The sequence below is a fragment of the Sceloporus occidentalis genome, unplaced genomic scaffold (genome assembly GCF_023333645.1).
Source record: "Sceloporus occidentalis isolate IW3139 unplaced genomic scaffold, rSceOcc1.0.p SCAF_5, whole genome shotgun sequence".
Classification (NCBI taxonomy): Eukaryota; Metazoa; Chordata; class Lepidosauria; order Squamata; family Phrynosomatidae; genus Sceloporus; species Sceloporus occidentalis.
This window is the reverse complement of record NW_028316985.1, coordinates 9,050,811-9,194,989: the sequence shown is the minus strand read 5'-3', so window position 1 is coordinate 9,194,989 and position 144,179 is coordinate 9,050,811. Positions and strand designations below refer to the sequence as shown.

Below are 144,179 nucleotides of genomic sequence, written 5' to 3'. Positions count from 1 at the left end.
GGCACAAATTCTCCAGCTTTTTTCCTGCACAGAAAATACTTTTTTCAAAGACTTTCTTGGGTGTAAAATATGTGGTCGATCCAATTTACCGAGACTGGCCACATTGCGAGCCATGTCCGGCGAGCTCCTGGCGCTCACCCAAGCTCCCAGCATACCTTGCTGGGGCTGGACGGGCGTGCCGCTGGCTCCCTGGGCTGATGGAGCAGGCCTTCCGTTCTCCGGCTCTGGGAGACTTCATCTCCCAGCATGCCTGGGGGAGCTGAAGTCCTTGCTGATTGGCTTGCCCAGGTTTCTGGGCTCAGCTATTGGTGTGGGGGCTGGGGAGGCATTGCCTCCTCTCTCTCCCAGTATCCCTTTAGGCTGTGGCCTATTTAAAGCCACATGACGTCCTGCCTGGGCACCGTTCCAGCTTGGCTCTCCCACCCTCCCTCCCTAGGTTAGGGTGTTCTTTTGTCACAACTTTTTGGGGGCTGTAGCATAGGTCTTGGATCTGGTGGATGTGGTTTCCAGGGCTGCGTAGCACTGAATTGGGAGTACTTTGGGAGCCAGGAACACTGAGGGCATGCAGTGTGGCCTTTGCGGGAGCCACATCAATTCACCATCTTCCAGTGACTAGGGGTTTAACAGGAACATGCGATCAGCTCGTTGCATGTCCTCAATAGGGCCTTTTCCATTCCCCCTATGTAATCCCAAAGCTTGGCCGTGACCAAGCATAGCGGTTCATTGATCAATCAGGGGTTGATGGATGTTCCAGATCCAGACCTCATGCTTTGGGCCAACCCTATCTCTGTTTTGCTTGGTTTAATAAATTTGTGGTCTTTCTTCCAACCTGGTGTCATGGTCTTTTTGGCAACTTTCCTCTGCAACAATATGCATATCTTCCTCTGAGAACAAAATTAACAAAGAATTGCATCCCTTTCATGCACATCATAGAATCAATAGAATATACACTGGTTGTCCATTGTATGAAAAGGATTTAACATTTAGGCCTTGAAAGTTTAGACTTCCCATCTTTCTTCTCCTCCTTCTCAAGGTGTAAATTACTGTGCTGGGCAAGTGAGAACAGAAATTGGCTCATTTTGCCTTCTCTGGATAAATCTACACTGTAGAAATAATGCAATTTGACACCACTTTAAGTGTTGTAGCTCCATCCTATGGAAACTTGGGAATTGTAATTTTACAAGGTCTTTAGCATTCTCTGTCAAAGAGCACTGGTGCATAAAACAAAATGAAACAAAACAACCTACAAATCTCAGAATTCTGTAGGATATAGCCATGACAATTAAAGTGGTGTCAAACTGCATTATTTCTACAGTGTAAATTAGTAATTCCCAAATGCTGGCCTTCCAGATGTTTTAGAATTTGGTGCCCAGAATTCCAAACCATTGGCCAAGATGGTTGAGGCTTCTGGGAGCTGAAGTCCAAAACACCTGGAGGACCAAAGTTTAGCAATCACTGGGTAGATGCACCCACTCTTCTTTGGGCATTTAAGTTATTCTATCCAGTTGCTTTAATTTTATACTTGGATTATTGTATCTTTTTCTCCTTTCTTCTTCCTTCCCCTGTTGTTTCTCCTCCTCTTTTTCTTCCACCTCCTCCTTCTTGTTTATCTGGCATTGACTGAATTAAGGATATTTTGTTGTTCAAGAATGGTGATTTTGGAGATATTTTGGTTAGTAACCTTACACCTTAATATAGTAGATGACACAGATTTTTACTTTTTACTTTGAGTTAAGAATAACAATCCACATGCAAAGTCTTCTGAGATGTTCTCCAAACACGAGGGCAGAAGAAATGGAGTTATAAACTAAATGTAGGTTTTATAAACCAAAGACAATCTGTGCAGATTTCTTTCTTTTCATTTTTTTAAAGAGCTTGTGCTGGAACATTTGAACTCTTAACAGCTTCGATGGCAACTTGACAGAGGAAAACATGCTAGGAATTCCTGCCAACTGTGGATCCAGCAAGGCTCTGTTGCAAACTTCTCGCTTCTGGAGGCCAGCATCTGTGGCTTCGGCTTGCCAAGGCGATCCTCTGAATGATGACCGGGCTATTGGCTCCAATGAGAAAACATATTGAGAGGGAGTGCAGAAGCTAAACTGAGTTCCAGCAAAGAGAGAAGGCACAGCCAAGAAAGCGTCACACTGATATATAGGAGCCAATTACCTTTGTAATTGCATTTTGCTGATAAAAGACAACATTGTGTCCAGAACCTTGTAAGCGGTGCTTGTTTCTGTGGCAAGTTACGGGGGCATTTAATGTAAAGAGACACATAGAAATCTCTTATTGCAAGAGGAAATGGCTATATTAAAACAAAACGGATTGGAGAGATTGTAGCGAATGGTAAATCTGAAAATTTTTGCACGGGCCACAAGCTGTCCAAATTCACAGCAAAGGTGTTGGGAAGCAGTATTTATCCCTGGCATCCAAGGCAGAAGCTTTGATGGGTCTCTGTCAGAGGAAGAGGAAAAAATAAGAGATGAACGTAGCTGATCGCAGAAGGGGCATTACATTTCAAACTGCTTTTGCTAATGACATGTTCCATACACCCAGATGGCTGAGTCCTTCTTCATGAATGTCAAGCAGTGACAATGTAACATTTTGAAATATCTTGGAAGATACAGACAGTCTTATCAGCTGTGGTGTCTGAGAGGCTCCGTGAAAGATAGGACTCCTCGGGATTAATTTGCTGTTTGTGTGTCACAGCCATAAAGTGGCTTATAATTTTGTATGGCCATAGAGGAGGAGGACTTTAAGGATGATAGCCAGAAGCTCTTTTGTTTGTCCCAGTTAGAGTAGACCTAGTGAATCAATTACTGGATTAGGCAGCTATCATATGTAATATGTAGGTAAATCCTATTGATTCAATGGGGGAAGATTATGTATTATGTTCCTAGTCTTTCTGAGGCAATTTAAACCATTCACACTAGCATTCACTGGAGAGGAAATGGTGCCATTGAATCGTTTTGATAGCATACTCACATTACCGAAGATCTGGATCGCTCTGGCATACAAAAAGTATCCGGTGTAAAATGCACCTGGTGAGTTGGGATTTTTTGTGCTCCCCCCCCCCCCCCACAGCATCAGGTGCATTTGGAGCTAGTGTGAATATTGTGGAAATAACCCAATTTCACACTGGGTTATTTCTGTAGTGTGAACAGGACCATTGATTACAATAACCTAACTTTTAGGAAAAAAATAAACCAGATTTGTTAAATTCCCACCCCATTAATGGAGCACACCCCACAGTTATCATGTCATTAGCAGTGAGTGGTGTATCCAACATCAGTGGGGTGGTGGATCCATTCTAAGTTTTAGTCCAAACTTTAAAACCTTTCCAACTATGGGTACATCTACACCATAGAAGTAATGCAGTTGGACACCACTTTAAGTGCTGTAGCTCTATCTTATGGAATCCTGGGATTTGTAGTTTTACAAGGTTTTAGCCTTCTCTACCAAAGAGTGCTCATGCCTCACAAAGCTACAAATTGTAGAATTCTGCAGGATGGAGCCATGGCAATTCAAGTGTTATCAACCTGCATTATTTTTTACAGTAGATGCACCCTATGATTCTGATATTCTATTTGGAGAGGTAACGGATGTAACCTGTTGCATTGATTATAGAAACGTATATATTAGGGGAAATACATATATGGGAGAAATGTTTGTGGAAAGGTGTACTTTTTTAAAAGGGCAAACAACTGAGGCAATGGGAAAAATCAAAGGCATGGTTGGGAAAATGTGAAATGGACTGAAATTGACAGTGACAGATTTTTCTGTTCTAGTCAATTACAACTACCAGAGAAGTGAAAACACATCTTAGTGGGACTATGTGCAGTTTTGCTGACCTCTACTGTTGGCTTTCTGTCTTTGCTAAACCTTTACTTAAAATCTCAACTGTAGGATACTGAATTTACCATCCAAGTGGTCTGATCCTATGCTGGTTTACTTAAAATCAGGTATCACTATATTCATTGCAAAGGCATATTTTCTTGTAGCTCAAATTACCTGAAGTTATACACAATTCCTAAGATTAGTAGAACTGTATGTGCAGTTTGAAAATACTCCAGTATTCAGACTTATGCAAAAAAAATTGGGGGGGGGTATGGGGGGGGGAGTCAGGCTTCAGGCAGAGCAAGTTTACTTGAGCTACAGTTTTTAGATGTAAAGGATTTACCTAAGCTATTCTACTATCATGCCAAATGAGTAATACAGTGGTACCCCGGGATACGAATGCGCCGCCTTACGAAATTTCCGGGTTACGAAAAAAATCCTTTTAAAAACATTTTTCCGGGTTACGAAGGTTATTTCGGGTTACGAAGAAAAATTTGGTGCTTTTCGGCGCGATTTCACACGGAATCGCGGCTTTCGCTATTAGCGCCTATGGGCATTTCAGCTAGCGAAAGTTTCCGGGTTACGAAAGCGGCGGCGGAACGAATTAATTTCGTAACCCGGGGTACCACTGTATACTTAAAAACACCTCAGTTCCAATACCATAGGATAACTTACGATCCCGATTAAAAAGATAACAAAGAAACCCCGAAGGGAGCATCATTAAAATAATTGGAACCCTCAGAAGGCTTTAATTCCTCCATCTTTTTAAAAATGGCTTCACTTAAAAACAGACTGGTTCAAAATTGTTCCTCATTCTCCTTAGTGTTCATCAAGGATAATGATAAAAGTGAAATAACAAAAAGGCTTTCAGACCTGGTTTTCATCCTGCAAAGACATCTAAATGATTTTATGGAGATTCATGCATCATATTAGTAGAAGGCCACATTTCAAACGTTTTGAAAGTCTTAATAAGACATCCTGCACGTTCACCCCTTATTAGTCTCATTACTTGCTTCTCCTCCTTTTCATTTCCTTGCGCCCAGGGTGCAATCCAAGAGCTATGTTCTTGGATCACCTTCAAGTCCACAGAGAAAACTTAATAACATTCTCTTGATTAAGGCTGCACCAGATTATTCCCTCTATTTCTGGTAGTCAAGCTGTGAGCAAGCTTAGGGAAATCAAAGTTTTGCAGAAGCAGAAAATGATAATCTGGGCCACCATTATAGGAATGTCTCTTCCCCGAAACAGCTCATTGAGGACTGAGCATGTGTAATGGTCACAGAAATGCAGGGGATCTGCTGCAAGGAGGTGGAGAAAAAGGTAAATGGAAAATAATAGAATGGCTGGAATCCTGAACCACAGTGGATGATTTTGTTGTATGTGCTGATTGTATTCCCTAAATTTGGACTTTGTTTTGTTGGGAAATATAAGAGAACACAGCTTGATTACTCAAGAAGAGTAATCAAATTGACAAGGTAGAAGCTGAACAACCTTTCCTCTCTCCCAACAGAAGTTATAGGAGAGAAATAAATAAGATCAATTTTCTTTTGAACATGTAAAAAGTAGGTTTACTTTCTCTTTAAATCTCTTGAAGTCCTTTTCTGCTCTCCAGCTTAATATTCTTGGCTGTTCGTGATCTCACATCTCACCTCTAATGAAACTGTCAGTGTCTGGGGAGGACCTCATTTCCAGATACTGCCATTCTTACGACCTGAGGCCAGAATAATTGATGGACAGGAGCTGAGTTTCATGCTACTGCAACTACTATCATTTGGCCTCAGTGCCTAATGTTGCATTCCCTTTTGGCTGAGCTCCAAGGACTGTTTCAATTCAGAGGTGGCAAACACACCCCGCGACCCTATGGGGGAGAAATCAAGGAACACACCTTTTTATGCCCATTTGATGTTTCTCTCTGTAGATGCTATATTGCCATATCTCTTTTGGTGAGAATAATGAGCTTAACCAGCCAAATACCATGTAGCCATTCAGAAGTTATCAAGGGGGAAGTAATATTCAGGAGTAGCCATGTTGGCTATGCAACAAGATATAAGAAAATCCAAAATCCAGAAACTAAGCAGTGATACCTTTGTAAGACCAGCTCCAAAGCATGAAATGCATTATGTACATTATTGAAGCTTCACTGGCTTCTTCATCAGGCAAAGATGTTAAAACTCATACAGAACAAAAATGGTGATGATGTTAGAATCTCAGGCCTACATTCTGTCTGAGACATCATTAGCTGCAATAGTATCGAGAGATTTCAATCCAAGCAGAGGCCACTCCTCTTATTGGTCATGTGAGAAATAGAGAGAAAGAGCAAATCAAGAAAATAAAATCAAGAGGGTTGATCCAGTTGCTCCAATGAACTGCTTTAAAAAGAAGAAGAAGAAGAAAAGAAAGATCAATACCCATTTATCTCAGATGAGACCCTCTCATTCCATATTGCACCACAGCAATTGATTTCATTGATGAAAAATAGATTATGTTTTTAAATTGAAGAAGGGCCCATTAAAGGCTGAGAACCAGTGATGATAGTTCATTTAATGAATATCAGCCTAGAAGCCATACATTAGTGTCCAAGTTACCACTGGGAATTGTTGCTATCTGTTGCTTGCAGATAGGATTCTTGGGAAAATATACTCTACCCATTGCACAAATATAAACACATGAATTCTGCTCTGAAGATATATGCCAAGTAGTCCCAATCTGTATGTGTGTGGTTGGGTCAACGTGGGCTTGCATACCACCTCCAACACAATGGCTAACAGTGTAAATATTTTCTCCATGTGGCCGGGACCCCGCTAGGAGACAAAATGATAATCAGATGAAAAGGATCCCCATAAAATTAATTATTCTAGCAAATATACACAAACACATCCTTGTTATGTGGCATGTTCTTCTGGGAAAATGCCTCCAATGTGGATTGGAATGGGGTTGTTCTCTCCTCCTTCTCCTCTACAGTACTAATACTAATAACAGTAGTAATAGTGACAACAGTAGTACCACTTTTAGTGCTAGTATTAGTATCTTTGGAAGCCAGCATATTGTAGTGGTTTGAGCATTGGACTGCGACTCTGGAGATCAGGGTTCAAATCCAAACTCAGTCATGCAAATCCACTGGGTAACCTTGGATAAGTCACACTCTCTCTGCCTCAGAGGGAGGCAATGGCAAACTTCCTTTGAAGAAACTTGTCAAGAATACATTATGATGAGATGGCAAATGGGTTTGCCTTAGGGTCGCCATAAGTTGGAAATAAATTGAAGGCATACCACAACAACATTAGTATCTGTGTTATACTCTCCCTTTCCCTCAAAATTAGGACTCATTGAGCCTTGTAAATTAAAACAAGTCCAATGTAGTAAAAATATACTAAAGATGAACAATAAAATGGAATTTAATGACCAACCACATTAAAATAATTTAAAAGATGCAATCAAAATAATCAAAAGCCATTTAAAACAGTACATAGAAGGTTTTGTTAAACCTTTTTCTTTTAAACATCCAGTTTTAAAGATGCCAATGGAAGGGCAGCAAGGAGGAGGCCATCATAACCTCACTGTGAGTTCTAGAGACTGGAGCAGCCACTGAGAAGGCCATATCTTGAGTCTTTATGAACTGTAACTGTGAAAGTAGTGGGACTGACAGAAGGGGCGGGGAATCATCTGTTTCTGTATTTTATACAAAATAATATAATTTGCAAATGTATACACCTTTGGGATGGAAGGATGGCTAACCATTCCTCTCTAAGGTAAGTCCATTCCATTCCACAGATTTCCGATTCCCTCCCTACTTCCAACTACTAGCAGTCTGTGGCCACTGAACATGTCAACTAGATTAATTTTTAGGTTCGCACTTCCCTTTGGTTCTGGGATTCTTGATATTTCTGCATAATCTCAGGTTTTACCCAGAGTGCCCTTGTTTATGGGTAAGGACCTTTAAGATCTACACTAAAAGAATGAATTTTCTATTGGTTTATAGCAAGGATAGGAAGCATGCTGGCCTCTAGATGCTTTTGGACTGCAACTCCTGGGAATTCTCATTGATGGCTATGCTGTCCCGGGCTTCAGGGAATCACAGTCCAGTAACATGTTGAAAGTCAAGACTTCCCCCTCTTGGATTATTGGATGCTAGCAACAATCCCTGACGTCCCTTTGATAGGTGAAGCTGGCTTCCCTAGATCACAGTTATTATTCTGAAGTGGACAGGGACCTAAATACAATTGCTGGTACCAAATAGAGTAAACCCATTGGATCAATTGCTGCATGACAAGTCAACATTTAAACAAATTTTATTGACTCAGTGGGTCTATTTTAGTTAAGAGTAGCAACTGGATTGAAGGGCTTTGGGGCTCTCCAGCTCACCAACAGACATATTCTCAAATCACTATTAGATAGAAACAAAATGATGGAAGAGGTGAGTATGTTCCAGTAAGGCACTGCCTTGTATCCTATTGGTTGTCCCAGACAGAGGAGGCCCATTGCCTCAAGGGCAATGGATGGATCTGGACTAGTTAAAACTATTCACTCAGGCTACTGACTTACATCACTACCAATAAAATGGTTCCAAGTGAGAAACTGCTGGGCAGCTTTACAGAATCCCTTTGTATTCTCATCACATTACTTTTTCTCTTTGTTTGTTTCTTTCCTCTCATGTAAAGCCAGAGCTTGTTTCCCAGCAGGTGGCAACTGTGGTGTCAGTGCAGCTGTGCCTTGTAAGGCTCATAGAAGAAATAGATTTGATAGGAGACCTGGCAATGGAGCCAACAGAACAGAGAAGAATCAGAGTCAGCCAAAGGTCACTCCAACCAATCCAAATACAATACCAGGATCTTATTGTTGCTGTTTTAAACAAGAACAATACCACAAGAAAATGAGGGGGCTTCCTTCTCAACATCTCCTGTCTTCAAATCTCTCTTCTAATCTCTCACTTTCCCCCTTCCTTTCCCAGAGCCTTTTTGCTGAATTTCTGAGGACAAAACTGGTCCACAAGAGATGTAAGGTATGAGTCAATAGTCACTCAGCAGGGGAAGGAAATACTATCATTAAAAAGGCCAGCAAGCACACCAGGGTGAAGGGAGGGGTGGCTGTCACAACAAAACTGTTTAAATCCATTTTTGAATCCATTTTTGTTCCTAAAAAACCTAATTTTCTTTTGGATTTTTGCAGGCCAGCCCATAGATCTAAAGAATTTACAGTGCCTGCAATCTCCAGAAGAAAGGATTTCATCCTCTCATATTTCCAAGCCACAATGTCCATTTTTTATGCCTACAGCATATAACCAGGGGTCTGTCTTCCTCTATTAATGCCAAGTTACATTTTGCACTGTAGTAGGGATCTATTTCAGGCCGGGAACAGGCCAACCTTGAACAGGCTGACTCTGGTGTTACCGCACAGGGAAAAGCTGCTGCTGATGATGGGCGATCACCGCACGTTTCCCAGCTGCACTTAGCCAGCCAATTTTCAAGGATGGAAAGCCTCTGTCCTTCAAAATCGGCCTGCTAAGCATGGCTGGGAGATGGGTGGTGGTTGTCTGACAGCATCAACAGCATTTGCCTGTGCGATAACACTTGTTCCATCCCATTCCAGCCTGTTTCTGGCCTGTGCCCAGATCAGGTGAAAAATGCCATGCAATAATCTCCTTAGAGCCAGTGTTACAGTAGCAGACTAGCAGTGGGTTCAGTCCACATATAACCAGCAAGATCACTGTGTGACTAAGGGCTTGTCTATACTTGGGGAAAATGCCAAAGTCAACATGAAACCAGTGCTGGCAGTAGTCATGATGCATGGCTACCATGGATTTAAGAAAACTTTGCTCAGAATAAGCTAAGTCCGGGGAAACCATAGGTTTCCCAAAACTCTGGAGTGACCTCAGATTTTTTCAGCATGTTGACAGCTAGTTTGGGTCTATTTTGGCCTGACCCATTGTCCACAGGACAAGAGACATGCCATCTCCCTTCTGAGCAATGCAAGGAAAGGGATGACATGTTTTTGGAGCCATCACTGCCATTTCCAGTTATTGAGATCCCATTTTTATTGGACCTTGAGGTTCTGTTTTCTAGAGCAGCTTGATTTGCTCCTGGTTAAGGATAAGATATTCTTTCAAATAAATAAATATTGATAATAACAAAAGCTTCACACCAACACCCACAATGTTCAGATACTCTCTTTATCATACGTTCCCCTTTTACAGCAAAAAGAAAAGGAAATAAAGGGTCTAAAATATAAGGATAATACAGGCCCTTTTGTGGGCAGAAAGAAGTAATATCAGTTCTGTAAATAAAGTTTCCTTGGCCACTGTCACACTGAGGAAATAAAGCAGTTTGACTCAACTCTTACAGCCATGATGCAATGCTATGCAATTCCGGGATGTGTTGCTTTGTGAAATATTTAGCCTTTCCTGTTAGAGAGCACTGTTGCCCAAAAAAGTCCAAATCCCAGAATTCCATAGCATTGAGCCATGGAAATAAAGCAATTTCAAACTGCTTTGTGGCAACAGCCATGGTGTAGTAGTTCGGGCACTGTGCCATTTAAAGAACTGATATTCCTCCTTTCTGCTCATAAAAGGCAGCTAAAAGATTAGTAGAAGGGAAGCTTGACCAAGGATGGATGACTGTTTCAGCTTCACTATCTGAAACATTGACATTTTCAAGCACAAAACTGCAAATAATTAATTTTAAACTTTTCTGCTTCAGTTTGGAAATGCTGTTTTCTTCCCTCCAAATCCACAGGCATTTTGTAAATACACCCATTTCTTGCAAGTATAGTAGATGCCTTTTTGTATGCTATTCCCTGCAACATGCAGACTATTGGAAGCAATTTTTCATAACGGTCACATATTTTCATTGGGGATTCTTTTGCAACAGGTGGAGAAGTATGAAAATAATTGCAGTCTAGAGTCAGGCATTCTTTGTCATCCAGTTTATGAAATGAAGATTCAGGAAAGGCAAAAATATTAAAATGCAAACAAAAAAAAGTCACTCCTAGTCATGTGCATGAGCATCCACATTTTCAAAAAATGGAAACAGGCAGACACCAGCCAGATACATGCAATAACTTCCTCTTTTACAGCTACAGCTAACACAGAATAGTCTAAATGGAAGAAGCCTTACTTAAATTATTCAGGTAGACAAGATAAAGGTCACTGCAAGACACAGACTTTGGAGTTGCCTGGAGTTGGTGACATCATGTTCTGGCTAATAGTGGGTGGCATGATTCCACACATTCAGTATATGAAAGCAAGGATGGCTACATCTACAACTTGGCAATGCTATTCTCATACATACCCTTGCATAAAGCTCCAGTTAAATCTCAGAAACATTCAATGAATAGCACCCAAAATGGGAATATTTAGTTAGTCATCATTTCATTTATAAAATGGCAAAGAATTAAATTAGCAAAAATTCAGATGGCACTGAGATTGCTTAGATGGAAATAAACAACAGAGATGAGACTTAAAAACAAAGATTTGGTACAGTGAGGGTTTTAAAATCTATTCTTAAAATGAAAAGCAAACAAAAAGAAGGGAGATAGACAGACCTAAATTGGTTCCTCTGTTGTTGTTCGTGTTGTTTCCCATGGCCCAGGGCTAGAAAGGGGCATCGTTCCAGAACTGCAAATTTTAGACAGTTGAGACTCATAAAGGATGAGGAAAAAACCCATATTTTGGAAAATATTCCCAAATTCCCACAAAGTGATTCACAAGGAGGTATGATGACAGCCAGTGTGGTGCAGTGCAGCAGTTGCTGAAGGTCTGGAGCTCACTTCTGTGCTCCCGCAGATCTTGATATAAATCCTGACTTCATCTGCCTTCTTTGGCATTTGGGAAAGTTTCAAAAATGTTCTCTTTGGTAAGAGACAGTAAGCTTTTTATTTTTATTTTTATTTTTTGGTTTGTGTGGTCTTCTCCAAGAATATATGGACCTTTCTTCAAATGCCCCCCCCCCAAAAAAAAAAAGCAATGCAGAGTATTGGAAGATTTAATGATGGTCATCTTGTTATCTGAACTAATAAAACTAGGAGCACTGAATATATTACCATGTCTTTGCAATTAATCACCCTGTTTTGTTTGTCTCATATGTGGTCAGATTTATAAAAGGGAAAGACACTGTGAAGAGTCAGAAGTGCAGAAAGCCATGCATAAGTTTAAAAACTAGCACAACTACAAATCCACAAATATGAGACATGTGTACATGTAGGACTGACTGTGGAAAATGTGTATATCAGAGAAATGTGCAAAAAAGGGTACATTTTGAAAGAAAGGCACATAACAATATGTATGATTTCCATACAGGGAGGAAAGTTCTCACAACCTGATATAGAAGTAGAACAATACAAAAATGTCACTGGATGGCCCTTGTGGTCTCTTACAACTCTATGATTCTGTGACTAGAATTCTGAGGAACACAACAAAAAGAAGATAGAGAAACTTTCACATCCCTAATCTCTGTTATTTGCCATCTCAATTAGATTTCTGGATTGTTGCTTTTAATGACATATTTGAAGATGGAGGAGAAAATTCTTGAATTAATATTCACCATTAGCTAAACCCTTTGGATTTCCTGACACAATTTGCATTTATTCACAGCAGCCAAGGCCCCAAGAGAGCCAGCACCAAAGATATCAACAGAAAAACAAACACTTTGATATGTTAAAAAGGGGGAGGAAGAGGAAGTTTCCTTTCACCTTGCTGTAAGAAAATGAGATCCATTCCCCCATTGCCTTCCTAAAGTAGCTGCAGCTACTGCTGTTAAATGAGCATTTAAATGGAAGTGCAAAGCAAAAACTGGTTTTCAACAACAAAATAATGAGGCGCAACATAATAGCTCTTCTTCTTTTGCTGTTATTTGTGATTTTGTTCTCATAGGCCATCAAGAGAAAAGAAATGCTCGGATCCATATTTTTATAATTTGTAGAAAATAATGATCTGCAAGACTGTATGTATCCATGTCTATCTGTCCATATACAGCATCTCACTAACAGGCATGAGCGTACATGAAAGCATTTTAAGGCAATTAGCACAAAAAGTCTTATGTATAAATACAGAGTGGCCTATTTGTCTCTTGGTCACAGTAAATTTCCAGGCAGGCAGGAGAAAAGGGTGGCACAATGCCTCATTTAAATGTGAAGATAATGACTCCTTAACTTGGTCTGGTAAAGAGGACCAATAGAAGAGAGAAGGTTCCTGGCCCAACTTGTATAAGATATGGATGAGACACAGGAAGAAGAAAGAAGGAAGGACAGGTAGATAGATGTAGGAACATTTGACCTAGAGTCAAAGAATCGTAGAGTTGGCCTTTGGCTACATCATCCTCTGTAGGTAGCTGTTTAGCCGCTTTTTGAAGGCATCTAGAGTAGGAGACCCCACCACCTCTCTAGGCGATTGTTTCCATTGTCCAATAGCTCTTATTGTCAAAATTTCATCTAATGTTCAATCAAAATCTACCTTCCTGAAACTTCAAACCATTAGACCTGGTTGTTGGAAGACTTCTGCATTCTCTTCCCCCCTCCTTGCATAGATAGGGATTTCCTGCATACAGACTCTCCTTTCTCTTTCTCTCTCATTCAAGCTAACCATGTGATTTAGGTCACTCCCCCCCCTTGGGACTAACAGACACACTCTGTCAAAGATTTTCAACTGAACTCCATGTTTTCAATCTTCCTCCTCTCTCAAAGATGGTGAGATAAAGATTTCCTTTTACCTGAACTACTCGCTAGCTAGATTAGGATATAGCGGGATCACGCTTCCTGTGAAGGACTCCGTGCGCAGTCTGGGGGTGCTCCTTGATTCGTCGCTTCACCTTACATCTCAGGTGGACACGACGGTCAGGAGCACCTGTTATCAGCTTCGGCTTATTCGCCAGCTGCGCCCATACCTGGGCCAGAGGGACCTTGAAACGGTAGTACATGCTCTGGTAACCTCTCGACTGGATTTCTGCAATGCGCTCTACATGGGGCAACCCTTGTACCATACCCGGAAGCTACAGATGGTACAGAATATGGCAGCCAGACTGGTCACTGGTACATCCAGGGCCAGTCATATCACACCTGTACTTAAAGATCTGCACTGGCTGCCCATTCCCTTCCGGGCGCAGTACAAGGTGTTGGTTATAACCTATAAAGCCCTACATGGCTTGGGCCCAGGATACCTAGAGGACCGCCTCTCCCCATACATTCCGCCCCGCACCCTCAGAACATCTGGGCAGCAACTACTGAGGGTCCCAGGGGCTAGACTAGCCTCCACATCAAGGAGGTCATACACCATCATTGCCCCAACCCTCTGGAATACGCTGCCCATAGAGCTCCGCTCGGCCACCTCCCTGGCCCAGTTCAGGAAGGAATTAAAAACCTTCCTGTTCCAACTAGCATTCCCAGATACAAGTTCCAGTTAGTCTTCCCCCCTCTGACAGCAATGGTAGCTGGCTAGAATAGGTTTTAATACGGGTTTTAATTGTCTTGTATTTGTAATTTGTATCTGTATTTTGATTTGTTGTGCACCGCCCTGATTGTAAGAAGGGCGGTATATAAATAAAACTTTTATTATTATATTTATTATTTATGTATATATAGATCAAAGCCATTAGTAAACTTTTGTTTTAATCTACAAGCAACATGTGTGTTGTTTTTGGAGTCAGTCTCAGTTCTCAGGGAAGCATAGTTAGACAAAGGCACATTTCTGCTACTCTGCTGATTTAAAGCTAGAACCTAACAAGCTTGGCTTTAATATTTTTGATATTTAAATATTTTTGTTTCCTATACAAAGGCTGAAGCCTTGGGAAATTTTGGAGGATGTGATACTCATACCGCGCAACTCATTGTGTACCTGCCATTGTCCCAATATACAATGGAGAAAACACTCAGGCTGTTTCTGTAATCCCAATCAATCAAGCGATACATTGAAAGCAGTGACAAATAGTTACATGCCATCTAAGAATATGTACGGTAACTGCATGCTTAGAATTTTGTTGGTTAGTCCTGACTAGAATAAATCCACAATTCAGTTATTGAGAAGTAAGGCCTCTCCCACACTGTACAATTAATGCAGTATGGAATCATGGAATCTGTGGTGTTGTAGCACTACTGCTCTCTGACAGAGAAAGCTAAATATCTCACAAAACTACAAATTCCAGTATTCAGTTGCACTGAGCCATGGCAGTTAAACCAGTGTCAAACTGTATTAATTCTACAGTGGAACTCATTTTATGATCTAGGAAGTGAAGGCATCCATTTCATAGTGGCCCCCAAAAGTACAAACTGCATATGTAAAGAAACCTACACAAGTGTTGCCATTAAGAGTTTTTCCTGTTTTAATTTGCAAATTATTTGTCAATCTATGCATAAGGAGGATTTCAACCTCCTTGTGAATATGGTCCACATCCTGACATAAACTCCACATAAAGCTAATTTGGATTGGAATTTGAAGCCAGCTTTGATGGAGGGTATACAAAATTATTGTCAAAATGTTGTTCTGTAACCAGGGCATCAGTTGCAAAACCTTACAATATCCTTTCAAGTAAGGTTTTTAGAGACTCCCTTCCATGTTGTCATGAAAACAACTGGGAAATATCAATTGATTGCATCAAGCAGGTAAAATAAGACTGGACTCTCATCAGCATCCGTTTCAGATTCTCTTGTGGTATGCCCCCCGTTTCCAGTGCAGTGTGACAGGCATGATCAAACAGTCTGAAATGGAGGGAAACAATCCTCAGAAAAACCCATGCTCCACAGCATAAGCGCGAGAGCTTGTAGGAAAGCAACGGGAAGCCATCCTATGTAGTCTGATGCTCTTGAACACGACAGATTGATTTCTGATCTGGGCTGTTGAGTTGGGAATTGTATCTGTGATAATAATGGGATCAGTCAGAGGGAAGCTATTTTTAAAAGACTTGCCTGCAGGCCAGAGGGTAAGTCCCAAGGGGAAAAATAAGCCATCCTGACTTTTGACACCAGCTTGGCTGACAATGATTGGCATTGTGGTGGATACAGGAATTGGCTGGTGAAGCAAACATAGGGAGGGCAAGAGAAAGTAATGATGTCAGTCTTTGTAAATTTGGTTCTCACAGGCAGGAACAAATTATTTCACCTCCCTCCCCCCTTCCTGCAAGAAAATCACTGAAATCTATGTGGTTTTGGAGACAGTTTTGAATTTATTTTGTAAGAAAAGAAACAATGCATTTTCTTTTGGGCAGAAAACAAGCATCTTGCTCAGAAAAAGGCATTTTTTATGGAAGTGGTGGGACATGCAGTAGGGCTTCCATGGAGTACCTCATATAAACTCATATGTGGGGAGGCCGTTTTTCACATCCCAGGAGATTAGCAATAGCATTTAGCGTTTATTTTTCTATACTGCTTCATAGTGAACTAAGCCAACTGTCCCCAACAAGTTGGCTATTTATTTTACTGACCTGTGAAAGGATGGAAGCTGAGTCAACCTGGAGCCCTCTGGGATCAAACTCACAATGTTGTGGCTGCAGTACTGGCATATAACCACTTCACCATCAAGGCTCCCTAATAGATTACTATTACTACATACACTTTTAAACCACAATTATTGTTGGAAAAAAACACCTTTGGCATTATATATCACACACCACCTATTCTTACTCGTACATGATGTATTCCCGAAGCTTGGTTAGGGCATCCCTTTTCATTGACAGGGGAAACTCACCAATAAGCTCATGCTGATGATGACCTTTAAAGTCCTATACAGCTAAGGTCCAAACTATTTGAGATACCTTATCTTCCCATACAAACCAGCCAGAGCCCTAAGATCTTCGCGAGAAGGCTTTCTTGCAGTCCTGCCAAGATCACAGGTAAGCTTGGTGGGGACACAAGAGACAGCCTTCTCGGTGCCTGCTCCCACCCTCTGTAATGTCCTTCCATGGGATATTAGGTTGGCCCCCTCCCTGCTTGCTTTCCGTCAGCAAGCCAAGACATTTTTATTTAAGCAAGCATTTGATATATAATTCATATCAGGGTGGTTTTTATGGAGCAGATAGTTTTTAGTTATGCTTTTAACTTTTGTACACTTTTATGTAATTGTATATTGTATGTAGATAATGTTAATTGTTTTGAATTTTACTGAGATTTTATATATTTTTATCTGTGATCCACCTTGGATCCCTAATGGGAGAAAGACGGCATACAAATGAAATAAATGAAATAAAATAAAATAAAAATTACACTGGTCTCCAGGTGATAAAATCACTGCTGGGGAAGTTGCAATGTTGGCACACATGTGGTGTCAGTGTCCCTCTCTCTCCTCCTCCCTCGCTATTCCCATGTAGGCTGAGTTATTTTTTCTATTTATTTTTTCTCTTAAAAAAACTTAAATCACATTAGCAAAACTCCAGAATTTCATTAAAAATTAAAAATTAAAATTAAACTAAAAAACTGAAAGCCATGCTGGGTAGGGCAGGGAGGTGGGGTTAAGGGGTGTCCAGAAGAGAGTGCAATGGCAGCAGCAGCCCCAGTTGTGTGACTGAGAGGATGTGTGAAATTGGGAGTCAGTGCAGTTGTTACATGACCCATGAAATGGACAGACTGTGAGCTTTTTTAACAAAACAAAACAATAACAAATTACAATAACATGAAGGGAACTGATGGATTCTATCTATCCAGGTTGAGAGTTAAGTCTTGCCTATCTGAAAGACCATGCAAACTCCTCATGCAAACTTGCCAGAGTGTTAAGATTCCTCAAGGGAGGGTTTTCTTTTTGTTCCTGTCACCATCTCAGGCCCATTTTATGTGGCCATGGGAGAGAGCTTTCTTGGTGGCTGTTCTCACCCTGTTGGATTTTCATCCATAGGAAGCTGGGCTGGCCTCCCTTTTTGCTCTTCTATTGCTGACAGATACATCTTTTTGGCTTGAAAAGATTTTTAATGAGTAACTGCATGAGGGAGCCCACTTTGTGAGGAATAAAAGTTGAGACTCTTATCTGAAATGCTTGGGACCAGAGCTGGATTTCATTTCATTTATTTTTATTTTATTTTGAAATAGCTGTACTTGCATTTACATACATAATGAGATACCTTGGAGATGGGACCCAAGTCTAAACACAAAAGAGTGGCATAGTAGTTTGAGTGTTTGACTAGGACTCTAGAGACAAGGGTTTGACTCGCTGCTTGCCCATGGAAAAACCCAATGGGTGGCCTTGGGCAAGTCACATGCTCTCAGCCTCAGGAGAGGGCAATGGCTAACCTCCTTTGAACAAATCTTGCCAAGAAAACCCCATGAGAATTTCACTTTAGGGCCTCCATAAGCTGGAAATGATTTGACACACAAGACACACACTGACATGCACACATAGCCTGAAGGTAATTTTATACAATTCTTTTTAATCATTTTGTATGTGAAATAATGTTTGTGTACACTGAAAGATCACTATCTCAGTCACTCAGGGGAAAAAATTGGGCGGGGGGATTGGAATATTTTGTACTTCAGAAGTCTGGATGAGCAAGATTCAGCCTGTATCTGCTCTATTTTTTCAATTTTGTAAGCCTTTGAATGATTGTGTGCTTTTTAAAGGTTTATTGGTTTTAATGTGATGATTTTTTAAAAATGTGTTAATGTTTATTTTCATAGGCTTTTAGTTTATCCACCCCACCCCACCCGTCAACTTTGCAAGAGTCCTTATTTCCAAGACAAGGCAAAAGGTGGTGTATAAATGGAATAGATGAAAAAATAAATAAAATTGTGAGTGCTCTGCTCCTAAATGTCTCGGAGTCCTTTCATACAATTATAATCCTATGATTCTGATTTAACTGCCAAGGCTGCATCCTATGTAATCCTGCAGGCTTTTGTTGGTAACAATTCTCTGGCTGAGAATTCTAAATACTCCTTTCTAAATTTCAGATTCCAAGATTCCATATGAAAATTAAATAGTATTTTGAAAAGGTTTTTCGGTTGCAAACCCTTTGTTTTCATCAGTACAAGCTGAGTCTCCCTTATCCAGAATTCTGAAATCTGGAATACTCCAAAATCCAAAACTGTCCAAGTGGGTAGCTGAAATAGTGACGCCTTTGCTTTCTTACGGTTCAATGTACACAAACTTTTTTTCATTCACAAAATAATTTTTAAAATATTGTATACAATTACTTTCAGGATACATATATAATGTATAAATGAAACAGAAATAAATTTCATATTTAGACTAGAGTTCCATCTACAAGATATTGTGTACGTATATCTCACAATGTATGTGTACAGGTATTCGGAAAGCGAACCCTCCAGCCCTGCAATAATCTGAGATACAAAACACTTCTGGTTCCAAGCCATTGTGGATAAGTGATACTCATCCTCTCCATTTTTTTTCCTGACCGGTTCTTTGTCTTTAATACCTATATGGCATCCAGACAACATATGATTGTTTCTGTGCTGAAGGACAACCATACTTACTCATCTTAAGTGATGTAAATGAAGTGGAGCCCCAAAAGAGTAACTATTCCAAACTCTAACTCAGAAAGCATTGGAATCAACCCTCAGGAATGATATTTGTGCTTCTAGACCATGCTGATTTTTGTAGAGGTTACAGAAAATGGTTGTTGCGTGCCTTCAAGTCATTTCCAAATTATGGCAACCCTAAGGTGAACTTTTCACAGTTTTTGGGGGGCTCGTTTCTTCAGAGAGGGTTTGCCAATGCCTTCCCTTGAGGTTAAGTATGTGTGTGTGTGTGACTTGGCTAAGATCACCCAGTGGGTATCCATGGCCAAGCCAGGATTTGAACCCTGGTCTCCCATTCCAATGCTCAAAACACTACACCATGCTGGCTCACTCAGGACATTATCCACATTTTAAAAAAAAGAAGAGGTGGTGGTGGCTGAAGAGAAAACATTTATCTAAGCAACTGTTTCATGACAGAAGTTATCAGGTTGCTTTCTTTGTTTTTATTTAAAACTATGTAGACTTGCTCAAAAGAGCTTACTTACCCACACTCGGTACATCTTACAGTTCCCTCAAGACTTGACAATGTCAGTGGCATCACACTATTCATGAAAAAGACAAAAGAAAACAATGGAACAGAAAAAAAACAACCAACAAAAGGTCAACCTCTGATTCCTCTACACAGCTCATTAGAGACAGGAGAGCATTTCTTAACCATTTTACAGTGGAGAACAAATAGCTCATTAACCTCAAACCGAGCCATCTATGTGCTGTGTGCTAGTGCATTCCAAAGTCATAATGAATGACATGATAATCAGGTTTCTCTGGATGGACTGGCATCACACTTTGCCTACCCTCTTGTCAACAGGCACATTGCTCTGCAACAGAAGGACTGATCAGAAGTGGCACCAGAACAAAATGTCTGCATTGATATGCACAGGCTGTCACAGAAGCATGCAATTTTAAAGCTGGAAAAAAATTCAGAGGTCATCTAGTCCAACTCTTGGTCAGCACAGGAATGTTATTGCCAAAGGCCGACTATTCTCTTTTGACATTCCTCCGGCCTAGATGAGCCTCCTTTTCAAACCAAAATTATATATTGTCACTAATTTCTTTCTTATTGCAAATCACACCCTATAGTATGCACTGCAGTTGTGCGTTGTTGTTGTGCATTACCCAATAACATCTAGCCATTGACATGTGTTGTGAAGTGTGATCAGTTGCCCAATATCACAACAGAAGGCCCCAGGTAATGGTGGGATGGTGAAGCAGTTCTGGAGCCAGAATAATCCAGGAGCACCTGGAGTATTCTGGCCTGTGTAGACCCAGCCTCATTAGGGAGAATAGTACAGTGGACCCTTGTTATATGCTGGGGTTTGGTTCCAAGATCCCCCGTGTATAATAAAATCCATGTATGCTCAAGTCCTATTAAATGTAATGGCAGAGCAAAATGGTGTCCCTTATAAAAATGGAAAATCAAGGTTTGATATTTGAAATTTACATATATTTTTAACATTTTCAAACTGTGTATGCTTGTATAAAAAAATCTGTGTATAAGAAGGGCCAACTGTACAGTACTAGAGTAGCATACATCCACAATCAGATATTTTTGTTACATGGAGGGAATGCAGGATTGCAGCCTTTGTGTCCAAAGTATAATGTCCACATGTGAGGTTGAAGGCTTTCATGGTCAGCATCCAAGGTTTTTTATGGGTTTTTCAGGCTATATGGCTATGTTCTGGATGAGTTTATTCCTGATGTTTTGCCTGCATCTATGGCTGGCATCTTCAGAGAATTTTGAAATCTGAAGATGCCAACCACAGATGCTAGCAAAATGTCAGGATAAATGCTTCCAGAACATGGCCACATACCCCCCCCCCCAAAAAAAAGAAAACCCACAAAAAACTACAATACCCTCAGTTTAGTCATTTTAGTTTCTAGAACTGAGGGTTGATTTCCTCTTAAACATATTTATCTGCTAACCATGGTATCTGCAGAACTTTCTTCTTTTACCATATTTTAAATTAGTTAATTTGTTTTTCCCTGTCAGCTTTTTTCAGTATCCAGCTGTCACAACCACATATAGAAATCAGGAATGCTATAACATGGGTGCTTTTGACTTTGGTATTTAGTGATACCTCTTTATACTTGAGGATCTTGTCTAATTCCTTCATAGAATACATTAAGAAGAACTTCCTGACAGTAAGAGCTTTTTGACAGTAGAATACACTGCCTTGGAGTGTGGAGGAGGCTGGATGGCCCTCTGTCAGGCATGCTTTCATTGTGTCTTCCTGCATGGTAGGTGGATGGATTGAATGACCTTTCTGGTCTCTTTCAACTCTGGGATTCTATGATTCCATGACTGAATCATAGAATATGAATAGAATATTCTATGACTGGCATATTGGTAGCCAGTCAATGACCAACTGAATTTAGTTCCATGTTACAAGCCTACTTCACATAGCCTGTTGATGTTGTTGCTATTGTATGCCCTCGAGTCACTTTTGACTTGTGGTGACCCTAAGAAAAGCATATCATGGTGTCCTCCTGGTACAATTTGTTCATAGGGGGTTAGTCATTGCCTTCTTCTCAGGCTGAGAGAGTATGACTTGCTAAAAACCACCCATTGGGTTTCCACAACTGAATAGGGATTCAAACCATGTTCATCCAGAATTCTAGTTGAACACTCAAATCACTATTACATACTGGTTGTCATCAAATTATTGTTAGGATTCTAGTTTCTATGTTTTTTTTTTATTACACAGATTTGTTTTTCTATCCACCAGTATTATATTGCATCAGTAATTTCTACCCTTCTATTTTGTACTGCTGTTAGCGATGTAATTTTAAAGGATTTTTTCCCTTTTGTATTTTTATTTTATTTATTTTTTCACCCAATGAATGTCCATTAAGGGCCTTGCCTTTTTCCATATCATTTTCTGCCATTTGCTGGATTCACTAAACAGTATATATTCATTGGAGTTAATAAATCACCATTCATTTACAACTGTTATTTTCCAGAACAGAGTTATTACTCAATCTATCTCTCCCGACAGCTGTTCCAGACTTACCATGAGATTTCTGTCTATTCATAATGTTATTTATCACCATACCTGTCTTAAATATTAGTGCAGTACCACAAGCTTTCACTAAAAGCTTAACATTTAATCTGTCTGGGAAGTATGTAGATTCGTATTTCTCTCATACAGTGGTATTACAGGAGTTTTGCTGCTTAATGTGTGTATGACATTCTCTCTCTGGCAGTTTCAAGGTGGTTAACATGCTGAACAGGAGGAGGGGAAACGAGGAAGCATTCTGCAGTGAGTATTCAACATTATTGTTATAAACACTGGAAGTCTTCCAATTTTGTGGTGTGCATGTTCCTTCTAGGGTCCTGAATGTACTCTGACCCATGAGCAACCATGATCCTAGGAGTGGTAGATCACATACCCAGAGTGCTCTAACACACATATTAAACAGAAAGTTTGGAAGCAGGCAGGAAAAATTAACACTTCCAAGACAGGAAGGCTAAGTGATTTACGGCAGGATCTTTTGCACCCAAGCTGGAGAGAGACCATTTGCAATCCCATTCCCACCTTTGATACCCCAATCTCGAGTGATCCTTTCACATACAGATTTGGTCCTTTGATGTACAGTGCATCCGTATTATACATGGGCATGCTATATGTGGCTTTGGACATATGCTCAAAGTCACGCACGGCACAAAGGGCTGCGCATCCCATTTGCATGAATGGGGTGCGCTCCCGTGGCATGCGCCCTGCACACCACTGCCACACCTCTGCGGGCACGAGGCCCATTTGTTTGAATGGGGCTTGAGCATCCACATTTTTTCTCTTACACGGGGGGGGGGGGGGGGCAGAACGGATCCCCCATGTAAGAGAAAGGCAGACAGTATCTTTGCCTGAGGCTATTTGTGGCCTATATAAGAACCTAAATTTTGTTTCCTCAGGCTGGCTAGAATTCATGGTGATTCCACACCACTTTGAATTCTAACAAGTTCTGGCTCTTTGCCATTCCCCAAGCAGCTGAGTCCAATGCCATACCATCCAATTTGTACCCCTTGGAGTCACCATGCTTTACTAAGTATCACCATTAATGAAGCTTCTTGTCTATTCCAACACTAACTCCTGTATTCCATTGTTCTTGCAAGTGTGCGATTGTGTGTGCTTTCAGTGTGTATGTGTTCACCAATAACAGTACATTCATTGAGAGAATTTGCCTCTGTCCATTCACTGTTCCTGCTCCCTCTGTAAAAGTTGGGAAGTATCCCTGGTTGTTGTAACCCAGCCAAATTAATTGAGCTAATTAAATTTCCCTAGTCATTGGTTAGGTAGTATTATCTGTTAAATAGGTGTATGAATGTATATTAACCCCAAGACACTTCATTATTATTATTATTATTATTATTATTATTATTATTATTTCTATCCTCCCGCCTCTCCCAATGGATCAAAGCGGGATCACAGCAAGGTTAAAATTACAATTACAATATTGCAGCATTAGTTACTGCACCATTAAAACCACAGTAAAAAATAAAAACATAAAAACATAAGAATCTAAAAACAGTAACATCAAACAATTATGGGGTCAGCTGGTCTCATTCCATCCTAGTGATCTTCATAGGAGGTCAGGAGGGTAAGCATGGCGGAAGAGCTCTGTCTTTACCACCTTCTTAAAGACTTTTAAGGATGTAACAAGGCAGGTCTCCTCTGGGAGTCCATTCCAAAGTCTAGGGGCAGCTATGCTGAATGCCTTTAGGGAAGTAGAAACATGTTTGGATGATGGTATCTCCAAAAAATTCTTCCTACTTGTTCTAAGAGCGCGGGGTGGATTGTATAGGGAGATGCATTTCTGTAAGTAACCTGGACCCAAGCCATGTAGGGCTTTAAAGGTAATGACCAACACCTTGTATTGTGCCCTTACAGTTGCTAGCAACTTTGGATTGTGCAGGTATACACACACATTTCTGCTTTCTGATCTCTTACATTACTCAGAATTCAGATCTGATGTAGAAATAGGTGACAGGACAAATGTGCAAATCAGGAATGTAGTTAAACCATGAAATTCACCACCACAAGATACTGTGATGGCTACCAACTTGGTTGGTTTTAAAAGCGGGTGAGATCATAGAATCATAGAGTTGGAAGAGACCACAAGAACCATTCAGTCCAACTCCCTGCCATGCAGGAAAACACAATCAAAGCACTCCTGCCTCTGTTTCAAAACCTCCAAAGATGGAGATTCCACCTGTCTCTGAGACAGAACATTCCACTGTTCAGCACCTCTTGCTGTCCAGAAATTCTTCCTAATGTATTGATGGAATCACTTTTCCTGTAGTTTGAATCCACTGCACCATGTTGTAGTCTCCGAGCAAAAGAAAACAAGTGTTCTCCCTCTTCAATATGACACTCTTTCAAATATTTAAATTTGGCTATTGTGCTCGCCTCTTAACTGTCTTTTCTTCAAGCTAAACATACCCAGCTCCCTAAGTCGCTCCTTCTAGGCATGGTTTCCAGAACTTTCACCATGTTGGTCACCCTCCTCTGGATACACTTCAGCTTGACAATATCCCTCTTGAATTTTTGGGCCCAGAACTGAACACAGTATAGGTGAGGTCTGACCAAAGCAGAATAAAGTGGCACCATTACTTCTCTTGATCTAGTTAAATTCATGAAGACAGGGACATCAATGGCCATTTGTCAGCATGGCTATGATTAAGGTCATAGAATCATAGAATCATAGAGTTGGAAGAGACCACTAGGGCCATCCAGTCCAACCCCCTGCCATGCAGGAAATCCAAATCAAAGCATCCCTGACAGATGGCCATCCAGCCTCTGTTTAAAGACCTCCAAGGAAGGAGACTCTATCACCCTCCGAGGGAGTGCATTCCACTGTCGAACAGTCCTTACTGTCAGGAAGTTCCTCCTAATGTTCAGGTGGAATCTCTTTTCCTGTAGCTTGCATCCATTGTTCCGGGTCCTGTTCTCTGGAGCAGAAAAAAACAAGCTTGTTCCTTCCTCAATATGACATCCCTTCAAATATTTAAATAGCGCTATCATATCACCTCTTAACCTTCTTTTCTCCAGGCTAAACATCCCCAGCTCCCTAAGTTGTTCCTCATAGGACATGGTTTCCAGACCCGTCACCATTTTTGTCGCCCTCCTTTGGACACGCTCCAGTTTCTCAATGTCCTTTCTGAATTGTGGCACCCAGAACTGGACACAATATTCCAGGTGGGGCCTGACCAAAGCAGAATATAGTGGCACTATTACTTCTCTTGATCTAGACACTATACTTTTATTGATGCAGCCTAAAATAGCATTGGCCTTTTTAGCTGCCGCATCGCACTGTTGACTCATGTTCAACTTGTGGTCTACTTGGACCCCTAGATCCCTTTCACACGTAGTTTCATTCAGCCAGGTGTCACCCATCCTATACTTGTGCATTTTATTTTTCCGCCCTAAGTGCAATACCTTACATTTCTCCGTGTTGAATTTCATTTTGTTAGCTGTGGCCCAGCTTTCTAGTCTATTCAGGTCATTTTGAATCTTGATCCTGTCCTCTGGGGTATTAGCTATTCCCCCTAATTCGGTGTCATCTGCAAATTTGATAAGTATGCTCCCAATTCTGTCATCCAGGTCATTGATAAAGATGTTGAATAACACTGGGCCCAGGACAGAGCCCTGTGGGACCCCACTGGTCACTTCTCTCCAGGCTGAAAAAGAGCCATTGTTGAGCACCCTTTGGGTTCGACCGGTCAACCAGTTACAAATCCATGTAACAGTTACCTTGTCTAGCCCACATTTTACAAGCTTGTATGCAAGAATGTCATGGGAAACCTTGTCAAAGGCCTTACTGAAATCAAGATATATTATATCCACAGCATTCCCTTCATCTACCAAGCTGGTAATTTTATCAAAGAAAGAGATTAGATTTGTCTGGCATGACCTGTTTCTCTGAAACCCATGTTGATTTTTTGTGATTATGGAATTGCCCTCTAGATGTTCACAGACTCTTTGTTTAATTATCTGCTCTAGAATCTTTCCTGGGATTGATGTCAGACTAACTGGACGATAATTGTTCGGATCGTCTTTTTTCCCTTTTTGAAGATGGGGACAACGTTTGCCCTCCTCCAGTCTGCTGGGACTTCTCCTGTTTTCCAGGAGTTAGATAGGTCCTAGATAATACAAGAGAAATGTAAAGCTTTGCCAGACATAATTTCATGTCCTCCCTCCCTACTCTCTTTATTTATGTTTTTGGTGCTGGGTTACTCTCCCTATGGCTGTTTAGAAACCAGGGAATGACATGAGGCAACCAGGGTGTTTGACAGCAGCTTACTGCAGGTAGATAATGTCATTTTATTTCAGGATGATGTCTGTTTATTTCTCTGGGGCTTGTTGCTCCTCTCCAGTCAATAAATGGCCATGGAGGGGTACCCTGTCACCAGCTTAGTAAGCAAAGAGTGAAGAGGTAATTGCAGATGGAAGGGCTGGTTATCTCCATCTACCATGACTATTAAAACATTTATGCTGCATCTACAATGCAGAAATAATCCAGTTTAATACCACTTTAACTGCAATGGCTCAATGCTATGGAGTTCTGGGAATTGTACTTTTGTGACATATTTAGCTGTCTCTGTCAGAGAGTTCTGGTGCCACAATGAACTACAATTCCCAGAAGTCCATAGCATTGAGTCATGACAGTTAAAGTGGTGTCAAATTAGATTATTTCTACAGTGCAGATACAGTCTTAGATAGCTCCTTTTGACACCATCTGGCTGCTATCCTCCCCGCAAACATTGCTGGTTCTGGAAGATGAGAAGGAATGATTCAAACAATTGTGAGAAAACCAAATAATTCACTTTATTTAGACTTTTATACAGGAAAATCTTCCATGTCCCTTTTAAAATACTGTGTGTGTGTGGGGGGGGGGGGGGGAGATATTTTGATAGACAATTGCTCATTAAGATCTGACATTTCTTTGTGGTTAATTCCAATTAGTTGTCAATAAGAGAACTAAGCAAGCAATCTTGCCCTCTGAGTGTTCAGTTCTTCTAATGTATCTCATCTAAAAATTAGAATATGCAATATATATGAGGAAAAGGCTGTCACTTGTTAAATTTGAAAGCTGTCCATTAAAAGCAATTCTCCACCATCACATATAAGGAGATTTGCTTTGCCTTTGAAGTGTGATTGACCAGCATGTCTATATTCAACAGTGAGCCTTTCTAAAGCAGAGAGCCCAAACTTATCATCAGGTTAATGAACCACAACACTTGTCCAATCAAACCCATTTGTCAATGAATAAAACCACTCATCTGACTCCCATCCTAAACTGCAGGTATAAAACTGTCAAGACACAGAACTTATTTATCTTTCTCCAAGGCAGTAATTGCTTTTGAATATTTACAGGGACAGCCCTCCAAGACACCGCACCAGAGGAATGAAAACTTTTCATCTAGCCATTTGGGTGAATGGAGGCCTGGAGATCAATTTCCTGTCACATGGAATTTGGAAGAGGAAAGATAAAAGTGGCATGTGTAAGCACCCCAATATCACCACAAAGCATTTTTGGTACTTCTATGTCTATGTATATGTTGCAAATCTGAATGCCATCATGTGCTTAGAAGGTTATAATGACCTTTTAAACATCAGAAAGGTAGTATTTGGATGAGGCACATAGACCCCAGACATGTGGACTGCTTACATGCAAAGAGTAAAAGGGGGTTGCTAAAAGAGGCAATCTTCCACCACCACCACTTCCTCCCATGCTCTGCATTTTCTACTGAAAGAAAGTGAAGGATGGGTTCTCAACAAGAGATCAAACACAACTGCTCTTCCCTTTATTCCCTACTGTGTTCCCAAATACTCTTCCTGTCCACACATTTTGGGGTGCCTTAGATCTTGTCACTGCTTTGCAAAGTCAATGATGCTACTATCAATCAAATCAGTCCTTTGCATCTTTAGTCCTTCTGAAGGGCTCTTAAGTCTGTTTCTCATGAAAGCACCTCAGCCTGAGGCTAGTTTTAATGTATAAATATGATTAGGAAAACCTAGCCTTTTTGTGAAGTCGAAGCCACAGTTTTTTGTGGGGTTTTCAGGCTATGTGCCCATGTTCTGGAAGAGTTTGTTCCTCTTTTTGCCAATATCTGTGGCTGGCATCTCCAGAGAATTCTGGTGTGGGAGTGCCAGTATTCTCTGAAGATGCCAGCCACAGATGCTGGCAAAACATCAGGAATAAACTCTACCAGAACACGGCCACATAGCCTGCACATCCCACAAAAAACCCTAGCCTTTTTGCACACAACTGACCCCTTAGCTGTGCCTCTGTGACTGTTGCCCTCACACTCCTGTCTGAGCCACTCCCTTCTTGCTTGGCCACATTCGACCCCTCCAGATGTGCTCTGTGACTATTGCCCTCAGACATCTCAGTTTGACAGATGGGCTATCCTGGGGGGTGGGGATCTTGCTCCAAAACTAAGGCTGCCAGTCTGAATACAGGACAGGACTCTTGCACCTTTGATAATTAACAGGAGCAGAAAAATGTAATGTAAAGTTCTACCAGGTGGAAATATGCAACATCTCCTCCTTATCCTCTTTATCCATTTTTAGCTGTCATATCTCCTCCGCAACATGACCATTCAATGCCCTTTGGAGCGTTGAGAGGGTGTGGTAGAGAAGCATCCTATGTTCCTACAGAATGAAGGATGGAGGATGATATCAGTACTGTTTGTCTAGGAACATAACTGGATGCTTCCTTGACCTCCCCCATCCATCACAAAATGGTCATGTTGGAGAGTTGTGAGTAGCAAATAAAAGGTAGCTCCTAGTACAGTCAGCCCTTCTTATTCACAGATTTTTTATATATGGATTCAAGCATCCATGATTTGAAAATGTTCAAAAAAAGTATAAATTTCAAATATCAAACCTTGATTTTCCATTTTTTTATAAGGGACACCATTTTGCTATGTCATTATATTTAATGGGACTTGTTATCCATGAGGGATCCTGGAACCAAACCCCAGCATATAACAAGGGTCCACTGTACAAGAAAGAGATGTCACATATTTTGTTGTGGTGAAAATTTATATTGCATCTTCTTGTTCCAGGATGCAGATGCAGAAGTCCTGCCCTGTATTCAATCTGCAACCCTACCCCTAACACCTAGACAGAATTGCAAAATGTTAGAACTTGAACCACAGGAGAGGTCATCCATCACTATAATAATCTGCCCTTTACATAAAATGACACAATTTATTTTGATGGTGTGTTCTCCTATGTGAACTGGCAGCAAACAACCTCCATAAATCTAATTGGCTCAAAACATGAACTGCAAAATCAGGCTTGGGTATTTCTTCTGTATTCCAACATAGGTATCAGATCAAAGTGATTCTGTCCAAAATATGATATGAAGTTTGTTGCCATATAAGATGCATGCTAGATATATATCAATATGGTTTATGTCCAGGCTGTCTGAAGGACCATATCTTTTCATAAGATCCTTGCCAGGCTTTAAGATCTTCAGGGAAGGAACTTCTCTTGGTCCCATGACCTTCCCAGGCACTATGGTGAAGGAGGAATATCACATGGTATCAAGTGGTCCAAAGAGCAGCAGCCAGACTGTTACTGTAACTGGACAGTCTACAAGAAGCATACCACTCCTTTACTGGTAAAGCTCCACTGGGTGCCGGATCATTTCTGGGCACAATTCAAAGTGCTGGATTTGACCTATAAAATCCTATATGGCTCATTTTCAAAGCATTCTTACCCCAAAAAAACCTCAAAAACACTACAAGTGCAGCAGTTATGCTCCCCAGAACATCTTCACTGCATAACCCCCCCAAGGGGGAAAAAGTAGAAAATTAGCCAGAATTCAAACCAGAAGAACCATGTCAATGTATAGTTGCCTATGCAAGCATAATGTAGGATCTAACAAATGCTAAAACATTGTTAAAAACTTTCCCCAAGGTTTTGGTAAGGCACTGAGCTGCAGTCCAACAGAAGACAGTTTTCAAAACTCTTGTTTGAATGAGGGGGGGTGTCTCTCCAAGCCCTGTTGCGAAAGGGTTTCCAACGCCTAAATGTAAGGGATTGCTCTCCTCTTTACCAGCATGGCCCATTGGTTGCATTTTATTCCTTCATTTATTTTACATGAGAAAATAAAAGAAAGGAAAGATTTACATCCCTGTTCTACAGCTCATGTCTGACTAACAAATCATTTTTGATATTGCACCACATGAGTTAAAAAAATCATTTTTCAGAACAAGGCTACAATGTAATTATCATTTCCAAGGACCTGATTTATGTTGATCTTTTTCTCTTCTTTTGCCAAAAAAAGCAGGAAGCAGTTTACACCAATGTGGCTTGGAGATACATATCACTCCATTAACTTCATTGCAGTCAGTCAACACCTCATAGCCCATTTGGTTTACAATGGCCCACCCTTCTCCTTTCTCTGGTGCTATTTTTCAAGCAGGTAATGTACAAATGTGTTTTCCTTCCTGATTTGCTGTGACATTGATTTGTTATACAGATAATTGAGTATTATTTCCCAAACTGGCTTTAATTGTGGCCATTTAACATTGCCCATAGCATTTAAAACAGTCAAGTATGATGCATTTGTGTGCACTGCAAGTTATGTTTAAATGGAGAGATGGAGCCATTGGATAAATGCAGCTCAAGGGTTAGTTTTGTATTTTCTCCCATTAACATTTGTAGTGGTCATTTTTAAAAATAAATAAATAATAGGGTTGATATGCTAGATCAATGACTAAATTGCCTGGTAGGTATAATTAACAGAATGTGTTTGCTAGCCTGACCTTACTGGGAAGCAGCTACTGGGCTTTACTGGGGTCTGGTCTCATGTTGTTTGGGGTCCAGCAGACTAAGGTTTCCAACCATCTCTCATGAGCAATCTGGTGCAACAGTCAAATGCAAAATCCTTGTTGCACTGTGGACCCTTGTTATACACTGGGGTTTGATTCCAAGATTCCCCGTGGACAACAAAATCTGTGTATTCTCATGTCCCATTAAATATAATGACATAAGAAAATGGTATCCCTTATTAAAAATGGAAAATCAAGGTTTGATATTTGAAATTTATAATTTTTTGAACATTTTCAAACCATGGATGCTTGAATCTGTATATAAAAAAATCCATGTATAAGAAGTTCCGACTGTAATTCCTCCTCACACTGGAGATTACTTTGGGGAGGGAGATGGAAACATCTGCTGCACCTTGGTCAACAGAAGAACTTATCTCCTTCATTTGCAGTTATGGTTGCTTGATAGGCCAGGATTGGGGAGCTTTTTATGTATTCCCTACACTGTTGAATCTCTATGTATTCCCTGTACTCTTGAGTGATCATGTATACAAATCAGTTACAGATGTGTAACTCTAGTTTATCCTAGAGATTTTACTAAATATATGCATTCCATTGGTGTTTCTCAATATCCTTTGGGTTCAGAGAAGCTTCACCTTCTTTTTCTTAAGTCCCCATTTTGGGAGTAAGGTAGTATACAAGTTGAGTTTCCCTTATCCAAAATGCTTGGGACCAGAAGTATTTTGGATTCTGGAGTTTTTTAGATTTTGGAATATTTGGATATCCATAATGAGGTATTTTGGAGATGGGATCTGAGTGTAAACATGAAATTCAAATATGTTTCATATACACCTTTTACACAAACCCTGATAGTAACTTTGTTAATAATATTTTAAATAATTTTGAGCATGAAACAAAGTTTGTGTATGCTGAACCATCAGGAAGCAAAGGTGTCACTATCTCAGCCATCCAGGTGGACAAATTTGGATCTTGGAATATTTCAGATTTTAGAACTCTAGATAAGGGAGACTCAACCTGTAATGATAAGGATCACCATCATCTTCCTCATCATTGATTTGTATATTCTAAAGAATGTGCTTTTATTAGTATATTTGAATGGTTTTATTATAGTATTCTATTTTAACTCTTTTATGTGTTTTTAATTATGTTTTATATTTTAACATGCTGTACTCCACCTTGAGCAGAGGCAAAAAATAAAAATAAAATTTATCACCATCATTATCATCATCACCACCCCCATGTCTATGCCCTGAATCCCCTTTTTTCTCTTCTCTTTTTCTTCTTTTTTGCTTTGCCTTCACTACCCTTGGCTTCATTTGCCTGTATGACCCAGTCAATTATTTTAACTGTGGCAATCCATTGTTTCTGAGATTATGTAGAATAATCAGAGCTGAATTGATCTACTTCAGAAATAGGACCCATTAAGTTCAATGGGGCCTGTGCTAAGATAAGCATGCACATGTCTTTACTATGAGAATTGCAAACAGCTGGAATCTCATCACTAATATGAACTTAGTAGATGGCCTTGTTCAATTCATTTTCAGCTTCACCTCCCCATGAGCAATATCAAGGGAATAAAATTAGCAGATCATCCATGCCATAGCATTTCCAGTTTCTATGTATGGTTGTGAAAGCTGGAGAGCAAAGAAAGCTGATAGGAAGGAAGCCAACTCATTCAAAAAGTGGTGCTGGAAGAGAGTTCGGTTTATAACATGGACTGCCAAAAGGACAAAAACAAAAGGGGCCCTAGAGCAAATCATGCATTCCCTAGAAGTGAAGATGATTGAGGCTATCATACTTTAGATGTATCATGCCAAGATGTAACTCACTGGGGGAAAATAATGTTTGATAAAATAGGGAACCCTGGTGGTGCAGTGGTTAAATGCCTGTACCGCAGCCACTCACAAATCACAAGGTTGTGAGTTCAATACCAGTCAGGGGCTCCAGGCTGAATCAGCCTGGCATTCTTCTGAGATTGCTAAAATAAGTACCCAGATTGTTGGGGGCAATTAGCTTACACATTGTAAATTGCTTAGGGAGTGTTTAAGTGCACTGCTAAGCAGTATAGAAATGTACTTGCTATTGCTATTGCTAAAATGGAAGGCAGTAGAAAATGAGGGAGGCTGTATTACAGTTGTATAGACTCAATTAAGAAAGCCATACCCCTGATTTTGCAAGACCTGAGCATGGCAGTTGATGACTAGGGGTCTTGGAGGTCTTCTGTTCATAGGATCTCCACAAGTCAAAGTTGACTTGATGGCAAATAAAAACAACGTAATGTATTTCTCACATATTTAATTTCCCTCCTCCAAAGCTACCACAAAAATTGCTCCCCCCCTTTTCTGAGTATAAGTCTAAACTTCAAGGCAACTATTCTAGTGAAAAGGCCAAACCTATATTTGGGGACAGGACTTATGGCCTTGGATAGCACTTAAATTAACATCTTGTATGGATTTCCTGCCCCTGGATTTTGGAACCACCCATCATGCTCTTTAGAGTATAAGACAGAGGTGGTTATGTCTCTTTGGCTCAGACATGGGGGCAGCTGTCATGGTCTATGAACTTCCTTGATTGTTACTTACAAGGCTAATGGCAGAAAGGCAGTTGCTTAATGCCCAGGCACCTTAATAAAAGAGAGAGCTGTAGTTAAAAGCCTATTGTGAACAACTCTGCTTCCCATCACCCTGAATTCTTTATGGCCACTTTATTGCTCACCTGTGTCTATAGAGATGCATTTTATTCCCTGTCCCCATTCTTTTTTCTTTTAAAGAATTCAAAAAGTCTGCAGAGGGCCAGAGCTCACCTCCTCTCATGTTAATGGGCCTGCTTACTCATTCCCAGTCATAGAACAACAAAGCAAACTGTACATGTCCCCATTTATACTGCAAATGTCTTCTTTGAGTCTGAAAAGGATGACTCCTCACTCTTCCACTCTCCCCACCCCACTGGAAGAAAGCCCTTTGAAACCAATTAATAGTTGACCTACATAGTAATGTACTTATTTTCATGTCCCTCCTCTGCTTCGTACCATAGCAGGGATTTTGCGCTGTCAGAAAAAGGAATGAGTGTGATCATTGAAGCTTGAATTAAGAGTTTCAGGTTTAACATGCTCACTGTCTATTGTAACAGCTTTAAAGCAACCCCTCCTGGCAACGTTCTCAAGCATATAAACTCGCAGTACAAGACTTATAGAGATTAGGCTACAACCAAGCCCCATATGCTTCTCATTCTCCTAATTATTGTTGTGTGAACAATAAGACTCATCCTTTAGCTCTCCTATGTGTCCCACCATTTTCTTGTCATTGAGTATACAGACAAGAGCCAAGATCATACATCATACTTGCATAATGAAAATCATCAGGAGGTGCAACTGTGAGGGTTGTTGTTGCTGTTGTGTGCCTTCAGGTTATTTTTGACTTATGTCTTTGCCTTCTTCTAAGATGGAGGAAGACCGAGAGACTGTGAATTGCCAAAGGTCAACCAGTGGGTACCCAAGGCTATGCTGGGATTCAAACCCTAGTTTCCAAAGTCATAGTCCAACTCTCAAACTACTACACCAGGATGTTTGTCTGTAGGAGACTAGGGAACTAGTCATAAGCCCCCCAGGAGATTTTTCATGGCCATACCTTCCCCACCATAACCCTTCAGTAATCTCTATCTGTCTGTCTGTCTGTCTGTCTGTCTGTCTGTCTATCTATCTATCTATCTATCTATCTATCTATCTATCTATCTATCTATCTATCTATCTATGCCCCCAAGCACCCTGACAGTGTCAGCTCCAGTTTGGCCACTGAGTGGGCCAGGGAGGGTGTGGGAAGACAATGAATGTCCAGGTAGGATTTATGATAACCTGGGGAATTGATGTTGTCATTGTGCAACATTCAGGCTATAAGAATATAGCTGGACAGTTGCTGGGTGCCCTCCTTGAGCCACTAAATATCCACATCAGGGAGGAGGAAGGTGATTTCTCTATATGGCATTGTGACTGTGCAAAGGGGTGATGCCTTGCCTCTATCTAATTCAAAGAACAGATGCCATGGATTGTGTCTTGATCTCACACTACAACAGAATGAGTTGTGTCCCGCTCTCACGCTACAACAGTGTCAAAAGTGCAGTAGTGGCAGAAACAAGCAGTCAGGTAAGCAGAGCCTGCTTAGGAGTGGCAAGATATCTGAATCAAGAAACAGTCCAGGGTTCTAAATCATTGGGTCATATATCACTGTAAGTGCAGGCTGAGAAAGAAACCAAGTTTGCTTCCAGCAATCCAAAATGGTAAAAAGGGCACTCAGCTAACCAACACAGTCCATCTGACTTGCAGACCATTTTCCAAGAAGGCATTTTCCCACTGCATGTGCTCAGCCTCTTACTTCATCTTAGGGGAGGGTTTGTGCCAAATGCTGAAGCCTTCATCTTCCTATGGACTTGGAGCTTTCTCTCTCACCTCTTGCTCCCCTAGAGAACTCAGGTGGATGACAGATTGAGTTGGAAGAGGAGGATATAACTGTGGCAGGTTTGTTTCATCTTCTGAAGCCAAACTCCCAATAGGGAAGCATGACAGGTTGGTTCTGAAAGCATTTACTGAAAATTAGGATCAGCATAGTAGCAAGGTCATTGGCAGATCTGAGATTACAATGTAAGTTTAATTTTTAAAAAAACAACCTGCAAGCACTCCCCATCTCAATGGCCTGCCTGCATTCTTTCTCACGGAGTACCAGACATGTAAATGATCTTGAGTTCCACAAACATCTCGTGGCAACTCCTCCTCCTCCCAACACATCAAGGCTATTCTAACATGGCTTCAAAGCAGCTCCAAAACATGGCTGAGAGGCCTGTGTGGCCTCTCTAACAGAAAATAATGACCATCATCACCACAAAAGGACATAGAATGTATATGTAGACTTATGCTTACATAAGTTATCTACAGCATACCAACCTCTGTCCATATTATCTTAATTCTAGGTGTAATTAGCACATGAGTGGGAAGCAATACGACCCCATTCCTTAGTTTCATGAAGTTGTCAGATTTTCTGCATAGCACTTATATATTTACAAGAATACAGATGCATGATTATTACCTGTCTGCTCATTGTTTATTTCTAGAATAAATGACTGACTCCTTATTTAATTTTGATGGAAAGGAAAGTTTTGCCAGTATACTTACACGGAGGTCTAGGACGGTGACAGCTGCCAATCAACAGCATGGTGTAAGTTTTCTGGCACCTCCTCTGACAATTAGTGGCCATTTGGTCCAGTGGGCAGAGCTGTGACTGGCACCATCTGGCAGCCATTGCACAGGCTTGAGAAACCTGTTGTTCAAAAAGGTGCAATGTTGTAGAAACATACCTCCTTGTACAACATTGGGGGAGAACCCATTAATATTAGTGCAGGGGTAGAGAAAGTACTTCACTAATATGTCCCACATATCCCAATTTTATGATCTCTAATGTTCCTGCCACATACCAAGTAACCCCAAACTCCTATTTCTATTTATTTTTGTCACAATTTGCAGGAAATATTCATCTGCAAATTGTAGCAACACATCCCCCCACCCAACACATGAAAACACATCTAAATACATTGCCCAAAAATCTTCACTGCACCAATACATTTTTACTCATATCCTGGTTATCATGGCAACATGGCAAGTAAGTGGCAAGATCATGGAATCATAGAATCATAGACTTGGAAGAGACCTCGAAGGCCACCATGTTCAACACCCTGCCATGCATAATGCCACTTCCAGTCACCATTTGACTTGGGATATGGCAAAAAGAAAATGTCTTTGGTCGTGGTTGGGTGGGTAGATCCCACATGGAGTTGCGGGAGAGCTACCCCCAATCCCCATGCATTTATACATTCCTGTTATGCTATCATATGTCAACAAGAAGATTCCAGCCAGGGTTGTCAGCAGAGGAGTTTCGAAACTATACAAGACCTTTCCTTCTGCCTTGTGTGAAGCTCAGCTTTCATTTTCTTTTCCTGATCATATTTCATGCTGGTTGAGTGCAGCTATATTAACAATTAGAGAACATGTCTGCTCCCCATCCCCTCTCCAGTTCTTTCATGCAACCTTTGACAGGAATCCAGTTTTGCCTGTGATCTTATTTTCATTTCCCCCCTCTAACGTCAGTTGTAATTTTTGGATGAGTGCACCCTGATTTTATTTTCACACCGCACCACCCTGAAACACATTTACCCTTCCCAATATTCCTTGTGAATTATTCTTTTGACATTTGTGTGTTCAGAGAAATGAATAGTCATTGTCAACAAGTCTTCCTGACTCAACAGCAGCATGAGACTTAGCAATCCCAATTAACACCTTTCCCCGGGCCGGGCGGTTATTAATATTAAAAAGGAAAGAAAGGCAGCTCACCTTTTCATTAAAACTTTACTAAGCCATTCACACACAGAGATAGGTAGGGAGACATTTCAGATTTGATTAAAATTTACCATTTATTTCACAAATGGGCTTGCTCATGCTGCGTGATCTCTGTGTATCTCTCTCTCTCTCTCACACACACACACACACACACACAGAGAGAGAGAGAGAGAGAGAGAGAGAGAGAGACCATTTACATGGGTTCAAAAATGCTCAGAGAAAGTGTAGTGTGTTAGAGTTCATTTAGAGATCTGACAAAGATTATTTGGACTGCAACTCCTCCTCTTCCTCCTCCTCCTTTATTTATATTTCACCATTTCTCCAGCGCTGGAACTCAAGATGGCTTACAAAAATTAAAGCAGATAGAAAACAAAACAAAATAAAAAAATCCCATGACTTTGTCATTTTAGTGCTCAAGTCATTTCTGACTTACAAAGACCCTAAGGCAAACCTATAATGGAGTTTTTATTGGTGAGTGTTTGAGATTGCCTTCTTTTGAGGCTGGGAGAGTGTGATTTGTCCAAGGCCATGCAGTAGGTTTCTGTGGCGGAGCAGGGATTCAAACCCTGATCTTCTGGAGTCCTTGTCCAACAAGGAAACCACTACACCACACTGGCTCCACAACATCACTACAAACATGTCAGAATTAATGACGGGAATTCTGTTGGAATCATGCACATTTAATTTTCCTTAGCCATGCTCTTGCACTTATATTTGTGCCATTATGCCACATACATCTTTAGTTCATGGATATATAAGTGAGGTTTCACAAATGTAATAATTTTGCATGGGTCTAAAGTTTATTGTTAGCCTTGACTAGAGTAGATCCGTGGCATCAGTTGGATTTGTCTATGTGTTGACTCACCATTCAACAATTGATTGAGTAGGTGTCCTCTAGTTGGGACTAGCAAATAAGTTTCCAGCCATCTATTTGCATATTTTGGATGGTACAGTGGACCCTTGTTATACGCTGGGGTTTGGTTCCAAGATCCCTTGTGGATAACAAAATCCATGGATGCTCAAGTCCCATTAAATATAATGACATAGCAAAATGGTTTCTCTTATAAAAAAAATGGAAAATCAAAGTTTGATATTTGAAATTTATACTTTTTTAAAACATTTTCAAACTGTGTATGCTTGAATCCATATATAAAAAATCCATGTATAAAAAGGGCCGACTGTAGTTGTAAGTACAGTTGGTCCTTTTCCTCTGCAGGTTTGCCATACACAGATTGGAGTATCCGCAGATGGCCCTGCCCCATTCTCCTAATCACATATATTACAATCAGGGTCTCCACATACAGTCAAAAAGATCTTCTCCAAATTGGAAAGTATATCAGAGGGGATCAGTTGTCATCATTGCCACTGGCAATGTTTGTCTGAAATTATGTTTTATTTTATTAATGCTCAGTTTTTGCCTTTATTTCCTTCCTCTTATTTCCCTGTCACATACAAGTCAGCCTCCTACTTGCCTTTGATCTGTTTGAGCAAGTGCATTGTACTACTGCTGGGTTTTTCAGTCAACATACCACAGACAAATGTGCTGCTCTAGGAGAGGTCTATGCCAAAAAAGACAGGTGAATGGGTCCTAGTGCAAATAATATCAGAACTCTCCCTAAAGGCCAAGATGACTAAACTGAGGCTATCATACATTGGCCATATCATGAGACAGCATGACTCATTAGAAAAGACAATAACATCCAGCAAAGTGGAAGGCAGCCGGAAAGGAGGAATGGCATGATAGATAGAAAGATGCAATCCAGGAAACCACAGCCTTGAATTTGCAGGGCCTGAGCTGGCCTGTTACCCACCTTGATCCAATACAGGGAGAGGTGGGATACAAACTAATTAATTATTACAGAATATCTTGGAGGTGCTGCATTCATAGGGCTGATCCAAGTCAAAGATGACTTTATAGCAACTAACAACAACCACAGGCAAATAAAATATATCCTGATGATTTCAAATGTGGTCTTCCCCTTTTCCCACCATCTTCAATTTTACCAGGGATTTTCTGACCTACACTTAGGAGAAAAATGAAAAAGAGAACCCTGCTTTTCTACTAAATGTGAAAAGTAATGTAATATCATAAGATTGGTGGCACCAATCCAAAAAATAAAAATAAAATAAAAATGGAGGCATCTCATGGAAGCCTGGGATTTATAGTTTGTTTTGACACCAGAGTGCTGTGGCAGAGAGCTCACTAAACTTCAAATCCCAGAATTCAATAGCATCAAGCCATGGCAATTAAAGTGGTGTTAACCTGCATTATTTCTTCAGTGCAGATGCATCTTTTCCCTTCCCTTCCCTTTTCCTTCTGACTGCGATTCAATTGTTTGGACTGGATTAACAAATCACAGAGGGAAACAAGTTGAAAAGATTGGTATGTTGGGTGGACAATGATGCATCAGAATGAGGAGAGAGATCAATGATGCAACACAATCTAGTGATTCTTACCTCCCTGTCACAATTGCACATCCTGCACTCTAGAAAGAAATTGATAAAATTGCTCCGGTTTACCAACAATTTTTTTTCCTGGTTGCCTTCTTATTTCAAAAAGTGAGCTTTGCTAATATCTCAGCCAACAAATATCAGCGACCTGTGGTTGGGCTGTTGTCATAGTAACTTTCCTCCCGCTCTCCCACACTCCAACAATACAAGCACACACACTTTTAAAAACTTTTTATTTAATAACAGTGTGAACTAGCTCTTAGAGCTTTAAGGAAACATAACCTACTGGGGAGTAAATTACAGGGCGCTGCATTCTTATACACTTCCCGTGTTCTGTACCATTTAGCTCCTTTGCCAGAACATGTGCTTTAACCTAAAAGCAGCAATTTGGACTAGCTTTGCCCTTTTCTACCACCTGCTGCAATACACCCCTCTGTGTAATACAACAGGTATGTGGCAAGTAGTTAGGGGAAACTAAGGGGATGGGGATTAAGGGTTTTGGAACACCTCCTTTTTATGGATGGAACAGTGGGGGAACCCCACTCTCCCTCAGCATGGGAAATGCACTTGTATTAAATTACCCTATTTGTTTCTAACTTGCAAATAAATCTTGTTCATGTCCATTGCCTAATGCAGGATCAGTATTCGTAAAGTATGTAAGTAGAATGGAAAAATGTAGATTTCCCCCCCACCTCCTTACTTTTTGGCCCACAAAGGGCAAATCAAAGCTTCCCATGGAGACTGAATGTCCAAGGATTTTTATTTTAATCCCCTTCAAAATAATAATATATTCAGGGAGGTTGTGAAATTGTTTGTGGCAAAAAAAAAAAAAAAAAGACAGCAAGATTGAAGCAGCCTACAGTCACAATTTGTATGGATTGACTCTAGCTGTGGTACCCTAAAGATTTAAAGCCTGCGAGGAAAGTGAAAGAAGAGCTTCCACTGAATTCCATCAAGGTAAAATGTTACAAAAGGGTCAGGGGAGGCTGCATTTTATCACCTTGTTTACTCAACTTGTGTGCTGAAAATATCATTCAAAGAGCAGGTTTAGACTTAGCAGAAGGAGGAGTGAAAATAGGAGGAAGGAACATCAACAATCTAAGATACATGGATGACACCATACTACTAGCAGAAAACATCATAGACTTGACACAATTATTAAAATAGGTCAAAGAAGAAAGTGCAAAGTCAGGCTTACTGTTGAACATAAAGAAAACAAAAATAATGACCATGGAGGAACTACATAAATTCAACAATGAGGAAATCAAAATAATGAAAGCATTCCCGTACCTTAGTTTAAACACTCATCAGAATGGAGACTGCAGTCAAGAAATAAGAAGACAAGGAGTGGAAAGGGCAGCTAAGAAAGAATTAGACAAGATTCTAAAGTGTGAAGATATACAACTGAGCACTAAAGTTAGAATACTCTATTCCCCATCACCATGTACAGATGTGAGAGCTGGACAGTGAAGAAAACAGATAAAAAGAAAATCAACTCATCTGAGATGTGGTGCTGGACAAGAGTGCTAAGGATACCATGGATGGCCAAAAAGACAAAAAAAAATGTGTCCTTAAATAGATCAAGCTTGAACTCTTCCTAGAAACCAAGATGTTCATATTGAGGCTGTTTTACTTTGGCCACAGCATAAGAAGGGATAACTCATTAAAAAAGACTATAATGCTAGGAATCATAGAAAGTAGATGAAAGAGAAGAAGACCACATGCCAGATGGATAGGCTCAGTCAAGGAGATCATGGGCCTGAATTTGCAGGACCTAAGCAGATCAGTGAAGGACAGGGTTTTTTGGAAATGTTTCATCCACAGATTTGTCAAGACCTGGGGCCAAACTGAGGGCAGTTAACAACAACAAACACCAACACATTACAGATTTGTCTAGAGGTGAAGTCAAGTGTTACAATTGTTAGCCAAATTTTTCAGAACTGAGATTGTATGTGTGCTTTTGAGATGAGCTTTAAGAGGTCAAATGTCCAAATAGTTTTCAGATCCATAGCTTCCCTATGTCTCCTGCATTCTTAGTCACATTTGGTCATTGTCCTATGCCTACAGGCAGCAAGTGACCAAAAAGGAAGGTTATTGTAGGGGAGACAGCTACAGGTAACACAAGTTAGTCCAGGAAATGCATCAGGTAATTCAGGAAGTTCATGGGAGATGAAAGGATGCACAAGAGCAGGTGGGTCCCCAGTGGCTAAGTTACATGCTTTGATCAATACTGAGAAGTTTTGTAAATCATCTTCACATCTGTTTTGCAAACAACTGAGAAATATCCCCCCTGCCGGCTGATAGGAGAATAACCTACTCCTAGTGACTCACCTAAGGTCAGAACCATGAGAAGAACAGCCAAGGATAGTAAAGAAGGTCTTCTGATCATACACTCCTTTCTCTTTTCCATCTCCCCCCCCCCCCCCAAACACACACATATACCTGCCTGTTATCAACTTGGTTCTCCATGAACTTCAGCCTACAAGACCATATAGTTTGTATCTCCTCTGGAAGAGAACCATAATCCTGGATCTTTATTACATGAAGTCTCACCTGGAGTCCAAAAGCTGCTCCATACAGAGAGCATCACAATAGCTACTCCTAAATAATAGTAAAAATCATTTTTTAAAAAATCAAGGATTTTGAATGCCTGCATTCACATTCTTCCTCATTGTAATTCTTTTTTGTCACAGTGAAGCAGCTGAAACAAAATAATACAAGCATCCAACCCTGTTGGTCCCATTTCTCTGGTTACTTTTCAGGTCTTCCAGAAAACCATTAAACCAACATAAAGCACAAACAGAAGGAATCCTGTCTCAGGAGACAAGCAGGGGCCAGTCCCACAGCATGGAGTACATCAGCAGAGGTGCTGAAAGAATGAAGCCAGGAAATAATAAAATACATATACGCCACCATGAAGTGCTAGATGCCAGCATTTAACACCCTAGACTGCTTTACCTAGAATCCCATTATCAGTGCTAATAATGAGGATTGTCACATTTTTTGAAATCATAAAGCTCAGCCACGCATGCAAGCAGCAGGTTTAAGTTGGGCAACAATAGCTAAACAGGCACCGCAAATATGTTTATAATCTGGGAACATAGAGATGCACACACTGTCTGAAACCGCCAATATGATTTAGAGCTAAGAAGCACACAAAGGAGCCTCTATATTCATGCAAGCTGCTAGTGTACTGCTGTGCTGCTCAGGGCAGCATTGAGCAATGGTTGGAGCACAGGGAGAATTAATGCAACACCATTGGCCCTAGTGTAACAACATACAAGATAGGGATAAATTAGAATTTAATTCCAGTCCCTGTTTTTTGGGGGGGAAGAGTAGCGGGGAAGAGTTAAGCATTTATCAATAGTTGCACAGTTTGTTATGGAAACAACCTGAATTTTTCAAAAATGAAGGTAAAAAAAGTTACCTTTTGTATTACAAGAATTTATTTTTGGGAGAACAACACTTAGGCTACAAGGCTCAGATTTCCATAATCAGCATAGCAGCCATGCTGGCTAGGGAATTTCAGACATTGTAGTCCAAAGCTGCAATCTTATTGGCTGGCATAACTGTGGCCTGGGCATTGAAATGGCAAGAGGTGCAAAACAGTAACAGTAGTGGGGGAACATCAGAAGAAGTCATCACTGTCAAGAGAAAGATGCTCTGCCACCATTCACTCAAGGGTCTGCTTGTGTGAGCATTCGCTAGCAGCAGAGACTTCTCTCTTTTCTGTCTTTCTAACAGTGCTGGGCACTAGTCCAAAAAGTGCCTTGTACTGGTGTAATGAAGGCTGATATGCTACACATCAAGGCACAATAACAACTTTTTGCCATTAACCTACTTATGCATTAATGAACAGACTATATATCTTGCACCTGGGGTTGTAGTTATTGGGGGCAGGGATGAGAGCATTGCCCCTTCAAATAAGAATTCTGCTCAAATGACATTTTTCTTCAGGACCCCAAATATCTAGCAGTTCAGAGAGTGAGACATCAAAAACTGTTCACATCTAGATTTTTTTTTTATCTCACTGTGTTCACACTCCTTTGGTCAATTTTCCTGCCTCTTTTCTTTGTATTCCTAAATGGTATGTCTAAATGTTCAACTTTTAATTTTTTAAATTTAAATTTTATTTATTTACTGGAATGCTAGAAATTTGGACACTGAAGGAAACTTTCCGGGGAAGGGCCAGAATTCTTATTTGAGGGAGTAACACCCCCAGCCCCCCGTAAATACACAATTGGTTGCATTGGCACCATGGCCAAAAAAGTACAATCACATGTAGAAGTGAACTTTGTGTCTATGTCTATTGCTCCAATACTGATCACTAGTCCACAAGTCATGAATAGTATTCCAGACTTAAATGGTAAGATGTCCAAGCTCTGGGACAAATCATAACTGGAAGCTTCATCCATCCAGGCCCAGGAAACTATGGGTATATTCATCCAGGTTGCTGGTGAATTTGGGTTGTCATTTTCCAGAGAGGCCTCTGAGCTTCAAATACTTAACAGGCAGGTAGACCATGGTCCTTTCCATGCTGGAAATAGCTATACAAATGAGGAACAATGCCAGTTTATTTTTTAAAGAACTTCCCCCCAATTTTGAGATGGAAATGGAAAGAACTTGTTGTTGTTGTTGTTGTTGTTGTTGTTGTTGTTGTTGTTGTTGTCCTGGTTTAAAAAGACAGCAAAACTGACATATTTTCCTTCTTGAATGGCAAGATTCAAGCTGGGACAAGAGGGAAAGAAACAAAGCAATGAAGATTCAGTAAGTGTTTGCTGTTGTGATGTACAGCTGATCCCACAGGAATGTTGCCAAGTGATTTTCCACTGAAAGGGCTCTCTCTGGCGGTGAACATCTGCTCCTCCATTCAAAGCTTGAAGCTTTGTCATCGTAGTATGACAGAGCTTCAATACTCTCTCTGTGAATGCATAACTTGACAGAATATGCCAGAGTCCACCAGAATCCTCCTTCTGTCATTGTTCCATTATCTTAACTCAATCTTCATTTTTATAACCCCTTCACCAGATATTTAATTCTAACTCCCATTAGCCTTATGTTCAATGGTTAGGATTGCTGGGAGTTGCAAATCAACCATATCTGGAAATTCACATGTTGCCCATTCCTAGCCTAAAGCCAACATTAGTATGAACATTGAAATCGCTGGAACATCATTAACTTCTTTTTCATTGTTTCAACTGGTCTTCTCTTGGCTTTAGTCCTTTGACCAAATGTTCTCCTAATCTGACTCCTATAAAAAGGACTTTCAGTCTCATGTCATCACAAAGTTACCTCACCACTGGATACTCCATTCTATGGAGTGGCTGGAGAGTGGCTGGTAATGCATGTCGCAGCCATACTTCCCATCAGCTGTCCATTAGGGCAGCATATGAAGGAGTATAAATAAATTCATGCATAAATAAATAAATATCCCAGCAGACTGGAGGAGGGCAAACATTGCCCCATCTTCAAAAAGGGGGGAAAAGAGGATCCCAACAATTATCATCCAGTTAGTCTGACATCAGTACCAGGAAAGATTCTAGAGCAGATCATTAAAAAGAGAGTCTGTGATCATGTATTTATTTATTTATTTATTTATTTATTTATTTATATCCTGCTCTTTTCCCAGGACATCTAGAAAACAATGCCATAACCACAAAAAGTCAACATGGGTTTCAGAGAAAGAAGTCATGCCAGAAAAATCTAATTTCTTTTTTTTATATATAAAATTACCAGCTTGGTAGATGAAGGGAATGCTGTGGATATAGTATATCCTGATTTCAGTAAGGCCTTTGACAAAGTTCCCCATGACATTCTTGAAAACAAGATTGTAGAATGTGGGCTAGACAACATAACTGTTACATTATGTTGACTGGCCGAACTGTCCTGGGCCCAGTGCTATTCAACATCTTTATCAATGACTTGGATGACAGAATTGGGGGTATACTTATCAAATTTGCAGATGACACCAAATTAGGAGGAATAGCTAATACTCCAGAGGACAGGATAAACATTCAAAATGACCTGAATAGACTAGAAAGCTGGGCCAAAGCTAACAAAATGAAATTCAACACAGAGAAATGTAAGGTACTGCAATTAAGGTGGAAAAATGAAATGCACAGATATAGGATGGGGGACACCTGGCTGAATGAAACTACATGTGAAAGGGATCTAGGAGTCCAAGTAGACCACAAGTTGAACATGAGTGAACAGTGCGATGCAGCAGCTAAAAAGGCCAATGCAATTTTAGGCTGCATCAATAAAAGTATAGTGTCTAGATCAAGAGAAGTAATAGTGCCACAGTATTCTGCTCTGGTCAGGCCCCATCTAGAATATTGTGTCCAGTTCTGGGCACCACAATTCAGAAAGGACATTGAGAAACTGGAGCGTGTCCAAAGGAGGGCGACAAAAATGGTGAAGGGTCTGGAAACCATGCCCTATGAAGAACGACTCAGGGAGCTGGAGATGTTTAGCCTGGAGAAGAGAAAGTTAAGAGGTGATATGATAGCCCTGTTTAAATACTTGAAGGGATGTCATATTGAGGAGGGAGCTAACTTGGTTTCTGCTGCTCCATGGACTAGGACCCGGAGCAATGGATGCAAGCTACAGGAATAGAGATTCCATCTCAACATTAGGAGGAACTTCCTGACAGTAAGGGCTGTTCAACAGTGGAACACATTGCTCTCTCAGAGCCTGGTGGAGTCTAATTCCTTAGAGGTTTTTAAACAGAGGCTGGATGGTGAACTGTCGGGGATGCTTAGCTTTAGATTTCCTGCATGGCAGGGGGTTGGACTGAATGGCCCTCATGGTCTCTTCCACCTCTATGATTCTAAATATTTTATTTCTTACCATACCACTTCCCAATGCTAAAAGCATGGTACAACATATTAAAATACAATATTTAATTAACCATTAAACACATAAGCCAAACTCCATAAACATAGGATTAAAATAACCATTACCCATTAAAACCATCCAGATTGAAATATACCGATTTAAAATTCATAGTTTAATATTGACTGGGTAGGCCTGCCAGAAGAGATAGGTCTTTAATGCTGTTCTAAATTCAGACAGCATGTTTAGCTGCCAATCTCTTCTGACAGGTCATTCCACAGTCTAGTGGTGGCTGAAGAAAACGTTCCCTGGGTGACAGTTGCCAACCTAGTACTTGCTGACTGGAGTAAGCTCCACCAGAGGACCTGAGGATATAGGGGAGATTATATGGGAGGAGAAAATCCCATAGGTAACATGGAACCAAACCATGTAGGGCTTTGAAAGTAATAACAAACATTTTGCATGTTGTCTGGAAATCAACTGTTCAGAGATCCCCTTCACATGCAGAGGAAGCCTGGTCAACCAAGTTCCCCTTGCTCTTGAAATAATTATTTTGCATTTAGAGCCCTTCCCATACTTCCAGAATGCATAAAAAACAGGGGACAAGGAATGGCCACTATCAAGCCTAATGCATACAGACCCCTTGTGCATTTTTTTTTCAATATGTGTATTTCTCTGTGTGTGGTGGTTGTGGTCATGGCGGTGTTGGAAACACCACGCTTTAAGAGTTGATCTCTAATTGTTAATGGCAACACCTTGAAAACTGTTGTTAGCCTCAGCTGCAAGAGACCCACTGAATATCTGAGGTATACCCATATGAACACTTGCCAATCAACAACCAGTTCAATGGACATATTCTAGATGAGACTAATGAAGAGTATACTATTATCAAATATTAATGAATAGTATTTGCAGTCAATCCAAACTTAGCACACGACCCACTCGACATATTATGCAAGAGGAAAAAGTCAAATAATAGACCCGATCACTTTAAACCTCAAAAGTCTTTATAAAATACCACCCCTTTAATAAGCTCCATAGTTTTAGTTAAGCAGATGGAGCAGAAGACAACACTAGTGCAATCTCTGGGCTTACTTGGGCCCGATACACACGGGCAGAAAGCAGCGTACCACCGCCAATTCTAGAGTTCCAGACCACGCGACAACCATAGGGACTGCCATAATGACATGCACGATGCACAGCATCCACACATCTGTGACGCAAAGAGACGTCATAAGGGCTGTGATGCAGCCCTTATGACATCTCAGGAAGAAGCTGCTCTAGGCAGAAAACTGCAATAAAAAGAAAACAGAGATTTTGCCAAACTGCATGCAGTGCAGAATTCTTTGCACTCCGTCTTCTTGCTTTGCACTGCACAATGTTCAGACTGATTCCAATTCTGTTTGACTGAGGGGTTCGTTGTCATGAGCTGCCTGGTTTCAGTCTATTTCCTCTGGCTCTGGTATTTTAACTAAATTAAGGCTGAAGTGCATGTTTGCTTTGGAGATGAATAATTAGCTCTTTTCCCATTTATTAAGAGAGGATTATGACTCTTCAGCACCAATATGTAACCACTTTATACAGGTAATTGCTTAGCTCTTTGGGCAAGAAACTCATGCTTTATATTCATATCTTTTTTTTTTAAAAGGTATCCTACTATCCTGTCCAGCGTGTATAAAACATTGGATATTTCCCCCCATATTTTTGTAAAAGAACACATAATAGAGCTGAGATTGTAATTTGGGGCAAAAACATTAATTTGGGGATTAAGGGTACAATAGAATCATTGAATCATAGAGTTGGAAGAGACCACTAAAGGCCATCATGTCCACCCCCACCCCCCCTGCCATGCAGGAAGACATAAAGCACTTCTGACAGATGGCCATCCAGCCTCTGTTTAAAAACCTCCAAAGAAGAGACTCCACCACACTCCAAGGCAGCATGTTCCACTGTCGAACACTTCTTATTGTCAGGATGTTCTTCCTAATGTTGAGGTGGAATCTCTTTTCCTGTAGTTTGAATCCATTGCTCCATGTACTAGTCTCTGGAGCAGCAGAAAACAAGCTTGTTCCATCCTCAATTTGACATCCCTTCAAACATTTAAACATGGCTATCATGTCAGCCTTAACCTTCTCTTCCCCAGGCTAAGCATACCCGGCTCCAAAAGCCATTCCTCAGAGGACTTGGTGGTTTTCACTTTCACCTTTTTTGTCACCCTTCTCTGGACACGCCCCAGCTTGTCAAAATCCTTCTTGAACTGTGGTACCCAGAACTGGACATTATCATGACTGAACATTGCAGCTAAGGTCCTGGATCATAATTCTGCTTCTTGCCTTGGTCTTGTGCTCTCAACCCTGTCAATATACCTTTGGGGAACCTGTCGTGGCCATTTAATGGATGAGGGAATGCCATGCTCCCACCCATTTACAGAACTTCTGGAGAATCCATGAAGGATTCTTTTTTCTTCCTGTGGTGGGATGGAAAATATATTTCAAAATATTTTTTAAAAAATGGGTAAAATGTGTTTTGTGAGTGCTGAGAAACTCTGGTGTGAATAATAAGGCTCTGACTGAGCTCCCAGGCCTGGCTGTAATGAAAAGAAAAATACAAATATATTATTCTACCATTACAGATCCAACTAAGTAATCCTATTACAATTACTAAAAACAACTACTAAAGATTATTTTATCATTAAATTTCTTATTGCTCAAAAAATCCATACAGGGTTTCCAATCTTTCAAAAAGTTGACTTTTCCTTTAGAACCCACATTAATCTGGCCTTTGGAGCTAACTCAGTAACACTTGTCTGTTATTTCTCATCACTAACTGGACACCTTCACCGAATTTTGATGTTGCTTAGCCCACAAGTATCCAGGTTTTCATCTGTGAAATGTTGGAGTGTAAAACAGGAACATATGGGAGGGTATGGTGGGCAAATGTCTATGTTAGAACCCCAAAGACATTTTTAAGAGTTAATAAGTCATACCAGAGGCCTGGACTCTAAAGTGTGGGACCTATGACAGGATATGAGTGACTCTTTGTCTTTCCTCTGAAGCATTTATTTGAAGCTGAAAAGCAAAGTTCAGGGAATATAAAGAGAGGACCTCCTTCTGCAACTGTGAAGTTCGAGCCTGAGAAGCCAAGGTAGAGTAAAATGCTTTTCCTGAGCTCACCAGTAGGGTTTTTACCTGAGATAAGTCCCACTCCCCCCCCCCCCCATTCTTTGCAGATTTCATTTTAAAATAATAGTCTTTGCAACTCAACCCTCTTAGTTTTCTCACTGTTTTATTTATGCTTCTGATTGCAAAGTAATACATGTTTTTAAAGGGAAAATGCATAAGACTGAAAAAGAAATGCACAACATACTTCAGTCCACAGTGAAAAATTGTATGAAATAGATAGATCGGGGGGGGGGGGGGGAGTGCATGGGTGGGAGAAGATGTTTAAAACATGCACAGATTTCAATGAGGGAACAAAAACATCCTTAAAACCCCATATGAAAAAGGACAGGAAGAAAATATATGTGGGATTTAGGGAAACTTAACACCATTAGGACTGTAGATTTCACATCTCTGTTCAAATCTCACAATGCCATCTTGACAGATTGTGTTGAACTAGAATGGTAATGAATTACTTTTAAAAAGTAACTTTCAAAGCTCTGGGAATGATCAGAAAAAGAAGGCTGCCTTTTCAGATAGAAATTATTGTATCCTGTCAAGTTAGAACTGTGGCTGTCATTCCTTGGTAGAAAGGCAATCATTTTTAAAAGGTTCCTGGCAGCAAGTAGAATAATGCTGGGGTAGACTCCATCCGAACCCTGGGAATCTACTGGATGTTTTGTAGAGAATAGTGAACTAGATAGATCAGTGTTTCAACTTAGTCCTCAAAAGCTTCCCATGTTCCTTATGTCATGTTCTGGATTCATAAAATGGGGGGAAGAGAATCTTCAGATGAATGTGTATGCTAAAATAAAGGAGGGAAGAAGGAAAGGAAGAGAGAACGCATTCAACTGATGAGACAGTCTCATACTAAGACAGATCAGTCAGGTTATAATTAGCTCTAATTGGTATTCCCACAAGCTGTAATGCTCTTTATATTGCAGCCAAGTGACAATCAAATTAACAAAAAAAAAGTTGAAAGGGGGGGGGGGGGAGATGTGAAATCGCTTCCTATCTTGAAAAAGAGAGAAATCCACATAGGAATGACATCTAGTTATCTTTGTCTCAAGATGTGCCGGGGGGGGGGGGGGGGGGAGTGTAGACAGATGTCATGTTAGACTGCTGTTTGGTCAAAGTCTTAGATATTTCTGTAGATGTTTTGTTTAAATGTGCTTCATGCAGAAGAAGGCAGAGCCCATTTTTGCGCCAGCCTGGACACGTAGTAAAGTTACCCGGAGGCAGAGCAACTGCATGTCATGCAACCCTACTACATGGCATCAGCGTAACAATGGCGGCACCCCGTGTACATGGGCACTGCCATTGTGATGTAAGAGCCGTGCAGCATCCATACAGCACCGCGCGTCACTTACATCGCAAGTGTGCCAATGGCACACTTGCGACATCACAGCGGCATCACACAAAGAACCCGGAAATTCCAGGTTCTTTTTGCTCCGCAGTGGCAGTGCACCATTTGGGTCCTGCACTGTCCCTGAGGAGCAAAAACGGGCGCCAGGAATGGCTTTTGGAGCTGGGTATGCTTAGCCTGGGGAAGAGAGAAAGAAATGGAGGGAGAGAGAGAAACACAGACAGAGAGAAAAAGGGAGACACAGAGAAGAGAGGGAGAGAGAGAAAGGAAGGGAGGGATGTTAAGGAAAAAGCAACATGGGATATACAGTGAATGAAATAAAACTTGTATGTGAGAGTCAGGATGACTCAGCAGAAGCAATTAGAAGCCACACAGGTGTAAAAGATAATGAAATTAACAAGTCCTGAATGCCAAGGACAGAAATGCAAAGTGGATAATTGAACACACCTGAGAATTGTTAAGTGGTCAAGGCTGAGATGATGAAATCATTAATTCTGGGTAGAAACAAGAGAACCAATGAGAATGGATGTACACGCCCACTGGGTGGAAACTGACAAGAGTGGGTGGTATGATCCAAGGACTATAATAATGGCTATGAATCCCAATGTATTTTGTGGGTAGTAGCAGTGGATAGTAGTGAGGAGTATTGGAGTTGTGTTGGATAGTTTTGGAGCTGTATATAGTAGAATAAAGTAGATCTTTTATATAAGACTACTGAGTTGTCTGGTGTCTTGAGTGAAGATACAAGAGCCAGCTGGATCCTGAAGAAGTGGGAAGACTTCTGTGGAAGCAAGAGTGAGAAGGCTTGGAGAGTTTGTCAGGGTCTTCAGCCTATTCTCTGTAACTCTGCTGCTTTAGAGCAAAGCTTTAACCACTGGCCAAAACTGGTCAGCGCTGGTGCGTAACAAGGTGGTGAGTTCGAGCCAGAGGTGAAGAGCTACAACTCCCATCATCCCTGACAAGGGAGGGAGGAAGAGAGAGAAGAAAAAGATGAAAGAGAGAGAGAAAGAAGGGAGTGAGGGGGAAGGAAAAAGTGAGAGAAAGGAAGAAAGAGAGAGAGAGAAAGGGAGAAACAGTGTGAAAAAGAGTCAGAAAGAAAGGGAGACAGAAAGAGAGGCACGGAAGAAGAAAAGGAAAGACGGAGCAAGAGAGAAAGGAAGGGAGATGAACAGAGAGAGAGGGACAAAGCTCCCCTTTCCCTCAGTCCCTCTCAGTCCAAGATGCTGCTCGATTTGTTTTCCCCTCCTCCCTCCATCCTCCCCACCATCTTCTGGAAAGAAAGAAAGGAAAAGAGAGAGAGGGAAGATGATGATAGGTCTGGGGAAAGAGAGAGAAAGAGAGAGAGAGAGAGAGAGAATCGCAGGAACTGGGGGCTAATAACCCGGTTTGTTTCCACTTTTAATTGCCATGGCTCCCTGCTATGGAATTCTGGGCATCATCGTTACGATGATGCCCAGAATTCCATAGCATGGAGCCATGCAGAATTCCATAGCATGGAGCCATGGCAATTGAAAGTGGAATCAAACCAGGTTCTTCCCGCAATGAAGATGCAGCCAGACTCGTTGCTGATGCTCTTCTGAAGGCTGGCATCCCAAGCATGGCTCTGCAAGAGAGAGAAGATTTTTACTGCCAACAATGACCTTGGACGAGTCACATTCTCTCAGCCTCAGGGGAAGGCAATGGCAAAACTGAGCTGATCTTGCCAGGAAAGCCTCCCATGTCAGAGAACAACTTGAAGGCACCCAACAACAAAGCCGAGAGTTGGTTGCTGGACTTTGGGGTTGTGGGTTGTGCACCTTCCTTAAGTCGTTTACCGACTGATGGCAAAGCTCAAGCGAACTTGTGACTGGGTCTTCTTGGCCAGATTGGTACAGAAGGAGGTTGGCCATGACCATCCTTGGAGGCTGAGAGAGTGCAACTTGGCCAAGGTCACAGTGGCTTTCCATGGATGAGCAGGGATTCGAACCCTGTCTTTCTCCAAATCATGACCCCACACTGGAGACCAGGATCAAGTCTTCCCAAGTCTGGCTCCAGATCATCTTCGGCTGCATCTACACCGCAGAAATAATCCGGTTTGACACTGCTTGAATTGCCATGGCCCAGTGCTATGGAATTCTGGGAATGGTAGTTCCTTGTGGCACCAGGGATACCATTCCCAGAATTCCATAACATTGAGCCATGGCAGTTAAAGCGGTGTCAAACCGGATTCATTTTGCAGTGCGGATGCAGCCTTCCTCCAGGCTGGATGAGAAGACTTCCCATTGTGCAGACAAATTCATGCATTGCAAACTATGCATCGGAGGTTTATGTATCAGAATAGCTCAGAATACTCCGCTTTTAATATATTGTAAGTTTGTTTATTTAACTTTACTTGTTCTTGTTCTTCATTTTAAATATTGTATATGTTCCCATTTTGTTTTTTACTTCAAAATATGATGTGTGCAGTGTATGTAGGAATTATTTTTTATTTTTTATTTATTTTAATTTTTTAATTTTTAATTATTTATTTTTTGGCTTCGGCCCCCCAGTTGTCTGAGGGACAGCAACCCGGCCCCCGACTCAAAAAGGTTGCCTACCCCTGATTTAAATAATGTCAATTTCAACAATGAAGAAATTGCAATAGTTAAATATTTTCAATATCTTGGGTCAGTCATTAACCAGAACGGAACTTGCAGTCAAGAAGCCAAATGTAATCTCAAAGCAATCTTTGAGAACTCCTAAAGAATAGGAGAAGTCTCAGCAGACTGGAGAAGGGCAAACTTTGTCTCCATCTTCAAAAAGGGGGAAAAGAGGATCCTAACAATTATTATCTTTTTAGTCAGACATGAATACCAGGAAGGATTTTAGAGCAGATCATTAAAAAGAAAATCTATGAATATTTAGAAGGGAATGCCATAATCACGAAAAGTAAACATGGATTTCTAGAAAACAAGTCATTTCAGACTAATCTGATCTCTCTCTCTCTCTCTCTCTGTCTCTCTCTCTAAATTTAACACCTTGGTAGATGAAGGAAATGCTGTGGATATTGAATATCTTGATTTCAATAAGAATATCCCCCATGATATTCTTGCAAACAAGCTAGTAAAATGTAACTGTTAAATGGATTTGTAACTGGCTGACTAGCCAAACCCAAAGGGTGCTTAGCAATGGCTCCTTTTCATCCTGGAGAGAAGTGAACAGTGGTGTCCCACAGGGCTCTGTCCTGAGTCCAGTGCTATTCAATATCTTTATCAATGACTTAGATGAAAGAATAGAGGGCATGCTTAAATTTGCAGATGACACCAAATTAGGAGGAATGGCTAATACCCAGAGAACAGGATCAAAATTCAAAATGACCTTAATAGATTAGAAAGCTGGGCTAAAGCTAACAAAACAGAAAAAAAAAATTCAACATGGAGAAATGTAAGGTAGTGCACTCAAGGTGGAAGAATTAAATGCATAGATATAGGATGGTGAACACCCAGCTTAATGATACTATGTGTGAAAGGGATCTAGGAGTCCTAGTAGACCACAAGTTGAACATAGCAATAGCAAGTACATTTCTATAATATTTATCAATGCACTTAAGCACTCCCTAAACAGTTTACAAATTGTAAGCTAATTGCCCTCAACAATCTGGGTACTCATTTTAGCAATTTTGGAGGATGTAAGCTTGAGTCGAGCTTTAGCCCTTTTGCTGGTATTGAACTCACAACCTTATGTATTGTGAGTGTGTGGCTGCAGTACAGGCATTTAACCACTGTGCCACCACTCAACAGTGGTGCAGCAGTTTAAAAGGACAATGTGATTGTCCACTTCTATTCTGCTGAGGGGAAAGGGCACTTTCCCTTCATCCAGCTCACCATATTTGTAAGGTTCTTGCACTGAGAATCCTACCACTCAAAACAAATGCATTGAAAGGACACAGTGGAGACCTTTCACTGTCCTAGAATTCTGCCCCTGCCCCCCCTTCAAGGCCCAGCTGGCACCAATGTTGGTGTCTTTCCAGTGCCAAACAGTATTATTACTTCTTTTTTAGGCCGTTGGGATCTAATTTTTATCCAAATCTCCATATTTTGTGGTTTAAATGGATAAATCAGTGTTGAAGACACAGGACAGAACCTTCTCAGTCACTGCTTCGGAGCTGAGTTGAACTCCCTTCCTTGGGAGGCACAGTTGGCCCTCTCTCTACTCCTTTTCCATCAGTAGAAGAACACTTTTATGTTTATGCTGACCTTTGATTCTTAAATCGTTGGGCAGAAGGTTGATTTGAAAGTGGCATACTGTATTTTAAACTTTGATCTTTCATTGTGATTTAAATGTATTTTCTAAAGTGTTTTTAGCAATGTGGTTTTTAAAAAAGTGTTGGAATATGGACAAGATCTAGAACTTTGGTCATTATAGGGTTAATGGTGAGTTGCTGTGATGGAAATGGCCTTCAGTTGTATTTCTTAACTTATTCAGCTGCTGAGCTTTTATAAAGCTAGCTTTCTTTTGTGATTTCCCCTTTCTCTTAGGTTATTTTATTATTATTTTGCACTGTATTTTGTATTATCCTGCTTCAATGTAGTTTTTATTGTTTGGTATATTTCCTATTTTTCATTATTTTGCTTGCTATTGTTGCCCTTGTCCATTTTATAACTTTTGTCTGTATTTGTTATGAATACTTTGTTATACCCACTGTTTGTTACCTTTTAACAGAAATAGAGAAAGATTATATTACTTTTTGTTTTTTGTCTTTTCAATCTTAATGTTTCAACAAAATAATTGTTGGTTACATTTTTTTAAAAAAAAATTGAGTTTAAAATGGTTTTCATAGAATCATAGAATTGGAAGAGACCCCAAGGGCCATCCAGTCCAAACCTCTGCCATGCAGGAATTCACAATCAAAGCATCCCTGACAGATGGACATCTAGTCTCTGCTTAAAGACCTCCAAAGAAGGAGACACATCCACTCTCCAAGGGAGTGTGTAACACTTTTGAATAGTGCTTACTATCAGGAGGTTCCTCCTAATGTTGAGGTGGAATCTCTTTTCCTGTAGCTTGCATCCATTGTTCTGGGTCCTATTCTCTGGAGCAGTAGAAAACAAGCTTGCTCCATCCTCAATGTGACACCTCTTGAAATGCTTAAACAAGGCTATCCTATCACCCCTTAACCATCTCTTTTCCAGGTTAAACACACCCAGAACCCTAAGTCTTTCCTCATAACTCTTCTAGAACATGGCCACATATCCCCAAAACCCCATATTAACAACAACAACAACAACAACAACAATAATAATAAATGTGTAGTATTAAATAAATGAATGAATAGCCTGCCTATGTACTGAACCTACTGGATGATGGATGATTCAGATTCTTAAAATGTTCCTTTAAAGTTCACACTAAAACCCAGAACAGATTCATTGCCCCCCTCACATGGAAGCCATCAGCCACCAATGAGAAGAGCAATGTGTCCACATGCTCATACCCAGAATAATATCTAGAATTCTTTTTTGTGATTATCACATGACAAGATTATGGGAGGACCTATGGGTAATAGCTGCTAGGAAGGAAACACAGGATTTCCAGGTGTGCCTTATTATAAGGGATGTCCCCTATTTGAGAACCAGAAAATTTGTCCTTTTTTATAAAGAATTTCTCCTATTTGAATTGAAAGCTTTGCTTTTGTACAGGCTGAACAAGACACTAAGACCTCAGTCACAATCTTTTGGGGTTGTGGCACTCCATAAACACAAAAATGTATGCACCATATAATTAATGAACATGAACAATGTGCTCATTTTACAAAGAGGTACACAGGTAAGTGAACTGAAATCAATACTTTCATTTGGTATTTGGATAGAAATTAAACTTAATAGTGGCTTCTTGGCTGTCAGCCTTGCATATTTTGAACTTCAACTGTCTCTTATGGTTATTTTGAAGATCCGGCATGACAGCTGACAATGAATTTAATTGACTTTTATACCATTTCAAGTCCTCCTTTTCCCAAATAGGTAAAATGGCCCACTCAAATTCTTCAGAATTTGTGAGAATTCATGGTACTGGTAAAAGATTTTTATCTCTTGCATCCTATGAAATCCATGGCTGCTTCAGAGGCATCACAAATAGAGGGGCAGCTGTTTGGAGGTAACAATACACTTTAGCTCTTTATACCAGGTCCCATTTGCAACTTATTTTTCTGAATATCCCAGAATCAACATATTAGGATTCCTAGTGCAGAAAATATCTCTTCCCCTTTCCTCAAAGACAATACAGTATACTGAAGGTTGAATTGTCATTATTAGGACTAGAAAAAGCAATCCTTAATAACAGCATTATCTGCTGCCAGATCTTCAGAAGGAAAAAGAAAGAAAGAAAGATTCATTTGTTCAAAGGTGATGGAGGTCAGGGAGAGAGAAGCATGAGCGACAGAAAAACAGATTGATACCATGGATGGAGCAGCACAACTGAACTGCAAGATAGGGAATTTCTAATCTAAAGACCAAATGAGAGAGAATCTAGAGCAGAAAGATGGGGCACCTGTGAGGGGGAAAAAACAGAGAGGATATGACGAGTTTGCTGTGGTTGAAAAAAGAATATGGTGGTTGCCCTATACAACATTAGCTAGCAGCTCTCTGAGAGTTGAAGCATAAGTCCTTCTCTGATTATCTAGCATGAACCCAGCTAAAACACTTCAGCCTGAGTCCTATGTGTGTTCTTATGCAGTTGGCTGTACCAGACGTGTTTGGGATTTCAGGGTTTTTTGGGAATATTTGATTACATGTTGAGGAATCTTGGAAATGTTACTCAAGTCTAAACATGAAATTCATTTCTGTTTTGTATACCAGTGTGGGGACGTGGTTTGAATGTTGGACTAAGACTCTGGAGACCAGGGTTCAATTCCCTGCTTGACCATGAAACCCACAGGGGAAGGCAATGGCAAGCCTCCTCTGAACAATCTTACCAAGAAAGCCTCCTGATAGGTTTGCTTTAGGGTCACCATAAGTCAGAAACAACTTGAAGACACACAGCAACAACACACATTATAAACATTCCCCGGAAGTAATTTTATACACAATTATTTGAAAATAATTTTGTTCATGAAACAAAGTATGTGTACACTTAACCAACAGAAAGCAAAGATGTCATTGTATGATCCACCCATGTGGACAATTTTGGGTTTTGGAGCATTTTGGATTTTGGAATTCCAGATAGGGGAGACGTGATATGTATAGATCAGTACATGTAAATGTGTTCTCTATTTTCATCTCTTTTCTGACAAATACATTAATGGCTGGTCTATGGAAATAGGGAACCAAAAGATGACAAGGTTTTTCCTAATTCTATTCCGTTGCTATTCATCTTGGCAGCTCTGCCTTGTATTCTACTTCATTGAATTCTCGAGCAATTTCCAGATTAAATTCCAGAATTAGTAAATTTGCAGTTTGCTACAGTTTTCAGTTCTTTGAGTTCTTATTAAAGCATGGATGTGATAATGATGAAGTATTATCTCTCAAGAGGAGGGGGAAGAGCAAGAGCAAGAAAAAGAAGAAGAAGCTTGGGGAAGAAAACTGAGTGGTGATATGATAGCCATCTTTAAATATTTGAGAGGATTTTCTGTGGAACATGGAATGAATTTGGGGGCTCGACAGACAAGCAGGAAGGGGCGATGAGATGCCGCCCCTTTCTGCCTGGATCGTTACTGTGACAACTGCACACCGCAGCAATGATCCACTCCCTCTCAGGAGCAAAAAGAAGCTGCTGTAAGCAGCTTCCTGGAAGGGTCACCATTGTGGCGCTCATGCAACATGATGACACCCTTCTGGCCATTTGGGTGCTCTGATGCCCATGTGTCATCAAGGTGTGCTCCATATGGATGGGCATGCACCAAGATGGCGCATGGGTGGCAAAAGTAGGGCTGGGCGCGGGTAACCACTCAGCCCTATCTAGCCCTAATTTCCAGCCCAGGCCAGCACAAAGTGCCAGTCTGTTCAGGGCATAGGTTTCTGCTGCTCCAGAGCTGAGAACAGAATGGATTCAAATTACAACAAAAGAATTACCACCTAAACATTAGAAAGAACTGCTTAAATGTCAAAAATTGTTAAAGTTGGAACAGACTGCCTCAGAGGATAATGGGTACTCTTTCCTTGGATGAACATCTTTCAGGAGTTCTGTAATTGAGTCTTCATGCATGGCTAGGGATTGTACAAGATGTCCCTTGTGGCTCCTACAAGTTATGATTCAATGAAATCTTGAGGTATGTCTACATGGAGTCCCCATATTCAGAGGTGGTATTCTTTTGAATACTAAGGGGCTGTACAGACAGCCCTGAAGCTATTGCATATAGCTGGCCCTTTTACAGCCAGATCAGGGCCATGGCAACTATATGCCGCAACCCCGATCTGACCTTTCTAGGGCACAAAAAGGAACAGCAATAAGTGGCTACTTTTTGTGCCCTGGAAAGGGTGTGATAGCTGCAGCACCGTGGCTTTACGGCACTCCTTTGGAGCCAGGATGTGCGTCTTGTAGACTCTGTGCACCGATTCTGTCCCCAACCTGGCCCAAACTGCCAGTGTGCGCAGGCCTAAAGCACCCATACACACAGTGGGGCATTGTTCATATTCTCTTGCACTTGAGGAAATGGAGTAGTGGATTCAATGGATTTTGAGACTTAACCAACAGGAATCATCTTATTGTTATAAGTGGTAAAGTCCTAGCAGTAGTCCTTCTTAAGTCTTTGTCATGCTTGTAGTATTTTTGCTTCTCTGAAGAAGTTTTGTTGTATTGATGAGGCCTTCTGACCTATTAACCTCATTGTCCTGCTCCTAGGAAAGAAGGAAACAGAAAGAAAAGACGAAAGGAGAGATGGAAAAAAAGAGTGAAGAAAAGAAAAAGAAAACAATTTAACCAATAGGAGTATAAATAGGATCATTCTAAATAAGTGAATAAGTGTTAAGAAAGAAGATAGGAAGAAAATAAATTCATTTGAGATATGGTGCTGGAGAAGAGTGCTCAGGATTCTATAAGCCAAAAAAGACAAATGTTTCCTAGAGCAGATCAAGCCAGAAATCTCCACAGAAGCCGAGATGACAAAACTGAGGCTGTCATACTTCAGACACATCATGAGAAGACATGACTCACTGGAAGAAAACAATAACACTAGAAAAGGTAGAAAGAGAGGAAGGCCACATGCTAGATGGATGGACTCTATTAAGGAGGTCATGAGTTTGAGTTTACAGGAACTAAGCAGAGCAGTGGAGAACAGGGAGTCTCAGAGATTGAGATCGACTCAAAAGTGGTTAACAACAACAACAAGTGAATCAGCTCTAGAAAGCTTTAACAAATGTTATTGGCTTTTGACTTTGTCTTTTTCCATGGGGAATTTTCAGCTCTTAAATTTCTGAATACCAAATTTAAATGCCAAAACTCCAAGATTTTTAAAATGTCAAATATTTGCAAATATCTATGATTTGAGAGCACTTTAGTCTGTTACTATCAAGAACAAGGACAGAATGCATCCCATAGAAAGAGCAGAGGTCACACCTGCTTGCCCACCCCTATCAGTTCCAGAGTCGCATATGGTCATAACTTCTTATTCCTCAGGAATTCCACAACCAGCCTTTACAGATTTCAATTAAGAACCCTGGGTCCTAACTCATCTGGGAGCCACTTCCAACTCCTCTGAATCCTAGCTCCCATACTTTTGTATCACATGAGGGTCATGGACAAGCAATTGTCCCCTGTTCCACACTTAATACTCATTTCAAATCACAGATGACTCCCCTTTTTTTCTCAGTAGTGGTGGCTGATTGCTTGCACATCAAGGGAGCATCTTGGAATCATAGAATCATAGAAATCATAGGCCCCATTCCCACTGGTGGTTTTGCACCTGAAGGAACTGGGCAGATTCAGGGCGGGGGGCCCTCCCGAATCTCTCCATAAGTGAGTGCTCACTACAAAATGAGGGGCATTTTAACCTGAATGCCTTCTTCAGAAATCGGGTTTAACATGAAGGCGCCTGTTGTCAGTCAAGCGATCGTCATAGGCGACGTTTGCAGCACTCATTCGGGCATTGGAAGTGTGCTTCCCCCTCCTTTTTTAAAAAAGAACCAGGCACAAAATGCACCAAAATGCGCACATTCTGTCAAATTTAAAAACCTCTTTTGTGTGTATGTGTGTGTGTTGTGAGCATTTGGGTCAGTGCAAGTTATGATCTGCCCTTGGCCCCATTTTCAACCCCAAAATGCAAGCTAATGCATCCTGTATCCCCCACTCCTTGCCACCCCAGAATGCCTCTTACACATGTAATAATAATAATAATAATAATAATAATTTCCTCACCTCGGAAATGCCAGAAAAGGATGCGATTACCATGCATTCTTTTTGACTTTTAAAAGCAATTCAGGGCTACCCCTGAATTCCTTAGAGACAGTAGCAAAAGCATGTATCATTTTGCCAATTGGCCAAATTGACAAGAGCAATAAATGTAACATTCAAATTGTAGCATTCATTCGCAAGTCTTGCCCTTTGCAACATTTCCCCTTTGTTGGTAGCGAGCAAATAAAAGGGAAAGGGAACAAGCTGCTAGCCACATTCTATCCATCTATATATCTGCCTCAAGAAAAAAAAACATGTGCACATTTTGTCAAAAATAATTTTTAAAAATATAAAAAGGGGGTGCCTGATGGGAGCTCCATTCGTGCCCTGTCTGTGACCTGAACTGCACTGACCCCTTTCCTCCTGCTACATTCTCTTCAGAGGAGCTTTGCCATTGCCTTCCATTGAGGCTGAGAGAGAGTGACCTGTCAGTTCCAACTGACCCATGGAATCAATTGAGAATAAAAGGGAAATGAAGCACTGGCATTCTGACTGTAGCATCCTCATATAACAACAACAATAATAATAATCCAGGAGCAAGAGGAAATGAAAGTAGCACAAGCAAGCACACAGACATGTCACCCAAAAATCATGTGCATAAATTTTCAAAACTAAAAGATGTTCCTTCTACAGCCTGATTTCCCTACATCCCTCCTCTGGCTTGGCCCCACAGCCCAATTTCCCTTGGCAATCTTCCTCCTCCTCTTTCCTTCTGACCCTCCTCTCCCTCTGAGCTGCCCTGGCTCCTTCATCCTCCTCCTCCTGCTCCATTATAGAATGCCCTCCATAGCTCCCTTCTTCCCACGGCTCCCTCCTCCTCCTCCATCACTTTCTCCACTCCCCCCCATGCCCTCCCTCTGACAGCCCTTTGCAGCCCCTGTCATTCACCCTGATTTCCCCTTTTAGCCTCATGTCACCCTTTGCCTCCATATTCCCCTTTTTCCTTCGGCTCTTTCCTCCTCTTCCCCCTCCCCTCTGATGAAGGGAGGGAATTCTCTGACCTCTGCCCGCCCTCTGACCTTATTCCTCCCTGAATTTGCCCCAATCATGATTGGAGGCAAGTTCATATTTCGCAGAACCCGGGTCTTTTCAGAAAAGACAGATTTTAGCCCAAATCTCGATACTCTGCGCTAAGGGGCATTTCCTTGTGGAAGCCTCGACATGGATTGTGACGGAATCAGGCCCAATATGAACTTCAAGTGGAAGAATCGATTTCAAAACCGGGTTAAAAGGTAATGTGAATGGGCCCATAGAAACCTGCCAGGTAGGAATATACAACTAAAACTCTCCTTAAAGATGTGACTCCAATCTCTGCTTAAAGAGGCAGTTCATTCCACTCTTGAACACCTCTAACACCAAGAATTTCATCCTAATGTTTTAGGATAATTTCCTTTTTCTTGTAATTTGAAGCCATTGGTCCATGTCCTAGACTCTGGAGCAACAGAAAACAAGCTCACTCCATCTTCCGCATAATAGCTCCTTCAAATATTTAAAAGATAGCTGTTATGTCACCTCTTCTCACTTGTTTCCTCTTATGGATCCAGCTCCTTCAATTCCCCCAAAAGAATGAAGAGATAAAGAAATAAAATGTTAAAGTATAATATAATATAAAATTTAAAATGAATAAAGTTGGAAAGAAGACATATTATGTAACATTACATTGCCTGCCTTGCTCTAGTTTTGCAATTCTTTTAAGATAGGGAAGTGTTCTCTTCTTTAGGAGAATGTTTGACATGCAGCCACCATATGTTTCAGAGGCGCATACACACAAAAGCCAAAATGCTTTCTCTCGCACCGGAGGGATCCATTTTCTAGTTGGCATTGTCCCTGACGTGCCTCTCTCCTATGTTTTAGATAGCATCAGAACTGTTAAAAGAAAGCCCAAACCAACAACTATAAAATAAAAATGTTTTATTCACCAACAGGGAAAATTCCATCCCAGACCAAAAGACAACCAAGTGTTTTATTTGCTGTCAGTTATCAGGTCCCCAGGGCCAAGGGAATGTCAAACTAGCAGCATTATCCCATAAAACAACAAATAGAACCAGCATTCTCAAAACAGTATCAATGCCAACGAGATGCCAAGCCCCATTTTAAGTGCCATAAAATATTCTGATAGTAGATGGTTAGTTTACCACAGGGACAAGCCATATATGTGGAGCCAGCTAAAATCTAATATGATAGTTTTTCTAAACCAGAGATCTTTTTTTCCCTATAGGAAGAACTTTCACAAATGCAACCATCCTTACCTCTTCTGAAATTTATTTATTTGAAGGAATCATTCCAACAGCAGCAACAGCAGCAGCAGCAACAACAACAACAACAGTATGTTCCCAGAGCTACTTACAAAGAGCAATAATATCTCCACACGCTTATGATCTAAAAGTCAGGACATTAAAGGAAAACGGCTTGGGAGGAAAGAGGAAACAACAAACCCAGCAGTATTTCTAACAAGTAGTTGTATTGGGAAATGAGGAAAATTTCAGATTTTAGATTTGGTAATATTTCTCCAAATGTCACTTGTATTTTCCCACCTTTGTTTTGAATCAGGTTATGAGAGTTTGTGTTTTATTGACATATTGAAAACATGTGTGCATTTCAATGTTTCCCCCTCTAATTTGCACATTTATTTGCACAATTTTTACTTAATTTATACTACTTTTCCCCCCTTGCCTAAAGCATGTTTCCTCATTTTTTTAAAAAAAATGTGTACATTTTAAACATTCATATTTTTATGGCTGGAATCCTCCTGGTACATCCCAACTACAATAAACACATTCAGTCAACTGATGAATGGTAAGCCAACATATATGTAAATCCAGCTGAATCACATGGCTCTATTTTAGTTAGAATTAACAATAGGATTTAAACTCCCATGTGCATCGTTTTATGCCCATTTTATTTCTTGGAAACACCCTCTAAGCCCCACATGGAAGAGTGGTCAAGATGAGGGGCACAGTTTTGGACAATAAATCTCAGGAGGTAAAAAAAAATGTGCTAAATTCATTGAAATTGAACCCAAAGAAATGGCCCTCCATCTTCAAGGAGAGGAAGATCCCAACATTGCTTGAGCTTTCAGCTGGACAGATGGAGTAGCCCTTCTTCACCTCTTCTCTTTGCATGGAATGGCTGCTTTCAGATGGTAGGTGAGGGAGGAGGGAAACTGGTGGAGGTGGCTTTTCAGAAGACTGGATGGTGCCCCTTGGTTATTTATGGAATCTGATGCTACAAATTATGGTAGTGATCATAGGCTATGATCGCTTTAAATTATCAGCAGGTAGTAACCATAAAGGATATATAGAACCTCTAGAGTCTAAAACCAGAGAAATTCTGGAAGAATCAATATGAGACGTGGTTGAAGTTGCAGATAGTGAAAGCCTTTGCTTGCCAGCATGTTGTGTCCCTGACACCCTATCAAGAGAGATTTAAAAGGAGAGAGCAATAGTAAGTACATTTCTTACCTCTTACTGATGTACTAAGGGGTTTACAAAGTGTAAGCCAATTGTCTCCAACAAGCTGGGTACTCATTTTAGCAACCTACAGAAGGAGAGAGGAATAGCAATAGCAATAGCAGCAGCAGCAGCTTCATTTATATACCACTTCATACCACACTAAGCAGTCTCTAAGTGGTTTACAACTGTAAGCTAATTGCCCTCAACAAGCTGGGTACTCATTTGGGCGACCTTGGAAAGATACAAGGCTGAGTCAACCTTGAGTCCCTGGCTGAGACTGAACTCACAACCTTGTACAAACAAAAACCCATCACTCAGTGATACTTTTATTGGCCAACCAAAATGCACAATATACTTATTGCAAGCTTTCGAAGCTCCAAGAGCTTCTTCTTCATTCAAGATAGTACAAAGAAACCCATGGAGCTTTGAAAGCTTGCAACAAGTATATTGTGCATTTTGGTTGGCCAATAAAAATATCACTGATGGATTTTTGCTTGTATTTGTTAAATGGCCAACACAGCACTACCCCTGGATGTTCACAACCTCGTGCTTTGTGAGCAAGTGGCTGCAGTACTGGCATTTAACCTTTACACCACCAGGGAATAGATTCTTTTTTGCCAGCTCATATAAACTAACGGGGAGGGGAAGAGAATAAATTGGCTTGCGCGGGGGGGGGGGGGAGCAGAGGAATTGGGACAGAACTGGGAGAGCAGCATCCAGAATAAGCAAGAACATTTACTTGGTAAGGTCTCTGACTCTGAGGGTACACTTACACTGTAGAAAAAAATGTCGGTTGACACCACTTTAACTGCCATGGCTCCATCCTACAGAATCCTAGGTCTGATAGTTTGTTCGGTACCAGCACTCTTTGGCAGAGAATGCTAAAGACCTTGTACAACTACACAACTCAGGATTCCATAGGATGAAGCTACAGCACTTAAAGTGGTATCAAATGCATTATTTCTACATAGGTGTACCCTGAATGCTAAACATTTAGGTTCCATCTAAAAATTGTCTGACATTGTCCGCCCACACTCCAAATAATACATACAACAAACCATGAAGCTCCCTCTTTGTGCCTATTTTTATAGGTTCCTACACCAACCCAGATTCTTCTGCACCACTAGTTTTAAGATGCAGGGAGTTTTCAGACACTCAGATCTCTGGACAAATCTAAATGGACAAATCTTCAATTTCTCCCATATTTCTCCCATATTAATCTCTAGTTTCTTCTATCCCAAATTTAAAGAAACTTGGTAATTATGACAATTTCCAAATAAAATAAAATAGCAAGTGACATGAAAATGTTCACCCATTTCTGGTGACAGTTTCCTTAGCTTCCAGGAAAGGACAAAGCTAGACTACTATAGAAGATGGCAGATTCTCCTTCAATGAAAAGTTTTAAGCAAGATTTAGATGGCCACCTGCCAAGGATGACTTAGCTCTGGATTCCTGAATTTGGTCAAGGTGATTTTGAAAGTATTTTCCAATTCTATGATTCTGTTATCTGATAAAGGGCCATCTGGACCTGGTGAAAGGTTCTCGGAGTGATCACTGTCACCTAGACATCCAAGAAAATAACTTTTGGAGTACAACTTCCAGAATCCACCAGATATTAGGGCCAGGGGCCTTTTGGGTTATATGAGACAATTATTCAATAACATAGATCTAGATGAATTTCAAGAAACTCAAAGAAAGTCCAGCTAGCATGTACAATGGTCAGAGGTTCATAAGCTTGTAGGCCAGCCAAAGCTGCAGAACCAAGACTAGAAGTGCAAGTGAACCTGCTGCTCCTGAAGGTACAAGACTCTATCTGTGGCGCATTACAGACCGCCCCTTTGGGGTGGCCTGAAGGCACTCCTCTCCCCGCCAGATCAGGGCCTCAGCTGCCTGGAACGGCCTGCCTGGAAAGCGGCGGATCAGGGCCCCAGAGGCTGCCGTTCTGGCAGCTGAGGCCCCGATCCGGCGGGGAGAAGAGGGCCTACAGGCTGCCCCAAAGGGGCGGTCTGTAATGCGCCACAGATAGAGTCTTCCCCGCAGCCTGGAAAGGGGTGTCCTTGGGGCTTTATGCCCCAAGGACACCCGGTGGCAGCGGGGAGGAGGAGAAAGGGCCGCTTGGCCCCTTTCTCCCTTGCGTCGCTGGCGCAGCTGTCTAAAAGCTGCACCAGCGACGCAAATCGTGAAAGGAGCTTCGTTTCGGAGCTCCTTCGTGTGCTGCAAAGACGTCACGTCCACGCCACCCCGTTTGGAGGTGGAGCATTCGTGACGTCGTAATGGCGGCCCCCATGTGGAATGGGCGCCACCATTTTGGACGTGCTGGGCGCGTATTAGGGTTGGGGGCATCTGGAAAGGACGCCCCTTTCTAACCCTAGTACGCGTTCCTCGCGTACTAGGATGCCCGTCTGTAACGGGCCTGTGGGACAAAATAGATGAGGATGAGGGAGCGGCCCCTAGTTGGCATGGGACAGTAACCAGATGGCCTGTTCTGAAAGCAAGTTACCACTGAAGTCCCAAACAGGCCACCAGCAAGAGGCTGTTTTTCAGCACTCCTTTTCCTGGTGGCCTCAGATTGCATTAGGCAGCCTCAGAGTGTTGGCTGTGTTGGAGGCATGCATCATCTGCATGCACCACCTCAAAGCGAACAGAAGCCACACCTTTTGGCCTGTGTGTTTTGGACCTCTATCAGATAACAGACCATTTATTTAATTATTTAAAGTATACCCTGTTCTTCTGCCACAAAAGATCCAGAGCAGCTTACAAATTGTTAATTAGACACCTCCATGCCTTTGGTATGGCTGTCCTATTTCATTACTTCTACCACCATTTTATTCTTCTTGGTTACATTCATTTTATCCCACTCTTCATCCAAAGGACAGTGGGTTTGGTCTCTTTCCTTTTAGCCTCACAACAACCTTGCAAGATACATTACACTGGAAAAAAATAATTTCATAATTCAGTGATCCTCTTGACTAGATTGGGATTTGAGCCTAGCCTCTTGGTCTAGCTGTCTCTATGGCATGAGCTCATAACAGGAGCTGATCAGAGGGTCCTTATTAGGCCCAACTAGAATAGGACCATTAGGTCAATGCGATTTAGTTGAGCATTGACATGCCATTCAACAACTGATTCAACAGGGCTAGTCTAATTAGCAACTGGCCCATGTAACCTTAAAGCACCAGATCCCCTCTGATCTTGGAAGCTAAGCATGGTCAGTACAAGTTAGTACTTGGATGGGAGACCACCAATGAATACCAGGTGGTGCAAACTATATTTTGGAAGAAAGAATTGGCAAAACCACCTTTGAGTATTCCTTACCTAAGAAAATCCTAGAAAATTCATGAGGATACCATACATCAATAGATGACTTGAAGGCAGACACACAGAGAGACAGACACACACAGTCTAACTGGGGCTGACCAACAGGATGGCAAGAGATTGTGAATGTTGTGGTTTAACATACATGAAAGGCCAATGTTTTTCCATCCATCATCTGCAAGTTAATTATTCTATGGGACCCACTGAAATATGGGGATGAGACTCCTCCACCAGTCAGCCCTTCCCTCTATGTTACCCTGCCATCCAGAAGTTTACACAGTACAACTTAGACTTTAACAAGCAGGAGAAGCTGAGAGCAAATCCTTCATACTTAAACCAGACATTTAATACCATGGGGAGCTAGAGAAAAGTGCCTAAATTGCCCAGCTATGAAAGAAATTACCAAGCTGAGGATTTAGAGGAATGGTTTCTGAAATCTAATGATGAACATGGCATGGCAATTATGCCAGCCATCGTATTTCTTTCTGCAGTTGTGCTGCACGGTTAAATTAACTACATGAATTGAACACGAAAAGAGAGATGTATATTGTCTGAAGGCAGTTAAAGCACTCCAATTGCTAAAAAACATTAACTTAATTATCTACATATTATACTCGGAAGAAAATCATTAGCTTCCTGTTTACGGGAAGCATTGGAGACGAACCTACTTTGTTCGAGAAAACAGCACATAAAGAAAAATAAATGAAATGAACTTTCATTGAGGAGGGAAAAAATAATAATAATAATCCGAACTGAATACCAGTTTGGCTGGCTTTATAGGCCTTGAAAACTGAAGACATAAAAGTACACAAAAAAGAAAAACTGATTCTAGGGCTGTTGCCAACATTTTAAATGGTACAATATTCTAGTGGAATTGTTGGGTTGTTGTAAATATCAAGAGTACCTTGTCTTTCATAGACCCATTTTGTACACAAAATGTTCTAGATAAGATTTTTTTTCATGTTTCTGTATACATGATAAAAATGTAATTAGCAAATGAGACAAAGCTTGGAATTCATCCAACCGACATGTACTGTGGTAGCAATATAAATGGCAGAGAATAAAAATCATAAGCAGCTCAGTTTTAGAGAGGTGAGCATCATGAGATCTCAGCCTTTCTGATAATATTCTCAGTTCCCTCTTGCATCAAGGAATGGGGCTTGGAACTACTCCAGAAAGGAGGTCTAACTATAATGTCATGGACTTTTTGTAGAAAATATTATTTTAAGAATTGAAGTAAATTGCCTTATGATGTATTGAATGTACCTTATTTGAGGTACTCAGATAAGGAGCTGGTGGGGTGAGGGAGGGAAGGAATTGAATGTTGATAGTGAATATTGAATGTTTGAAATGGTGGGATGTTTGATAGGATTTGAATGGGGTTGGTGGATGATAGTTGGTCTAACAGTTGGAGTGGTGTAATGTGTGGGGTGAATGAATGTATAGTTGTGTATTCCTACATGGAAGGGGTTGGCCCTTGTGGTCCTGTACAACTTTAGAATTCTATGATTATATATCAGCAAAAACATGATTCTGGCCATACTTTCCAAGCCATGTTCCGATTGTAACATTATTAGAGCATCTTTGGCTGGAGACATAGGGCCCTAGAACAGCAGCCATGACTTCTATGAATCAAGAGGTACACTGAAAATTCTGGCAAATAGTTGCTGTCACCTAAGAATGAGCAATAACATGGCTGGTGATTCCTAAATAGAGTAGATCCATTGAAACAATTGTTGATCATACAGGGAAATCATAGAGTCCTTGAATCATAGAGCTGGTTCTATGGGCCACCAGATCCAACGCATTGCTCAGGATCTCCAGCTTGAGCATTCCTAGCAGGTAGCCATTCAACCTCTTTTTGAAGATGTCCCACAACCTCTCTAGGCAATTGGTTCCATTTCCAAACCACTTACTGAAGAGTGTCATCCCCAGGACAAGAACCCCATGGCATGCCATTTGAGACCTCCTTCCAATCTGAATCACAGCCACTGATGGCAACATTTTTAGTATTTTTTTCAACCAGTTATTCAATGGCTCTACTTTGTTTGGGACTAACAATAGGTTTTAGGCCCATGTGACTTGTAAATCTGGAATGCAAATTTAAAAACAATGAAATGAATAAATTTCTTCTGCAAGAGACAAAAGGTGTATCCACACTGCAGAAATAATGCAGTTTGACTCTGATTTAACTGCCATGGCTTCATCCCAAGGAATCCTGAAATTTGTAGTTTGTTGTGGCATCAGTGCTTTCTGACAGAGGAGGTTAAATGTCTCACAAAACTACAATTCCCAGAATTTCATAGCATTAAGCTATCACTGTTAAAGCCATGTCAAACTTTGGAAGAAAAGGCTATAAATAAACATTATTATTAAACTGTTAAAATGGATTATTTCTGCAGTGTGGATACAGCCCAAGGGTAGAACCTCATGTGTTCAATCATGAACTCATGTGATGTGTTGCGGAAGTTTTTCTCACTGAGGTGATATTGATTGAAACCATTCTGTAGTTTCTTACATACAGCCAAGAAGAATGTGCACTCTACACATCCTACCCACCCCTAGTTTGTTTGTGGGCACTTGGGGGATGCCATACTCAAAGGCCTTCAAAATCCAGGAGCCATCTCTGTACAGTTTGTTTCATTCTGTTTTGATATTTGCAGATCATCTTTCACAGATGAACTGTTCCCAGGTGACTTGCAACATATTAAAACATAAAATTCATTCATAGTGCAGCTCCAAACCATAAAATCATGTACTATAAAACAGAGAAACCTCTAAAAATGTTATAACCGAGGCAGTGTGAAATAACAATGTAAATATCAAAATGAGCTGCAATGCATAAAAAGTTTTAAAACTGAAGCAGTTAAAAAGAAAAAATAGCAAGTGGAAACACTTTGCACCAAGAAATCTTCAGGGTGTGTTTAAAACTCATCAACATACCAACCAGAAGTACATACATTTCTAGTGAAATATCTTTGTCTAAACAGCATACCAGACTAATTTCCAATGTCTTGAGTGTTTCCAGTTACCATTTAACAGTAAGTACAGAGTCCCTGCCTTTTGGTTTAACTGGTTTCTTCATCTTACAAGAAAAGACTTTGGCCTCATCTACACTGCAGAAATAAAGCAGTTTGACACCACTTTAACTATCATGGTTCAGTGCTATGGAATTCTGGGATTTGAATTCTCTGTCAGAGTGCTCCAGCGCCACAACAAACCACAAACCCCAGGATTCCATAGGATGGAGCCGTGACAGTTAAAGTGGGGTCAAAATCCATTCTTTCAGCAGTGCAGATGAGGCCTTCATCACTCACAATTTCATGTGGCTTCATCAGGAGGCAGTGATAGTTCCCATGCTCCAGGTTTTTGTGTGAATTTTAAAGGGCTGAATCTATTTTGGGAATAGGATGGTGTAGTACTAAGGCTCTGAAAGAGAAGGGTTCAAATCCCCGCTCAGCCATGGAAACTCACTGTGTGATTTTGGGCATGTCACACTCTTTCAGTCTCAGGGGAAGGCAAAGGCCCCATCTGAAGAAATCTCATCAAAAAACACCCTGTGATAGGTTTGTGTTGAGATTATCATACCTCTGAAACTACCTGGAGGCAAACAGCAAGAACAAGAACAACAAAATGTTCATTGTGGTGGATGGCTCCTTTAAAGTTCAATATAAAACCTGTAATGGATTTAGCACCACACTAGCTTGGGAGTCGCTATGACAGCTGGAAGCTGCCACTATGCTAGCTTGATTATGAGATCTTGAGACTCAGGCAAATGCATATGGAGGAAGTCATGTGCTATAATGCATATGAATAGAAATTACTTCCAGATTGCTTCATCCTTTTATTTGCATATGTAATACATTTGCATAACATCTTTGGCCTTTTTTGCCCAAGCACTTTCAACAATTATTATTTTTTTTTAAAAAAATAGTCAATAATAAATTGAGATTCTACACATGTGTATACATGTGTGTTAAAGATGGGAAAAATAATTGAAAATATTTTTTTTAAAATGGTAAAAAATATGTTTTTGAGTGTTCGGAAATCCTTAAGAGAAAAATCCTTGACTGATAAGAATCTGGAAAGTTCAGGACATATTCTGTCAAAATGTGCACATGTGCTTTGTGTGTGCATGTGTGGAGAAAGCAGCATTTTCTGTGCAAGAAATACTATTTCTGTAGATTGGGAATTAATCAGTACTAAAATCCCACTTTTTGTATAGCACTTTCTGTCACGAAACAGCATTTTCCCAAGCAAAACACATACACACACAATAATGGGGCACAGAATAAATTCCCCACAGATAACATTTTATTTGCAGAAAATAATGTTTGTTTGCAGAAATATTATTTTCTTTGCAGAAAAAGAACACATGAAAATTCAGGCAGATTAAGTGCCATGCTATGTTGTTTTTGAAGAGGTTTTTGCATCAGAAGAAATTTGCTACAATTACTTGTTGCTTCCTTTGAGAACTAGTTTATGGGTTTATTCATACTGTGAAAATAATCCAGGATGAATCCATATTAAATCTCAGTTGTTCACATGCATCCCAAATGCACCTGGTTAAAGATTATTTTTTGGAAGGGGGGCTGCCAAAAAAATCCACTTAATCCAGGATAATCAACTTGAGGGTTTCGCAGAGGTTTTTTAAAAAAAGATCCACATCAGTGGTCATGTGAATAACCGATGTGAACAGACCCAAGCATACCCAGGATAAAACGCTACATGCCTTGAATGTGTTCCAAATACATTTGCATCGCCGACTTCACCTTTATTCGAATGCTTGCATGTGAGAGCAACCAAACTTGCAGTGATTCACATCGATGCAGTTCCATAGTGTGAATAACAAACATGGAATGCATGAGTGAGATGACTCGCATCATCACACTGAAAAAAGAAAGATGTCTGAATGACACACACCCCTTTGGTGGTTCATACTCTGCTGTTGAGCTGAAAAGTTACCCAGAGTAATAGTAAGAAAGTAATAATGACAGTACCTCCCTCAGGCTTACTGTTAAAAAGACAAAGCACAAAAAGAAAAGGGAGAAAGGATGGAGGGGGAAAACACTCAGGTACTAGTTCCTGTTCCTTGTAATAGAAATGGGAAAAAGTTCAGGAAGAGGGAGTGAAAAAGAAATGGATTTTCAAGGAACTCAACAGAGGGCTTTTCTACACAGGCCAATTAAACCAGTTTCCCACCCACCCTCACAGTGACCTGTTCACACAATCAATCCCTGATTCATGTGTAGACTGTCTTCACAGCATATGGCCAGTTCTGCACTGAATCCATTTAATATCACCCTTAAATTGGTTTTCAAAAACTCGTCATTTCCTCTGGATTTTGCAGGAAAACCTGGAGCACTCTGCAGCAAGACCAAGAGGCTATCTACACACACATCCTCACTGTGTTGCCTGGTGCTACTGCCGCTGTCACAAGTCACTCCTTCCCTGGGCATCTCATTTCTGACCACAGAAGGAGTGACATGTTAGTGACAGTGCCACCAGGCAACACTATGGGGACAGATGTGTAGACACCCTCCAAATGTTGCTGCAGAATGCACAGGTAATAGGGGAGCTCCAGAGTCAGAATACTTTTGACTGCTCCTGGAGTATTGTGGCCAGTGTAAGCCCCAAAGTAACCCAAAAACCCAATTAGCACCTTGGATAGCTCCTTCCAAAAACATGGAACTGTTTCACCATATGGATATGGATGCCACAAACTACTTCTGAACTAGCAGAAATGACTCCGAAATAGTAAAAGCCGAAGTGAGAAGTTTCAATTTCTTGCCAGCATCAAAGGAAGACATTAGGACCTGCTGAGGAGAACCCTCCTCTGTCTACTGCATGGAGCCTTCTGGATTGTGTCTCCATCATTGTGGACTATCATCCCATTGCAGCCAGAATGAGGCAACAGATGAACTTATTTTGGTACTATAATTTATCTAACATTTTGGGGATGGATCTCTGGCTTTGTTTTTGTGTGTAAGGATGTGGGTTTTTTGTTTTGATTCTGCCAAATTGTTTTGAGCTATTTAAGTGGCTTCAAAACTGTTTTGAAGTTGTTTTTCTTCATTGCACACTGAGCTATTTGGCTATAAGGTGGGATAGAAATATTATAAACACCAGCAAAACTGACATCACTTCAAAGCACCTGTGAGAAGATGTTAATTAAATAGACAAGTAGAGAATCCCCTTGAATCAATTGTTGAATGGTCAACACATAAGTAAATCCAATTGATTGAAGGGGTCTCCTCTAATAGGGACTAACAGTAGCATTAGTGTTTTTCATCATGACTCCATTTATAAATCCAGTTCTTCAACAGAGATCTTTGGCTACAAATTCTGCTGCTGAAAGCATCAAACAAACAAGCACTGTCTTAGCATCCTTTTTCTTATCATATAACAGATAGAAGAAAGAATGGCTGCAAGGAATCTCCAGATGGAAAGGGATAACGTCATAAATCCTGCTCACAAAGATGGTACTGTCATGGTACTAAACACTGCAGGCTACACAGCAGAAGGTCAAAGACAGCCAAATGATGAAAAAAAGCACACTAACTCTTGAACAAACATTGCCACAGAGCTCAATGATCATGTCACTAAAGCCATAGAAAACCTCATAAACAGGAAAGTGAGGCAGCTGATCTCTTCATTAATCCACATCCTGCTTTTGGAAGGACTGGTAACTTTCCAAAGCCAAAACCAGAGGTTGCCCAGTTGGTTTAGGTACTAACACAAGAAGAGAAAGAATAGCTCTGAATTGTGAATTAAAGAGCCCAGAACAAAAAATGGACGATCATATGTCAAAGACCCCAATCATGTTTCTTCCCCCTCATCACTCAGAATCAGGCCTTGAAATAAACAGAACAGATCAGACAAAAAATATGGGCCAGAGAGGCAAAATGAGGGCACCAACCCACTCAAAATTCTGCCTACCATGACATTTCCCATTAATCTCCAAATTCCTAGCATTATAATATCTTAACATTTCAGATGAGCATTGAGAAATATAGTTTAGGCACTCCAAGAAAAGAAGCAGGCAAAGTGAACGAGCTGTGAACAGTTTTCAAGGTTTCACTCTTTGCAATGCTAGAAATTTTAGGCCTGAAGGAAAAATTCATGATGAGGGCATTTTTAGATATCCCAATTGTATTTCTAAATAAGGAACTGAACTGAAATTCCATGCAAGAAATTTGGAGGCTGAAGAAACACTTCATTGGAGAGTCAGAACTTGTATTTAAGGTGTTTGTGCACACCATGCCCCCATTCTCTCCCCTCCCCCAACTGACTACACTCCTGGTAGAGCCATTGAATCAGTTGGATTTATCAACAAATAGGGCACATCTACACTGTAAACATAATGCAGTTTGACTCCACTTTAAGTGCTGTAGCTCCATCCTATGGGATCCTGGAATTTGTAGTTTTGGAAGGTTTTTAACCTTTTGTGCCAAAGAGAGTTAGTGCCTCACAAATCTACAAATCCCAGGATTGTGTAGGATGGAGACATGTCATTTAAAGTGGTGTCAAATAGCATTATTTCTACAATGTAGATGAGCTCCTAGACACACCATTCAACAATTGGTTAAATAAGTCCACATTAGTTGGGCCTAGTCAAGAAGACTGAAGCCAAGTATATGAATACCACTATAACCAAAAGAAAGATAGAAATAAATGATATATTGGAGATGACAGGCAATCAGTTTTGGCTTCAGTTATGTGGAATATATAAGAGTCAACAGGAAATAATATCTATAACAGGTTGCCAAAATCCACTAGAAGAAATATTGATGATGAAACAAGAAGGAAGGAAAGGGTTAAGCGGATTTACAAGATTCTATTGGATAACAATACAGTTTCATAGAAGATCTATTGGGAGTGTGGGAAAAGGATGTTAAGATTAATAAGAAAGAAATCCAACAATGGATGCAAGAAACTAAAAATACTAAAATTAATAAGGTTAGAGAACAACAGATAAAAGTAATAGGTAGATGGTATAGAACACCACCACAGATATCATATATTAATAAAAATGTATCACCTCCTTGTTGGCATGGATGTGGAAGTAAAGGAACATATATCCATATGTGTTGGGAGTGCTGCAAAGTACAAAGATTTTGGAAGGAAATAGAACAAGAGATTCATAAAATAATAGGGAAAATTCAATTAAATAAATAAAGATGTATAACGTTAGGAACACAGAATTACAGAAGGAGGAGGAATATTTAATCAAATAGTTAATTATAGCAGCACATGAGTAATTGCATATAGCTGGAAGGATAAAGAAAAATGGAACGGTAATAGATGGCAGAAATATATATCAGAATATATGATGTTTGATTTTAAAATGGAAAAAAGGAAGGTTTATTTTGGTCAAATGAAAGAAGTAGTTTGGGTTAACCATTGGAAAACAATGACTGAGTTCATTGAGGAGGATGAAATTATTAAAGAAACAGTTAAAATGATTTTCCACATGAGAGGAAAAAGAAATTAAAAAAGAAAACACTGTTCCTGGGGTGGCGGGGGACAGGAGAGGTAAAAATAAATAAATAGTGTGTGTGTGTGTGTGTGTGTGTGTGTCTGTGTGGGATTAATTAATAGCTGAGAACACTTTTGAGATAGGATGTGATTAATCTGTTGGTTTGTAGGGTAAAATGGTTATATTAATGAACTCATATAATACATTTTCTAAAAAAGAATGCCATTATAACCTACCCCCATGACTCTTCACTTGTCAAATGTATTCTTTGCCATGCTCAAAGGGGTAACAGGAAGTAATGCAATGCCATTTCTGGCCACCATTTTGGAGGGAAAATAGAGTAAAAAGAATGGATTTTGGCACATCTGAAGTTGAAGGCTTTCATAGCCAGCATCCATAGTTTTTTGTGGGTCTTTTGGGCTATGTGGCCATGTTCTAGAAGAGTTTATTCCTGATGTTTTACCAGCATCTGTGGTTGGCATCTTCAGAGAATGTACACTCTGTGACTGTTGATTGTTTCTTGGCACCAGTGCAGTTGTCCATCCCTGTTCTAGACACATAAAGAGAAATCTCATCTGTCTGATTCTCAGAAACAAACACAGCGTAACATTAATAATGAAACAAAAAAAGAACCAATAAATTAAAACAAACACCCTGTCCATGTTTTTAAGAGAAAATCCTGCCTGCAAAAGTCAGAACTCAGTCAGTAAAGAATATCTCCCATCCATGGTTCATCCCCACTGAGCACCTCCTTACTACCAACCTGCAATCAGAGAAAGCTATCCTATTATTAGCCAACTTTCTATAGCAATCAGAGAGCTTCATATAGCAGCATTCTTCCAGCTTCCAAATCTGCACCGAAAACTGTACTGAAACACTTTGTGTAGCCTTGAGTTTATCTCAGGGAGGCAGTTATTTTCAATGGGACTGCAGATGCGGCAGCTAAAAAGGCCAATGTGATTTTAGGCTGCATCAACAAAAGTATAGTGTCTAGATCAATGGAAGTAGATCAGTGGTGACTAAAATGGTGAAAGGTCTGGAAGCCCTGTCCTATGAGGAATGACTCAGGGAGCTGGGGATGTTTAGCCTGGAGAAGAGAAGGTTAAGAGGTGATATGATAGCCCTGTTTAAATATTTGAAAGGATGTCATATTGAGGAGGGAGCAAGCTTGTTTTCTGCTGCTCCAGAGAACAGGACCCGGAACAATGGATGCAAGCTACAGGAAAAGAGATTCCACCTCAACATTAGGAGGAACTTCCTGACAGTAAGGGCTGTTCGACAGTGGAACAAACTCCCTCGGAGTGTAGTGGAGTCTCCTTCCTTGGAGGTCTTTAAACAGAGGCTGGATGGCCATCTGTCGGGGATGCTTTGATTTGGATTTCCTGCATGGCAGGGGGTTGGACTGGATGGCCCGTGCAGTCTCTTCCAACTATGATTCTATGATTCTATGATTCTAATAGTGAAACTCTATTCTGCTCTGCTCAGGTCCCACCTGGAATATTGTGTCTGAGCACCAAATTTAAAAAGGATGTTGAGAAACTGGAGCATGTCCAAAGGAGGGCAACTAAAATGATGAAGGGTCTGGAAACTATGTCCTATGATGAACGACCTAGGGAGTTGGGGATGTTTAGTCGGGAGAAGAGAAGGTTAAGAGGTGATATCATAGCCCTGTTTAAATATTTGAAGGGCTGCCATGCAGGAAATCACAATCAAAGCATCCCCGACAGATGGCCATCCAGCCTCTGTTTGAAGACCTCTAAGGAAGGAGACTCCACTACACTCTGAGGGAGTGTGTTCCACTGTCAAACAGCCCTTACTGTCAGGAAGTTCATCCTAATGTTGAGATGGAATCTCTTTTCCTGTAGTTTACATCCATTGTTCCGCGTTCTAGTCTCTGGAGCAGCAGAAAACAAGCTTGCTCCCTCCTCAACATGACATCCCTTCAAATATTTAAACAGGGCTATCATATCACCTCTTAACCTTCTCTTCTCCAGGCTAAACATCCCCAGCTCCTTAAGTAGTTCCTCATAGGGCGTGGTTTCCAGACCCTTCACCATTTTAATCGCCCTCCTTTGGACATGCTCCATGGATTGATTGATTCATTTGTTAAGTTAGTGTGTTCATTAGCACTGGAATAAATCCATGGTTTTATTGATTAATACTGCTTCTTCTGGAACCAAAAAGGAACTTTTGCTAAGCTTCTTGATGCTTTTAAAATTGTGTGCAAGTGTGCATGTGTGCTTATGTGCATGGATAGAACTTGATTTACTGCCTCAGACTCATTTGGCTTTTTTCATTGTTTTATGTCTCAGCTTTGTAAATCCTGCGCTATAAATGATTATCTGTCCTCCCTCCACAAAATGGTTCCTTCTATGCAGAGGAAGTTTAGGGAGCCATTACTGGCTATTAGGGGCCTTTGTGCTTATTTATATATGTGTTGTGCAACGCAGTTCTCAGAATGCCGGATGTTTATGATCTTGTAGAGTGTGTTGCCATGGCAAAGATTGTTTGACGAGAAGTAAATGTGCTGCAAGTGCATGTGTTTGGCGGCGTAAGTGTGGCAAAGAAAATCCAACAATAAGATTTTTGCAACTACTTAGAAACAATTTTACCCATATTTTTGACAATAGAAAACATTTTCCCCCTCAACATTACAATTACCCATCACTATTAGTGTCATGAACTGAGAAGCAAGTGTTTGGCTGAGATGAGATTTTAGTTTTCTCTCAAAACATAAAGCACTGGAATGTTTCCATTCAGTGGCACACAAAGCATACCTTTGATACTCAGGAATTGATTTTGGCTCTCCCTGTTTAAAATGTTCCAAGACTCAGAACTATTTTGCTGGATTGCACTAAAGGTTCTATCTAGGCCAACAACAGGGAGATGGATGTTTCCAGAACCTCAAAAACAAGACATGAAAACAAGAGCATTGTACCAGTTTAGACCTACTCAGTTGATTTGCCACTATGCATTTTAAATATATATATATATATATATATATATATATATATATATATATATTAAAAAATTGTCCTGAATGATTTAAAGTTGTCCTACATTTATGTGCTTTAGCTTAATGTGTTAAAATTGTTTTACATACTTAAATCTATGTTGTATCTGTCCTCAAGCCTTGGAGAGAAGTGAGTTAGAAATAAAAAAAATATTATTAGAAAAATCAGTATCATACTATCCTATCCAACTTACATAAAATAGGTGGATGCTTTTTCTTATTTATTTTTTAAAAACATGTGTGACCTGAAATTGGAATTTGGGGCAAAACCATTAATTCAATGAGTACAGTAGAATAATAGAATCATAGAATTATAGCGTTGGAAGAGAACACAAGAGCCATCCAGTCCAACCCCATGCCATGCAAGAAGACACAATCCAAGCATTCCTGACAGATGGCCAACCAGCTTCTGTTGAAAAACCTCCAAAGAAGGAGACTACACCACCTTCCATGGCAGTGTGCTCCACTGCTTAACAGCTCTTACTGTCAGGAAGTTCTTCCTAATGTTTAAGTGGAATCTCTTTTCCTGTCGTTTGAATCCATTGCTCCATGAATCCTAGTCTCCAGAACAGAAGAAAACAAGCTAGTTCCATCTTCAATATGACATCTCTTCAAATATTTAAACATAGCTATCACGTCACCACTTAGCCTTCTCTTCTCTAGACTAAAGATACTCAGCTCCCTAAGTCTCTCTTCACAGAGCATGGTTTCCAGGCCTTTTACCATTTTGTTTGCTCCCCCCCCCCCCCGGACATGCTTCATTGTTAACATTCTTCTTGAATTGTGGTGTCCAAAACTGGATACAATATTCCATGTGATCTTCTTCTTCTTCTTCTTCTTCTTCTTCTTCTTCTTCTTCTTCTTCTTCCTCCTTTATTCAGTTTACACAGTGACCAACTAGATGCCCAAGGAAAGTCCACCTGCAAGATGGTATGATGGCACTGCCTGTCTTCACCCGTTTGTCCCCCACATACCACCTCTGATATAGAATAAGATGGGCTGTTATTCTAAATTGTCCCCAGTCCCCATTAATTGATCAAATGCCCTTTTTACAGCCCTCTCAGCTGGCAACCATCACAATATTCTGTGGTAGTAAATTCCACACTGTTTTGTGTGAAAAAGTGCCTTCTTTCTTCTTTCCTGAATGTCCAAATGTTCAGCTTCAGTGAATGACAGTTATTTTTATCCACAGCAACAGATGAAGGGGTCTCCCCCAATTTCAACTACACTGCTATGCCCTCGCAAGAAGAGAAGAATAGGCAGCATTTGCCAGGTTTAGGGTGAGTCTACACTGGCCAGAATGCTCCAGGGGCAGCCCAGGGTATTCTGGCTCCGAATCTGCCCCAAATTGGCTTCATTACCTAAGCTTGCCAAAACACTACCAGGTGGTTGTTCATATGTGCTTCCCACTGTGCTACCTGGCACCTACTGATACTGGCATCAGTCACTCCCTCTGAGGCAGACAACAAGGAACCCAGCATAGATCACATGGTTGGGCAACTTTTTCTGACCTCAGAGGGAATGACTCATGCCAGTGGCGCTGGTGGTAGTTGACACAGTGGGATGCATTCTAAGTAGTCATCCAGCATCACTCTGTTGAGCTCCAGATTTTCTGGGAAGATCAGAAAATACATTTTTAAAACTGGATTAAGGGAGGGATGGCCCAGATTTGTTGTGCAAATGGCCTTCCCATGTGAAGATATCCATAGTCACTCAGGTCCCCTGGTGGACATTTATTCCAGTCAGCCAGGACTAGGTTGGCAACTGTCATCCAGAGGACTTTTTCTTCAGCTGCCCCTAGATTGTGGAATGACCTGCCAGAAGAGATTCAACAGCACCTAAATTTAAAAGAGCACTGAAGTCTAGTCTCTTCCGGCAGGCTTATCCTGGTGATTTTTAAATTTTGAATTTTAAATGACAAATTTTAGATGTGGGTTATTTTAATATATGCACAACCTAATTTTCCTTTCTTTGATCCATGGGGAGAGGCCCTGCATCATGTAAACAGGGAGATATAAGAGTAGAGGGAAAGTGGGTCATTTGGGTCATCAATATTGATATTTTCAAAGGAGAAATATGAAAATAAACTTGTTCACCTAAACAACCTTGGCACTCAGCAGCATGCAGCTGGCAGGATAGATCTTTCTACACTACTCGAAATGGTGCAGCGATTCCCAAACTCTGGCCTTTCAAGTGTTTTGGAGTCTGGCTCCCAGAATTCCCAGACCATTCGCCAAGATAGCTGAGGCTTCTGGGAGCTGAAGTCCAAAACATCTGGAGGAGCAAAGTTTGGGAATCAGTGGTCCAATGGATACCATGGGGTAGCAGTGGTGAAACACCCCTAACAGAGAGCTGTGGCTTCATAGAAACCAGTGCTGGGATAACTCCTATTTTATATTTTTTTAATATTTATTTGTCCAGGTGTTTGTTTTTTTAATGTGATATATTGATACTGCTGTCTTTATGGAGTAGGTATCCACAAGGGCTTGAGAGAGAGAGAATAGGCACTGAAAAGCCATTTTCTATGGGCATGAACATGTCTAATCACTTCAATATTAATCCTGATTGTGAGGATTAAACATGTATTCCAGAGGTCGCTGGTGGCTTTGGCATTCTTGGATGAGAAATCCATACTTAGTTTTAACAGCAGCTCTGCAATTCTAAGAGCAGGGCTGACACAGCTGCTCCAGGTTGTCTCAGTGCTGAGCCTATTCCCAGTATAGGTTCAGCACAAGGACAACTTCCAAAGAACATGTAGGAACTGTGATGACATTGAAACCAAGTGTACATGCATCTTTTATCCTGGAATTACTGAGCCACCAGTTGTCTTCAATTTGTTATGCATGTTGACTTGGAAGGGAGCCTATCAAGTTTCATAGGACTTAATCTCTACTGAATATGCATAGAATTACAACCACACCATCACAGGCCAGACAGACAGCTGCTTGAGTTTGTAATAGCCTAAATCCTATTTTTAGTTATAACTAGGGGGAACCATTCAATCAATTGGAGTTATCTATGTGTCAACTCACCATTCAACAACTGATTCAATGGGTCTGGTAACCAACAAGATTCTAGCAGAAGAAACCAATGGGGTGCTATTAAGGGCTTCTTATACTAATGAAAGGCTGTAGTATTTGGCCACAGAAAGACTTTATGATGCAAGCAGTCTAATTTCTATAGAATTACTGATTTCCATCTTGATCAAATGTTGATCAAACCCTGGTGATGCAGCCTGTACTGCAGCCACTCACTCATAGTTGCAAGGTTGTGAGTTTGATACCAGCCAGGGGCTCCAGGTTCGACTCAGCCTGGCAGACTTCCTAGGTTGTGAAAATAAGTACCCATTCACATTATTGGCGGCAATTAGCATACACATTGTAAACCTCAAAGGAAATGCTTAAATGCACTGATAAGCAGTATAGAAATTACTTGCTATTTCTATTTCTATTTCTATTGATCTGGGTCTGCCAGATGCATTCAAGCTGATATGATTTTTCTTTCTATTTAAAGTATTAACTCAATTTTATGTACTTTATGGTGTGCATGCACACACTCATGCATACACACATACATATACAGAGAAAGAGAAAGAGTGAGAAAGTTACTGTGCATGGCTTACTAAAACTATTACAATAGCTCCTTCTATGTACGATGAATCAGATTCTAGCTATTTATTCCTTAAATGTATACACCAAAGTGAGATATTTCTGTGGGGAATGCACAAAATAAGTACAGAAGAAAGCAATACAAAACAACACCAACAAATCAAAATTAGAATGTTATTCAAGGGTCCAAAGTAATCAGTTACATGGAACTGAAATTTCCCCACTGAAAACATTTAGACAATGTGAATATTTGTCCTTTTAAAAAACCTTAAGCTCCCCCATTTCTCATGGCTACCTGTGGCTTCTTCAGTGAGTCACATGCATGGTAATATGCAATAAAAGATTAACAAGGGACAGTGTTACAACGCACTATCTCACATGGATGTATTCAGATATATTCAGTAAACAAAATGGCAAGACTTGACAGAATCAAACCGTGATCTCACTGACAACAAATGAAGGCAGTAGACAATGAAAACAAGTGAGAGAAATTCAGAAAAAGAAGCAATTATTCTCACAAGAAGTACTCCCAAAAGGAGAGAAGATATTTTACTTAGTGGCTTTAGGAGTAAAACAATAGGAATTTTTATAACCCAGGAAAGCAAATGTTGGTTGTCATTGAAAACCAACCAACCCAAAGCCTCAGATCAAAGGTCTTCAAATCCCTAAGCCCATTTGAATGGCAAACAGTATCAGCGAAACTGGGCCTTCATGTGTCACTAATTCACATTATTTTATATTTTCAGCCACCTGAGGCCAAACCTAGATTTGTTATCCTCACATCCTAAATATTTAATACACACCACTTCCCAAATTCAGTTAACATTGATTTGGCCATATTTACAAATATGTTAAACTAATGCAGGTCTGTTCCTCTTATTAACCACTAAGCCAATCATAGTCCATCAGTTCTGCTCCAATAAAACCTCCTACTTAGAAAACCTAAGGCACATCACAAAAATAGGAGATTTATTGAGCTCTTGATGGACTGCCATGACTTCAGCTTGATGGTCAGGATTTAGGTGAGCCTGCAGGAATACAAATCAGGTATCAAACTATTATCCTGTTTTTGGCAGACATTATCATCTTTTCAGTACCAACCTAAGGCAGTTCTCTGTTCCCAGCATTTGATGGAATACAGTGAATTTCAAATATCAGACTTAGAACAACAAATTGTACCATAATTTGCTTTTTTAGAGGAAGTATTGTTTTTATTCTTTTAATCTTCTATATATTTTCATGGGGTCGCCATAAGTTGACACACACGCGCACACAGGCATTGCAAGACACAATAATGTTTTTTTTAAAAAACAAAAACAAAAAACAAAAAATCTACCAATGAAATCTTCACTTGATCTTAGCCAAAAGGCTGAGAAGCGATCTACCAATGAAATCTTAATAGTAACTTATTTTATAATGTGTGTGCCATTGGTGCCTTACCATTAAATAAATACTGAAGGCACAATTTCAAAAAGTTCCAATGAGAAGGAAAAATGGGAGGTGTCTCAAGAAACTAGGATGGATGACTAAAGAACTTTCAACTGAGCTAAGTTTTAAATGGAACATGTATAAGAAATGGAAAAAGGTGGAAATAACCAAAAAGGAATTCAAACCAATAGTGAGCATGTATAGGGGTAAAGTCAGATAAGCTAAAGCACAGAATGAGCTCTGGTTCACTAGAGAGATTAAGAACAATAGAAAGGGCTTTTGGGGATATGTCTGTAGCAAAAGGAAGAAGAGGGAAATGATAGGGTCACTGTGCAGAAAAAATGGAAAATGAAAACAGGGGACAGGGAAAAGGCAGAACTACTCAACATATTTGTTTTGCCTCAGTCTTCTCACAAAAGGCAAAGGATGCTCAATCTGAGGAAAATGGAGCAGAAGACACAATAGGGAAAATGCAGCACAGAATAAGTAAAGATATAATGCAGGAATACCTGGTTAATCTAAATGAATTTAAGAGGCTGTACAAACAGCCTGTTCAGGGGCAGCTGCAAAGAAACTCTACAGCTAGAATCTTTTAAAAGGCCTCTACGTACATCTCTCAGATTTCAGCTCTCCTCTTGGCTTCTGCTGTGGTTTGGTTCCAAAACCCTCCATGGATATCAAAAGCTATGAATGCTTGAGTCCCATAAAATACAGTTACAGTTATAGTGTTATCAAAGAGTTATAATGGTTTTAATGTGGGTCATTGTTCTTGTGACATGTCTTCAGATGGACTCCAACAAAGTATTCTTGGTAAGATTTATTCAAAAATGGTTTCCTATTACTTTCCTTTTAAGCTGAAAGAGTGTGACTTGTCCAGGTTCATCCTGTGGATTTGCACAGATGAGAGGAGATTCCAACCCTATTCTCCTGCATCCTAGACCAGTACTCAAATTACTACACTGCATTGCTCACTGTCATGTGGATGCAGTTCTGGTTTTCGTTAGTTTTTTCCCATCTGTTCCACATCTCTGAACATCCCTGATCTGGGAATCTATCAGGGAAAAGGCCTGGTTATTGCTTCAATGGTAGATGAGCCGGGAATACAGTGGGCCCTTGGTATCTGCTATGGTTTGGTGCCAAAATCCTCCATGGATATCAAAATCTATGGATGCTTGAGTCTCATAAAATACAGGTACAAGGTACGCCTTATATAAAATAGCAAAATCAAGGTTTGCTAATGTAGTGATGGGTGACTTCAACTATCCTGATATTTGCTGGAAGTCAAACTCAGCAAAATCCTCAAGGTCTAGCAAATTCCTCACTTGCCTGGAAGACAATTTCATTGTCCAAAAGGTGGAAGAGGCAACAAGGGGGTCAGCTATTTTAGATCTGATCCTAACCAACAAGGATGACTTGGTTAATGAGTTGCAAGTGGTGGGATCATTAGGTGGAAGTGACCATGTTCTCCTGGAGTTTGTTATACAGTGGAAAGGAGAAGCCAGGCATAGTCAAACACACATTCTAGATTTTAGGAGAGCGGATTTCAGTAAATTTAGAGAAGTATTGAGGGCAATTCCATGGTCAGAAATACTAAAAGATAAAGGAGTTCAGGACGGATGGGACTTTCTCAAAAGGGAGATACTGAAGGCACAATTTCAAACAGTTCCAGTGAAAAAGAAAAATGGGAGGTGTCTCAAGAAACCAGGATGGATGACTAAGGAACTTTCAACCGAGCTAAGTTTGAAACGGAACATGTATAAGAAATGGAAAAAGGGGGAAATCACAAAAAAGGAATTCAAAGAAATATCAGGCATGTGTAGGGGTAAAGTCAGAAAAGCTAAAGTGCAGAATGAACTCAGACTTGCTAGAGAGGTTAAAGACAACAAAAAGGGCTTTTTTGGATATGTCCGCAGCAAAAGTAAGAAGAAGGAAATGGTAGGGCCACTGCATGGAGAAGATGGCAAAATGCTAACAGAAGACAGAGAAAAGGCAGAATTACTCAACACCTTCTTTGCCTCAGTCTTCTCAGAAAAGGCAAAGGGTGCTCAACCTGAGGATAATGGAGCAGAGGACAGAATAGGGGAATTTCAGCACAGAATAAGTAAAGAGATAGTAGAGGAACACCTTATTAATCTAAATGAATTTAAGTCTCTGGGACCAGATGAACTCCATCCAAGGGTATTAAAAGAACTGGCAAATGTAATATCGGAGCCATTGGCAATCATATTTGAAAACTCCTGGAGAACAGGAGAGATCCCAGCTGACTGGAGGAGGGCAAACGTTGTCCCCATCTTCAAAAAGGGGAAAAAAGAGGATCCCAACAATTATCGTCCAGTTAGTCTAACATCAATACCAGGAAAGATTCTGGAGCAGATAATTAAACAAAGAGTCTGTGAACATCTAGATGGCAATTCCATAATCACAAAAACTCAACATGGGTTTCAGAGAAACAAGTCATGCCAGACAAATCTAATCTCTTTCTTTGATAAAATTACCAGCTTGGTAGATGAAGAGAATGCTGTGGATATAGTATATCTTGATTTCAGTAAGACCTTTGACAAGGTTTCCCATGATATTCTTGCAAACCAGCTTGTAAAATGTGGGCTAGCCAAAGTAACTGTTACATGGATCTGTAATTCGTTGACTGTCCGAACCCAAAGGGTGCTCAACAATGGCTCCTTTTCATCCTGGAGAGAAGTGACCAGTGGGGTCCCACAGGGCTCTGTCCTGGGCCCAGTGCTATTCAACATCTTTATCAATGACCTGGATGACAGAATTGGGAGCATACTTATCAAATTTGCAGATGACACCAAATTAGGAGGAATAGCTAATACCCCAGAGGACAGGATCAAGATCCAAAATGATCTGAATAGACTAGAAAGCTGGGCCAAAGCTAACAAAATGAAATTCAACACGGAGAAATGTAAGGTATTGCACTTAGGGCGGAAAAATAAAATGCACAAATATAGGATGGGGGACACCTGGCTGAATGAAACTACGTGTGAAAGGGATCTAGGAGTCCAAGTAGACCACAAGTTGAACATGAGTCAACAGTGTGATGCGGCAGCTAACAAGGCCAATGCAATTTTAGGCTGCATCAATAAAAGTACAGTGTCTAGCTCAAGAGAAGTAATAGTGCCACTGTATTCTGCTTTGGTCAGGCCCCACCTAGAATATTGTGTCCAGTTCTGGGCACCACAATTCAGAAAGGAAATTGAGAAACTGGAGCGTGTCCAAAGGAGGGCGACAAAAATGGTGAAGGGTCTGGAAACCATGCCCTATGAGGAACGACTTAGGGAGCTGGGGATGTTTAGCCTGGAGAAAAGAAGATTAAGAGGTGATATGATAGCCCTGTTTAAATATTTGAAAGGATGTCATGTTGAAGAGGGAGCAAGCTTGTTTTCTGCTGCTCCAGAGAACAGGACCCGGAACAAAGGATGCAAGCTACAGGAAAAGAGATTCCACCTCAACATTAGGAGGAACTTCCTGACAGTAAGGGCTGTTCGACAGTGGAACACACTCCCTCGGAGGGTGATAGAGTCTCCTTCCTTGGAGGTCTTTAAACAGAGGCTGGATGGCCATCTGTCGGGGATGCTTTGATTTGGATTTCCTGCATGGCAGGGGGTTGGACTGGATGGCCCTAGTGGTCTCTTCCAACTCTACGATTCTATGATTCTATGAGGAGGGAAAAAGCTTGTTTTCTGCTGCTCCAGAGAACAGGACCAGGAACAATCGATGCAAGCTGCAGGAAAAGAGATTCCATCTCAACATTAGGAGGAACTTCCTGACAGTAAGGGCTGTTCGACAGTGGAACAAACTCCCTTGGAGTGTAGTGGAGTCTCCTTCCTTAGAGATTTATAAGCAGAGGCTGGATGGCCATCTGTCGGGGATGCTTTGATTTGGATTTCCTGCATGGCAGGGGGTTGGACTGGATGGCCCTTGTGGTCTCTTCCAACTCTACAATTCTATGATTCTATGATTCTATGAATTTATTTTTCTTTTCAATATTTTAGCCATGGATGGTTGAATCCATGGATAAAGAATTTTTGCATAGGAGGGTTGACTGTACCAGAGGGCCCAAACAGACAGGCCAAAATAAAGCTGCTTCAGGTCACTTTGGAGGTATGCTGTTTAAATGACACACACATTTTAAGAGGCCAGAAGCTGCCCCAAAGCTGTGCTCCAGTCATTAGGACTGGAGCGTGGCTTTGGCATGGCTAGTGGTTTTTTAGGATGCATGCATCATTTAAATAGCATATCTCCAAAGTGATCCGAAGCAGCTTTATTTTGGCCTGTCTGTTCAGGCCCAGAGATTACAAGATAGGGCTAGGAAAGAATCTTGCCAGAAATCATGTAGATCCACTGCAAACCAGGATTGATAATACTGGGAAAGACCAAACAAAAGTCTGCCATGTGGATACACACTAAGTAACCTCTCCTGGTTCACCTTCCACCCACCCACAACCATATGGAAACATTCAACTCAGCTTCAGTAAGTACCTTTTTATTTATTTCATAGAATCATAGAATCATGACAGCCCCCGCCGCTGCCAGGACTCCCAGGCAGGGATGCAGGGAGGAGGGAAGGAGAAAGGAGGAGGAGAAGGAGAAGGAGGAAGGGGAAGGGGAGAGGAAGGAAGGGATATGCCTGGGGGGATGGAGGGAGCCATGGCCAAGGCAGAGATAGGCTGCCAGGGCGGATTTAAATCTGCCTGGATTCCCACTGGGCTGAATCGATTTATTCTCAAATAAATTGATTCAGCCCAAAAAGGAGCAGAGAAACTCAGCTCCTTTTTGACACGGGTTAAATGGGGGAAAACCATGGCCTCCCTTGCCGAATTGGTTCCAGATTGATTCCCAAGTGGGAACCATAGTGGTTTAAATCGGATCATGATTCAACATGCTCCTGTTTAAACCATAGTGGGAATGGGCCCACTGTAGGTTTAGAATTGGGATGGGGGCATTGGGAATGGATTAATTTTATATTTTATTGTATATTTAATGTATTTTTTCTGTTGTAACTGCCCAGATTCCTCGTGATTGGACAGGCTATAAATAAATCATTTATTATTATTATTATTATTATTATTATTATTATTATTATTATTATTATTACTATCCTGGCTCCATCCTATGACATCCTGAGATTTGTAGTATATCAGGTACTTGCAATTTTCTGCCAGAGAGTTCCAACACTTAGTTGGGTGAAGGGGATGAACCTGAAACTCTAAGCATGTCACCAAATGACAGTTCCTAGGATTCCATCAGATGAAGTGATTTTGAAACTTGGATCATATAGGTCTTTTGGACTTCAGCTCCCAGAACCCCCAGCTAGCTTGGCCAACAGTCAATAAGGAAACTGAAATCCTAAATATCTGGACGACCAAAGTCTGGGAACCACTGAGATAGAGTCATGACAGTTAAAGTGGTACCAAATTGCTATAATTGTACACTCTTCATTTGCTAATTTGTATGAGCAAAAATGCTTTCAGCTTAAGTGATGGCACCTTCAGATACTCCTAAGGATTCAAGGCCTCATCTGATGAAAATTCTTACAAATTGCTTGTGTTCATCGTTCCTTCTGCAAAGGAAATACTTTGCTTTTGCTGGGGCTAAATGTAGCTTCTCCTTCTCCTTCTCCTTTTGCCTGATCTGAACTCTTCCCCTCCTAGACAGCCATCCTCCACTCTCTTTCTCCTCCAAGGGAAAACAAGCCCTCCCCACTTCCTGGTTTCCTTCCACTCAGCCTTGATGCTCTTCTTCTCCAAACCTGGCATCAAGGTCGTTCTTTTTTATTTGCTAAATTAAAAAGCTTTCAGGCCGGTGCGCACTGACATGCTTTGGCGTTCAACTCTACAGACGTGCCGTGTGAAGCGCCGCAATCAAGCTGACAACACAGCCAATCAAAGGCTGACCTGGAAGGGGTTGCCTTGGAAACTCACACACCACAGCCACACAAACAGACTCTAATAAAACGTAAGAGGAATTTAGGATGGTTTTTAATGCAGTGGATACACACACACACACACACACACTCCCCCTGATTTGTTTTTCTCTTGTACTTTACTAGTTTAGAGGAAGGGGAACTGAGCTCAATTGGAGCTTCGGTGATGGTGGTGGTTAAGAGTCCTAGCACACCAAGGAAATAATATTCCTTTTGGACTCAAAATGGTAGCTTTTGTCCCCCTCTAATGGCCAGTCATGAATATGAACAACTTCAATAGACATTCCCCTGTCTTGATCTTTTGGTTCCAAAATCTTTGATATTATCACATGTGCCTCGTCTCGTCTCAATTGCATTAGTAAAAGAAAACAGAAACATACCAGTTTGGGAGCATTCAGTTATCAGATGCCTCTGAAATAGTGCAAAAGTCCTATTTTTGCCACTGATGGTCCCTCAAACTTTCTCTCACACTCCTCCTTAATCCCACCTACCCGCCCTATGCCCTACCCAGCATGCCTTCCTCCTCTGGACACATTCCAGCTTTGTCCACATGCTTCTTGAATTACGCTGACCAGAACTGACAGAGCTCACCCCATACTTTTTGGATTACGTTTCTTCTTCTATGAACATTGTTATAATCTCAGGACTGACCAGGATTTTCCCTTGTCAGCCTCTTTCAGCTGGAGGTTTATGCTCTTGGATGCTTGCCCACTTTTAAACAGAGCAAAATTTTACAGGAGCTATTCAAGATGATGAAAATCAAGGTCCAGAACTTTGGATAGCTCCATTGGAGTTCACATTCAGAAGATCCATAGCCCTGCTGTTATGGAAGCCACCAGACAGCACTGGATCTCCCAGGGTTGCACTGTTCATCTAATGGCTGAAGATTTTTTTCAGAGGTAGCATTTCCTGAGCACATCTTTGGTTCTGCACTAGTGCGCCTGTCATTTCCTTTCCTCAGAACTCATCAGGTTCCTTCAGAACCCAAACAGCCTCTTGTACAAAGAAGTGTGCTTAACTTCCACCCCTCCAATTAAAATTTGCCCTCGCCAACAAATCAGCTTAGTTGATTAATGTACCAATTAAACTGATGAAAGCTTCCAGTGCTATTAATTTTTATCATCAGGCTCCTCTAATTTTTCTGCCTATTAAAAGCCACTTTTGTGTCAGGCCACAACATACCCAAGATATTAGAGAAAACAACAGACACTGTGTTCATTATTGTTCAAAAATGAAGCAAGCGGCGGAGGAAATTGACAAAATCAAATGGCAAGAAAAGTCTCTCTCTCTCTCTCTCTCTCTCCCTCACAACCAATCATCTATAAGTAGGCAGAATGTGTGTTTCTTTTTTAAAGAAAAGCTCTAATACCAGAAATTGTACACCATTACAATGAGAAATTCTTTAATTATGTTGTAAAGGTCTGATATTCCTGTGAAATGTCATTTCAAAATAAACTTCTAACAGTTAATTATCAGTGATATTTAACTTGTGGGAAAATTAAATATCACCACATACCTCTGTGATCATTTTATTGCTTTTATAGACATTTCAATATTTTAATGGTTTCTAAGTAACAATGGAAGGGGAGGGAAAAGATGTACCATTAAAGCAATCGGAAATGGACTACCTCACCTGTCCTGAAGCCTTTGAGGAGTAAAAACAATGCTCTCCCTTACCAGCTAAGTAATCAGGAAGCAGGTAAATAAATTATATACCAACAGTATCTACTATAAATAGACTTGAATCATATCAATTAACTAACCAGAATGGAACCTTGGGCACGCTACAGACAGCCTGAAAGTGGCGGTCTGCCACTGCTGCCATTAGCGCCGCCGAGGAGTCCCAGCAGCCAAACCGTGAGGCTCCCCGGCGCCGCAAAAAAGAAGCACCAAAATGCGGTCCGCGATGGCAAGATGGCGGCACCCATGTAGAACGGTCGCCACCATTTTGTACATCCTGAGGACATACTAGGGTTAGGGGCGTGCGTAAAGCACGCCCTTTCCTAACCCTAGTACATCCTGAGGACGTACTTTACGCCCGTTTGTAATGGGCCATAGATTCTGGGTATATCAAGACAGTAGAAATAATGTAGCTTGGCACTACTTCAAGTAATATAACTCCATCCTATGGAATTGTGGAATTTGTAGTTTTACCAGGCCTTATTTGCTGGCACAGCACAAAACCACAAATTCCAGAATTCTGTAGGATGGAGCAATGACAGTTAAAGTGCTGTCAAACTGCATTATTTCTACCATGTAGATGCAACGTCTGTGTGGTGTAGTGGTTTGGGTATTGGACTAGGACTCTGGAGTCCAGAGTCCAAATCCTCATTTGGCCATGGTAACCCACTCAGTGATCTTGGGCATGTCCTCACACTCTAACAGCCTCAGAGGAAGACAATGATACCCTCCCTGAACAAATCTTGCCAAGAAAACCCTGCAATAGATTTGCTTTAGGTTTTTCATAACTCAGAAGCTACTCAAAGGCACCCAACAGGTGTGGAGCCATTGATACAACTGCTGAATGGGAAGTCAACATAGACTTAAATTAATTCAAGGGGTTTCATTCAGTGGGAGTATGGTGGGGCCTCTTTTTAACCAGAGGCTGGATGGGAATCTGTCAGGGGGGCTTTGATTCTGTGTTTCTACATGACAAGATCTTGGACTTGATGGCCCCTGAGATCTCTTCCAACTCCATTATTCTATGATTCTACTTCATTTGTTAAGGATGTGACTATGGGGGAGGGGGAATGAGGGCACTAAACTCCCCAGGTAAGTATTCTGCCTCTCCAATAAAATATTTGCAAGTCCTAAATTTATAGCCTGGCAGTTAACTTCAAATTTCAGTTCCACATTAACAAATATAGCTTAAGCATCTAAAGATCCCCTCTCTCATCTCCACCCATTAATTTCTGTTCAGCATTCAGCTGCACGCATTATTTCACTCGCTCGCCGTTATGATCATGTCTCCCCTCTGTTGTCCTCCCTTCACTGGCTCCCTCTTCCTTTCCGCATCAGGTACAAACTTTTGCTACTCACCTTTAAAGCCCTGCATGGGCTGGCCCCTCTTATTTAACCAATCTTCTCTCTCCCTACATCCCTACTCGCACTCTCCGCTCTGGTAGCCAAAGTCTCCTCTCTCAACCCAGGATTTTCTCTGCCCTGTCCCAGATCCGTCCCTTCTCTCTTGCTGCCCCTCATTCCTGGAACCTTCTTCCTCTGCATGCATGGCTCATCACTTCCCTAACCAGCTTTAAGGCTGAGCTGAAAACCATATTGTTTAGGGAAGCGTTCTCAGGGAATTTGTGATTGTCATCTGGCTGTCTGACAATATTTGATGTGATGTGATTGTTTTATATTTGATGTTTTTAATTTGTTTTTTCTTCTCTATATGGTAATTTTATCTATTCCTCTTTTTAATTGTTATTATCTTAGAATGTACGCCTTGGGCAGGCTTTTATATACTCTTTAATTTTACCGATTTTGTACAGCGCTGTGTATAATTACAGCGCTTTAGAAATAAAGTTTAATAATAATAATAATAATAATAATAATAATAATAAAGATGCACCCCCCGCTATGAATTCTTCCTGCAGTTATCACATTTCTAACACTTTAAAGAATGAGACACTGAAATCATTTATACCCAGAACCCTTCTATTTGCCATGTCCACATTACCACTTCGCATACCTCAATTGTTTGAATGTCTAACCTGCATTTCTATAAGCTTAGTTGAAATTTTCAATTATTGCGGTGCTAGAAATTTGGAGAGTGAAGGAAAATTTCATTTTGGGGGTGAAAGAATCCAGTATCTCCTCCATCCTTGACTACCATGGGCCACATTAACAGCATAGAAAAGATGTTTCCCTGCTGTGAATAACCTTTGCTCTTCTGTGGTTCCATTTCTGTTTTGACCCAAGCCAAGCATACTCTTAGCTGTCAGTAAAACTTTTTTAAAGGGCAAAATTAAAGAAACAATAAAGAAATAAATATCTGAAAAAAGTTGGCATTACAGCTTCAATTATACTCTTTTCCCATGCGCCTAAAAGGCACTTGCATTGCAAACACAACTTATTAAAAACAATCCAGCGTGTGGAAAGAAAGGGGAAAAAAACTAGAGAGAAAGAAATCAATACCTTTAAAATCTATTTTTCTAAAGTACACTTTGAATGATCAAAGAGAAAACAATTTCTGGACTGGCATCCATCGCAACAGAAAAGAATGGGGGAAAATCAATTGCAAGGATGCATGTATGCTCTCACACACAGAGACAGCATTTCGCGCATAATACACTGGTATAAAAGTTCCATAATATTGATGCTTACATGTAGGCTTAAGCTAGAACTTTGAAATGTTATCAAAAGAGCGATCAGATCTTTAGGATTCATTCATAAAAGCACTGTATATACAGAGGGTTATTTTCTGAACTGAAAGGGATCAAGGGTGGTGAAAACCAAAGATTTTGTATTCTGAGACATTTCAGAGAGGAAAATCTACAGCTCAGGGCCAGGCAGATGTGTTGGAATACAACTCCCATAGCCACCAGAGAGTGTGGCCAGGTTGTCTGGAGATGATGGGATTTGTACTCCAACAATTTTGTTGGATGCCAGAATGGGGACAGATGAGGTAAGGACCAAAGGTAGTGGACTTTTCAGATGTTCCACACAAAAGCTGAAAGTTCCCCAAAAGGGCTGATTATATTCACTGCTCTTCTGACCCTGACTCTTCTAATTCTAATTATTCTGGAACAAGCTTGTTTTCTGCTGCTCCAGAAACTATAACTATAACATAAACCAATGGATTAAAATTACAAGAAAAGAGATTCAGCCTAAACATTAGGAAGAACATCTGGACTGGAAGAGCTATTTCACAGTAGAATGGACTGCTTCAGAAGGTGGTGTACCTCTTTGGGGAGGCCTTTAAATGGAGAATGAGTGGGTATCTTTCAAAAGTGCTTTCGTTGTGGCAGGGATTTGGAATAGATGGCCTGTATGGTCCCTTTCAAATCCAAGATTCTATGACTCTATGATCCCAAACCTAAGGGAAAGGAGGGACATATGGAGTCTCCAACCCAAAACATTTTTGCTGCCTGAGACAAAATAGGTTTAGAGGAAGTGCACGTGTTATTTTAACAAATGAGCCACAAAATCCTTCTAGTTTCTTCCCCCTGGAATTCGTAGTTTTTGCGAGGATCTTAACATTTTCTCCAATAGAGGTGTCTGGCACTCTTCTGAACTAAAGCACTAGAGATCTCCAGCAGAGAATTCTGAATACCTCACCATGTTACAAATCCTGGGATGCTGTAGGATGGATGACAATGCAATGATTGTCAATGATAGGAGCCATCATGGGCTTGTCAAGAATAAATCCTGCCAAACTAACCTTACATCTTTTTTTTAAATTATTGGACCATTAGATTAGTTTTGATCAGGATACCAAGGACCTACTATACTTCCTACTGTAAAACTGCTAAACTCTTTTTAAATAGTTTGATTTTGAATTCAATTTGAAGTCAAATGACAGTGCATCACAGTTATTTGAAAATGAAACAGAAGACAAATGAACCTGGAGCTCAAACTAAGTGATGCTCTTTGCATATTCTCAGAAGACACATTATCTCGGGTGGTGAAAGATGTCTGTTTATTATAGCATGGGGTTGTATTTAACTGTGTATCTTGCATTTACCCTGCTTCATTTTGTGATCAGCCAGTAAAAAGTAAATATCAGCTTAATTTGCAAGCCTAATTTGCTGAGGCATGTATCTCTGAGGATCTCTCACTGAGGAAAAGGTGTTAATGGAAAAGACTATGCATTGATTTTGTCCTCTTGCTTGCCCCTTGGGAACCAGAGCACTTGGAAAATGAAAATTTGTTAATTGATAAGGTTGTCTTTGCATACTATATTTTTTTAAAAACATATTTTCTGTGCAAACTGGATTTGGCGATTCTCCTTTATAACTGATGTGTGTGTGTGTGTGTGTGTGTGTGTGTGTAATTAATGGAAGCAAGCCAGGGGTGTAATTGATAGGTGTATCTATTTAGAGAAATACAGACTTGCAGTGACACTCATATTCTGTTCCTTTTCCAAAGAAGATTTAGAAGGGACATTGAGAGATAATGTAGCTTTTGTGCCACTTCACTTTTATTTAAGTTAGTAAAATAACAGCTTGTTATCCCTTTCCTAGGGTCAGTGACTCTTCTGTAACTATATGCTAATTGGGCATGCATACATTTATTAAAAGAAAACTGTTTTTGAGGAGTATTGCCTCACTCCTGAATGCTTGCACTTATTCTATTTCATAGGAATCTCACCAAAAACCATTTTCACATTCCCTGAGGGTTTTATAAAACACCCAGGCACCTCACCCCAACCCACCCCTCAAATCTGCTTGCTTTGCAGCAGACAACATTTTAAACATGAAATCGAAGGCTTTCTTGGCAGGCAACCATAGTTTCATTCTGGCTATGTGCCCATGTTCTAGAAGAGTTTATTCCTGATGTTTTGCCAGCATCTGTGGCTGCCATCTTCAGAGAATGCTTGCTTGGAAAGGAGTGTGTGTGTGTGTGTGTGTGCGTGCGCGCATGCACACGCGCACACACACACGCACACACACTGTGACCCTGGCAAGTGATTTGCATGTGGATTGTTCTGTGGCTAATGGCAGGCCTCAGGGTGGGAGGGTCTGCTAAAGAGGATTAGTGTCTGCTTGATTAGTGCTCATTGTCTGCTGGGAAACCCATGATCCTGGGAGATTTCTCATTTGCATTTGTTGAGTCTTCTAGTTGCTGTTTTTCAGAACTGGTAGCCAAACCTTGTTTACTTTAAGGTAAAGCTTTCCTGGCGAAACGTCAGGAAGAAACTCTTCTAGAACATGGCCACATAGCCCAAAAAAACCACAAAAAAACAAACAAAACAAAAACAAAAACATTTTAAACATTCCACATTTATAGGTATCTAGCAAATATGTTCAGATCGCTTTGTATGAAATTGTTGTCAGGATGAATTCCTTCTGAATGGGCTACCTTTCTTGCAAATTTCCTCAAATCATGTTAAAACATCCACTGTGATATTCCCATTTAAATCAAGGGGGAATATAAGGAAAACCTTGATGTTTATCTTCAATATATAATTATGATGGAGGAGGAAGAAGAAGGAAAAAAGGAGGAGGAGGTGGCAGTGGCAGAGGATCCGTTCCGGACCCCCCACCACCACCACCACATAAGGGTAATATTGCATATGCTCGAGCCCTATTGAAAACATGACATGGGCACACTGTACATGTGCTAGGCATATGCTTTGGTATAAACTGATCATATTTCCAAAAATATGTTTTCCTGAAGTCTGTTAGTATATGATACATGTCCATCTCTAGCTGAAGCAGTAATTTCTTGCAACCATTGCATGATAGATAATGAATAACTGTCCATCCCTGATGTAGATATCTTTTAGCAGCAGTAAAACCACTTAGGATCGAACCATGTTAGAGAAACAACATGTTTGTTGAACAAAACAAAGTGACCACAGGAAGCAAGAACTAAATCAAGCAATGTGTGTCCATGAACCCCAACCATTCAGTATCTTCCTAAATGAAAACAGCAAGTATAAGCCAAATAGGCAGAAGGTCCTCAATTTATAATTTTCTGGAGAGTTGTTTGTTGAGAGTTTTCCCCCCCTCCTTTAATTTGAGCATATTGCCCATTTGTGTTCTGTTTTCCAGTCATTAATTTGACAGGATGCTATGTTTTCTGATGCTGGTTATGTATGCAAATAAGCTGTAATGAGCACATCAAGGTTTCAAGGTGGGAAGGGGCATCGGAAGAGAAAATTAATCTGGTGCTTCCAAAAGGCAATGTAGATTTGGTTCCTTTCTCTTCCCCCAAACCCTCTCTGTCTTTTATTCTGAAGGTATTTTTTTCCAGCAGACTGAGGCTGGCTGAATTCTCTAATGATCAAGCTTTACGTCCATGATTAATGAACAAATTGCTATTTTCACAAGGGCTCATAAGGCAGCATGTGGTGGTCTTCCCTGGTTATTTAGAAGGCACTCTTGGCTTTCTTTGGGGACCTCATTATTTTCTATATGGCTTCAAAAAGAAATAAAAAAGAGCCCTAAAGGACATTTATGTATACATAAAGCAGAATAAGTTATCCCCCTGAAGGACTTCAGAGGCTCCAGAGTAATAACCAGCAAAAATTCATGTGAAATCCTTAATATTCCAGACCTGTAAAACAGTTGAGGTACCTTCCTTGAATATTAATGAGGGACCAGTATTAATTACATGGGGAGGGGGTTAATGCTATTCTTGCATTAAAATGTGGGGGTTAGAAGTATGCTACTGGCCAAAAATATTTATTTTTTAATCATGACAATTATTTTAAAAGAGGGAGAGAGGGAGAAAGAGAGAGATTAGAGGATGATGAAAACTAGGGATGCATTTGAAAGTTGTTGTGGTGTTGTTGGGGAAGTTGTTTTGGAAGAATGCAAAAACGAGAGTGCCAGAATCTTCTTAAACCATTGTAACTAACCTTCTTCCTCTCTCCTACTACTGGCGACTACAAGCCCCAGCGGCCATTGCAACTGGAAGTCCTGCCCCTGGAAGCCTCTATGATTGGTTGTGAGGCCGAGAAGCGGTGGGGCGTTCACCCTGTCCTAGTTTGTAGGCAGAGGGATATGGCAACCCTACCTATACCCCTCTCACTGAATATGGAGGGTGGGGGGGGTGGTCATATTTGCATATTTGATATCTAGAGTCAGGTATATCTTTACGAGGTCACAATAGCTTTTTGAACAATAGGATGTTACACATTTCAGAAGGCACACTGGTCTGAGGACATGTGGGAGACCTAGATAGTGCAACAAAAGTTAAATGATTACTCCATCCTCCCCTGAGCTTCTGGTATATCCTCTCGCGATGGAGACTGAGTAAGGGGCTTGACAGACAGGCTGTTTATACTGGCCTGCATGCTTGGTCAGGCTGCAGTAGGGCTGAGCGTTCACATGCTATAAGCCCTTCTTTGTCTGCTGGGGCACCATCATGGCACATGCCCATCTATACGGTGTGTGCCATGATGATGTCCGTGCAGCGTAGCGCCCAAACAGTGCTATGCGGATGAGCGCATGAGCACACCTGTGGTGCCCCTTCTAGGACACAAAAAGAACCCTCCAGGAAACAGGTTCTTTTTTGTCCTTCTGGAGGCCACGGCATTTGGTTGCCATGACCTCTGTCTGGGTCTCAAAGTGGTGGCGTTGAGCCACCCATCTGTAATGGCCCTGAGTCTCAATGTAAACGTAGTTAAAGACAATACCTCCATCTCACCCCAGTCTGTATCCCTATTTCCCTTCTTGTCTGATTATTTGGGGGTTGTCTCAAATCCTAACAATGTTAAAGCCATCAGTCACTCTGAAGTCCTTTTGACAATTCCATGGGAAAACCATTAAGTCTTTGTTACCCCATGGGATAGTATCAAGTACCCTTGAGGCTATGAAACTGGAGATAAATGATCATCCGCAGACATAGCCACCTAGCACTCACAGTTTGCTTACAGACCCTGGGTGCACATAAAACCCCTCTCACTCATGTTGCCACCCTCAGACTCTGCCTTAGCCTGTGGACCCCTCTTCATGATTAGAAATTATAACCCCTTCAGATTCCCAATCTCTTGCTGTCCAGCCTTTCACACCTTTCTTTACTTTAGCTTTGTATTCTTAAGGTTGCATTGGTTTTGTGTGTTTGCAGGCACCTTTGCACATTTCTGAAGTAAAACTCTCATTGAAACCAGAATCTCTGCAGTGAGTACTGGTAGACATAGGTGAAAAGATCCTCATAAGTTACCCACATCTCACAGCCCTCCTTTTGAGCTAATAATACCCCCAAATACCAAGGAAACACTCACACTGTTGGTGGGACCCCAGGCCCCCCCTGTCTTTTGGGGAAGCAACAAAGCCCTGTTCTTTTGTTTTATGGTAACATGTAATAACAGCAAGGACAGGAAAGAACAAATTCTGGCAGGGAAAACCAAGACAGAGAAGAAGAAAAAAGAAACTGGAGTTGTGAAGGAAAGGGATTCTAGAAGAGGGAAAGTGGGAGAATATTTTTAAGAGATGAAAGTTCTTCAATCAACTTGTTAAGCTCAAACCCTGGAAACCTAAATGGTGGAAGCTTCCATGTCTTAGTCTGAAGTATTTGGGAGTTTAGGGTTCTACACTTCTGATAGCACAGACTCACGCAAACATGCACACATTATTCAACAAGTATTTTCATTGCAACACTATAACAAAATACTCTTAATAAAAATACATATTATTCATTCACTTTGATTCTCATATCATTATTTTTCTTTAAAAAGATACCAATTATCCTTAAAGATATTTTTACAAAACTTTATCTGCACAACTCTACTCCCTTCTTGTTCTCATTGTTCATTTATCCCAATGTAATATATTCTCTAAGGCCGCATGTGCACCACAGAAATAATCCAGTTTGACAGCACTTTAACTGCTATGGCTCAATGGTATGGAATTCTGGGAAATGTAGTGTTGTGAAACATTTATCCGTTTCTGTCAGAGGCTGTGGTGCCACAACAAACAATAAATCCCAGGATTCCATAGGATGGAGCTATGACAGTTAAAGTGGCATCAAGCTGCTTTAATTCTGCAGTGTGACAGCAGTCTAGGCCACTCTGTAATCAAAAGTCCTGCTCAGGTCTTGTAGACTAATAACTACATTTCTAAAAATAAGGAAGGAGAAATCTGTCAGATTTTAATGAGTTTAAAGAGTTTTAAACCTCAAATTATTTTCCTCTTTGATATGAAAATTCACAAATTGGTGCATTCTTCTGAAATGTACTGCAATGAAATCCTCTCTCAAATGAACCAGTCCAGTTCAACAGGTTATTCGTGATTGGGCGGGCTATAAATAAATCTTTATTATTATTATATTACTTTAGTATTAATATAGATGTTACCAATATATAGGGGATAATATTACACCTGCTTGCTATAGCAGGTGTCAAGAACCTCTTAGGGAGCCTAGACTCAGAGAAAGAAAAAGAAGAGACTCTGATTCTGTGTTAACATGGTTGAATACCCAGGGGATCTGAATGCCAAAGGTGAACACATCTGTCACTTTCAATTTCTCCTACATTTAGTCTTTTAACAAGTATCAAATCCTTTGCAAATTTGTGGATTTGATCAATCCTCAAACATGAATGGAAAGGACCTGAAGCAGAGAGGTGTGAACTAAGCATTAAAAAGGGGGGAGGAGGTTTTAACAGGAACATGGGCTGATTCTGAAGTTGATAGACTCTCCTTTATTGAGAATTTTTAAGCAGAGACATTGACTGATTGATTGACTGATTGATTGTCCTGTCTTTCTCCCACAAAATGGCACAAAAGTTGGCTTGTAATAAGGCTAAAAAAATACACTGTACAGTCAGCCCTTGGTATCTGTGGAGGTTCTGTTCTGGATCCCCCCCCCCCCCCCCGTAGATACCAAATCTGTGGATGCTCAAGTTCTGTTGTCCCCAATGCATGTGGCCACATTGCCATTAGGGACAACAGAACTTCAATGACAGCATGTGCACACGGTCACACTGTCATTCATGACAGCCCCTGTTGTCCACAGTGGCAGGGCGTGCACATGGCTGCACTGCCATTAGGAACAATGGGACTTGTTGTCCCTAATGGCAGGTTTGCCACATGCACGTGCAGCCACTGGGAACAATGGGGGCTGTCATTAGCATCACTGAATAGGTATGGGGGGTGCGGGCCACACTCGGTGGCATCCCAGAGAGGGGTGACATTTGGTTGCCCCCCCTCCCTCCACCACTCCTTGCTGAGGCTCTGTTTTCCTTGGAGCTGGACAAGGAGCCAGGCTGAGCGTGCAAGCCTGGGATACCTACTTGGCTGGCTGCCTGGGCTTCTTTGCCCAGACTCTTCCTCCTCCTTGGCAGCAGTGTGGGCTCTATAACCCCAAGGTTCTGAGCACAGCTGACATGGATTCATAGCAGCAGGAAGAAGAGAAGGAGGTGAAAGAGAAGAAGTGGAGCAGCTGCCGCTGCTGGGGCTATTGACTATCCAGCTGTGATGCAGACCCAAAGGGACAAGAAGAGGACAGAGAAAGCATGAAGAGGAAGAAGAAGGAGGAGAGGAAGAGTTGGAGCCTGGGCTATTGGCCAGATGCCCCAATGGGCTGCTTATGCTAGTCACCGCCAGTGCTACCTGGTCATTGGTGTCCAGGGAGTGGGCAAGGGGCCTGGGTTTGTTGACCCTCCTCCTCCTCTTCCTGCCTTGGCCTTCAGGATGGAGAAGTGGGGGGGAAAGGGTGGACTGTCTGGTATTGGCTCCTGGGTGTAGAAGGAGGAGGTCATCTGAAAGTCTGGGCTCAGCGCCAGGAAGAGCAATGCCTATTCCTCCTTCTTCACCTCCACCTCTCCTCCTCCTCCTCCTCCTCCTCCTCCTCCTTCTTTCTTGGCTCCAGAAGTGGCCCCTCAGGGAGGAACACCCCTCCCAAGAGGGTTACCTAAGAAGAACCTGGTGGGGCCTCTGAGTTTCCAGACTAAAAGTGCTATATCTTCATATAGCCTCTGAGCATAGGCAGAGTAGAGCCATATTGGCATACTGAATTTCCAGACTGACAGGGCTACATCTTTATATAGTAAAGCCACTGCACCAACCTCCCTGTGGAAGTCTTATCTTCTGGTTCTTAAATCTCACCCCTTCTGGTTCTGAAACCCTACCCCTACCCAGTAATCCCACCCTCCACACTGGGTGACGCCATAGTCCGGGATGCCTTCCACACAGGCTGCTAAATGTCAAATGCCTGTTGAAATAAAAAAATCTTTGCTTATGAGCAGAAGGCAAGACAAGATAAGGTTTGCCTAACCTCTCAAGAGAGGAAAATTCATGGCCTGGGAACGGCCACTAAAAAGATTTTCTCCCACCAGACAGGCCTGTAATTGTGATGGGACTGGGATGGTGTATTCAGAGTTGCTTTAAGCAAGGCATTCCTGATGTCAAGGGATCTGACCAGGTGGCCCTTGAGACCGCTTCCAAATGCATGGTTCTGTGATTCTATACAATGAAAGCTCAACTACCCCTGGGATCAAACTTTGTACAAAGGACTGAGGGCATGTCTATGCAGGCCAAATGAATCCATTTTCCCTCATTCTCATGGCACCCTGATCAGATGACACAGAGCCTAAGCCCCAGATTGAGTACAAACTGTCTTCATGATGTAAAGCCACTTCAGCATTGAATTTGGACCATCCTTCTCTTCAACTGGATTAAACAGATTTACCTTTTGCTCTGGTTTTTTCAGGAAAATCCAGAGTGCTTTGAAACAATACTGGATGGCTGTGATCAATGGTAGGCACCTTGTTTTTGACCTCAGAGAGAGTGTCTCATGCCAGCAGCAGAGACACAGGGTGCCACAGTGGAATGTGTGTGTAGACAGCTGCCCAGTGTCACTTTGATGTAGGCAACAGGTGAATCTGGTGCAGCTTTGGGACAGAATATTCTGGACTAGCCTGGAGCAGAGCCACCTTGAATTTTAGGATGCAGAGACATGTTTGCCACTTTGTTGTTGTGTGTCTTCAAGTCCTTTCCAACTTACAGCAATCCTAAAATAGATCCAACGGCCAGGGATGCTTGGTATCAGCGTTGGTTGATATGTCAACTGCGTCCCTACCTGGACCGAAAGGACCTTGAAGCAGTAGTACTTGCACTGGTAATCTCTTGGTTAGATTTCTGCAATGCACTCTATTTGGGGCTACCCTTGTACCAAATTCAGAAGCTTCAATTGGTTCAAAATGCAGCAGCCAGATTGGTCACTGGAACATCTAGGTTTGACCATATAACACCAATACTGAAATCTCTTCACTGGCTGCCAATTAGCTTCCAGGTACAAACAAGGTGTTGGTTATTACCTTTAAAGCCCTACATGGCTCAGGCCCGAGTTACTTGCAGGAGCACTTCCTACATAATCTGCCCCACACTCGTAGAACATCTGGGAAGTTCTTACTAGAATATTATAATAGCAGGTTAATGGCAACTTCACATAAGGCATTCACTGCCGCGGCCCCAAGATTATGGAATGACATACCGGAAGAGATCCGTCTCATTTCTACCTTAGAGGCCTTTAAGAAGGTACTCAAAATGGATCTCTTCCGGTGGGCTTATCCACTGAATTCCATATTAAAAGGTTATGATGCTCTTCCTTGACTCTGATTATTGGCTAATGGATGAATTGTAATTTTTAGAGAACTAATAGGAATTCTTGGTAAATTCAGTGTTAGTATTTTATTGTTGTATTGATTGTAAATTGTACTAAGTGTCTTTTAAGGTTGTAATCCCGCCTTGATCTGTGGGAAAGGCGGGAGGTATAAATAAACTATATTATTATTATTATTATTATTATTATTATTAAAATGTAGTTTTCTTGGCAAGATAGGTTCAGAGGAGGTTTGCCACAAGGATCCTAGGAACTTTTGGAAAGATAGTTTTCAGCATTTTGATCTCATCTGGATTATACGGCAAGGAGCCTTGCCAACGCCTGAAGTGCCCATTCCTGTTCTGTTATTCTTGTTCCAGTCCACTTCTTTTGCATACAACAAACTGTACAAGTTTAAAGGGAGCAGTATTCAAAGACATAGCCATGTTAGTCTGAATCAGTATGGAAAAAAAATTTGTGGCACTTTTGAAACTATATGAGAGCAAAAAGTTTGTAGCAGAAAATTTTGTAAACTGGCATCTGATGAAACACACTGAAAGCTTATGCTAGGTAAATTTATGCTGCACACTTCTTTCTCTCAGTTAGTCTCAAAGACACAATACGATCCCTTTACACATTAAGGGAAGCAAGGAAGACTAGAAAGTGGAGTTCCTTTTTTTAGGATTACAACTCCCAGAGCCTCATGCTAGCAGGAGGATTCTTAGAATGCTAGTCTTCAAAAGGTTTGATTGCTTTGAATGAGAGTTCCTGCATGGCAAGAGGGTTGGACTGGGTGGCCCTTGTGGTCTCTTCCAACTCTACAATTCTATGAAAGGGAACTTTTTGTAGGGAAGCCTCCAGCCACCACAAGAAACCTCATGTTCTTGATCCCCTCCAGATCCTGACTGGGGTCTATATCAATTTTATAGGAGTGGAGTCAAAGAAACCACTCTATTTGGACAGCCAACATGTTGTCCTTTAGAGTTCTTCTGTTAGTAGAAATAGTAACAGGAGAAGATCACCAGAAATCAGAGTTGATTATATTTATCCTTATTATAGTGTTTCTGTTCTTTCTTTCTTTCCTCCCATCTGTTCTCAGTTGCCCTGAATGTGCATAAGCTTTGGGAGAAATGGATTGCAGGCATTTGTAACAGGCAGGGGCTGAATGGGTATCAGCTTGCAGGATTTTGGATCATTTCCTGGAAACAAGGAATAGGCCATCATCTGAAGAATCCTGCTGCTGAAAAGAGAAGCACAGGTGTGTTGGCCACCATCCTTCAAAATGAAGACTAGTAGTTTGGTTTATTGGCAAGGACAACCACGGAACATGTTGTTAAGCAAATGGTTTTTAATTCCTGCAGAGAAAACAGGAAAGAGGACTGTTTAGTTGAATCTATACATTAAATAAGGCTTGATTTGGAAACATGGTATGTTTCCATGGACAGGAACATAAATTATAATAATTTTACTTGATATACAGCTGGAGTGTGGAGGGCTTGTTGGTTTTTTTGGTTATTTTATTTTTATTTTTTGCTTTGGCTCCTTTGGTGGACTGTAAAGAGCATCAATGGGCACATTTCTAGAGGGAAATTGGTCCTTCTATGTCGCTCCCTTGTAATTTGAGGCCTAAAAATAACAAAAGTAAGTGTCATCTAACTCAGATCTTCAGCTGAATTACTCTAAGGTTCATTGAAATCAGTCTTCCCTAATCTAGTGTTTTGGACTACAGATCCCATCAGCATCAGCCAAAATTTCAGTAGTCTGCTGTATGAGGTTAATGGGCACGATTGTTCAAAATATAAGCTTGAGGAAGGTTCTTCTAGCCCCATCCATCAACTACACCAAGCCTCATCTAACTCAGTCTTCCCAAACCTGGTATTTTAAACTACAATTCCTGTCATCTTCAGGTTGATGGAAGTTCATACACTCTCAGCTTCAGAAGGTGGCAGTGCCAAACCTCTCTGAATAATTATTGTCAATAAAACCCCATGCTAATCCAAAAGAGCAGGCTAGGAAAGGCTGCTCTCACCCCAGCCTTTAGCTGGATCACCCCGAGATTCTCCTAAATCAGCCCTCACTTTTCAAGAGTATCTAGGCAGATGGATCTGGAAGTTCAGAACATGGGCATGAAGGTGCCAACAATCTCTTTTCTCTCTGTACTTTTAGGGAAGCATACAATCACAGAATCAAAGAGTTGAAAGGGGCCACAAGGGCCACCTCGTCCAACCCCCTGCCATGCATGAATACATAAATAAAGCACTGCTGAAAGATAGTCATCCCACCTCTGTTGAGAAAGGTAGTCTATTTTACTTTCAAACAGTTCTTATAGTCAAATTTCAGTGAAATCTCTTTTCTTCTCATTTGAACCCATTGGTTCATGTTTTAGTCTAAAGCAGAGGAAAGCAAGCTTGCTCCATCTTCTACATGACATCGGCACGTTACAGACCGCCCCTTAGGGGCGTCCTGTAGGCACACCTTTCCCCGCCGGATCGGGGCCTTAGCGGCCAGAGCGGCAGCCGCTGAGGCCCCGATCCACCGCTTTCCGGGCTGCGGGGAAGCGGCAAAAGGCCCCTTCCCCGCAGCATGGAAAGGGGTGTCCTTGGGGCTTCAAGCCCCAAGGACATCTCGCAGCGGCGGGGAGAAGGAGAAAGGGGCCGTTTGGCCCCTTTCTCCTTTGGTCCTCTGGGCGCAGCCGTCTGAAGGCTGCGCCCAGCGGACCAAACCAGGAAGGAGCTCCAAAACGGAGCTCCTTCCGGGGTCGCAGAAAGGGCGCCCTAGGCGCCCTGCCGCGACCCCAATACGTCACAACTGCGCCACCTCGTTTGGAGGCGGCGCGGTTGTCACGTATCGATGGTGGCGGCCGTGTGGAACGGCCGCCACCATTTTGTGCGTGCAGAGCACGCGCTAGGGTTAGGGCGGTGCGGAAGCACCGCCCCCTCTTAACCCTAGTACGCGCTCCACGCGTACTTTTTAGCCCGTCTGTAACGGGCCATTCTTTCAGGTATTTAAAGATGGTTATCATGTTACTTCTCCACATTCTCTTCTTAAGCCATTTCTCATAGAGAGTGTTTTCCAGACCTTTGATTACCTTTCTTGACCTCTTCTGGCCATGTTCCAACTTGTCAAAATCCTTCTGGAACTATGATGGTCAGAATTGACACAGTATTCAAGGTAAGGTCTGGTGAAAACAGAATGCAGTCTAGAAGCAGCCTAGATTTGATATGTCCTAGAATTGTATCAACATTTTTTGCTGCCACATCACACTGTTGCTGAATGCCTTCAAGTCCTTTCTGTCTGATGGTGACCCTGAGGTGTGGTGTAATGGTTTGATCATTGGACTATGAATCTGGAAACCAGGGTTTGAATCCCAGCTCAGAAATGCAAACACACTTTCTCAGCCTGAGAGGTTGGCAATGGCAAATCCCCTCTGAAAAAAACTTGCCATGACAATTCCATGATAGGTTCTCCTTAGGGTTACAAAAAGTTGGAAACAACGTGAAGACACACAACAAAAGATGAGCCTATCATGGGGTTTTACAGGCAAGATTTGTTCAGAGGGTTTGCCATTGCAACCTTCTGAAGCTGAGAGAGTGTGATTTGCCCAAGACAGTGAGTTTCCATGGCTAAGCAGGGATTTGAACCATGGTCTTTCCAGAATCCTAGTGCAACACTCAAACCACCATACCACTAGGATTGCACTGTTGATTAATGTTTAATTTGTGACCTATTACAATCTCTAGATCATTTTCATCTATATTACCTTCAAGCTAGGTCTCGTTCAGCCTATATTTGTGCATTTATTTTTTCCTAACTAGATGTAGGACAAGAATCAGTTCTTATAATAAATAATAATAAATTTTTATTTATATACCGCCCTTCCAGAGATCAGGGCGGTGCACATCAAAAAACAATACAATACAATAAAAACACAATAAAACCAATACAATAAAACAGCACATGCCAGCTTACAATGTTGACGAGGGGGGAAGAGGCCGGGAAAGTGTTCAGGGGAAGAGTCAGAGGTAGGCTTGCTCGAATAAAAATGTCTTCAACCCCTTCTTAAATTGGGCTAGGGAGGCGGCCGTGCGGAGCTCAGCTGGCAGCAAGTTCCAGAGGTTGGGGGCCAAGATGGTAAAGGCCCTCCTAGAGGTGGAAACTAATCTGGCCTCTGGAACTCTTAGCAGTTGCTGCCCAGATGATCTGAGTGTGCGGGGCGGATTGTAGGAAGAGAGGCGGTCCTCTAGATACCCTGGGCCCAAGCCATTTAGGGCTTTATAGGTGATGTTCTTTGGAGTCAAAAAATATGGTGTAACTTTAAGCTTCTGCTTTCTTGCAGTTTTATTGTTGCTGATACCAGAAAGAAGAAACTCTCTCTACTCCACTTGATAAGTAATGGAGGTCTCTCTCACTACTGAAGGGCATTCTTCTGTTCCTTCCCCATGGCAGGAAAAGCTGATCCCCAAGACTTTCATGCCTACACGTTCTCGAAAAGATGTTTTTGATAGCTATCTACCTGGTATTGTTGAGTAATTATACCTTTAAAAAAAGAAAAAGAAAAAAGCCATAATGATGTTAGGCTGGAGTGAGATATGGGTAGAAAATACCAGCTCATTATGCCAATCAATTTTATTCACCTACCTTGAATGCTGCATTCAGTTTTGATCACTTCATCTTCAAAAATATAAGCATCAGGAATAGAAAAGGTCCTCTGAAGGGCACTGAGGAATGATTACCAGCGTGAGGTGGCTCTGACTGACGAGAGATTAAATATGCTATGATTGATTGTTTAACTTGAAAAGAAGACTAACAAGAGACATGATAGCAAAAGGTATCACCAGTAATTAATAGTGCAAGGGACATTATCTCCATGCTTGGTGTATGTAGGTTCTCGTTCTTCAAGATTTTTAACTAGGCAATGGTGTAAGAACTGAAGCTTGGTTACATAAGTTACTCTATGACTTTTATATAACTTGATTATAAGACACAAATCAGTATTTGGCTTATATGCTGTGCTACCAAAATGATTAGCATTTCAACGGCCAGGATATACAGAAGGAACTTGAATTAGGCTGGGAGTACCAGAGTGGCATAGTGGTTTGAACATTGGACTATGACATCAGTGTTCAAATCCTGGTTTGGTCATGTAAACTTACTGGAAGAACTTCAGAGAATGGCAATGGCAAACCCCCTCTGAAGAAACTTGCCAATAAAACCCCATGATAGGTCACCTTTGGGACTTTATAAGTCGGAAACAACTGCAAAGCACAAAACAAACAGCTTCGTTTATATACCACTTCATACAAAACAACAACAACAAGCCATATGCCTACACAAAGAGCTATATTGGTTCCCACATTAGGTTTTGAGGACCAGACAGATTTTTGCAGTTTCTCCTAAGATGCTCTCAAGAATGCTGAGAACTTTGCTTTGTTGCAGAATTTACATGGAAAGCAGGCATGAAAAGCACAGTCCTAAATATCAGTGAATTTTTTTTTGTACTCTCCTGCACCCACTTAGGATGAACTTTTATTTCTTTGGTTCACACACCCAAGAACTAAAAGTTGTCACAACTTTTCTCTTCACCGAGAAGAATTTATGAAATTTCACATTGATGGTTATTTGCAGTTTTTTTGCAAACATGTCATGAAATGAAGTTTGTGCTAAAACTATTTCTGTGCATCATGCAATCATCATTACGATTACTTTGCAGAAAATGTTACTTTTTTGAGGGGGTAATGTTGTTTTCCCTTCTTTTGTAAATAATAAAGAAGTTCCCAAATGTGACGACTTGTGTTTTGACAGGTCTACTATCTGAGGGGATTTTGGGAGATGTACTCCCCAAAATTATATGTTTGCAAGTCCTCTGTAATGGAGACCTTTGGACAAGTGTCTAGAGAAAACTTAGCTTAGAGGATATTGTGCACATATTCTCCCCTCTTAATAATTTATTTCATTTGTTCAAAAAATGGCGTTCTAGTGCAATCCATAATATTGTTTGCCTTTTCCCTCTATTTCCAATTCCCTCTGCAAAAAGAAAACATAGACAAAAGGAGAAGGAGAAAGAAGCCACTGAGACAAAAGGAAAAGGGAAGTCCTGCCATAGGAAAGAGAGAAGTAACAGCGTGAGTCTGCTTAGGAAAGGAAAACCAGGGAGAAAAACTCGGGGAGGCCTTACTTGATTCTGCATAAATCATCTTCTCCCACTTCTCTACTCAGCATAAGAACTGTAAGCAAAAGTAACTGTCCTGTGCTCTCTCACTTCTTCTCACTTCCCTAAACCACAAGTGGTGTGGTTTTCCCAACCAGCAAAAACAAAGAGAAACCCAACACAATGTTGAGGCCAGAGAAGTAGAGAGAAGGGTCTTGCAAATGCTGCTGCTACTACTGCTACTTTGGATGGTGACAGTCATTGTAGTGCAGTGTTGGACTAGGGCTGCTGCCACACTGCAGGAGTGGCCACAATGAGTGGCACTGCAGGATGCATTGTAAACAGCTGCCCACATGGGAAGGTTTGAACCAAAAAGTGAATGATTTAAATTCATTATAAGGAGGGGTATATCCCAGGTTTTGGTACAGAACTGGGTGAACATCATCTGGATTATCCACACCATGACTGGCTTTGGGCCATGCATCCTCTGGATCCCCTGCCAAGAGGATGAGGGGAGAACATTCTATTTGGCCTGCGCAGACAGGACCATTATTATTATTATTATTATTATTATTATTATTATTATTAGAGGGATACAAATTAGCTTACAAATAAAACAATACAAACAGTACAGTTACCTATCTAACTATATATATATATATATATATATATATATATATATGAACACCATGGATAGAAAGCATAATCCCATTTTTAAAAATGTAAAAATAACAAAAAAATGTGACTCAAGTGATATGAAATTCTGAGAAGGCGAACCATGTACAGAAAATGCTGTTTTATGTGCAGACGTAGATATACTCTGTGCAACACCCTCCCCTGCAGTGTGTGTGAATTTTGAATAGAATTAGTCCCAAAATATGAAATCCAGTGGCAAAGGTGTCTCACAGATAGAATCATAGTGGACAGAGGTGCTGAATTTCTTCACACACACTCCCACCACAAGACACACATGGTTGCTTCCAGTTATCCCTGTGTATATCACTAGCAAGATGGCAGCTTGTATATTTTTATGTAAATGAATTTTCCTCAAGGAAGTGTCAAGATGCAAAGAATCTCATGGCTAGTTTCCTTTCTCTTGACAGGGTGTCTTGAGTGTCAAAATACTCCTTTTCTGAGCTGATGTTTAAACCTTTTGCTTTATCATTTGTATTTTCCTTTGTTTATTGCATTCCATGGTTGTACATTGGTTATGTTTTATAAACACTATGCTTTCCTAAATCAATGGCCTTTGGCAATCCAATAATAATAAATCACTAAAAAAAAACATTTTTTCATCAAAATGTGTGTACTAATGAGCATTCTTCATATCCATATATGCAAAAAGATCCAGTGATAATATACATGTTTAATTCATACATGAAGGAGATTGTGATATCTGCTATGGATGTTACAGTCTAACCCAAACTATTGTGAGAGAGGAATGCAATAGACCTGTTGTCATCTTGTTTTAGGGAGCAAAGGGAAGAAGTCATACTAATACGTCCATACAAGAAAAATGGCTAGTGGTAATAATCTTTCTTGCCCGGCATGGACAAGATCCATGCTGAGGGGGAAATAATTCACTGCTAGTGGATTATGCTGTTAAAGTGTTAAATGGATGTTTTGCCCTCAGCTGTTAAACTCTGTCATTTATCCATGATACTAGATGGTGGAGAATGGTCAAGATGGCGATACACTACACATTTTTCAAAGCCACCAGACTCCCACAGTTGTGCTGTGTTCAGCCGTACCCCTCTCCATGAAATCCTTAACCCCCTCTGCATAATTTATAGCTGACTTCAAAAAGAAGTAAGATGCTGTTTCAGAGACGGAAACACCGTCCCTCATGGGTGGACCATTACTCCTCAGGTGGCAACCATGTTAGGCCAGTGGAGCAATTGCTTCTGCTTTTATTAAATAAAGTCCATCATTGATTCTGGCTAGTGCTGAGTTATCAGTCTTTCTGTAGGTAACAGATGTTTCCCTTTTGCCCAGATTCAATTGCTCAATTGCTCCATTCAACCACACATGTGTTTAATGCTGCAGAAGGGAGCTACAGTTTATACAGTTCACAATTTATGGGTTGACATATCTGTGAAAGATTCATGTTGCCCTAAAGAGAAAACACTGCTAGAAAAGGCTAGGCCTGTAAACTGGAGACTTTTCAAAAATTTAGATGATCTCAAAGTAAACTAGTTTCATTTGTAAAGTGGCACAATCTTCTATATTATTGCTGAATTTTGGAGAAGGCACAAGGGAAGTAGATTTGTACTGATTTCGTTCTCATTGACAAGAGCAAATAATTTAAAATGTTTCTGTTGGAAGAAATTAGCGATTTTGAGAGATATAGATATAAATAGTCATTTCGGGATCTTTGTTTGCCAAAAGTTAATTTTGCACAAACGTCTTGCCTTTCCTATGATTTATTTTTACATTTATTTTTGTGCAATACACAGTCGCCAAGATCCTACTTCTACGCACAACTCTTCATGTCCAGTTTCACCTTCTTCCACCAGTGGGGAAGGAAGGGAGGGAAAATGTGAGTTAGGCCATACAGAAGCAGCTGGTCTCAGCTTGGTGGGGAGCAAAATGAGGGTGCACTTTCAATTGGAGTGCACCCACCTTTTCCTTCCCACGGGAACCAAGAGCAACTAGTTCTTCATTTATGAATGTGTTTCTTCCCTTTCTTCTTTCCTACAGGTAAGGGATAGCAGTAGAGACACGTCCTGAAGCTTGACATCAGCTTTTAGACAGAGTGCCCTCTGCATTCTCTTACATGAAAATAAGTTGCAGTCAGGCATGCATGATGTGAGCTATAGTTTCCAAGTACCATGTACCTAGTCAGCTTAGGACAAAACAGGTGAAGCACAGCAAACAACTTTATCATGCAATTCTGCAAAAGTGGGTGCCCTTCCTAGAGAGGGGGCACACCTTTGCTAGCCACAGTTAGTTATTATATTACCATATCCTGACCATGAGAATCCCTCCCTTGAGACCGCATTGGATAGACTCATCAAAGGTTACAAAAAGATTGTTTTTTGAAGACAGCTTTAAGAAGTTAACAAGAAGATCTACAGAAAGGAAAAAAGAAGATCAAGAAAGCAATATGAAAATAAAGTTAATTGAAATATAGAATGTAAAAATGTGTAATATTATGATGGAGGAAATTAATAAAGATTAATTTTAAAAAAGGTTACAACCTATCCTGTCCACCAAATATGAATACATTATCTCTGCCCTGTTTATATCTCCCCCTTCTTCAATTCCAAAAAACCCTTCCTCTTATTTATAAACCTCCTTTTAAGATATGCTTATTATGTGATTCCAACCAAAATTTGACCTGTGCAATTAGCTACAGTTTGGACTGTATAATTTATAGTTGTCCATTCTCCTTATTGCATTCTGTCTTTTCTTAGGATGGTGCCCCTACCATCTAGAGAATCTATCCCTGCCAAGAGACAACTCCTCCTGCCTGGTTCATGTTTACTCTACAATGAGTGAGATAAGGGCTCAACAGAACACCCTTTGGAGTGGCCTGTAGCTGCCCCTTTCCTCACCTGATCGGGGCCGCGGCAACTACACACCACAGCCACAATCTGGCCTTTTCGCAGCATAGAAAGAAGTGACAAAAAGTGGCTTCTTTTTGCACCACAGAAAGAGTGTCCCAGCCATGGCGGTGGTGGATTTTTATAGCTTCTTTGGCCCAACATGTGTAAACGTTGTGCTGAAAACATGGCATGATGCCACCTGCCATCTGGTCAGGTAGGTGGTGTGGCGGCGGCATGGGGTGGAGTCAGGGTAACCAGTGTGTGGTCACCATGCCCCCACTCTGCTCCCATGCCACCTCTTTATACCAGACTATAGAAGGCCTTTGTGTGGAATCCAAAAGATAACTAGTTCTCTGCCCTGTGAGTTCATGTGCAGTTCAAGCCTCTTCTCTCTATTTCTATTGACTTTTACATGCTGAATCCAAATATTAACCATTTCCCTCACATTAGTGACAAACAGAATGCCAAACAATGCTTTTTTATGCAAAAAACAAAACAAAACAAATAATTTATGTGAAAACAAAACCTACACCAAACATTCAGGAATGTTTAAAAAATCTCATGATGTTTTACAGTTGTCTCAATCAGATGTGCCATCATATCAAGACATCCTTTCTTGTTAATGGTGAAACGTTTGCAAGTGTTCTTAACTTCCCTACAAAGCATTGAACATGTGCAGCTGAAGGTCGGTTGTTGTTTTTAATAAATAATTAAATAAAAATATGTTTAAAGATTTTTAAAACTGTTTTCATGGGGGTTTTTGGCAGAATCTTGAAATGGTTTATAATCAAAACAAAAATCAGTAAGGCCAATGATAACATAAGCGTAAGGAAAGAATCCCAAAACAAATAAACAAAGCAACTGAGCAGCTCATTAGAAGCCAGAAAGTACTGACATTAGTGTTCAAGAAAATATACTATAGTTTTCAAAGATTATTTGCAGTTTGGAATTTATTCTGCAGCAGATTTACACATCTTGTTGTTTGTTCTTTTGCACAGAAAACAGCCATTTTCTTCCTGGCATTTTCTGCACATGAAATAATGTCTCTGTTCAGAACCATGATTTTGTCCACAGACACTGCTGCTTCCTGAGCAGAAAAAGCTGTTTTCTTTGCAAAAATTAACATAAATATAAACAAGGAACACTTTTTACGCAGAATATGTCCTGAACCCCAAAGATTCTGTTCAGTCAGGATTCTCATTCCTGACAGTTGGGAAACATATTTTAAAATGAAATTATGAATATTTTCAAATATTTTTAAACTGTATTTTTCTATAGTTTACATTTCATTTCTATACATTTCATTCAAGTAATATACAATTGAATTTACATACTAACATAGTAACATAGTTAGTATGCAGATATTTCCCACTCGTACTATTTAAGAAAAGCCCATGATTGGTTCATCTTAGAGTCGCCATAAATCAGGAAGAACCTGAAGGTGTAAAACAACAATGATTTAGATAATAAATCATAATCCCTTAGAAGCTTCAAGAGCATAGTATGGGGCTTCTGAAATTATTGTGGAAAGGAATGACAGAAGCTGCATGTAGCTGGTGGACCACACTTCACCTTCCCTCGTCCGGAGAGTGAAATATGAGCTTGTGTGTTTATGATGAAATGATCTGTGAACCCCCTTTGTGTGTATATGTGCATGTGTCTGTTGGTGGTAATGGTGGTGGAAGCAAAGCATTCTCCTCCTTGGATATAGCCAACCATTCAAGGATCACATGGTCAGCAGGATGGATGCTTCCAGGCTTCAGTGTAGCCAATGAGATTTGGCTGTGGTTCCCAGACTTTGGTCTTCAGAATTCCTGACGGTTGGCCAAGTTGGTAGGGGCTACTGGGAGTAGGAGTCCAAATTACCTGGAGGACCAAAGTCTGGGAATCACTGAATGAAAGCAAAGGAAGCCCATTCTGAGTGAAGGTGATGGAGTGCAGGAAGCACTTCCTCAGCCTTGAACTGCAAGATTGTTCATTACTCTAAGCTGACATGTTACCTAGCATTGTGATTCTGAATGGAGAAGAATTTTGCCCTCATACATCCACCAAAATCCCAAAATAGGGCATACTTTTCTTCACTGTTTTTGAATTGTGATCCACTTTTTAGCTTAAGTAAATGGCTGTCTTAAGGATGGCTGAACAGTAATCTCTGTTGGTCACAAGCATACGCTACTTTGAAAAATGGACATGTATGTGTTTTTAGCTGGCTCAACAGAATGAACATGACCTTCACTGGGGATTAGAATAGAGAGATCTTTTTCTAACCTTTGTCAGTTTAGGACAGCATCACTCATCTGTCCACTTTGTTTCATTTCTATATCAATCTGTTTTTTAAAAAATAAAATTGCATTATTTTAATTTTTTTGTGTTTGCAAAATGGTTCCCCATACCCCCTCCACACACATTTTAAACAAAAAACAAATTGCCTAATGAAAACTGCTAGTATTCATGCAACTGCTGTAGGCTGATGTCATTGCATTTGTTGCTGATTTCTGATAGGATTTGTGATGTTGGCACTGGCTTTAATGTTGTATTCTTTTCTTGAGATTTGTAGCCATCCTGGGCTCCTTCAAAAGGACAGGATTCAAAAACGATGAATAAAATGTTCATTTGCAATTTGGTAAGGCTTTTTAAAAACAAAGAAGCCAAGATTATATTGCAACATTTGAAGATTGGCAAAATTCAAAAGAGAACAATGTGCTAATCTGTGTGTTTAGTCCCAAAATTGCAAATCAGGTCAGTTCACTTGTTAAAAATATGTATGAGAGGAATCTTTTAAAAGTATGTTGTTAAAAAAGCAAGTAGCAACTTTTAAAAAGTAATTTTCATGCTCTTCTAGAAAATAAAGCTTCAAGCATCCCTACTCCAGGTAATCAGTTACTCGTTCTTGACTAGGCATTAATATAGCAAGAGGATTAATTTAACATCCCACAAAATCCTACAATAGCTACCTGTTCTCAATTAAAAGAAAAGAAAAGGATGCTGTTCCCTTTTTTATGCTGTTCCATGCTTTTGCATTCTTTAATATTGACAAACAGACAGACAGAGTCAAATCAAGAAGGGTGGGTTAAACTAAGGGTAGCTATGGAGAGTAAGGCTCAAAATACCATTGTTTAAAAATCAAATTAAAATGAAGCGAGCAACCTGAGGGAATTGACACGAAGCAGATTATAAAGAAAAAGAGAAAGTTCTTTCTATTACAGTTGCAAGAGATGAAATGAGAGAAAAGATAGCACGCCTTACATCAGGATTCTAGCTTTTCCTTCAGCAAAGCAGAAAAGCTAGCAGTATTAAACCTATTAAGATTAAAATAAAACTGGAAGGCAAATGGCAACGGTTTATTCCGTGATCTCTCTCCCTCCTTCTTCCTCTCTCTGCACACTGTGCAAGATGTAGGTGAAAAAATCTTAATACAATGTATTCCTTCTTGGCAAGACAATTAAAATGGGTAATATGTATTCAAAAATGTTAGAATTAAATCAGAAACTAAATAGCATTTTCATTATCATTCACATTAAGGATTTGATTATTATTCAAATTAGCTCAAATGGCATTTTCATCTACTTTCCTCCCCCCACCTTGTACTTCAAACCTCTTTTGACTGAATTCTGACATCTGAGAGAATACATTTCAAGTCACTGAACAAAGAGAGATAGTGTAATGATGAACAATGCCAAGAAACCAGCAGGAATATGCCAGTAAAAGAGAGGAGTAAAGGGGGGCAGTGCCTGTGTGTGCCTGTGTGTAAGAGAGAAAGAGCAAGTGATTTTAATAAACACAATTTTGAAGTAGAGTTTCTAGGAGGCACCTTCACAATTTACAAATCACCTTATATAGTCATCATTGTTATGGCCATTGCAAACTTTAAAAGAACATGCTGTGGTGCCCTGCACTAAAAATGATAACTTGTTTTGCATTCAGCAGTGTAAACAGTGAATCTGCTCTGAGTTTTACCTTGAATTTCAAAGGATCTATGCACTATGTTGAACATATTTGAAAGTGGATCAGAAGAAGACTAAGAATGGGAAGGGCAGCTATCAAAGAATGAGTAGTGGAGTCTCCTTCCTTAGAGGTCTTTAAACAGAGGCTGGATGGCCATCTGTCGGGGATGCTTTGATTTAGATTTCCTGCATGGTAGGGGGTTGGACTGGATGGCCCTTGCGGTCTCTTCCAACTCTATGATTCTATGATTCTATGGTTCCTAAAGAGTAAAGAGATACAAATAAACACTAAAGTTAGAATTGTCCATGCCATTGTATCCATCACCATCATCATGTATGGATACAAAAGCTAGATGGTGAACAAAGTGGATAAGAAGAATATCAATTCATTGAGATGTGGTGTTGGAGAAGAGTGCTGTGAATGCCCCAGGCCACCAAAAAGACAAACAAATGGGTCCTTGAACTGATCAAGTTTGAAGTCTCCTTGGAACTCAAGATGATCACACTGAAGCTGTCATGCTTTGGCCACACAATGAAAAGGCATGACTCATTAGAAAAGACCATAAGACTAGGGAAGGTAGAAAGAAGTAGAAAGAGAGGAAGACCACATGACAAATGGCTAGGCTCAATCACGGAGGCCATAAGAATGAGGCTGCAGGACCTGAGGAGAGTAGTGAAGGACAGGGTGGCTTGGATATGTCTCATCCACAGGGTCACCATGGGTTGGGATTGACTCGAGGGCTCTTAACAAGAACAACAAGCTCCTTCAAAGTTCAGTTTAAACCCACAGGGTGCGTTCAGCCCCCTACTGACACCAGATAGTTGAATTACACACACACCCTCCAGCATCTAGACACAAGTTGAACTGAGATTTTCTTGTATGAATAACTGGGCCTCATTGTAAGTCAATGGAAGCAGGGCGGAGAACTGCTAACCATACCTGGAAGGGCTAAGATGCCAAGACAGAAGCAGGGATACTTCTTGCAGCACTGTGGGAGTTCACAGCTGTCAACTGTATACACAGCTCTGGTGTAGATTGCTTATTTGTTGTGGACTCCTATCCACTAGACAACTGACCACATATTTCCATCAATGTGTGGCTCATTGTGTGGAACTCATAATACATGTAGTGCCATCTTCCATCAAAGTATTTAGGATTAAGCCAGGCTTCATCTGATGGCTAAAATGACTATCTGCCATCAGAACCCTTTTCTGCTGACTGATACAAGAGATCTTCTGATAGACCAATAGTCAGGGGGTGTAGATGGGCTGGGGTGAGGAAGGTGCCAAGTTAGGCCAGGTCCTAACTTCTCCATCCCAGGGATACAGCCACTGTACTATCCTAGCACAAAGCTCAGCTCTTCATCATTATTCCTAATGTACCTTGTGAAGGTTCTTTATTTAGCTCACCAAGGTGAGTTACAAACTGCCGAAAAGCAGCGCTCTGCCTCCACCAGTTGTTGCGTCCGGGAACCACAGCAGCCAAACCGTGCGGTTCCTGGATGCAGCAAAGAAGAAGCGCCAAAATGGTGCTTCTTCTTGTGCCCCAGATGGGACGCCGCGAGGCGCTACTTGCGCACTCGCGGTGTCACATCCAGGGCGTGACGTGCGGACGCTAAGCGTCCAGCACGTAAAGATGGCGGCGCCCGTGTGTATAGGGTGCCGCCATCTTTACACTCTCGTCACGTGCTAGGGGTGAGGCCGGTATGGACGCTAGGTCCTCGGCCAACCCCTAGCACATGACGGGGGTGCCGCAAAGGCCCGTTTGTAACGGGCCCAAGATTCCTGGGGAAGTCCTTCCACCTTCTCCAAGATTCTCACTTTCTCTGAGCTCTGCCTCTTGATGAAGGAGAATCTTTGATATACCGTTGTCTTTCACAATCCCTACTATTCTCTCTGATCTTGAGAGATTTTCTGTCCAAGAAAAGGTCACATACAGTGAAATAATTCTCTAACACAGGCACTAGCTGCAGAACTATACCTTTTCAGGTGAAGAAAGCCCTTATGTGCCAAAGAAAGGTTGCAACAAGGGTAGTCTTGCACCTGACCATGTCACAAAGGTGTAGCTGTGCCTTCCAGGGTTGTCTGATTCATGCCTTCTGATGTTATGTGGGCAAGGATGATATATTTGTGTGTACATGTGGCTACTCAAACAAAATAACATCTGCATCCCTGACATAGATGATAATAGACATTATGGAGGTAAAAAGGAAATGCAGTATGGAACTGACATTTTGGTTCTGTCCTTAGAATCAATGCATTTCCCACAATGGACAGCTTCCATATGTTCCATTTTCACTACTCACTGTATAATGCATCACAACACCTATTGTTTCAGAGTGAAATTACTCCTTATTTCAATTTGAAAAAGAGGGTGGGCTTGGTTAATGACATTCCATGCAAGGAAACTTTGTTTAACATGCAGTAATTTGTGTGTGTACAATTTTACACCTCACTGAGCAACATTTTCCAGCATATTCCAAGTACTCTATTATAGAAAGTAATCACTCAACTAACATTGTCTTTTTCCTCCTCCCCCTCCCCCCCTTTCTACCACTTACTTCTCACTACATCAGCACAGGCAATATAATATTCCTCCTTTATGCCAACCATTTTAATTGTCCTAGAGGGGTGGAATAGAAGATATTCAAGTGATAGCCCTATACACACAAAGAATCATAGAGTTGGAGGAGAGCACAAAGGCCATCCAATCCAATCCCCTGCCATGCAGGAGCACAAAACCAAAGCACACACACCACCAACAGATGGCCACCCAGCCTCTGTTGAAAGACCTCTGAGGGAGTATGTTCCACTGTCAAACAGCTCTTACTGTCAGGAAGTTCCTCCTAATGTTGAGCTGAATCTCTTTTCTTCTTCTTTGAATCCATTGCTATGAATCCTGTTCTCTGCGGCAGCAGAAAACAAGCTTGCTCCATCCTCAATGTGACATCCCTTCAAATATTTAAACAGGGCTATCATATCACCTCTTAACCATCGCTTATCTAGGCTAAACATACTTAGCTCCCTAAGCCTCTCCTCATAGGGGTTGGTTTCCAGATCCTTCCCCATTTTAGTCCCACTCCTCTGGACATGCTCCAGTTTGTCAACATCCTTTTTGAATTGTGGTGCCCGGAATTGGACACAATATTCCAGGTGGGGCCTGACCAAAGCAGAATACAGTGGCACTATTACTTCCCTTGATCTAGACACTATACGGGGCTTGAACAGCAAGTTTCTTCTTGTCTGACTGCCATCTCTCAGTGGATGCAGCTTCGGCGCTTGAAGCTCAACATGTCTAAGACTGAGCTTCTTGTCTTTCCACCTAAACCCACCCTTCACTATTCCTTTTCTGTTTCTGTTGACGACACTTCTATTCAACCGGTTCATCAAGCCCGCAGTCTTGGCTTCATTTTTGACTCTTCTCTGTCATTTATTCCCCAGATCCAGGCCACCGCCAAGGCCTGTAGATTCTTTCTCCACAACATTGTCAAGATCCGTCCATTCCTCTCAGCCTCTACTGCCAAGACTCTAGTTCATGCCCTAGTGGTTTCGCGACTAGATTATTGTAACCTCCTTCTGACAGGGCTTCCTCTTTCACACCTCCATCCTTTAATCTCCGTCCAGTATTCAGCTGCCCGTATTGTCACATCCACTCGCCGCTTTGACCATGTTGCACCTCTTTTATCCTCCCTTCATTGGCTCCCCTTCCCATTCTGCATCCGGTACAAGCTTTTATTATTGACTTTCAAAGCCCTCCATGGATTGGCCCCTCCTTACTTATCTGACCTTCTTTCTCCTTACATTCCTACTCGCACCCTCCGCTCTTGTAGTCAAGGTCTCCTGTCACAGTGTAGGACTACCACTGCCCCCTCCCGAATTCGTCCGTTCTCGCTTGCTGCCCCTTACTCCTGGAACCTTCTTCCCCCACATGCACACCTCATCACTTCTCTACCCAGTTTCAAAACTGAATTAAAAACTATATTGTTTAGAGAAGCATTCCCAGAGGCTAGCCCCTCTCTGACCCAGGTAGCCTCCTTTTAACCATTAATTAAGAAGCCAAGCACTTCCTCCAGTCCATCTGCCTTGGTCCAGGCCTCGGAGGTGGAGAACTGCTGGACCTGATCCCATTCCCCACCACCACTCCCTTCTCCTTTTGTGTCGTGTCTTCTTAGATTGTAAGCCTGAGGGCAGGGAACTGTCTAACTAAAAGACTGTATGTACAGCGCTGTGTAAATTTACAGCGCTTTATAAATAAAGGTTAATAATAATAATAATAATAATAATAATAATAATATACTTACATTGATGCAGCCTAAAATTGCATTGCATATATTAGGGAGTAAGAGCTACTGAAGTCAGTGAGATTTTAATAGCTACACATACTATAGGACTGCATTGTAATAGCCCTTGCCCTCTGATGCCAAGTGATGTGGTACACAAATGATAGGGAGCCAATTTCTCAGAGAGATGGTGGTATCTCCTTCTTTGGACATTTTCAAAAAGAGTCTGGATAGCTATCTGCTAGGGGTGTTTTAGTTAAAGATCCCGGCCTGAGCAGGGGATTAGACTCAATGGCCCATGAGGCCCCTTTCAACTCTATGATTCTATGAGTGTCTATTTATCAGAGGTCATGCAGCCTATCACGTAGCCTGTCAGATGATGTTGAACATCAGCCATGTTCAACCATGTTCAATGGCATCAATGTGCAACCACTTGCATAACTCCACTTCTGCAACCTTCAACTGACTACAGAAGTTCCAAATTCAAATGTTCAGCCATTTCCATACTGGGAATTAAGCATGTGTAATACTTCCTCTGGGAGTCAGTGTGGCATAGTTGTTTGAGTGATGGACTGGAGACCAGGTTTTGATTCCCGCTCTGCCATGAAACCCACTGGGTGACCTTGGGCAGGTCACATGCTCTCAGCCTCAGAAGATGTTAATGGCAAACCCCTTCTGAAGAAACTTGCTAAGAAAACCCCATGATAGGTTTGCCTTAGAGTTGCCATTAGTTGGAAATGACTTTAAGGCACTTAACACACACACCGTACGAACAGGATTCCCACCTACACATTGGACACCCCACCCAGTATATGCCCATATCATGTAGTAAGCAAGGGTGGCTGCTGTCTTTTGGGAACTTAACTGCAATATGGGAGCAGTTCTGCAGATAGCTACTTCTTCTTTGAACACAATACTTGCTAAATTGACATCAGCTGACCAATGCCTTTGGTCAGAAACCTCAGAAGTCTTTGAACAGAAAATGGTAGTCTGGTGTAGTGGTTTGAGCATTGGACTAGGAACAGGAAAACTCATTTCAGTTCTACGAAGTATGCTGGTTCACACTGACATTCACTGATCTCTGAATGTGACCTAGTTCACTGGACTGTTGTAAAGTAAAATGAAGGAAAGAGAGAACTCTATTTCTTCAGGGAAATGGTGAGATATAAACATTTTTCTTTAAACTGTCACAGCCAGATTGTCAAACTCTGTGATGTAGCAAAGGAGCAGCATGGCTACAGGTCAGAGGAGGAGTGATAATAACCTATCTACACTATACAGTGATGGCTGATTGATACTATTATCTATCTTGGTTCTGACCTATGCAATCCTGGGATCTGCAGTTTTGTGACATACTTAGCTTTTGCTGTCACAGAGCTTTGGTGCCACAACGAACTATAAATCCCAGGAGTCCATAAGATGGCGCCATGACAGCTAAAGTGGTATCAAACTGCATTAATTCTATAGTGTGGCAGCAGCCCAAGCGTCTACCTGCACTGCAAAGTTATGGCTGATTGATACCACTTTATCTTTCATGGCTCTAATCTATGGAACTTTAGGATTTGCACCTCAGATACTCAGAATTCTCTACTAAAGTACAGGGAAGAACACTGGAACACTCTGGTGACTAAGAATTCCAAGTATCTCATCAAATTACAAATCCCAGGAGTCCATAGGATGGAATCATGACAGCCAAAGTGGTATTAAATTACTATAACTGTGTCATGTAGGAACATTCTGTGCTATCTACTAGAGCAGCAGGATAGTTAATGGACTCTCATTTTTCTGGCAAGTGAGTGAAGTGATAGTCAGGTTTTCAATCTTTAGTGTTGTTGGTGACAGATTAGCACTGTTGACTCATGAGGAGAGCACAGCAATGCTGTGAAACTTTGTCCAGTGATCTGAGATCTGGCAATCCAACATTAGATGTTGGATGTTGCTTTGTGTTCGTCATTGGTTACTACATCATGAAAAGCCCCAGGAAAAAAATATATAATGTGGTACCACACATATTGAATGGGCAATATATGTGTGGATGGGGGAGAAAGAAGGAATTGTTTTATACATTAGTCAAACTTTGCTTAATAAGACATACACAGCACAGAGTGCCCAAGTCCCATTTGCTCATCATACTCTGCGGATATATATATATATATATATATATATATATATATACCAAAATTGGCCAAAATTGAGCAGCTTGTAGTTATGTTGCTATGGCTACAGGACCGTCAGAGGCCTGGGAAAGACAGCTTGGGAAAGGAGGCATACACAAACAGTTTTGTGCTGCATGTGCGTGTCTCTACCTTCTCATTACAGAGGTTGCAGACATTTTGAGTTGCAAGAAGTGCTCTGTCTCCCACAAGTACCTGGGATGCGAAAACAAAACAAAAGGAAAAATGAGTTAGGAATGAAAATGCCAAACAGCTTTCTCTTGAAGGTCCAAAATTATTGTTAAGTGGAATGCTGTGAGTACTGTGTTGGCTGAAGTGATAACCACATCTACAGGTTGTTGTGTTTTTTTGGGGGGAGGGTATTTTAGTTTAATAGCAAAATACTTAATAAAGTCTTGACTTGATGAAGTAGATGCATTATCAGGCATTACTTCTTTGACTACATCCACACTGCAGAAATAATCCAGGTTGACACCACTTTAACTGCCATGGCTCAATGCTATGAAATTCTGGGTACTGAAGCTCATTCTAGCACCAGAAAGAGAAGATTGTATGTCTCACAAAACTGCAGTTCCCAGAACTGCATAGTGTTGAGCCATGGCAGTTAAAGTGATATCAATCTGGTTTATTTCTGCAGTGAAAATGTATCCAAAGCTTAACAGAAAATTTCCTACCAAAGGAAGAAATCTCTGACAGGACAGGGCTACATTTCATAGAATCATAGAATGATAGAGATAGAGATAGAAGAGACCTCAAGGGCCATCAAGTCAAGCCCCTTGCCATGCAGGAAGACACAATCCAAACAGTCCCGACAGATAATAATCCACCAAAAGAAGAGCAGTACAACATGTTTCAGCAAACATTTTATTCACATGTGAAATGAAACCACCAGGTTAGGTAAGCCTTGCTAAATGAAATTCCCCTTGGGTTGGCCTCCAGGAAGACCACCTTGGTGTAACACTTCATCTCTGAGTGATAGTCAGGTTTGCATCTCTCTGAGGTCAGAACTATTCAGAAAGAGGTGCCCAGCCCTATGATCAATTGCTGGATGCCTCAGTCTGACAGTGAGAGATTTGCATCAGCATTGCAAGAGGGCCCCAGATAACAGTGGGACATAGGGGCAGCTCCAGAACCAGAATACTCCAGGCTTCTCCAGCGTGTTCTCACATGTGTGGACCTGGCCTTAGAGGTCTCTCATTTATAGTCACCAGATGTCAAACTTGGCCCAATATCACCCAGCAATGAATGGCAAGTTAAGAATAAGTGTCTCATGCAAGGTCATGAAATGAGATGTGGTGTCAAATGTAGAATCCAGATCCAGATTGGTTTATGTTTAAGTCTGCACTTAAACAAGAGGTCTAGGCTCTGGAAAGTTCCTCTTTGATTCTCATTAGAACCACTTGTTCATTGCTCTCCACTTCATGCAGTTCACTTTAGAACAATGAAGAATGGAGGAGCACCCTGGCAGTGACTAATAGGAGTTTTTGCCACCAAAGCTGCAATCCTGATCACAGTTTAATAGTTTAGATCCTGCTGATGTGAATGGGTATTTCAGTAGCTTACCCACATGTAAAACACCATTTTTGGTTTTCAAAAGTAGTTGAACTTCAGCTCCCATCTGGTGCTGAAAAGCAACATCTTAGCACAATAACAGAAGGGTAAATAAATAAGGAATGCAACAAGACAATAATAATTTTAAAATAAAAAATGTGCATGTGTCATCTACAAAAATGGACGAATTGCTCCCACAGGCTATAATTTCTTAGCAGCAGTTCACTCATTGCACAAAACCTGTTATTTCAAAGTGAATTAAACGACATCATCAGATGACTTAACTGACTCTGAAATTGCAACATGGGGGGGGGACTGGAAATGAAATGCAAGGCTACCAATTTAAAGACTTTTATAACAATAGCACAGGCAATCAAGGAACAAAAAACGTCCACATGTCTCTCCTAAACCATCAATTATGGGCAGGGGAGGGAACACTTGTTCATTAACATGAACAAATATGGCCAGAAGATTTTAGCAGAACTCTGCAAGTTTTTTTTAAGTCTTCTCTTTTAAAAAAATTTGCAGCAATAATTGCTATAGAAATGGAATCCTTTAGTCCATTAAAGCTGAAATTTGCAGCCAATGGTTTGACTCCTATTCTCTACTCCAAACCCTAGTAGACCACTGAACTTTCAATGTATAGGTAATTCCCTCTGATGCAATAGACCTAATCTAGTTGAAACTAACAACAGGAATCAATGTGGATTTTTATAGCACTGGATTTTTATAGCACTTTTTATTCTATTGTATGGAAGATGTACTACTGCAGGATTGGAACCAAGCTTGCCAAGTGCCATATTAAATCTGTATTTCACCTGCTACCAATTCTTCCTTTGGGTTTTAAGCTGCTGGGGTTCATCTTGCATGAAACTTTGTATGGACTTGGCTCTGCTCATGAGATATTCAGTCTCATGTTCAGTTTTCTAGATATTTAGCACATTTCTGAAGTGGGTACTGCAGTGTGTTCCAGGGCATAAGAGCACTATCCACTATCTTGATGATTTCTTATTTGAAAATATTCCATGAAGGCCTTGTTGAAGGGATCATGACACTGCCCTGTTGAAACAGCTGTATTGGCTATTGTATCTCCTTATATAAACCAACACAAGCTCTAAGAACTGCAGGAGAGGGGTTTCTCACAGTCCCACCACTTTCACAGGCATGGTTGGTGAGGTCTCAGGAAAGAGCCTTTTCTGTGGCAGGTCCCAGGCTATAGAACTCTCTTCCACAGAGGTCAGGTTTGCTCCTTTCCTGCAGAATTTCAGCTGGCAGGTGAAGACAATATCAAAATATAATATCCTTTAGTGAAGCTATGAGGCTCAACAGGCCGCCTCTTTGGAGCAGCCTGCAGCTGCACCTTTCCTTGCTGGATCAGGGCCACGGCAACTACACACTGCACAACCAATCTTCCCTTTCCATGGCACAAAAAGCAGCTTCTTTTTGCACTGCAGAAAAGATGCCCAAGCTGCGGCAGTGATGGCTTTTTGCTGCTTCTTTGGCACAGCACATGTCAATGCTGTACTGAAGATGCGGAGTGACACTGCCCGTCTGGTCAGGCAGCTGGTGTAGAGGCAGCGTGGGGGTGGAGTCGGGGTGGCCGACAGGCAGTCTCCACACCTCCACTCTGCCCCCACACTGGCTCTTTATGCCTGTCTGTAGAGGGTCTATGTTTAAAATGTATTTTAAGTATTTTAGTGTTTTTAGCTGGCTTTAATAATGTGTTTAATAATATTGATATTTAATTTCTTTTTAGCTTTTGTAAATTTCAGTTGGCCCTCCAATGGGATTCAAGGCAGCTTACTATATAGATGTAAAACCAATCAACCACCGGCGGCAGCATAGGTGTGTTTGGGGCGGGACTGCCCAACCCCCACGGACCATCCAGCTCTCCGGCGGCGCTGCAGGTGAGGCGCAGGAGGGGATAAAAAACCCCTCCCTTTACCAACTCCACCGGCGGCAGTGGAGGTGTGTTTGGGGCAGGACTGCCCAACCCCCACGGACCATCCAGCTCTCCGGCGGCGCTGCGGGTGAGGCGCAGGAGGGGATAAAATCCCCCTCCCTTTACCAACTCCACCGACGGCAGTGGAGGTGTGTTTGGGGCGGGACTGCCCAACCCCCACGGACCGTCCAGCTCTCCGGCAGCGCTGCGGGTGAGGCGCAGGAGGGAATAAAAAACCCCTCCCTTTACCAACTCCACCGGCAGGAGGCAGAGGAGCGTTTGGGGCGGGTTTGGCCCAACTCCCAAGGAACATCAACACTCTCACCAGCACGGCGGGAAGGGAAGACAGGCGACTGGTGAAGTGAGACCTCGTCTCACTAGCCCTTCTATTGGCAGCAAATTGGGCTCTTACAAGAGCCCAGGTTTCCTCCCACGAAGGGGGGTTATCATGCAGACTCACAGGGGGTCTATTGACTTTCCTCATATATAGCCATAATTCACGGCTTTATAGAGGGAAAGTAGAGGGCCGCGGAGTAACCATTGCTGCTAAAGAAAGCCCTGTGCTACAGTCTGTCATTTTCCCATTTGCATTGATGAAAGAAAAGAGACTTTGTAGATGAATGTTTATTTGCAATTGCACAAGAACTGCCCGGACATTGTATTACTTTTCCTGTTGCAAGGTTAAAAGAAAACTATATAAGAAATAATTTCAATTTTTAAATTTACATTTAAAAGTGAAATTTAGTCAGGAAATTGTATGACTTTGAAAAGTAATATAAATATTTGAATAGTTAGAAAGGTGATTATATAGAATTTTTGACATTGGGGGAAGTTTAGTTTATTTAACATATTTAACAATTCCTAAGGGGGGGGGGAAGAAAGGTGAGGGGGAAAAATGGCTGCAGGAACAAGATCAAAAGCACAAATGCAATCCTTTACTCAAACAAAAATATATTCAAACTCTAGGAGAGGATCTACAGAGATGCCAGATAAACAATCGGATATAACAATGACAATCTTGAGAGAACTAAGGGAATTTAAAGCACAGAGTAGACAAGAACTTAAAGAGACAAGAGAGGAGATAAGGGCAGATATGCATAAAGAAATTGAAGGATTGGCAAAAAAAATTGACAAAATCACTAAAGCGGTAACTGAAATAAGGGAGGAGGTTGAGGAGGTAACTGAAAGAACTAGAGATCTGGAGGAAATAACAGAAAAAATAAATAGAGATAGAGAGCAGGACAAACACAATATTTTGTTGCAAGAGATCAGGCATAGAGAAAGAAGTGCTAAAATTAGAGGCCTTCCAGAAAAAGAAAATGAACAATTGATGGAAAGTTTAATTCCAATTTTGGCAAAATACATGGATATGACAGAAGATGCTATAGATATGTTTATAGAAAAATATTTAGAATAAATTCTACATTTGCTAGAGAGAGGAATCTGCCCAGGGATGTAGCAATTTGTTTCACAAATAATAGAATACGAGAAAGATTGTGTCAGGCGAGTTATGAACAACCATTAATAATAGAAGGAAAGGAGATTGAAATTTTTAGGGACATCCCTGCATATGTCTTAAAAAAGAGGCAAGAATACAGGTTCTTGACTCAGATTTTGCAAAAAGGCTCAATAAGATATAGATGGGAGAAAGTGGAAGGCATTACGATATTGTACAAACAAAAAAAGTACAAAGTAGATACAATAGAACTGGCAAAGGACTTTTACAAGAAACTAACAGCACAAATTAGAAAGGAGGAAGAAGAGGCAAGGAAAAAAGGTAATGAAAAAAAAAGGGAGGAAGGAGGATTAGGGATAAGGGAGGATGAAGAATTAATTAATTTGGATAGTCAAAATGTGACAGAAGAGAAGACAGAAGAAGGTATATTTAATTTGGAAGGAGTATAAGAAAATGGGGAAAGGAATAAAGATTGGATCTTTAAATGTTAGAGGATTGAATAAAAATCACAAAAGAAAAGAAATATTTATTTAGAAAAGAATCATTTTGATATAATTTGCATTCAAGAAACTAAGATACGTTGTAATGAAATAAAATACTTAAGAAATCCAAAATTAGGGAATCTCTTTTACTCTGCAGAGGAAAAGAAAAGGAGAAGGGGGTGGCAATTTATGTGAACAGATATTATGAATCAACTGAGATTTTCAAGGATAAAGAGGGGAGATACATAGCAATTGAAATAGATATTGATGGGGAAAAGATGGAATTAGTGAATATTTATGCCCCTTTAGAGAATAAAAGTGAGTTATTTATGAGGTTAGCCAAGGATTTAACAACATGTAAAGGGAAAAATTTAATAGTGGTGGGAGACTTTAACGGTGTTCTAAAACCAAAAAGGGACAGACAGTAAAAAAAAAAAAAAAAGTTAACAATAATCAAGGGAAACTTCCAAATAAATGTTTTGAAATAATGGAGGAAAATGAGCTAGTGGATGCCTGGTCACATTTGTATGAAAATAAAAAAGGATTTACTTTCTATTTGGAGGTTCATAATTCATTTTCTAGATTGGATCTTTTTTTAGTGTCCAAACAGTTAATGAATAGGGTCAAAAAAATGGAAATTGCTCCAAGACTATTATCGGACCATAATCAAATTGAATTAACATTGGAAAGACAATATGATAAAAATCAACGATATTGGCGATTAAATGATAATTTAATTAAAGACAAGAAGTTCATGCAGTATGTAAAAAAAGAGATAAATTTTTTCTTTAAAGAAAATATGACTAAGGAAATTAACATAAAAACGGTTTGGGATACATTTAAAGCTGTAGTACGAGGTATTCTGATAAAGAAAGGTGCAGAGATAAAAAGACAAAGGCAAGAAAAAGAAAATAAGGACAAACAGGATTTGAAAGTGTTAGAGGATCTAATGAGAAAAGACAAGGACAATGAGAGAATAAAAAAACAATATTTCTTACAAAAACAGAAACTACAATATAAGAACACAGAGGAAGTAGCAAGAAAACTAAAATTTGTAGGGAAAAATATTTTGAAGGTGCCAATAAATCCGGGCGTTGGCTAGCATATAAACTGAAAAAAGAGCAAAACAAGAGAAAAAATAGTAAAATCAAAATAGGAGAAAGAATAATAACTAATCAAAAAGAAATCAAGAAAGTTTTTCAAAATTATTATAAGGAATTATATAAGAACAATAATAAAGATGGTGAACTGAATAATAAAATTATAAATTATTTAGGAAAAAAGAAGATAGATAAATTGAATAAAGAACAAATAAACAATCTGGAGAAACCAATACAGTTGGAGGAAATTACACAAGCAATAAGAGCACTAAAGGAAGGAAAAACACCTGGGCCAGATGGCTTCACATCTTTGTTTTATAAAACTTTCGAAGAACAACTAACCAACAGATTGCACCAAGTCTTTAATAGTATTGTTGAAGAAGGAATACCTAATTCATGGGAAACAGCGAATGTGGTATTAATACCTAAAGAGGGAAAAGATAGTACTAACATGGCAAATTATAGACCTATAGCCCTGCTAAATAAAGATTACAAATTGTTTACAGGAATAATAGCTAATAGATGGAAAAAGATATTAGTTAAAATTATGAATAACGATCAGAATGGCTTCTTACCAGGAAGATACATGCGACATAACATTAGAACGATCCTAGACACTATAGAATATTACACTTTGCATAAAGAAAAAGAGATGGCACTGATATTTGTTGACGCGGAGAAGGTCTTCGACAGTATCAGCTGGAACTTTATGTTCCAGGTGTTAAAAGTCATGGGCTTAGGAAAAAATGGTATGGCAAATATATCTCACCTATACTCAAACCAAAAAATTCAATTAATAATAAATGGACAAAAAACAGAGGAGATACAGGTTGAAAAACGGACGAAACAGGGATGTTCTCTATCTCCATTACTCTTTATAATAACATTAGAGATACTTAACAATGCAATTAGATCAAATGAAAAGATAAAGGGACTTAAAATTAAGGGATATGAGCACAAGCTTCGTGCCTATGCTGACGATATTGTTCTAATTGTAGAAGACCCTGAAGAAAGTGCAGAAAGTATATTATTGGAAATCGGTGAATTTGGACAGCTCTCAGGTATTAAAATGAATAAAGATAAGACATTAATGATTACAAAAAATATGAAAATGATGGATGAAAAAAGACTAGTGAAAAAATTAGGAATGCAGGTGGTAAAGAAAGTTAAATATTTGGGAATTTGGATCACTAACAATAATATTGAACTATTTGAAAATAACTATAAAAATGTTTGGAATCAAATAAAAAAAGATATGCAGAGATGCAAGAACATGGAATTCTCATTATTAGGAAGGATTGCAATTATAAAAATGAATATGTTATCAAGATTAATTTTTTTATATCAAAACCTTCCAATAATTACAAAAGAAAAAGTTTTTCAAGAATGGAACAGAGACATTAAAAAATTCCTGTGCAAAGATAGAAAGGCTAGAATTAACAACCAAATCCTGAAAAGAATGTTGTGAAGGGCGGTTGTGCACTTCCTGATCTAAAAAATTACTATTGGGCATGTGGACTAATATGGATTTTGGATTGGATTAAGGTAGAAGATATGAAAATGTTGAGTATTGAATCTTGTAACATAAGATTTGGTTGGCATGGGTATGTGTGGTACCAAAAACATCAGGTTAATAATGAATTTATGCACCATGTAATTCCTAAATCCCTGCTAAAAATATGGAATAAGATCAGAGAAAGATTTTACTCGAGGATTCCAACCTGGGTGTCATCACAGGAGGCTTTTCTTAGTAGATGGGAAAGAGGTAGAGACTGGCTTAGATACAAAGATCTTTTAAAAACAAATGAAAAAGGGATAGTAGAGATAAAATCTAAAGATGAATTAGAACAAGAAGGGAAAGACATCCATTGGTTTGGATATATGCAAATAAAATCTAGATATAAACAGGATTGTACTCAACAGGGATTCAAGGAAAAAGAGAATGAAATAGATAAATTAATCTGGGCGAAAGAAAAAGGGAAAATAGCAAAGATATATAAAATATTAATCACATATGAATTGGAGAAGGAAGTGATAACCGATAGCTAGGGATGTAAAGAATATTCTCCAAAATTCGAAAATTAGGAGAAAAATGGCAATTTCGAACATTTCTATTACAATCTGGAGAGGAGAAATTCTGAATAATTCTCTATCAATGAGTAAGAATATTGAGGCTAGTCATTTCGAAATGAGAGGGAGAGAAGAATCCTTCATCTGAATCTCGATAGCCACTATTTGCATATTTTGTGTAAGCAAAGCTACCATTCATCCTGGAGGCTATTTCTTTTGTTAGGGTGATTTGCTCCAACTTTGCTTAATCACAGCAGCTTTGCTTTGAAAAACAAAAGATAACAAAAGGTGAGGCTTCTGCCCTTTATGCCATGCTCTGACATTCAAGTTCTCACAGAACAGAAGAACTTGAAATCTCAAAACTTATTATCAGGAAAGGTCTTGGCCACCGTTTTTTGGAGTAAGACAGGTATTTTGATGATAAAAAAAAATGACTAATCACTTTGATGAAATACAGTTACATCACTATGATCTGGAGATTACCTTGCAGTGGAGACATTGATTTGGGTTCTCCAAGGCCAAGAAATTCAAGTACATACACACACACACACACACACACACACACAATGCAAAATAAATGTAGGTTTGCCTTAGCATCACCTTGAGAGAGCTGGAGAGAGAGGTTTGTCATGTCCTGCCTCTGAGGCTGAGAGACTGTGCCAATTATTATTATTATGATTGCATGACCTCTTAGCATCACCATGGGAGAAGTGCAGAGAGAGAGAGCAGGGATATGTCTAACAATATGTAATAAGCTGCTCTGATAGCACCACAGACTGCTGGGAACTGCAGTCTAATAAGGCTGCAGTGCACACTGCAGAAATAATCCAGTTCGACAATACTTTAATGCTATGGAAACTCCTGGGATTTATAGTATGTTGTGCCACCAGAGCTCTCTGACAAAGAAGGCTAAATGTCTCACAAAACTACAATACCCAGATATTGTTGTTGTTGTTGTTTTCTTACATCCCTGGCACAGACTCTCAGCCTCAAAGGGAGGCACTGCCCTCCCCCAACAAGCCTTGCATGCCAGGAGAGTCCTAAAAGTCACAACACACGACAACAGCCATGTTTCCAAGAGGTCATGGAGAAAGGGAGCTCAGGGCTTGGATGGCCATAGGAGCCCTCTGGGAGGCCTTGGGCAAGTCACACTCTCTGGGTCTCAGAGGAAGACACTGGCATGTCCTCATTGCAAGAGCCCTCTAAACACACACAAAACCCACAAACCCCCCCCTTCTTGCCCCGTTTTGCCAGGGTCCTCCCAAAGCACTGAGAGTGCTCACCAGAAGGCAACAAACATCAACAGCCAAGTGGGTCACACTGTCTCATCAGGATGACACTGGAAGATGGGACAAACCGAGGGTTTTATTGGCACAAAGAGGAGTTTTGTCATGGGATGCCCCTGAAGCTGAGATAGTGTGACCCTCACAGATGAGAAGGGGAGGGGTCGGGTGCCAAGTGGCAATGCTCTTCTGCCAAGCAGGAATCCTGAAGAAGGAGCAGAGTGGGGGGAGATGGCAAGAGTTCTGCCATGAATAAAGCCTACCAGGAAGGAATACTTAGGAGTTGAAGCTGAGAGGATGTGACTCGCTCAAGGTCAGCCAGTGAATTTCTATGGTGAACTGGGAGGCTAGAGTTGGGGTACCCTCAAGGACCATCCAGTCCAACCCCCTTCTGCTATGAAGTAATACATAGGAATACATGGCATACTAGAGGGCATGTAGTCTGACCCCTGTTCAACATCAGGAGGATGACACTGGAAGATGGGACAAACTGAAGGTTTTCTTGGCACAAAGAGGAATTTTGCCATGGGATGCCCCTGAAGCTGAGACAGTGTGACCCTCACAGATGAGAAGGGGAGGGGTCGGGTGCCAAGTGGCAATGCTCTTCTGCCAAGCAGGAATCCTGAAGAAGGAGCAGAGTGGGGGGAGATGGCAAGAGTTCTGCCATGAATAAAGCCTACCAGGAAGGAATACTTAGGAGTTGAAGCTGAGAGGATGTGACTCGCCCAAGGTCAGCCAGTGAATTTCTATGGTGAACTGGGAGGCTAGAGTTGGGGTACCCTCAAGGACCATCCAGTCCAACCCCCCCCTTCTGCTATGAAGTAATACAGGTCAGCCAGTGAATTTCTATTGTGAACTGGGAGGATCCCTGCTCAGCCATATAAATCCACAGGGTGACATTTGCACCCAAAAGAATATATAAATAAATAAATGGTAACTTTATCATTTAAAGAGGCTTTGTTTAAAGAAAGAACCATGCCATGACAAAGCAGTAGAATGAAAGGCACCCTCCCCCATGATGGATCACTTCACACCTTTGTTCTGAAAAAGAAAGGAGAAGAAGAAGACTTTAGCAGCTCTCAGACTCTGGTCTCCAGTGTTGTTCTGTTTATAACAATTAATCCAAAGGAAAAAAGGTCACTTAGGTCATCATCAGAAGTAAGTTACTTGGAGCTGGATACACACAGCACAACTGGGAGAAACAGACAGCAGAAGCAGAACACCATCAAGTGCATCTCTTCTTTGTAAGTGTCTAATAATTTATTCATTGTTACATACAGTAATTCTTCCTAAGTTTTTTTTCCAGGCCTAACAGTCTCTCCTGAAAAACTCTAGTGTGTTGTTCATTTTGTTGGATTTGGAGAGGGGGGATGGGTTACAGTTAATTGTTTTTTAAAAATATTTTCACTCCCTTCCTTCTCTCTCTCTATATATATATTCAGATGAGATCTGGGATTTCCTCATTGATTGCAAATAAAGCAGCAGGCGAGGAAGCCAGGTTTTCCCAGAGTTTGTAGCCCTATGGGGTGGATTGAGCACCCTGCTCCCTTTCAGAGGAGTATATTTAAAAAAAAAATCCTAGATTGGAAAGTACCGATAAGGACAATCTAATTCAACCCCTCTTCCATGCAGGAATATATAATTAGAGCATTCTTAAAAGTTTACTACATAATCAATACAACACAATGCTTTGCTCATCAGATTGCAGATTGCCATGGAATGTGCTCTGCTGAAAAGAGCTCTATATTCCACCCTGAACAGGGGACCAAAAACATATCAAATAATGATTGGGGAAGGGGGGCACATTTTTTGACAAATCTTGTTATGCACACACATGTAAGATTTTAAAGTGAGTTGTACAGGGCAATTGTTCATTTTAATCTGCCCATACTTTTGTGTCTGAATTCTGGCCCCTGTAGAAACCTATTATTTTTATTAACCTTTAAAGTGGCAAGAACTATTGGTTAGTCCTAAATTACCATAGTAGATCTATTAAATCCCATGAAATGCTGCTCCTTCCATCTCTCTCTCTCTCGCTCCCATTTTCTCTCTCTCCCCCAGTAAAGGGAGGGAATAAATTTCTGTTTCTCTGTGTTCTGTTCTGACAATTGCCTTTTGTTTTCCATATCTTGACAAATGTTGGTCAGCACTACAGTTGATTCTGTCAGTGTGAATTGCAGCAGTTCAACTGGAATATGATTTGTTCCTGGTAGTTTGTTTCCCCCTATTTCAGGTATCATGGAGGGAAATTAATGCTGGCAGGCCCTTCCTCCTTCTCGCCTTGTGGGTGCCCAGGAAATAAAAATTAAGTTTCATTCAATAGCAAAATACAACAATGCTCCTCTTGAGATCTAATCTGCCCCCAGATGATTCTATGGCCAAGACAAGAGAATGTATTTGAACTTAGAATCATAGAGTTGGAAAAGACCCCAACAGCCATCCTGTCCAACTCCATTCTGCCATGCAGGAACTCTCAATCAAAGCATTCCCATTGACAGTTGGCCATCCGGCCTCTGTTTAAAGACCTCCAAAGAAAGAGACTCCACCACACTCAGTCAGAGGGAGTGTGTTCTATTGTCGAACAGCTCTTACTGTCAGGAAGTTCCTCCTAATGTTGAGCTGGAATCTCTTTTCCTGTAGTTTACATCCATTGTTCAAGGTCCTAGTCTCTGGAGCAGCAGAAAACAAGCTTGCTCCCTCCTCAATAGGACATCCCTTCCAATATTTAAACCAGTGTATCTTTTCTCCAGACTAAACATCCCCAGCTCCCTAAGTTTCTCCTCATAAGGCATGGTTTCCAGAACCTTCTCCATGTTATTTGCCCTCCTTTGGACACAAACCAGCTTCTCAACATCATTCTTGAATTGTGATGCCCATAACTGGACACAATATTCTAGGTGAGACCTGACAGAAGCAGAAAATAGTGGCACTATTATTTCCCTTGAACTAGACACTATACTTCTACTGATGCAGCCTAGAATTTCATTGGCCTTTTTAGCTGCCGCATCACACTGTTGGCTCATGTTCAATGTGTGGTCTACTAGGACTCCTAGATCTCTTTCACATGTATAAGTCTTGTTCTGTCAGATGTCCCCAATCCTATATCTATGCATTTTATTTTTTATTTTTGCCCTAAGTGCAGTACCTTAAATTTCTTTGTGTTGAAATTAATTTTGTTAGTTTTGGCCCAGCTTGGATCTCATGAGAATCATCTTTTTGCTTTGCTAATGTTTAAATTTTATTTCCTTCCATAACACCTTAAATGAAAACAGTTACATCTTGACAAAAAGCAGGCCTATGACTCATATTCTCATATTTCCACCCCACTCTGATGGTGACCTCTTGTCCTTGGCACAGATTCCTCATCAAGACTATCAGATATAGTGTGGCACCCCCATGTCTTACAGTGCATTCCATAACTTACAGTATTTGGGGTTATTTGCTTTGACAAATAAAAGTATTGCATTGTTGTAAGACAATGCAGAATCCAGACTGCCTTCTCCACTTTTCCTCCATTCTTTTACTTTTGAATTTTAAGTTACAACTCAGAGACCAAAGATTAAACAATAGATTTCTCATGGTGGTGTGACTGCCAGTGTATTGGCCCCTTAATTTCTCATGCATGACAATCAGAGTAATTTGTCTAAAATTGATATCCAGGGGTAGCCCTATTGGCCATACAGCAAAGTCCAATAATATTCAAAATCCATAGAGCAGTAATACTGTTTGCGGGCCAAACAAAATGCACAAAATACTTAATGCAAGCTTTCGAAGCTCCACTGCTTCTTCATCAGGCAAAGCTGTTAAAAATCAAACAGATGAGGAAGTAATTACTGAAGTTGGAGCCGTAAACTTTCATTTTATTTAATGTTTGCTTGAGTGGCTTCTCCAAGATTTCCTTTTTTAATCTTAATTTTCAATTTAATAAGAGCTTTGAACATCTAAAGATTTGGTTTTGAGCAGGATAATTTCCTCCCTCCACCCAAGTGAATTGCAATCAACTTCACTATAAAATAGAAGCCTACTATTGTGTTTTTTTATTCCATTCTTTCTTGAAAGAGTTCAAAGTGGGATATATGGCCATCCCTCACTGTATCCCCACAACCACTGTATGTGGTTTATTTGATTATGAGAAAGAGACTTTCTCAAGGTTAACCAGAAAAGATATCCAGAGGTAGCCATGGTGGCCATGTACCAAAGTACAATAATATCCATATTCCACAAAACAGTGATAACTTTATGGAAGGTTTTGAGGCTTCAGTGGTTTCTTCATCAGGTAAAGATGTCAAAATCATACAAAAGAATTTTTTTCAATGATCATGATGAAAAATAATGATGATGTGAGTCAAAATCCTACATCTTGAAGATGTTGCCATTCTTAGCTCAGGTGTACTGGAAGGACAATAATACAGACTGCTCCTACCTCCAGATAAAAGGTATCACTGTTCTGTGGATTTTGGATGTTATTGTACTTCAAGGTTAACCAATACTCTATAATAAATTGTGCTACACTTTACAATTTACACAATTTTCAATTATCAAAGGTTACTGTATAGATGAAATATGCTCCTTGACATCTTTTTCAGAGCTAGAAATCAAGATTGGTTATCATTAGTCTTGGTAAGTTTACCATAACAGAAATGTTTGCCTTTCTTGGATAACAACAATTTAAGAACTCATACTCTGTTGCATTATTTATGGAAAGGTGTCTGTATTTCATAAAGATGAAGTACTAATTTGCATTTTCTCTTTTTCAGCACCCTACTTTGCAGCCCACGTCCATCAGCCATAAGGGATTCATTTAATTCCACATCTCTCATTCCTTCAACATAAAAATATAAAATATGTCAGTGAATGCTAAGAATGATACAGCAAATACTTCTACCAATGCAAGCAAAAATGTTGGAGCAACAGCACTTCGTCCCACAGATCGGAAACTGTACCCTCTTCAGACTGCCTTCAAACTGTTCGGCCCAGGTGGCACAACGAGATATTGGTCTGAAAGTGACAACAACCATGGCGACACTGATCTGGGAGAGACTGAACCAGAATCTCCTCCCATATACCACCACAATGAGGAAAGGAAGAAAGAGTTATTAATACCCACTGATGGCCATGAACCCACCCAATTATATTATGATGAAGAAGCAAATGGAGAAGAAAAATCTGGAGAGAATGACCTCAGCTTTTATAATCAAGACTCCATTTACATTATTCATAAGCAAGAACAAACTGATTTTTCTCCTGCATCTCCAAAGAGGTCTCAAGAAACATGTCATGCTGATGATGTCACCACCATAAACCTAGTATCCATGCATGCATCAACTACCGAGGACTGTGAGGAACAGAATGCATTGGATATTTCTCCACCACAGAAGCGCCAAAAATCAAGTGAGGCAGCAGACAATCCAATAGATACACAACGTACTGTGACATGTACAGAAGAAAAGACAAACCTCACACCAAACACTCTTTCTGAACTGGAGCATCCAGGCAGCAATGTGAAACGAGCATCATTTGTGTGGAAACACTTTGATAAAATTTCAAATAACCCACACATCACCATCTGTCGGTACTGTAGAGCCCATGTCAAGATTGGAAAGCCAGGTGGTTGCAAAAAGGTTGGGACAACTTCAATGATAAAACATCTGCAACACAGGCATTCGCTGATGTCTCCACCAACTAAGAACAAATTACTTTCTCCTCCAAAAGCCTCTGTGCAAAAAGTCACATTGTTGACCACACCCACCATTGCAACCATAGGAGGGGAACAACATCCCAGTGAATTTGGAGAAGTAATACCATCTGCACGCAAGCAATTGTCCATCCAGGAGTCCATTGCCATGTCTCAAAAGTTTCCTCCTAAAAGCATCAAAGCAATTAGATGTAATACTGCAGTTGCACGTTTCATTTCATTTTTGATGTTGCCTTTTTCATTAGTTGAGCATGAAGAATTCCACCTGTTGCTCCATGAGATGTGCCCTAGATATGAGGTACCCACACGACACTTTCTTTGTGACACTGCTTTTCCAAAACTAGAGGAAGATATTTCCAAATGTATCAGCAAAGAATTGTGCCTAGCTGTTGGTAGTGCTGCACACTTTACCAGTGACTGCTGGACCAGCAATCAGAACAAATCATACCTATGTGTCACTGCTCACTGGGTTTCAAGTAACAATGAGAACACCCTGATGAGACACCAGGCAACTCTCACCCTCACTCTTTTTTCAGAATCACATACAGCTTCAAACATTTCTGAAAAGCTACAGGCTGTCACTGACAAGTGGCTTACACCTTTGCAAATTGAATTAGGATGCCTGGCTACAGATAATGCAGCCAACTACCTGAAATATGTTCGTCAAAAGGCTGTGAGTCATGTGCCATGTATTGCACACTGCATAAATCTAATCATTCGGAATGCATTCAAAGGTAAGAACAATGCTGCTGTGCAGGAAGCAATAGATGTGGCTCAGCAAATCTGTTCCCACTTCAGAAGCTCATCTGCAGCAACAGAAGCCATCCGTCTGTTGCAGAGGAAGAATGGTCTCCCAGAGCACAAATTTCTTGTGGATGTTCCTACTCGCTGGAACAGCACTCTGAACATGCTGGAGCGCTTCTTAGAGCAAAAGACAGCAGTGATACAGTACATACAGGAGCGAGTCTCAACAAAGTTGAATGTTCAGCCAATGCAGTGGTCCATAATGCAAGACCTGGTCGATATATTGACCATATTCAAAGAATGCACTACTATACTTAGTAGTGATGATGCTTCTATTGCATGGGTTTTACCAGCTCTTGAGATAATGGAGTATGCACTCAAAGAATTTCTGGACAAGAGAAAGAAACCATCCACCTCTGTTGGCAATGGTGAAGTTTTACCATCTGTGGCTTTTGCAAGCTATCTACTTGACTCCCTCCATGGCAACAAACATATACATGTAATCCGTCAGGACCTAAAATACCATGCAGCAAGTCTCTTTGAACCAATTTATCGAGACAGCACTCTTGAAAGGCTTCGGGAAGGAAAAACAATGGACATAAACATCAAGGAAGTTGAGGATTATATTCTTCAGCATGGAGTGCAGTTGTACAAAAAAACAAGCAAAAAAGTACAACAGCTACACTCAGAACAGAATGAAAGCACAGCCACCCATAGCATTGCTGGGAGTGAAAACACCTCAGTACATCTAGGCAATGAGCCCAGCTGTTCTAAAGAGACCTGTTCCAAAGATACCATGCAGAGTGTTACACCTGTTGGCTCCATGTTTCAACGCATAATGTACTCAGCACGGCTGGCTCCGACAGGCCAACCCACCAATAAGCAAAAGACACCAAAGAGAGCATCAGACCATTTGGCTCTTAATAGAGTGAGGCAAGAACTAGAATCTTATATCAGAGAAATTCTACCACTACATTTTGTCCAACCAAAAACAAGTTCCCTTTCCTACTGGGAACAAAAGTTGACTGTGTGGCCATCCTTGTCTAAAGTTGCAATATGGCACCTTTCATGTCCAGCCAGTAGTGTATTTTCAGAAAGGCTATTTTCTGAGGCTGGAAATTTGGTAACAAAGCTGAGAAGCAGGCTCACACCTGCGCATGTCTCCCAGATGGTCTTCATAAGGGCAAACAGGAAATGGCTTCCACATCCCAAAGGATTCAAAATGAGAAACCAGAACTATGGATGTGAATGGATTGATGCTGAAGAAACTGACTTCAGTCTGTCACTTAGTCAGCATGATGACTCTTACTCCATTAAAGAATGAATAAAAGTAAACAAAATCTTCCCCAATATCAATGGGGAGTATGGATCTATTGAGTGCCATGGCCAAAGCTATCTTTTAATACTTTTATTAATAGTAAAATTTATTGTATGTTCCATCCTTTTCATTTATTACTTAAGCAAATTAGGGTCTAGGATATCATATGACAGGATAAGGCTAAATTTGCCATTTCACAAAATCATTGTTTTAAATTCATTTGTTTCCCTAGGTTTCTACTATTTCTGTTCCTATGATGTGATCTTTCTGCATGTTATGCATTCTTAATTATTTTATTATTTTGTTACTTCCCATGTTGTGCCTGAGAAGTCAAATCTCTTCATGGGTATGGTTTCTTAGCTGTTGAAATTGATTCTAATAAAGCATTTCTGTTGTTCCACACACCACTGTTTACTACTCCTGTGCCTGCTGTTTGCACCCCTTACAGTCTCATTACATCACATTATACCTTCTCATGTGATGGTGGCATGTTAGATTAAGTGAAATATAGTATTGTCATGAGCAATGTGTATTCTAAAAAATGCATTCTGTCTGAGGATGAAGAGAATAGTTATACTGGTGAATACAACATATTTGGAAGTCCCTCTACTGTGGAAGTTGCTAGACTTTTATCAATGTCCTTAAATGGATTTGCTGGCAGCTTTTTAAAGTCAAATTTTGGTGAGTCCTTGGATTTCCAAATAAACAATTTACCTTATAAGCTAAAAAATTAATCATATCCTGTCTCAAAAGTCTTCTTAGCTATTAGCTAATCCCTCATATGTATACAGAATACTTACGCTATTTATTTATTTATTTTTACCCCTCCCCTCCCCAGGAATGGAGTTTTCTTTTTAATAGCTTTCCCCAGGGCTGAAGAATCCTGTTATGCTCTTGCACACAGCTTTGACATAAAAGGGGACTGGACTTTATTTCTCCATAGACAGGCATGCGAAATATTACTTTAGCAAACTGAGTTTTCTTTGGATTAATTGTTATAAACAGAACATTATACTGAGGAGACCAGAGAGAGTCGAAGCATTTCCTGCTTGTCTTCTTCTCCTTTCTTTTTCAGAGCAAAGGTGTGAATGTGAAGCGATCATCAATCATGGGGGAGGGTGCCTTTCATTCTACTGCTTTGTCATTGCTCTGTATTTAAACAAAGCCTCTTTAAATGATAAAGTTACCATTTATTTATTTATATATTCTTTTGGGTGCCAATGGCCTGTTACAGACTGCCAAAATAAAGCTGCTTCGGGTCTCTTTGGAGGTATGCTATTTAAATGATGCATGGGTCCTAAGAGTCCGGAGGTCGCGCCAAAGCTCCACTCCATTCCTAAGCACTGGAATGCAGCTTTGGTGCAGCTTCTGGATTCTTAGGACCCATGCATCA

At 40.7% G+C, this 144,179-nt stretch overlaps 1 pseudogene; it reads right to left on the bottom strand.

Annotated features, from left to right (window-relative positions):
• Nucleotides 1-84,717: 84,717 nt before the first annotated feature.
• On the bottom strand, nt 84,718-84,849 carry LOC149311643 (U2 spliceosomal RNA; annotated as a pseudogene).
• Nucleotides 84,850-144,179: the final 59,330 nt, after the last annotated feature.